Here is a 144,179-nt window from a genome sequence, read left to right as displayed (position 1 = left end):
TGTTATTAGCGCTTACTGGTGTCACCAAGTCATGGATCGTGTGTACATTCTCAACTCTGGCATGACATGAGGTATGATTATTGAAACATGAATGATAAATGACTTTATCCTGTCCAGGTAAACACATTACCTTAGAAACAAAATTTAAACATGAAGAAATGTCTAATTGTTCAGTGTTTGTTCCGTCAAATGCAAAATCTGTGTACTGTAATTGATAATATAGCAATTGTGTGTGACTAACAGGAATTCCCAGAACAGTTATAGGAACTAGGGTTTCTTCTCTTCCCGACACTGATATCAGTGATGTTCCTACACAAATATCCTGGTCACATCCTAACCACTTATTTACCCACAAATCTGTATGATTTAATGCAAAACTATATTCTGTAGGCAAATTTCTCATTAGTCCTAAAGGAGTAATTCCACTTTGTAATGCTTGTGCAATCATTTTCAGATTGGTGGAATATTCAATCTGGATTAAGTCCTGTAGTAGCATGTAATATTATGTCAGTGTCGTGTATGAAGTGTAGCTCAATACAGCATTTCACCCCATAACCCATGCAGATGTTTCCAGTAATATCTACTGAATTGTCCGGTATGTCTTCATCTTTAAGGTTTTGTAAACTTGATCCTCTTGGTTTCCTCGAATGTAGAGTTCTTCTGAAAGGTTCATTCACTTCACTAGTGTCTGTTTCACGATGTAAAATGTCTTCTGCGTAGATCACAGTTGAAATAGTACATAGTAGCAGAAATGCAATTCCCATCAGATAGTAACTTTTCCTGGGAACTGTCGTCTTTTCTCGAAGGATTGGTGTTGAATCTCTTCCATCAAGGTCATGGTGTTCCGTATTCCAGCTCTTATTGGAATTCATTTCTTCCTAAAAGAAATGCAGTATCATTATTTTGCAATATACAATTTACATTGATCAACATGTACCCACACTCTTTGTTGCCTGCGGGTATTTTTAACCACGTTTGATGCTCGTTGCACAAGAATCATAACTTGTCCCATGGTTTCAATGATATCAAAGGGACCTTCCCAGTTACTTTCCCAAGGTCCATTCTTCCTGAAAGTTTTGATCATCACCTGAGCCCCTTTTTTGAATTTGGACTCATATGGTGGCTCCATTCTCTGCATTCTTGATGCAGCATGAGGAAGAATTGTTTTCAAATTTTCCTGCAACAATTGCAACCATTTGGACCTTGCAACAGCATCTTTTTGAGATGTAGACAAAAATGGTTCATGTGGAAAAATCAATGGCATTTTTCTTCCTGTCATTAGTTCAAAAGGAGTGAACTGAGTTGTGGAAGAAGTTGTTCCTCTCACACTCAACAATACAAAAGGTACGGCATCAACCCAAGTATTGCCTTTGTCCAATAGCATCTTGGCAATTCTGGATTTTATTGTCCTATTCATCCTTTCCACAATACCAGCAGACTGTGGATGGTAAGGTACATGGAACTGTTGTTGTACCCCTAGAATAGTACAAACGGCTTGCATGATTTTTCCTGTAAAGTGACTTCCTCGATCAGAGGAGATCATTCTTGGGATCCCCCAAGTACAAAAGACATGATTAACTAATGCTCTAGCTGTAGACAAAGCATCATCTTTTCTGACAGGTAAAATTTCAACCCATTTGGAAAAAACATCTACCACAACCAATGCATACCTGAGACCATTTTTACCTGATGGTAACGGACCAATGTAGTCGATTTGTAGTGTAGACCATGGACCATCTGCAGGTGCGGTTCGGAGTAGTGGCGGTTTCTGTCCTTTTGGTCTTGGATTAATTTGGGCACAAATGAGACATGATTGGACAATACTTTGTACTGTCTCTTCCATCTTTTCCCAGTAAAATTTCTCTCTGAGAATGTCTAACAATTTCTGTTGGCCCAAATGACCCAAACTTTCATGATTATATTTTGTGAACTCAGCCTGTAGATGTTTTGGTACAACAGGACGCAACTCCCCGTTTAAGTCATGACACAAAACCCCGTTTTCACAAACAAAGGGAGGTTTTGGATCAACCCGGGAAGCAACAAGAGATGTGTCTTTCTCCTGTTCTTCCGCAAAAGAAGGGATATGCGTGTCCGTTCTTTGAACTGCTAAAAGCTCAATAGTCTCTGGTTGAAACACTTCTTCTCCTGTCAGGGCTGCCTCTTTGGCTAACCTATCTGCAGTAGCATTTCCTACAGATAATTCATCATCAGTTTTTTTATGGGCTGGTACTTTGACAATAGCAAAACCATTAGGGGTTTTTGATGCTATTTTGAAAATTGTTTTCAGTGTGTCACTATGTACAAGAGTCTTATTTGAAGAATCTACATAGCCTCTTTTTTCCCAAACTGGCAAATAATCTGTCAGTGATCTAACAACATAGGAGCTATCACTGTAGATTACAATGGGACACTGATCATCAGCTTCGTTCAGCTGTAGCACCATTTTCACTGCTTCTAGCTCTGCCCTTTGAGCTGAAAAATGACTTGGTAATTTGTGTTTTACTACCTGTTCTCTTTTAGGATAAAAAATGGAATATCCTGCATAGTAATGTCCATCTGCATAAAATCTGGAACCATCAACAAAAATTGGTTCATCTGTTGCCTCTGCCTTCCGTCTGAAAAGCGATGGACATGGATCCTGAAAAGACTGCAAACAATCATGAGTTTGTCCTTCATATTGCATCAACTGAGGAAGAACATATTTGGCTTTGTAATCTACCTCAATTTGTTTGGGAGACAATGACAATAACCAATGAGCAAATCTCTGATGTGACACACCTGGGATATTATTCTCAAAGAGAAGTTTTAGTGTAGAATGAGGAGTTTGCAAAGTGATTTTGTTGAACCCAACAATGTGTTCAGTTGCTTTGACTGCAAAGTACACACCTACCAGGTGTCTTGCACATGTCTCAAACCCTCTTTCAACAGGTGAGAGAAGCTTAGAAAAATAGCCCAAAATTCTCCACTCTTCTCCTTGCAACTGCAGCAGCACAGCAGACACAGAAGTCTCTGATGTGTGTACTTGCAAAGCAAATGGAGCCGTAGGATCTACTGTGGACAAAGCAGGTGCAGTTTGTAAATTCATTTTCAATTGTTCAAATGAGGTTTGTTGTTCATCACCCCAAGGACCAAAATACTCACTATTTTCAAATTTTAAAAGATCATACAAAGGCCTGGCTTTGTCTGCAAAATTCTCAATGAACTCCCTTGAAAAATTTATAAGAACCAAGAAATGTCGTACTGCCTTGTGTGATGTTGGAACTGGCAAAGAAGCAATTGCATCGATCCGTTCCTGCAATGGTTGTCTTTTACCTGGGCTCAACAATACCCCTAAGAATCTGACCTCAGTCTGCAGCAATTTGACCTTTTTTGTGTTCAATTTCAACCCTGCATCATGCAGCAGCTCAAACAACTCTTTCAGAAGTGTAACATGTGACTCCTTATCTTCTGTGGATAGCAAAATATCATCCACATACTGTAAAATACAGTCTGGCCTTGAAAATTTAGCTAATACCTTTGCCAATGCCTGATGAAATATACTCGGTGACAAATGAGCTCCCTGAGGTAACCTGCAAAAAAGGTATTGCTCATCCAAGAAAGTAAAAGCGAACTTGTACTGACAACTCTTTTCAAGAGGTATACTGAAAAAGCCATTACTGATGTCTAGTACAGAAAAGTATTTTGCCTTTGCATTCAACCTTGCCATCATGTCATGAGTATCTGCAACAATGGGTGCTACATTGGGAGTATGTTTATTAAACATCCGCAGATCCAATATCATCCGATAAGAACCATCAGATTTCAAAACACACCCCAAAGGATTGTTACTTACAGAATTAGCCTTTCGGATGACACCTTGTTTTAACAACTCCTGTATGATTTTTGACATAGACTCAATTGATTCTGGAGGCAATTTATACTGACGCTGAGGTGGGGGATCACGCCCCTCGACATTTACAATTACATCTTTCATGGTCCCTACTTCATTTCTGAACTGAGCCCAAAGAGAAGGAAAAAGCTGTACAATTTCTGTCAATACCTCATCACCACCAGTTTCAGGCCACAGATGATCTGTTGACACAACATCATTTAAGCAAATACTTCCAACGTGGCTATAATCACTAGGATCAATGACTACAGGTTTACAACCATTAGAATCCTTCCAGATCACCTGATTTCCTAGATCAACAACCCATCCAAATTTCTGCATAAAATCCGTGCCAAGTATATTTTCAGAGTCACGACAATACCAAATGTCAATTCCTGTTTTGAAAGAACTAGGTATTTCCAATATCACATCAGTAACTAAGGTTGCTCTAGTTCCACCTTTTCCACTAAAACCAACAATTGTACAAACTGGTGAATCTGGTTGTAGCTTCAGATCAAGATTTGTGACACTTAACTGAGCTCCTGTATCAATGAGAAATACAACATTCTGTCCTGCTAGATTTACCTTGACAAATGGTCTTCCACATTCATCTAATATAACTCGAGTCACAAATTCCAGTGGATGAGGTGTTGGAATTGTCTGTGATTGTCAGAAGGATGAAGGAGAAGGAAGAAGTCCAGTATCCTTTTTGAGAGCACTCGGCATTCTATTTCTGGACTCAGTCTCCTTAACTGTCATCTCTCGGATCTGTCTGATTAATGGTGCATATGGAGACTGCGTTTGTCTGTTGTCAGTGTGAGTGGGGGCATTAGACTGTAATGGAGGTGCAGAAGGTCTGGTGGATAATTTTGGCATGAGACCATTTTCCCTTCCAAGATTACCTGTCCCTTGTGTACCTGTCTCTGATTCTGCTCTCAAGAATTTTCTGCATTGCCACTTTAAGTGTCCAGGTATACCACAGAAATAACAATGGATATTGTTCCTTTGTGTAGTATTTTTACCTCTTTGTTCTACGTAATCTCTGCTCTTGAATGTTACTGTGGGTCTAGGTTTCAGCTGACTATCCTCTTTTTCATGAATTACAGCTATTTTAGCCTTTACCTGATTTTGCTTCATGGATCTCCTTACTCTGTCGATAAAAACTGTTGCTTCTTGCAATGATGGCTGAGTACTAGCCATTTGTTCTGAGGCAGGATCCAAATATTTGAACTTTTTCACAAAAAATCTGATCATGGATGTTGGTTCCTGATTAGGCCCAATTTCCATCACCATTCTATAGGCCTGCTCAAATTTTACCAAAAATACAAATGGATCCTCATTAATATTAGTTTTTAATTGTTCCAAAATTTCAGCATTCGCAGTGGCCTCTCCTGTGATGTAAGAATTTAATTGCCTAAGTCTGTCTTTTCTTGTACTATGTGTCAATTCATGGTTCTCATTTAATCTGGGTGTGGTCTGTAACCTTCTTCCCATATGTGAGGGTAACCATACTTTGAAAATCTTGTTTTTCTGTTCATCATTAAGATTGTATTTGTCTGTGTTTGATTTAAAAATGTCTGCATTGTAAAAGGCATCCATCTTGTCATTGAATTTTGGAATGTCTTTTGCAATTTTCATTAACTGATCGTGTATTTTTAGATTAATGCGTGCAGCTCTGTCATGGAATTTTTTCCGTTGTAATTCTTCTGCATGTAAATCTACTGATTCATCTAATTCTTGTGTGTCAGGTATAAATGATGCGGCAGCATTGTCTTCTTGGTCTTTTGATCGTGTAACAACAGAAGCTTTTTTAATATCTTGTCTCAATTTGGACAATAATTCTGTTCTGGTATCAATTTGATCTTCCAATTGTTCAATATGTTCAGACAATATCAAACAATTTGGACAGTCAAAGTAATCTCCATCAGCTTCTTGTGTGACACCTTATATGTCAGTATGATCAATGTCTTGTGTGATAGTACATATTTGTGTCTGTGTTTCAGTTTTATCAAAAACTAAATTATTGTACACTCGGACCATGTGCATTACATTCTGAAGCTTCCTTTGCAACTTTTTTATAGAAAAAAACCTCTTATCAATTTTAAGATTCTCTGCTTCACATTGATTATACAGACTAGACCATAATTGTGCGTTTGTATGGCTATGATCAAACTGAAACTGTATATTACTCTTTTTAGAAAATTCATGGATAAACTCCATTCCTCTTACCTATGTAATTTCTTTTCCTCCTGGAATGATCCAATCGTCAATGAAGGGTCCTCCTGTGTCTTTATGGATTCCTCAGAGTTCCGTGCAGATGAGACTTGTATCACGTATCCTCATTTCTGTGTGTAGGTTCCGTCTGACTTTTGTAACACGATATAGTAGAATTTCTGCGCCTTTTAACAACTCAAAACAGGTGTTTTAGCAAACTCCCCCCTGAAAAGGCTGAAATTCCTCACAGAAAAGACAAAAAATCAGATCTGGCTAAGGCTCGCCAAAATGTTAGAAAAAAATGTATCTTAGTGAGGATTGGGAAGAAAAGTAAAAATAGAATTGTTTGGATAAAACAGAACTCATTTAATGTCCATTCAAAAAGAGTGATTACAAAAATGAAGAAAAAGTAAATTATAAGTTCATTGCACACAAATTCAAGTATTAGGTTAAAAAGAAAATGAAAGCAAGCAGAGATCTTACATATGGTCTTGTGGCATGATGATGTGTTCGTCCGTGTAGAGAGGCTCAAGGTATGAGGACTCTACCACATGCTGAGAAGAGACGGTTTATATACAAATCCGTCCCATAGGCTTTCATGGGTTTCTATTTTCTCCTACACAATATCCATATAAGGTAAACCAGTTCCATGCCAATGGTCTATACCATAAAAGTAGATTCCAGAATATTCCTTATCTTAGTTACACTTGTTTATCGGCTAGAAATAACGCTAGACATCCAAATATAGGTTGGGCTTCACAAACACCTTCTAGCTTCTGACATGCAGAGGACAGATGATCAATGACAAGACCTTCAGAAACTGTATCATACACTTTCCCTATACCCTTGGTTCTTTATATGATTTCATGTAATTATCCATATGTAAGTGATTATATATATTATTATTGGATTTTACAGTCACCGAACCCTCACCAGAGCCCCCAGGCCGATCAGGACGAGCCAAATGGAAGGCACGAACCAAATCGTCAGCATGAACATCAGAGGCAACAACCCAAGAATTATCCTCCTGGCCATAACCCTTCCACTTAACAAGATACTGAAGCCTCCGCCTTGAAAAACGAGAATCCAAGATCTTCTCAACAACATACTCCAACTCCCTATCAATCAACACCGGGGCAGGAGGATCAACAGAGGGAACGACGGGTACCACATATTTCCGCAACAAAGATCTATGAAAAACATTGTGGATGGAAAAAGCGGCTGGAAGGGCCAAACGAAAAGACACAGGATTGATAATCTCAGAAATCCTATAAGGACCAATAAACCGAGGCTTGAACTTAGGGGAAGAAACCTTCATAGGAACATGACGGGAAGACAACCAGACCAAATCCCCAACCTGAAGCCGGGAACCCACACGCCGACGACGAAGGGCAAACTCGGCCAATGGCAAGAAAGCCACCCAATCATCCTGATCGGCAGACACAAAGCATCTCAAATAAGTTTCCAAAGTCTGGTTAGTTCGCTCGGTTTGGCCATTTGTCTGAGGATGAAATGCGGAAGAAAAAGACAAATTAATGCCCAGCCTAGCACAAAAGGCCTGCCAAAACCTGGAAACAAACTGGGAACCTCTATCGGACACAATATTCTCCGGAATGCCATGCAAACGAACCACATGCTGAAAAAACAACGGAACCAACTCAGAAGAGGAAGGTAATTTAGGCAAAGGTACCAAATGAACCATCTTAGAAAACCGGTCACAAACCACCCAGATAACCGACATCCTCTGGGAAACTGGAAGATCTGAAATAAAATCCATAGAAATATGCGTCCAAGGCCTCTCAGGGACCGGCAAAGGCAAAAGCAACCCACTGGCGCGTGAGCAGCAAGGTTTGGCCCGCGCACAAGTCCCACAGGACTGCACAAAGGAGCGCACATCCCGTGACAAAGAAGGCCACCAAAATGACCTACTAACCAAATCTCTGGTACCAAAAATCCCAGGATGGCCAGCCAACACAGAACAGTGAACCTCAGAAATCACTTTGCTAGTCCATCTATCAGGAACAAACAGTTTCCCCACTGGACAGCGGTCAGGTTTATCAGCCTGAAATTCCTGAAGAACCCGTCATAAATCAGGGGAGATGACAGAAAGAATCACCCCCTCCTTCAGAATGCCGACCGGCTCAAGGACCCCAGGGGAATCAGGCAAAAAAACTCCTAGAGAGGGCATCAGCCTTGACATTCTTAGAACCCGGAAGATACGAGGCAACAAAATCAAAACGGGAGAAAAACAGGGACCATCGGGCCTGTCTAGGATTCAGCCGTTTGGCAGACTCGAGGTAAATCAGATTCTTATGATCGGTCAAGACCACAATACGATGCGTAGCCCCCTCAAGCCAATGTCGCCACTCCTCAAATGCCCACTTCATGTCAGCGCCAAACTCCTGAACCACCCAGATGCAAAGAGGGAAAAAAAAACACAGCAGAGTACAGAAAAAAAAATGGCTCAGCACTTTCTTTCCCTTCTTCTGAGATGCGGTCAACTCATTGTTGGCCAGTTGTACTGTTATGATCTGGTGGCCCAGGAGCAGCATTAGACGTACTCTGGAGAAGGTGGTATCTATACTGACCGCGGACCCTGAACTTAACACCGCAACTAGAAGTAGCCGTGGGATGTACCTACTGATCCTAGACACCTCGACACAGCCGGAGGACTAATTAACCCTATAGATAGAAAAGGGAAAACTATCTTGCCTCAGAGAAAACTCCCAAAGGTTAGGTAGCCCCCCACAAATATTGACTGTGAGAGGAGAGGAAAAAACATACACAGGCTGAAAACAGGATTTAGCAAAGGAGGCCAATCTAGCTAAATAGGAAAGATAGGACAGAGAACTATGCGGTCAGTATTAAAATACTAGAAAATATCCACCACAGAAAATACAAAAATCTCCACATCTAACTAAAGATATGGAGGGTATATCTGCCTCTCCAGAGATTCCAGCTTGACTGCATAAATCCTTACACAGATTAAGCTGGACAAGAAAAAACATGAAATGCACTAAACAATGAGGCCCACAACATGTGGGCTGCAAACCAGCAGAACTTATCTTGGTGAAAAGACCAGGAAGCAGGAGAAACCATGAAGGGATGTGAATCCTCCAGAATACAATGGACAACTGGCACTGACCAAAGGGTGAGGCCAGACTAAATAGCCCAGTCCAGAGTGGACACACCTGATAACTGCTGTGAAGGACAGACAGCAGCGCTATCACTTATAACCACCGGAGGGAGCCCAAGAACAGAATTCACAACACCATCCCCTCATTAATAACATTTTTAATAATTATTTTTGCACATCTATGCACTTACATACATCGCGTCATTATTGACAATTTTAATATTTAATTGTGCACAATTATGTTTACACATGCACTTTTTCACTTTTTGCACGTTGCACTTTATTTGTGGGCAATAACCATTACTCTGTACTGACTGCTGCTGTGTTTTTATGATATATGATTATTTATTGTAAAAATGAATTCATGTTGTTTGTGATTGTCTTATGTGCCACCACTTACCATACTAGTTAATAAAGGTATTTTGACTTTATAGACACCTCCTTGTCCTCATACTTATTTCTTGCAATCATTAACCTAGGTCTTGGTGCCGCCTCTTTTGGTTTCCCCCAAGCTGTGAATTAGTGTAATGGTAGTTGGGGTTGATGTCAACTTTAATTTGTCAACAATCAAAGCTGGCATCAAACACTATGGTTCGTAATGGAGAGAGGTCTATCAAACACCATTACTAACCCAATTATTAAAGAAACAGAATACTCACAAGATTTTTTTTCGCAAAAAGACTCCCTGACACTTTCGCTGGTTCACCAATTAAAAAAACAAAAACACAATAAACTCATTCAGGTCCACCATAGCCCACCGAAATCAGACATAGCCCAAAAATTGAAACCTGGAAAAACTCATAAAGAGAGAAAAAAAGAAAATAAGACACTGCCCCTCGATCACAAATGTATTAGAAAAAAATTCCCACTCAGGTTTTTCGTAGTCTTGCGTTCCCCGAATCCATCCTTGGCGACTGAATAGCAGTAACGTTACTGCTATTGACAGTTGCCTGGTACTGATGAAGCGATGGCCGGGGGATCACCACGGTGCAGAAAGACTACTGTACACAAGATGAGGTGCAAACAACAAAGGGTAGATTTATTGGGAGGCAAGGAATGAAGTGGGTGAGGAAGATGCAAACAGGGGTACGCAATGGCAAGAGACACTTTACAAGAGTTATAAATGTTATCTTTCCCGTAAAATAGCACGGTGCTCCAACTATTACAGACTCCAAATATGTCTCACAAGCAAATGTAAACAATAAACAAATAACGATGCTAATCTACGAATAACCTCCCTGGCCTTTACTAAGCAGGCCACACGGCTCCCGTGTACTGACTACTGAAGCCTACACTAGGCCCTAACAGGTGCACCAAACAGGAACAGACTCACGGTGATGTTGGGGACTCAGGTCCAGTCCCAGGGGGGCCCCCAGAAGTCTAATAAGGTGGTGCAGACGGTTTTCTGTCAGCTCTGTGAAGAGTGGTCTTCTCCTTGCTTCTGGGTCCTAGGGATGCTCCTGGAAACTGTAAGTCCCTTTCTCAGTATCTTCGTGGCTTCACAAACTAGCACAGAACAGCCACCTTTGCTGTACCTGGAAAAGTCTTGCAAATTTCACAATCCGTCCCAGGCTGTGGGACCTTTCTTGTCGCAAACAGCACACAGTTCTCTCTGTAGCAGCTTCAGCTCACACACACAGTTCAGGCTCAACTCCTCCCCCAATTCTAGGGCAGTTCATCTTCACAGTCTATAGCAGGGGGGAAGCAGAACATTCCATCACACCAGACACGGGGGTGCTGTCTCTTAAAGTGGCAGCGTGTTACTGTCCATAACAGCACCACCCTCTTACATGGACGTCACCACTCATCAGAGTTGCTGGCTCACACTGCATTCCCTGAGACCCTGCGGTTCTGAACAGCGGTGACATTAGTAATTATAATGCTCATCAGAGGCGCCGACTCACGCTGCCCTCTAAGAGACTCAGTGACTCTGATGAGTGGTATAGTTACTGACATCACTGATCTTCAGAGCTGCAGAGCACAGCGTGAGGTGGTCTCTATAATAATTGAGGTGTCTGATAGACAAATCACAGCTTATATCAACCACAAGCCCCATTTCCCTGATTGCTACTGAATCAGGGTAACTGGGAAGAGAAAAAGCAAAGCGTCAGAATTGGCGTATCTAAAGTGATGCTCCACTTCTGGGTATGCAGCAGGATTGTGTTCTTAGCCTAGGAAGGGCACAATAACCATGGACCTTCCCAGCCTGATAATATAAGCCTGCAGATGTCTTCTTTACTTTTGCTGGTTATCAAAAATAAGGGGGACTCCAAGTCGGTTTTTTTATGTATTTATTAGGTTAAACCAGTCTAAACACCCTTTAGTGGCACATGAAAGGCACTAAAAGGTGCAAGTTTATTGTATGTAGGGGCTTCTGAATTTATATATCTACAACCAGGGTTGGACTGGCCCACCGGAGAACCGGGGGATTCTCCGGTGGGCCCAAGCACTTACACCTGCTGACATATTGGTCAGCAGCTGCCTAGGGCCCCCACTGCTCCAGGGGCCCCAGCCAGTGGCATGTCGCTAAGAGTGGCACATCCAGCTGCTATGGGCCCCCTGAGTCAAGGGGGTCCTCCCGGTGCCAGAAAGTAGCAGCTGGAGACAGGAGCCTGTCCCCACTGCTAAAGAGAAATGAATGTTCATGCTTCCCTACGCCCCCATGGGCGTGGAGAGGAGTGAATACTATTTCACTTTAATAGCGGGCAGTGTTAGCCGCATGCTGAGGCTAACACTGCCCACCGATGCTGCTGAATCGGGGCCCCAGAGTTTGGGACGGGAGCAGAGCTGCAGTGATCCAGCACCGTCCTCCTTCCTGCCCACTGCCCGGCACTTCCTGTCTGACTCAGCGCCGCTGGATGACGTCATCATTCAGCGCGGCTGTTTCAGAGAGGAATCTCAAGCTGCCGGTATATGCTGCAGCTGCAGGAACATGCAGAGAGGTGAGTAGATGCTGTGTGTGTCTGCCTGCCTTCCTGTGTGCGGCTGCGTGTATGTGACGCGGTGATTTGTGTGTGTGTGTGTGTGTGTGAGAGAGAGAGACAGTGGTGCAGTGCTGCCTGTGTGTGGTGCTGTATGTGTGATAGTGTTTTGTGTTTGTATTGGAGATTGACAATGATGGGAGTGGTGGAGGCAATGATGATGGTGTGGTGGAGGCAATGATGATGGTGGTGGAGGCAAGGATGGTGGTGGTGGTGGGGGAGGCAATGATGATGATGGTGGTGGGGGAGGCAATAATGATGGTGGTGGTGGGGGAGGCAATAATGGGATGTGGGGAGAAGGCAATGATGGTGGTGGGGGGAGGCAATGATGGTGGTGGAGGGAGACAATGATGATGGTGGTGGGGAGAAGTCAATGATGGTGGTGGGGGAGGCAATGATGGTAGTGGTGGAATGGGCAATGATGGGATGGTGGGGGAGAAGGCAATGATGGCTGTGGCGGAAAGGACAATGATGATGGTGGTGGGGGAAGCAATGATGGAGGTGTTGGAATGGGCAATGATGGGGTGGTGGGTGAGAAAGCAATGAGGGTTATGGTGTAAAGGACAAAGATGGTGGTGGTGGGGGGAGGAGGCAATGATGGAGGTGGTGGGTGAAAAGGTAATGATGGAGGTGGTGATGAGTACAATGATGGGGTTGGAGGGGAACTGCATTATACCCTTTCAGGGGAGCTGCATTATACCATATGAGGGGGCTGCATTATAAATCTGTGGGGGCTGCATTCTCTCAGGGGGCTACATCATACTGTATGAGGGGAGCTGCATTATGCCCTATGAAGGGGCTACAGTATATTCTATGGGAAACTGCCTTACAGTGCCTTGCGAAAGTATTCGGCTCCCTTGAACTTTTCAACCTTTTCCCACATGCTTCAAACATAAAGATACCAAATGTAAATTTTTGGTGAAGAAACAACAAGTGGAACACAGTTGTGAAGTTGAACAAAATTTATTGGTTATTTAAAATTTTTGTGGAAATTCAAAAACTGAAAAGTGGGGCGTGCAATATTATTCGGTCCCTTTACTTTCAGTGCAGCAAACTCACTCTGAAGTTCATTGTGGATCTCTGAATGATCCAATGTTGTCCTAAATGCCTAATGATGATAAATATAATCAACCTGTGTGTAATCAAGTCTCCGTATAAATGCACCTGCTCTGTGATAGTCTCAAGGTTTTGTTTGAAGCACAGAGAGCATCATGAAGACCAAGGAACACAACAGGCAGGTCTGTGATAATGTTGTGGAGAAGTTTAAAGCCGGATTTGGATACAAAATGATTTCCAAAACTTTAAACATCCCAAGGAGCATTGTGCAAGTGATCATATTGAAATGGAAGGAGTATCATACCACTGCAAATCTACCAAGACCCGGCCGTCCCTCTAAACTTTCATCTCAACAAGGAGAAGACTGATCAGAGATGCAGCCAAGAGGCCCATGATCACTCTGGATAAACTGCAGAGATCTACAGCTGAGGTGGGACAGTCTGTCCATAGGACAACAATCAGTCATACACTGCACAAATCAGGCCTTTATGGAAAAGTGGCAAGAAGAAAGCCATTTCTCAAAGATATCCATAAAAAAGTGTCGTTTAAAGTTTGCAACAAGCCACCTGGGAGACACTCCAAAACTGTGGAAGAAGGTGCTCTGGTCAGATGAAACCAAAATCGAACTTTTTGGCAAAAATGCCAAACAATAAGTTGGGCGTAAAGGCAACACAGCTCATCACCCTGAACACACCATCCCCACTGTCAAACATGGTGGTGGCAGCATCATGTTTTGGGCCTGCTTTTCTTCAGTAGGGACAGGGAAGATGGTTAAAATTGATGAGAATATGGATGGAGCCAAATACAGGACCATTCTTGAAGAAAACCTGTTGGAGTCTGCAAAAGACCTGAGACTGGGATGGAGGTTTGTCTTCCAACAAGACAATGATCCCAAACATAAAGCAAAATCTACAATGGAATGGTTCACAAATGAACATATCCAGGTGTTAGAATGGCCAAGTAAAAGTCCAGGCCTCAATCCAATAGAGAATCTGTGGAAAGAGCTGAAAACTGCTGTTCACAAACGATCTCCATCAAACCTCACTGAGCTCGAGCTGTTTGCCAAGGAAGAATGGGCAAGAATTCAGTCTCTCAATGTACAAAACTGATAGAGACATACCCCAAGCGACTTGCAGCTGTAATCGCAGCAAAAGGTGGCACAACAAAGTATTAAGTTAAAGGGGACGAATAATATTGCACGCCCCACTTTTCAGTTTTTGAATTTCCACAAAAATTTAAAATAACCAATAAATTTCGTTCAACTTCACAATTGTGTTCCACTTGTTGATTCTTCACCAAAAATTTACATTTGGTATCTTTATGTTTGAAGCATGATATGCGGGAAAAGGTTGAAAAGTTCCAGGGGGCCGAATACTTCTGCAAGGCACTGTACCTGTGCTAAGTACAGTCTTAGGCTGCCGTCACACTAGCACACCAGGGCCACTTACCTTGACTTATCTCTTGAATCCATATTGTTGAGTCCCTGTGATGGGGTAACTAGATGTTAGGATTATTTTCTCACTCCAGTTTAAAAGTTGCATGGGTGTTGAGATTTGGTCTGAATATGTCCTCTGGAGGCTAACACGAGCTGCAAGGCATTTCATGGTGTTTCCTAAATCATTACAAACACCTTTGCCATGAGCTGTGGCAAAAAAGGGCCATTCTGCTCCCGCTCCAAAATCTTTCTTGTGATGGCATACATTTATAAAGGTTTTCCAGTTTTTATGCTGTGCAGAAGAGCCATCCGAGAAGTAGTAGACCTTGCACAAACCGCTTTCTCCTCTCTCCAGCTTCACATCACTCCAGCTATACTCCTCTGTCCTCTACCACTTCTAAGCTGTAACATAATATAATAATGTAATAATATCTAAAACTCATAAATTGGTTATTTAGGAAACATAGACCCTACACTTTTAGGCTGCCGTCACACTAGCAGTATTTGGTCAGTATTTTACATCAGTATTTGTAAGCCAAAACCAGGAGTGGAACAATTAGGCCGGGGTCACACTAGACCGTAATACGGACGAGTGCTATGCGATAAAAAATCGCATAGCACTCGGCCCAATGTTAATCTATGGTGCAGCTCCCATCATCCGATATTTTCTCCACCGTATTTCGGATCCGAGGGAACTCGCAGCAGGCTGCGATTGTCAGCGTATCTCGGCCGAGACTCGCCAATGCAAGTCTATGGGTGCGAGAAAAAATCGGATTACACACGGACCATGCGTGTGCATTGCGAGAAATACGCAGCGGTGTTCTATAGAAAAGCCGGTAATTCAATTGCCGGCTTTGCATTTCTCCTTCACAAACCCGACAGGATATGAGACATGGTTTACATACAGTAAACCATCTCATATCCCCTTTTTTTTGCATATTCCACACTACTAATGTTAGTAGTGTGTATGTGCAAAATTTGGCCGCTGTAGCTGCTCAAATAAAGGGTTAAATGGCGGAAAAAATTGGCGTGGGCTCCCGCGCAATTTTCTCCGCCAGAATGGTAAAGCCAGTGACTGAGGGCAGATATTAATAGCCAGGAGAGGGTCCATGGTTCTTGGCCCCCCCGTGGCTAAAAACATCTGCCCCCAGCCACCCCAGAAAAGGCACATCTGGAAGATGCGCCTATTCTGGCACTTGGCCACTCTCTTCCCACTCCCTGTAGCGGTGGGATATGGGGTAATGAAGGGTTAATGCCACCTTGCTATTGTAAGGTGACATTAAGCCAGATTAATAATGGAGAGGCGTCAATTATGACACCTATCCATTATTAATCCAATTGTTTGAAAGGGTTAAAAAACACACACACACATGATTTAAAAGTATTTTAATGAAATAAACACAGCGGTTGTTGTAATAATTTATTGCTCTCTCATTCCATTTTCAGACCCTCGCTTGGCAAAACAATAAACACACAATATACATACCCTCTCTGATGAACTGTCACGTCCCACGAAGTAATCCATCTGAAGGGGTTAACTAATATTACAGGCAGAGCTGCGATAATCCACTCGCTCCTGCCTGTAATCCCCGGGTGCTGAAAGGAAAGCAGTGATGTGTACTTACATTCAGTCGCGGTGATGCGCCCCTGCTGGATGTTCTCATGAACTGCAGCCTGGGAACTTTTTCCCAGGCTCCAGGTCATATGAGGACATCCACCAGGGGGCGCATCACCGCGACTGAAGGAAATGTAGGTCAATGACCTATAGTTACCTTCAGTCGCGGTGATGCGCCCCCTGGTGGATGTCCTCATATGACCTGGAGCGTGGGAAAAAGTTCCCAGGCTGCAGTTCATGAGAACATCCAGCAGGGGCGCATCACCGCGACTGAATGTAAGTACACATCACTGCTTTCCTTTCAGCACCCGGGGATTACAGGCACGAGCGAGTGGATTATCGCAGCTCTGCCTGTAATATTAGTTAACCCCTTCAGATGGATTACTTCGTGGGACGTGACAGTTCATCAGAGAGGGTATGTATATTGTGTGTTTATTGTTTTGCCAAGCGAGGGTCTGAAAATGGAATGAGAGAGCAATAAAATATTAAAACAACCGCTGTGTTTATTTCATTAAAATACTTTTTAATCATGTGTGTGTGTTTTTTTTAACCCTTTCAAACAATTGGATTAATAATGGATAGGTGACATAATTGACGCCTCTCCATTATTAATCTGGCTTAATGTCACCTTACAATAGCAAGGTGGCATTAACCCTTCATTACCCCATATCCCACCGCTACAGGGAGTGGGAAGAGAGTGGCCAAGTGCCAGAATAGGCGCATCTTCCAGATGTGCCTTTTCTGGGGTGGCTGGGGGCAGATGTTTTTAGCCACGGGGGGGCCAATAACCATGGACCCTCTCCTGGCTATTAATATCTGCCCTCAGTCACTGGCTTTACCACTCTGGCGGAGAAAATTGCGCGGGAGCCCACGCCAAGTTTTTCCGCCATTTAACCCTTTATTTGAGCAGCTACAGCGGCCAAATTTTGCACATACACACTACTAACATTAGTAGTGTGGAATATGCAAAAAAAATGGGAATATGAGATGGTTTACTGTATGAAAACCATGTCTCATATCCTGTCGGGTTTGTGAAGGAGAAATGCAAAGCCGGCAATTGAATTACCGGCTTTTCACAGATATCGCGCTGAATGAAATATAAATACAGAATATATATATATGTGTCTCAATGACATATATATATATATATATATATATATATATACTGTATATATGTTTTCCCGAACATTTGAGCACATAAATCCATTAGATGTCGGTTTTGCAAGCTTGCGAGAAAATCTCGGCATACGGATGCCATACGGATGTCACACGGATGTCACACGGATCATTTGATGCGAGGAAATTGCATCCTCGCACTGCACACGGATCACTGTTTTTGAAACATTTGTGCGATTCTCGGCCGTGAAAAACGGACCGTTTTTTTATACGTTAAATGTGTCCCCGGCCTTAGAGGAAAAGTATAATAGAAATATATGCACCTGTGACGCCCGGGACACCGAGGTACCCAGCACCAGACCAATGAGGTCCGTCTCTTGAGGGGGATGTCACTAGTGGCTTGACCCGGTGCTGTGGCCTCAGGCGATGCACAGTGTAAGGGATATCATGAAGGAACAGACACTTACTTGATCAGCAGCAGGTCCTCTCAGCTGTGATGACCCCGATCCTGGATCGATGGCTATTGTCCAAATGAAAGACTGAGGCGCTGAAACGTTTAACCAGTTTACTTCAACAAAAAGGGATTTGCAACCAATACTGTCACCGGAGTCTGTATAAGAACTCTGAATTACTTTGACCCTGTCAGGATTTCCATCTCTTATTATGCGCAGTTTCTGTATGGCCCTGCTGCTGTATGTGAACTGGCTGCCGACCCAATCTGTCTCTTCTGTGCTCTGGTTCGATGGACAACCCGAGTCCTTTTTTGTCGGCTTACCCCCTCTGGGAGTACCGCTGAACTCTGTGTCTGTTGCTGCGTCTTACCCTGGTGAAGCTGATATCACCTCACTTTCTTCCGGTTGCTGTATTATATATAACGAATATAGCCACGGATCCGGTATCCGTCTCTGCGCCTATTTTGGGTAGAAATTATTGCTACCCGGTTCTCACAATGTCCTTTTTCTCTATTCCTCTTTTCCTACTATGGGTATTACGGGCCTATAATCCGTCATAGGGCTGTTAGGAGTTCAGTTATACGACCTCTCACTTTCAGCTCCTCAACCAAACTGTCAGTCCTTTTTTCAGACCAGAATAGATCAAGGGGAGTCTCTGGAGCTCCCCCTTCTGGCCGGAGATGGTAGTGCAGTCTTGCTATTTTAATATTTGTATTTGGTGTCAATAACTATTTTTGTGGCAAATACCCCTAGGGGCGCCACATTCCCCCTTAGTTAAGAACAGTACTCCGGGACTGTGGGACGATAACATTTTGAAATAACAATTGATATGTACAGAGTCTTAAAAATGAAAAGTTACAAAAACCACTCAAAGAAACAAAAAAAATGGAATTCTGTAAAAAGTCACTTCAAATAGCGTCCATTAATACAGTTTTATCCTTGAAGGTACTAGGAAGCAAAGTTCACAAAGCAGTCTTTCCGGAACTTTGATTTAGTGTTTCTGGGCTGATAAAAGTTCAAGAATATGCAAGAAGTTCATACAGGTAAGTCTCTGTAGGTACTGGGCTTAAACGTTACAGAACGATAACAATGACTATAGTCTTATAGTTGGTAATCCGCATACCTGGCCGGTAATTGACCCTGGGTACTACGCTGGGATCTACGTAATAGCGGTGTCTCTTTATGTGGTGTACTACTGTCTACTGCGGATATAGTATCTGCCCTCTCTGCTATAGATAATTTCACCACTATGGGGTTGGCAAGTCCACCGTGAATGGGATCACTCTGATCAGGAATCTGTTCTTCCTGACCTGGAACCTCTTGTAGTACGGGGTCAACCTCTTCCTGTCTTGGGACTTCTAATATTGGGTTCGGTGTTGGATAAAAGGCCACCATGGGAACCACTACTGCACCATGGTATGTTAGTAGGGTTTTGGGAAAGTCTCCTATACAGGTGTGATACATTTCCTCCTCTTTTTCCTTTACTGGTTGAACCTGTATAGGTTGAATAACTTCTGATTCTGGCTGGACAACTTCTGGCTCTTTCAACGTTTCCGGACATAATTTAAGATTGTCTCTTGACACTAGTACAGATGTTAAACCTCCGTTTTTGCTAATGAGACACATTTTAGGATTATCCATTCTTGTTGGTAAAACTGTGTAGGGTACGGCTTCCCATTGATTATCCAGTTTATTGGTTCGACGATTCCTCTTGAGTACTTGGTCATCCGGTCTTAATGGAGTTGCTAGAGCATTCTGGTTGAAAGTTCGCTCTTGTCTTTCTCTGGTTTGCTGGAGGCTTCTTTCCACACTTTCTTGCACTTGGTGATACTGCTTTTGCCGTACGACATCCCAATTGGAGTCTTGAACTTCTGCGTCTGGTTTCAGAATTCCCATTTCTAGATCGATTGGCAATTGGCCGGGTCTTGCACGCATAAGATAAGCTGGGGTGCAGTTGGTAGAGCTCACCGGGACATGATTATACAGATCCACCAAGTCAGGCAATTTCTCTGGCCATTGATTCCTTTCCGTTTCAGGTAAAGTCTTTAGTAGGTCTATCACAATATGGTTCATCTTCTCACATAAGCCGTTTGTTTGCGGATGATAGGCCGTCGTCCGGATCTTTTTGCAACCATACATATTACAGAATTCTCTGAAGATCTCTGATTCAAAGGCTGTACCCTGGTCAGTGAGAACCTGTTCCGGATATCCATGGGGTCTACAAAAGTACGTTTGGAACGCTTTGGCTGCTGTTTTTGCAGTTAGATCTTTTACAGGTACTACTACCAAGAAGCGTGAATAATGGTCCACGATGGTCAAGGCATAGACGTAACCGGACCGGCTCGGTGTCAACTTCACGTGGTAAATGGCTACCAGTTCAAGTGGTTGTTTGGTGATTATGGGCTGCAGTGGTGCTCTTTGGCTCTTTTGATCGTTCCTTCTGAGGTTGCACGGGCTACAGTTTCTACACCACTGTTCGATTGATTTTCTCATCCCGACCCAATAAAATCTTTCTCTCAGAAGTACTTCTAGCTTTTTCCAACCAAAGTGACCAGCACCATTGTGGTAAGCCTCGAGGACCATCCTCACATCTTGTTTAGGCACGATAATCTGCCAAACCAATTCATGTGTTTTCGGATTGGTGTATCTTCTACAGAGTTTCCCTTGATACAGGAACATTTTGCCTCTCTCTTTCCAGAGTTGATGCGTCTCTTCTGGGGCATCCTCATCGGGATATGCACTTTGCTCAGTCAATAGTTCCTTCACTAGCTTCACAGCCGGATTGCTATCTTGGGTGTCAGCCCATCTATGGTGTGCTAACGGATTAAAATTCACTTCTTGTTGTTTCTGATAGGTATTTGACTGACGATGTTTTACCTTGGGCTGATGAAAGGCTGGTAGTTCAATTTCTTCAAGCTCCTGGCATCCGGGATAGGGCATCGGCATTTCCATTCTTGCGACCTGCTCGATACTTGATCACGAAGTTGTAATTAGATAACCGGGCTATCCATCGCTGTTCTAACGCACCTAATTTAGCCGTGTCTAGGTGGGTCAATGGATTGTTGTCAGTATAGACAATACATTCTGCACCAGTCAAATAGTGTTTGAAACGTTCAGTCACAGCCCAAACTACTGCCAGTAGCTCCAATTTGAAGGAACTATAATTTTCTGAATTTCTTTCAGTAGGCCGGAGTTTTCTACTTGCAAAGGTGAAGACTTTCTCCCGACCTTCTTGCTTTTGTGACAGCACCGCTCCCAACCCCACATTGCTGGCATCGGTGTAGAGGATGAAAGGTTGATGGTAATCCGGGTACACCAGAACTTCTTCTCCAGTTAGTGCTTTCTTTAGTTGTTCAAAGGAGTCTTCTCTTTCGTCGTTCCACTGAAAAGGAGGGTTTCGGTTTGAAGGTTTCTTCGTCTGCCCTATCAAAGCATCTTGCAAGGGCACTGCCAATTTGGTAAATCCTTTTATAAATCTACGATAGTAACCCACTAATCCCAAGAATTGCCTCACTTCTTTTGCGTTGGTAGGTCTTGGCCAATCCCTTATGGCAGTTATTTTCTCGGGATCCGGTGCTACTCCCTCCGAACTCACGATGTGCCCTAAGTATTGTACCTTTGGCTTGAGAAGGTGACATTTGGATGGCTTGATTTTCATACCATACTTGGATAAGGCTTCGAACACCTCTGCCAGGTCTGTTAAGTGCTGTTCGTAAGTCTTTGAGTAGACGATCACATCATCTAGGTACAGGAGGACGGTCTCGAAGTTCTTGTGTCCGAGGCAACATTCCATCAGTCGCTGGAAAGTACCGGATGCGTTGCAGAGTCCGAACGGCATGCGATTAAATTCGCTTAGACCCATTGGTGTGGTGAATGCCGTTTTTTCTTTATCTCTCTCAGCCACAGGGACTTGCCAATACCCGGTTGTTAAGTCTAAGGTGGAAAAATAATTAGCAGATTTCAAAGCAGTCAAGGACTCTTCTATCCTAGGCAAGGGATAGGCGTCTTTATGGGTGATATTATTAATCCGCCGGTAGTCTACGCACATTCTCATGGTTCCGTCCTTTTTTTTGACAATCACCAGAGGGGCCGCCCAAGGGCTACAACTATCTCTTATTACCCCGGCCTGTTTCATCTCTCTCAGCATGTCCTTCGTGCATTGATAGTGAGCAGGCGGTATGGGTCTATATCTTTCTTTTATCGGGGGATGGTCACCGGTGGGGATTGTATGTTCCACCCCTTCTATCCGTCCGAAGTCCAATGGGTGTTTACTGAAGACCTGTTCATATTCCGTCACTAATCTATACACCCCTTGTCTTTGATGGATAGGTGTTGAATCTACACCCACGTCTAGCTGTTGGCACCAATCCTCCGATTCTCCATCTGAGCCGTTATTTTCCACCTGACAGGTCGATTCTAAGGGCTCAACGGTTGTGATGGCATTGTTGTCAACAGTATATAACTTTGCCACTGTAGCGTACCTTGGCAAAGTGACCTCTTCCTCTCCACAGTTCAAAAGTCGTACCGGCACCCGTCCCCGGTGTACCTCGACCACCCCTCGTGCCGTGAGTATAGTGGGCCTGCTGTCGGTGTACGCTGGTTCTATTAAGGCTTGATAGTCTCGTCCTTTAGTACCAATGGCCGCTCTACACCATACCAGCATTTCTGTTTTTGGTGGGATTACAATAGACGTTGGATCACTCACCCTCACACTGCCGATTTCTCCACCTGCAACTTCTATCTGTTGCCTTAACATTAATACTTTTATTTCCCTCCGGAGAACTCTCTGCTGGCAGGATCGGGCAGTTTCAGCAATTTGTTGTAAGACAGAAATAACTTCGGAAAAGCAATTCTCTAACACATTCATCCCTATCAATACAGTTGGTTCACAGTTCTGCCGATCAACATCAACGACAATTATACCCTGTTTCTTCAATTCTGCTTTACCAATCTTTATGGTCATCTCCCTGAATCCTAGTTTTGGTACCAACTTACCATTACTGGCCCATATATCTAGTTCAACATCAGAGGGTCCTTTATCAATATCTACCTCAGCCCAGTACCTCTTATAAAGGATATATGGTATAGATGAAATCTGGGAACCTGTATCCAGCAAAGCGTTGAGGGGAATTCCGTCCAGCATGATAGGGATGATGGGTCATCCTCCGATGTATCTGTCATGCCAGGGTGTTGGGCCTTGAAAATTCATTCCTGCGAAGCGGCCCGCATTCCCAGGGGATTCCCGTTTAAATCACAATTTCGTGCAAAGTGGCCTGGCTGCTGGCAACGGCGGCAACCATCCGGTTGGTAGCGGTCACGGGGTCGTCCTCTCCATGTCGGGTATCTCTGGGACTTCATCCATGGAACATCCTCTCTACGGTTTGCCAACTCCATCTTGGGTTCTCTCATCTCCTGCATGGTTTTAGCCATTGAAGCAACAACATCAGTTAAAGAGTCAAGCTTTTGCTGAAGAGCCTCATTAGTAATGGGCCCCAGGGACTTAGCACTGGCACCGGACGTAGCTGATGTCACTGGCATTCCCCGTTGCTGAAGTGCATCTGCCATGGGTTGTGTGAGATCCTGATCCCGAGGTGCCTCTGCCAGCTGGAGACGTATAGCGCTCTCCTTTAATTGGGCAAATGTCAATTCAGGGTTCTTAAAAACAAGCATGCTCACATGCCCCCGGTGAGAAGGGGTGTAGAGTCCCTCAATAAATTGATCTCTTAGCAGTTTATCGGCTCCTGTGTTAAAAATGGGTTCAGCCAGTGTAAGTGATTTAAGGGCTTCAAAATGAGCCAGCATCTTTTCCCTGAAACCGTTAAGGGTATTAGGTTCACCTTCATACATTGGAAGCCACGGGCCACCCGGGGTATATGGCATCAACACCGGCATGATGGGCGCCACTCCTTGCACTGCTGCGCTGCCAGGCTCTCTATCGACACTCTGTCTTTCAGCTGCATTAGCGTCGCCGGGTGCTGCGGCGTCTCTGTGCTGCGACATACTGTACCCCCTTAGTTAATCCAGACCCCTCCGGTCCCAGCCTCCGTCTAGATAATGTAGATTCGTTCCTCTGTGCAGCAGGATGACAATGACACGCCCCCTGCTGCCTCTAACTGCCGCACGCTCTGTGATGGTGGATTTTGAAGTTTTTCAGTTAGACTGGGGCTTGGGTAATGACGTAGCTCGATTAACAGTTTTGTGCCTAACGGTTATGAGATGATCACATCAGGGGATGGCGGCCATTTTTACCCCATTATAACCAATGGAGAAAAGTCACTTTCAATAGTTTTCAATGGGGAATGGGATTTTCTTTAACAAAGTCAATTTCCAAGATTTTTCATCCAAATTTTCACAGTTTCAGACTCCAATTACGGCACACAATACCCGGTGTACGGGCTGGCCCAATCCTGTTCGTGACGCCAGTTGTGACGCCCGGGAGACCGAGGTACCTAGCACCAGATCAAAGAGGTCCGTCTCTTGAGGGGGATGTCACTAGTGGCTTGACCCGGTGCTGTGGCCTCAGGCGATGCACAGTGTAAGGGATATCATGAAGGAACAGACACTTACTTGATCAGCAGCAGGTCCTCTCAGCTGTGATGACCCCGATCCTGGATCGATGGCTATTGTCCAAATGAAAGACTGAGGCGCTGAAACGTTTAACCAGTTTACTTCAACAAAAAGGGATTTGCAACCAATACTGTCACCGGAGTCTGTATAAGAACTCTGAATTACTTTGACCCTGTCAGGATTTCCATCTCTTATTATGCGCAGTTTCTGTATGGCCCTGCTGCTGTATATGAACTGGCTGCCGACCCAATCTGTCTCTTCTGTGCTCTGGTTTGACGGACAACCCGAGTCCTTTTTGTCGGCTTACCCCCTCTGGGAGTACCACTGAACTCTATGTCTTACCCTAGTGCAGCTGATATCACCTCACAACATTCTTGCCCCACCTCTAAAAGTGGGCAGACCTGGAGCACGACGACACCTGTTCGTAAATTTCATGATGAATGGAGACATTCCCTAAGTCACAGATCATCGTCCAGTAAGATTTGTGCTAAGACGCAAGCCACTCTGCACCTTGCCCGATTCATCAGGAGGCGTACGCTCCAAAAGGCCCTGTCATCAAGATCGTCAAGAGAATAACGTGTCCTGATGAATCGGGGCCTCTGCCTTATCCAACTGGGGGCATTACTGCTCTGAAATGGACATGGTTTATCAGAACAGGAGTGTGGCTTAATATGCCCCAAAACTTGGGCACAAAGTTTTGCCACAAAAATCGTGAAAATTTAGATTGATAAATGTGGCATATTTCAAGACTGCAGACAGCACAAGTCATTGTGATAAATCTTGTTCATTAAGGGGGTCCATTATGCTAAATAGGACCCCGTGTTTACTATTTTTTGTGCATTTTACAATCAGTCTTCAGCCTGTGTATTCTCATATCTCTACAGTAATAAAACATAGAGGTCTATAATTAGAATACTTGTCTCCATAGTCAGCTGCGTATACACTGACCATCACATTTCCCAGGCGTTGCTCACCTGTTACCTTCCTGCACAAAATTCACAGGCGTAGCTGAAATATCACAAGCTGGTGGGAGGGAAGGCTATAGGGAAGTCTTCTATTACACAGTGTGAGGAGATGCGGATTACACACTGCTTCTTTTCCTGTTTGTTCTGTTTTACAGGCCTGAACAAACTAGGTCTGTTCTTGTGAAACCAGATTATTCAGATGTTTGTGTGCACAGGGGGAAGGGAGGACTCCGAGAAGAACTGCCAATTGACTGCAGAACACTAGTGCCTCTTGTGCCAGAGTCCCACACTTAATACCAGTTACATAAACATGTGATGCAATCATATCTAGTGAATATACTCATGGTCGAGTACAGACCGCTACGTACAGACCGGCCACCGGACTCCTGACCCAAACTTCACTGGCTCAAAAGGCACACATTATGGAGGCTGTCAGGCCCAAGTCAGGAGACCCACAGCTGGTCCATGCATCTAGGGGCCCTAGGCAAAAATTTAAAGTGGGGTCCTAAATGCTCACATTTTGCCCCATCACACTCAAAGATTTCGGTTGCATTTGCATGCACTGAGTTTAAACCGTTAAAGGAGCACGATCTACAATATTCAAGTCATTCAGCGATCGTTTCCCAGCCTCTTAAGGTACCGTTACACTAAACGACTTACCAACGATCACGACCAGCGATGCGATCGTTGGTAAGTTGTTGTGTGGTCGCAGGGGAGCTGTCACACAGACAGCTCTCTCCAGCGACCAACAATCAGGGGAACGACTTCGGCATCGTTGAAACTGTCTTCAACGATGCCGACGTCCCCCTGCAGCACCCGGGTAACCAGGGTAAACATCGGGTTACTAAGCGCAGGGCCGCGCTTAGTAACCCGATATTTACCCTGGTTACCATTGTAAAAGTAAAAAAAAAAAAACACTACATACTCACATTCTGATGTCTGTCACGTCCCCCGCCGGCGGCTTCCCTGCACTGAATGTGTCAGCGCCGGCTGGCCGTAAAGCAGAGCACAGCGGTGACGTCACTGCTGCTGCCGGCGCTGACACATTCAGTGCAGGGAAGCCGCCGGTGGGGGACATGACAGACATCAGAAGGTGAGTATGTAGTGTTTTTTTTTTCCTTTTACAATGGTAACCAGGGTAAATATCGGGTTACTAAGCGCGGCCCTGCGCTTAGTAACCCGATGTTTACCCTGGTTACAAGTGAACACATCGCTGGATCGGTGTCACACACACCGATCCAGCGATGACAGCGGGTGATCTAGCGACGAAATAAAGTTCTGGACTTCTAGGTCCGACCAGCGATATCACAGCGGGATCCAGATCGCTGCTGTGTGTCAAACACAACGAGATCGCTATCCAGGAAGCTGCAACGTCACGGATCGTCGTCGTTCTCGCTGCAAAGTCGCTTAGTGTGAAGGTACCTTTAACACAGGATGAAGACAATGATGGGGACAGAACAATCACTAATAGATCAGTCTGTCCCTATACAGTATCAGGTTATCAGCAGCACTTTTAGGCCATGTGCACACGTTCAGGATTTTTCGCCTTTTTTTCGTGTTTTTTCGCTATAAAAATGTGATAAAACGCGAAAAAAACGCTTACATATGCCTCCTATTATTTACAGGGTATTCCGCATTTTTCGCGCAAATGTTGCGTTTTTTTCCGCGAAAAAATCGCATCGCGGAAAAAAAAGCAACATGTTCATTAAAAATGCGGAATTGCTGGGATTCCACACACCTAGGAGCCCATTGATCTGCTTACTTCCCGCACGGGGCTGTGCACACCATGCGGGAAGTAAGCAGATTATATGTGGTTGGTACCCAGGGTGGAGGAGAGGAGACTCTCCTCCACGGACTGGGCACCATATAATTGGTAAAAAAAAAAGAATTAAAATAAAAAATAGTCCTATACTCACCCTCTGATGCCCCCCGAAGTGTTCCAGCCTCTCCGGTGCATGCTTTCTCTTCCGTTTCTATAGATGTTGTGGTTCAGGACCTGTGATGACGTCGCTGTCTTGTGATTGGTGGCGTGACCGCTCATGTGACTCACGCAACCAATCACAAGCCGCGACGTCATCGAAGGTCCTGAACCACACCGGCATCTATAGGAACGGACGCCGCTGAGGAGATTGGCTGTCTGCAGAGGGTGAGTGTAACCATTTTTTTATTTTTTTTATTATTTTTAAACATTCTATCTTTTACTATAGATGCTGCATAAGCATCTATAGTAAAAAAACGAAAAACAAACGCAAAAAAAAAATGCGGATTTCTTGCAGAAAATTTCCGGTTTTCTTCAGGAAATTTCTGCGAGAAATCCGGACGTGTGCACATACCTTTAAAGTTTACACCTACCAACTCTTATCTGTGCTCCTGGGATTTATAGATATGGATGCTATACACACATATACAGTATGACAACAAGCGCATACAAAAAAGCAACTTACTTTTACAGAGACAGTCCCAAAATGGATAGTTGAGAACCCTGGCAGAACCTCATAATACACACCTCAGCTACTGCAAAACTTCATCATACAGCTCAGCTGCTGCAAAACCTCATAATACATTTGTACTTCTGAAAGTGGTTATTGACATGGTGAATCCTAAATTAGGTGTAGAAAATACACCTTCACGCTGCTTGCTGATTCAAGCGGTTGTCACGTGATCTCATTGTTCTTATTTTCGGTTGACAGAAACAGGAAGAGATGTCAGTCGGCACATGACCACAAGTCTGCAAATCGCATGCGAGCGATGAAGTCACTTGAATCAGCAAGTAGAGAGAAATCCCAACAGAGTTCATATTACACACCTGTAGGATGTGGAATCTCCGTGTCAACTTGAATACTTTTGCAAGCCACTGTGTAACAAATTAAATTTATTACACACGTTGGCTTGCAAAAGTATTCAAACAGTTCCTCCTCTCTGGCATTTTTTATTTTTTGCTACTTCACAACCTACATCATCAGTTAATGTAAAGAACATACCTACAACTGTGAACATTTGGTTTTCTATTCTTGTGAAGCAAACAGCAAAAAGGACAAAATAACTGAACACTTTAGGGTGTAAATAGTTATGCACACTGAAGTCGGTATTTTATAGAGCCTCCTTTTGCAGCAATTACAGCTGCAAGTTGCTTTGGATAAGTCTCTATGAACTTTCCCCATCTTGCCACTGGGAATTTTGCCCATTCCTCAAGGCAAAACTGCTCCAGCTCCTTCAAGTTAGATGGTTTCCTCTGATGAACCGCAATCTTCAGGTCTGCCCACAGATTCTCAATTAGATTAAGGTCTGGGCTTTGACTAGGCATCTCCAAAACATTTACACATTTCTCATTAAACCACTTGAGTGTTGCTTTAGCAGTATGCTTTGTGTCATTGTCTTGTTGGAAGGTGAACCTCCGTCCCAGTCTCAAATCACTGTCAGACAAACAGATTCTGCTCAAGAATATTCCTGTATTTTGCAATATCCATCTTCACCATCGACTCTGCCTTTTTTGCCCTGTACCTGCTGCTAAAATACATCCCCACAGCAGGATGCTGTCACCACCATGTTTCACTGTGGGGATGGCATTCTTGGGGTGACAAGCAGTGTTGGTTTGGTGCCAGAGTTTACCTTTACAATTATGGCACTTAGCCTCGCTTTTCCCACTTTCCCTGTACCGGTGACAAGTGAAGTAATATTTGTGGGGTTGATGTCACCTGTGTATTGTCTGGTGACATCAAGCCCACAGCTTAGTAATGGAGAAGCGTTAATAAGACACCTATCCATTACAAATCCTATAGTTACAGTACAGACCAAAAGTTTGGACACACCTTCTCATTTAAAGATTTCAAAGTTTTCCAAATTTTCCAGACTGACCTTCATTTCTTAAAGTAATGATGGCCACTCGTTTTTCTTAGCTTGGGAAAAATTCGCATCACCGCGACTCAAGGTAACTATAGGACATTCCCCTGCACTCCATTCATTCCCCGGGGTTTTACATCCAGGAGCACAACTGCATTAGCAGAGCTCCTGGGTGTAAAATGATTTAACCCCTTCAGATGGATTCACGTCGTGGGACTTGCCAGAACGCCGGAAGGTATGGGATATTGTTGATTTTTTATTTTTCCTTTTTTACAGAACGAGGGTCGTCAGGTGGATTAAGAGAATAATAAAATATTACAACACCCTGTGTCTTTATTTCTTTAAAGTACTTTGTAATAATGTGTGTGTGTTTTATTAACCATTTCGTACTATTGGATTAATGATGGATAGTTGTCATAATTGACGCCTCTCCATTATTAATCTGGCTTAATGTCACCTTACAATAGCAAGGTGACATTAACCCTTTATTACCCCATATCCCACTGCTACACAGGAGTGGGAAGAGAGTGGCCAAGTGCCGGAATAGGCGATTCTTCCAGATGTGCCTTTTCTGGGGTGGCTGGGGGCAGATGTTTTTAGCCAGGGGGGGCCAATAACCATGGACCCTCTCTAGACTATTAATATCTGCCCTCAGTCACTGGCTTTACCACTCTGGTGGAGAAAATTGCGCGGGAGCCCATGCCAATTTTTTCTGCAATTTAACCCTTTAATTTAATAGCTAGTGCACCCAAATTTTGCACATACACACTACTAACATTAGTAGTGTGGAATATGCAAAAAAAAGGGATATGAGATGGTTTACTGTATGTAAACCATGTCTCATATCATGTCGGGTTTGGGAAGGAGATAGCAAAAGCCGGCAATTGAATTACCGGCTTTTATGCTATCTAGCGCTGAATTAAATATAAATACAGTATATATACAGTGGGGCAAAAAAGTATTTACTCACTCAGCAATAGTGCAAGTTCCACCACTTAAAAAGATGAGAGGCGTCTGTAATTTACATCATAGGTAGACCTCAACTATGGGAGACAAACTGAGACAAAAAAATCCAGAAAATCACATTGTCTGTTTTTTTATCATTTTATTTGCATATTATGGTGGAAAATAAGTATTTGGTCAGAAACAAACAATCAAGATTTCTGGCTCTCACAGACCTGTAACTTCTTCTTTAAGAGTCTCCTCTTTCCTCCACTCATTACCTGTAGTAATGGCACCTGTTTAAACTTGTTATCAGTATAAAAAGACACCTGTGCACACCCTCAAACAGTCTGACTCCAAACTCCACTATGGTGAAGACCAAAGAGCTGTCAAAGGACACCAGAAACAAAATTGTAGCCCTGCACCAGGCTGGGAAGACTGAATCTGCAATAGCCAACCAGCTTGGAGTGAAGAAATCAACAGTGGGAGCAATAATTAGAAAATGGAAGACATTCAAGACCACTGATAATCTCCCTCGATCTGGGGCTCCACGCAAAATCCCACCCCGTGGGGTCAGAATGATCACAAGAACGGTGAGCAAAAATCCCAGAACCACGCGGGGGGACCTAGTGAATGAACTGCAGAGAGCTGGGACCAATGTAACAAGGCCTACCATAAGTAACACACTACGCCACCATGGACTCAGATCCTGCAGTGCCAGACGTGTCCCACTGCTTAAGCCAGTACATGTCCGGGCCCGTCTGAAGTTTGCTAGAGAGCATTTGGATGATCCAGAGGAGTTTTGGGAGAATGTCCTATGGTCTGATGAAACCAAACTGGAACTGTTTGGTAGAAACACAACTTGTCGTGTTTGGAGGAAAAAGAATACTGAGTTGCATCCATCAAACACCATACCTACTGTAAAGCATGGTGGTGGAAACATCATGCTTTGGGGCTGTTTCTCTGCAAAGGGGCCAGGACGACTGATCCGGGTACATGAAAGAATGAATGGGGCCATGTATCGTGAGATTTTGAGTGCAAACCTCCTTCCATCAGCAAGGGCATTGAAGATGAAACGTGGCTGGGTCTTTCAACATGACAATGATCCAAAGCACACCGCCAGGGCAACGAAGGAGTGGCTTCGTAAGAAGCATTTTAAGGTCCTGGAGTGGCCTAGCCAGTCTCCAGATCTCAACCCTATAGAAAACCTTTGGAGGGAGTTGAAAGTCCGTGTTGCCAAGCGAAAAGCCAAAAACATCACTGCTCTAGAGGAGATCTGCATGGAGGAATGGGCCAACATACCAACAACAGTTTGTGGCAACCTTGTGAAGACTTACAGAAAACGTTTGACCTCTGTCATTGCCAACAAAGGATTTATTACAAAGTATTGAGATGACATTTTGTTTCTGACCAAATACTTATTTTCCACCATAATATGCAAATAAAATGATAAAAAAAACAGACAATGTGATTTTCTGGATTTTTTTGTCTCAGTTTGTCTCCCATAGTTGAGGTCTACCTATGATGTAAATTACAGACACCTCTCATCTTTTTAAGTGGTGGAACTTGCACTATTGCTGACTGACTAAATACTTTTTTGCCCCACTGTATATATATATATATGTCTCAATGACATATATATATATATATATATATATATACACACACACACTGGATATATGTTTTAACAAACATTTGAGCACATAAATCCATTAGATGTCGATTTTGCAAGCCTGCGAGAAAATATCGCAGTACGGATGCCATACATATGGAGGATGACATGCGCAAAATACACTGACACACTCTGCCTACGGATGACATACGGATCACTATTTTGGGAACATTTCTGCGTATTACGGCCGTAAAAAACAGACCGTATTTTCATACCGCTGAGTGTGACGCCGGCCTAAGGGGCATATTTTGGGCAGGCGGCTCACTCTTGGCAGATTTGTCATGGTACCATGTTCTTTCCAAATCGGATTACAGAAATATTTAAACAGGGTGTGATGTAACAATAGGTATAAAGCCAAGCAAGGTGTGTACACACTGGTTAATCTGCTGCAGATAAGGGAATGCATAAAGACAAGTGGGGATCATCTTTAATCAGGAGTTGTTTTAACTGCTTCTGGACTACTTACAAACCAAATATCTGGGTGGTCCAACTCCTACTTTGTACAGTGTAGCTGTGGGAACCAGGGTTCAAATGTGAGACAGCCTGAGGGTGTACCCAGCTGTTTTGTGATCAGTGTATATGGAGCAGGAGCTGGTGGTCATAAGAGACACAGACAGCTCTACAATGCAGCATTTCCCTTACAACGTTGGCTAATATTACAGCCCCAGTTCCAATGTAAACAAGATGAAAGTACATTATAGATTAAAATTTGAAACCCTTCACCACCTTGACATTTTCCTTTTTTTTTTTTTTTTTTTTTTTTTTTTAAACTTTTACTGTTCTTTCCACCCCTTCTTCCCAGAGTTCAAACTATTTTTCTGTCAATGTCGCCACATGAGGTCTTGTTTTTCATGGGACGAGTTGTACTTTTGAATGACACCATTGATTAAACTGCAGTCTCCTGGGAAACAAGAAAAATATTGCAAGTGCTGTGAGATAGCAAAAAAAAAAAAAAAGTGCAATTTCACAATCATTTTCTTTTACCGTTTTCACTAAATGCTAAAACTGACATAGCATTATTATTCTCCAGGTCATTAAAAGTTCACAGATATCAAACATGTGTAGGTTCTTTATTTAATTGGGGATTTAAAAAAAAAAGTCCAAAATTTGTAGCAACATTTTTTGGACGAGATCTGGGGCTGGGTGAGGGTTTATTATTATTTTTTTTTTTTTTCACCCTGAGCTGACATTTTTGCTGATATAATTTTGGGGTAGATATGATGTTTTGATAGCCTGTTATTGCAATGTTGCAGAAGCCAAAAACGCAATTTTGGCAGTTTGAATTTTTTTTTGCTCATTTCACAAATTACCGGTCAGATTAATTTACTTTACATTTTTATAGCTCAGGCATTTCTAAACGCAGCAACAACAAATATGTATTCATTTTTTTAATTGTTGTATTTTGAATGGGGCGATTTGAATTTTTTAAATTTTTCTATTAAGACTTTTTTTTTATTTTTACTGACTTCAATAGTTCCCTTAGGAGACATGAAGCTGCAATTGTCTGATCGCCTGTGCTACACATGGCAGGCTGCAGCCCTGCTACGTTGAACATAAATCATGATCTATGAACATCAGCTACGGGCCAGCATTCATAAAAGATTGACAATGGCAGGCAGATCCCAGGCTTTCATGACAACCCTGCAGCACCCCACTATCAGAGATTGACAGCAGCATTTAACTTAACAGCCATGGGTGGACTGCAGATACACCCCTGGCTGTTAGAGGCGCATGACAACAGATCAGCCATCATGTGCAGGGATACCCACCTCAAAAAAAAAATTAATGACTTTATGAGGGAACAATGTTCAATTTAAAATAAGTAAAATTAAAAAATAAAGCCACTGTCAATTTAAGTTGTTACTAACCACAGCCCTGAAAAAAATAAAAAAATATATAACTTATTTTTTCAGGGGTGTGGATAATAATTTAAATTGACAGTGGGCTTTAACTTTTAATTTCATTTTAAATTGTACAATGTTCCCCAATAAAGATATTAATTTTATTTTTTATTTATTTAACCCTTTTTTGACATCTGACGTAATAATCCGTCCCCGTGCAGGTACAGATTACATAATTTTGATCGCCCGTGCACACTGGTAGGACAGAGGTCAGAGTAGCTCTGCTGCCTCATTATTGTGAATGGATCCCTCTGGGGTTTCATCTGAATCATGTCACTCGAAGATTTAGATGGAAACCCCAAAGTAAGTACTCAGCGTAGAGTGCAGGATAAATGTACCACCATTGCACTCTAACCAGCATGTCTATTCTTCCTACAGGTATGTTCATGCACCCAGCTCACCAGCCTGCTCTCCTGCCTTGTCTGTCTATGAAGTGCACATAGTACATCACCCAAGTTTCCACACAGACATTCCTCTGCTCCTAGCATTCACATGGTATGCCTTTCAGCTAACCCCAGCCCACCCCAGTGTTATTTATGACCTTGTTTACTTAGGCTTCATTGTATGCATCTGGTCCACTCTTAATTCTCTGACCAAGATGGGCAGAGACCACTCCTCTCTGCTTCACACCTGAATGCACTTAGTTGTACATATAGGAATCACACTGCAGACTAAAGTCAATGCTGACTTGTACTATGCAATATAAGTGTGTCCTAGAAGTGTGAAGATTAATTTAGAATTAAAACCAGAAGGGAACTGAAGGGAACTGGACACAGTCACTGTAAACAATGTTTGTTTGTTTTCACTTTCACCACTATGAGGGTACGTGTCCACGGTCAGTAAACGCTGCGTGTTTGACGCTGCACAGAGCTGCAGCGTTAAACACGCAGCGTCCAGATGTTCCAGCATAGTGGAGGGGATTTTTTGAAATCCCGTGTCCACTATGCGTGGAAACACGCACGCGGCGGCCCTGCGACTCCGGACATGCTGCGCGTCTTTTCAGATCCCAGCATGTCCGTGTTCCTTGCGGCGACGCTGCTTTGCCGCAAGGAATAACTCAGGGCCTTATGCAAGGGGTGCGATGATCCCGGATGTGTACAGTGAACACATCCGGCATCATCGCGTTCTAGAAGGGGGCGGGGCTTAGCGCCGAGCTGCTTTGCCGCTCCGACGATACCGCCGGCCATCCTGAACGTGGACACGTACCCTAATTCTTCACTTTCTGCAAACTCCCCTAATCCCTTCTCCTAGAAAAGAACTGTTCATTTCTTCTTCAATCCTCCCCATCCATCTCACCTCCTCCTCAGAACTGTTCCTTAACATACAATCCTCTGTCTCCAAGTACAGACAGCCCCCTCATGCCCTCTCCTGCTCCCACCTGCTAACACTTTCTCTGCTCCTTCTCACTGCTGGTGATATCTCTCCAAATCCTGGTCCTCCTCACCACACCCCCACAGTAAGTTATACCTTCCATCCACGCTCGATCACAAATGTCCGTAACCTCTCTAACTTTATACCCATTCCCCCAGCCCCCACTTCCCCTGTTCCACTAACAGGAGCTCTGTGGAACGCTCGCTCTGTCTGCAACAAACTTTCCTACAACCATGATCTTTTTCTTACTACCAAACTTTCCTTCCTCGCCATCACCGAAACCTGGCTCACCCCTTCTGACACAGCCTCTCCTGCTGCACTTTCATATGGTGGCTTCCACCTTTCTCACACTCCCCCCCCCCCCCCCCCCCCCCAGCAGCAAGCATGGCAGAGGAGTTGGTTTTCTCCTGTCAGATAACTGCTCCTTCACCCCAATCCCACTGCCAACCTCTGCTACCCTCCCTTCCTTTGAGGTGCACTCTGTGCACATCTATGGCCCCACCAACCTCCAACTGGCTGTCATTTACCGCCCCCAGGGCCAGCCACCACCTTCTTTGACCACTTCACCACCTGGCTACTTCATTTCCTCTCTGCGGACATCTCCACTATCATCATGGGCGACTTCAACATACCCATTGACACTTCCTTCTCAGCTGCCACTAAACTTCTATCTCACTTCCTCCTTTGGCCTCACTCAATGGTCTTCTGCAGCCACTCACAAAGATGGTCACACATTGGACCTCATCTTCACCCGCCTCTGCTCCCTATCTAACCTCTAACTCGCCTCTTCCTCTTTCTGTCCACATCCTACATCTCTCATATCCTCCCTGTCTCACAACCCTAAACAGTTATTCAACACCTTCAACTCTCTCCTCCGTCCCCCAGCACCTCCTCCCTCCCCACTCATCTCAGCTGAAGACTTTGATGTTCTCATTCTTCTGCTTGAAAAATTAGGCAGAGACAGTTTTAGTCGACAACCCCCAGAGCCCTTCCTCCCAGCTACCCAGCCCTTCACCTCCAAAACCAACTTCTCCACCATTACAGAAGATCGACTCTCCACTCTACTCTCAAGATCGCATCTCAGCACCTGTGCACTTGACCCAATCCCTTCCCACTGCATCCCAAACCTCGCCAGTCTTCATCCCAACCCTAACCCATCTCTTCAACCTATCACTAACAACTGGCGTTTTCCCTTCAAGCTTTAAACATGCCTCAATCACACCTATCCTCAAAAAGCCCTCTTGACCCATCCTCTGTATCTAGCTATCGCCCTATATCACTTCTCCCCTATGCCTCAAAACCACTGGAACAACACGTCCATCTTGAACTGTCCTCCCATCTATCTTCCGGCTCCCTCTTCAACCGCTTACAATCAGGCTTCCGGTCACACCACTCCACTGAAACTGCCCTAACTAAGGTCACCAATGACCTATTAACCGCCAAGAGGAAGCAACACTACTCTATCCTCCTCCTCCTGGACCGGTCCTCTGCCTTTGACACAGTGGACCATTCCCTATTACTACAGACCCGCTCATCCCTTGGCATCACAGACTTGGCCCTATCCTGGATCTCGTCATACCTAACTGACCGAACATTCAGCGTCTCCCATTCGCACACCACCTCCTCACCTCGCCCCCTATCTCTCGGAGTCCCGCAAGATTCAGTTCTAGGGCCCCTGCTCTTCTCCATTTACACTTTTGGCCTGGGACAGCTCATAGAATCTCACGGTTTTCAGTATCATCTCTATGCTGATGATACACAGATCTACATCTCTGGACCAGATATCACCACCCTACTAACTAGAATCCCTCAATGTCTATCCACTATTTCATCCTTCTTCTCTGCTAGATTTCTAAAACTTAACATGGAAAAAACAGAATTCATTGTCTTTCCCCCATCTCACGCGACCCCCCCAACGAACCTATCCATTACAGTAAACGGCTGCCCACTCTCCCCAGTCCCACAAGCTTGCTGTCCCGGGGTAATACGTGACACTGATCTCTCCTTCAAACCGCATATCCAAGCCCTTTCCACTTCCTGCCGCCTTCAACTCTAAAATATTTTACGTATCCGTACATTCCTAAACCAAGAATCTGCAAAAACCCTAGTCCATGCCCTCATCATCTCCCGCCTCGACTACTGTAACCTCCTGCTCTGTGGCCTCCCCTCTAACACTCTCGCACCCCTCCAATCTATTCTAAACTCAGCTGCCTGACTAATCCACCTGTCCCCCCATATTCCCCAGTCTCTCCCCTCTGTCAATCCCTTCACTGGCTCCCCATTACCCAGAGACTCCAGTACAAAAGCCTAACCATGACATACAAAGCCATCCACAACCTGTCTCCTCCATACATCTGTGACCTCGTCTCCAGGTACTTTCCTGCACGCAACCTCCGATCCTCACAAGATCTCCTTTTCTACTCCCCTCTTATCTCCTCTTCCCACAATCGCATACAAGATTTCTCTCGCACATCACCCCTACTCTGGAACTCTCTACCACAACATATCAGACTCTCACCTACCATCGAAACCTTCAAAAAGAACCTGAAGACCTACCTCTTCCGACAAGCCTACAACCTGCAGTAATTACCGATCGACCAAACCGCTGCACGACCAGCTCTACCCTCACCTACTGTATCCTCACCCATCCCTTGTAGATTGTGAGTCCTCGCAGGCAGGATCCGCTCTCCTCCTGTACCAGTTGCGACTTGTATTGTTCAAGATTATTGTACCGGTTTTTATTATGTATACCCCTGTGGGACAGATTTTGGTGCCATTTTTACCCTCTTTATGTGCGCAAATGTAAAATCTTTGGCTAAAAAATTTTGTTGGTAAAAATGTAGTTATTTTTTCTTAACTGCCCAATGGTATACAATTCTGTGACATACCCATGGTATCAATATTATCACTACACCCCTAGATGAATTCATTGAGAGGTGTAATTTGTAAAATGGGTCACATATGGGAGAAAGGATGGGGGTCTGCTGTTCTGACACCTCATGGCCCATGGGCTATCCCAGAGGGTCATAGCACCTGCAAACCATAATAATAAAATTCTCCTTGGCTTCTGAGCTTTGCACTGAAGCTGAAAAATATTTCCCGATTACATGTAGAGTATTGGCGCACTCCAGAAAAAAAAAAGTATCTCAGTTTCTTGTAAATACATTTCCTACTAGCCCTTAGAAAAATTAAAAACTTGGCTATAAAGCAACATTTTAGTGGTAAAAATGTAATTTATTCTTTTTTCACCGCTCAGTGATATAAAATTCTATGAGGCACATGTGGTGTCAATATGATCACTGCACCACTAGATGAATTCATTGGGGAGTGTTTGTAAAATGAGTTCACATATAGGGGGGATTCTGTTCTAGTACCTCAGGGGCTCTGCCAATGTGACAATCAAAACAATCCAGCAAAATCTGAACTTCAATATGGCGCCTCTTCCCTTCTGAGCTTTGCACTGTGCCTCAAAAGTAGTATTTCCCCACATATGGGGTATCAGCATACTAAGGAGAAATTGCACAACAAATTGTATGATGCATTTTTTTCTGTTATCCTTCTGTAAATGCAAAATTTGGGGCCAAAATAACATTTTGTAGGGATAATGTGAATTTTATTTTCACGGCTCATTATAAACTTCTGTGAAGCACCTGAGGGCTCTAGGTGCTCAATACACAACTAAATACATTCCTTGAGGGGTTTAGTTTCCAAAATGGAGTCACTTGTGGGGGTTTCCACTGTTTAGGTACATCAGGGGCTCTCCATATTGGACATGATGTCCACTAATGATTCCAGGAAATTTTACATTCAAGAAGTCAAATGATGCTCCTACCCTTCTGAGCCCTGCCATGCCCCCAAACAGTAGTGTAATGATTATAGGGGATAATTCAGGAGACTCTTTGCATGGAACAAGACAACAGGACACAGTTTTATAAGTGGTAAAGTTTATATTATCACACGGTGATTCAAACAGGTGCAGAGAGAAACTCAAGTCTACAACACTTGGTGCAAATAATAAACGCAGCTTAGCAGTCTATAGGAAACTTGCAAACAAACCGAAAGTCTATGAAGCACAGTTATTCTTGAGGAAACTTGACACGAATAGATCCTTGACTTAGTCCAGACACAGATAGATATGCTATTAGGCAGTTCAAATCATATCTTAGCTCAACCAGGGAGGCCTAGTTAATAGTCTCAGGTTTTGCAGAGTAGCAAACAGCTTACATGTCCAGCAAATGCAGATGGAAGTAACACGAGCAGCAGATGAAGGAGGATTACTGAACACTGGTGTATGCAGCAGGAACTCAGAGCAGAGTGGCAGGATCTCCAACACAGGTTCACAGGAGCAGGTGCAAGGCCAGGAAGTAATCAGGAGCTGGATGCAAAGCAGAATAATCTAGCACAGACTGAAGGCTGGGGTGGAGTTTTATAGCAGGAAGACAAGTGCACATGAGACCAAAGACGCCATGTTGGAAAAGGGCATTAATGCACAAAAGGTAAAAAATGTTCAGAGTCCTGGACAAGTAGTTTTCTCCCTCATATGGGATATTGGCATGCTCAGGAGATATTGTACAACAAATTGTATGGTGCAATTTCTCCTGTTATACTTATGAATATGCAATATTTTGTGCTGACAACATTTGTGGGGAATTTTTTTTTTTTTTTTTAACCGGTCAACCTTATAAACTTCTGTGAAGAGCCCGAGGGTTCAGTGTGCTCACCACACATCTAGATCAGTTCCCTGAGAGGTCTAGTTTCTAAAATGGTGTCACTTGTGGGGAATTTTCACTGTTTAGACTCAGAGGCTCTCCAAACGAGACATGGCATCCGCCAATTATTCCCGGAAATTTTGCATTTAAAAAGTCAAATGGCGCTCTTCCCTTCCGAGTCCTGTGGAGCGCCCAAACAGTAGTGTTTTCTCCCTCATATGGGGTATCAGCATGCTCCAGCGAAATTACACAACAAATTTTGGGGTCCATGTTTTCCTGTTAACCTTGTCAAAATAAAAAAAAAATTGGATCTGAAGTTAATTTTTTGTGAATAAAATGTTAAACGGTAACTGTTCATTTCTTTCCCGACATTTCAAAAATTCCTGTGAAGCAGCTGAAAAGGTTAAATCAACTAGTTAGGAACATGGAGCTACTGTCTCAGTCTTAAAGAAACACGTGCATCAAAATGTATCCCTTAAGGCAATATTCACACTAGACATTTCAGCATTTTTTACTGCAGCAAAACCTGCACTCTTGGCAGAAAAGAAGCAGTGTCAAAAATGCAAGTTTTGGCGCTTTTGCTGCGTTTTTCAGAATCCCAAAATTCAGCTTTGCTTCCATCACAGAAGCATGAACACTGGTCACCAAGACATGTGTTCATAAAAAAATACACATACAAATGTAACAGGTGGGGGAGGCTAATTGGTCTGGAATAATTTGTGCAAGACACAAAGTGCATTGAGTTTGTAGGACACCATTTACTTTCACACTTTGGTTGGCTATTGAGTTGCTCAGGGATTGTTCAGTCTCACACCTTGGTTTGTGTCATGGTCTGCCTGGAGTTGCTGTTACGGTCCTTCTAGGGTTAATCCTATGTGGCCTCTCTTTGGTTTGGGGAGGGCTATAAGTAACCGCACTGGTGCTATGCTTGTTTTCAGTTATACGTCCGTTCCTGGCTGAGTAGTTGACCCTTGTATACCTGTGTATATTGCCTGCTTCTGTACGATTGTTCTGTGTATGACCCGGTCTGTTTCCCATTTGATATTAGTCTGCTGATTCTGTACTTTGTGTTACTCTTGGTTCTACCCTGGCTACGTCCCCGACTTCCCACCTGCCTGTTCCCCTGGTACTGTGTTGCTTTCTCTGGCTTCTGACCCCCGGCTTGCTTCTTACCACTCTATTTGTGTTCCTCCTGCAGCACACTTTCTGCCATGTCTACATTCCACTGCAGGAGCTCCCAGGTTCCCCAGCACCTCTGTGGACACGCGTGCACAGTCTCTGGTGGTGAGTGATATGGTGTCCATCATAGTTGGCTTATGTTTGCATTAGTACAGTTTAAATTGGTGAGGTATATAAAGCAAACTGCCATCTCAGGTGACTAAGACAAGATGGTAAACCCGGAAGCGTAGGGGGGGGGGGGGCAAAAATAAGTTTTTCAATTACTGCTGCACTTTTTTTTCCCCACCAAGAATGCAGCAAAACCTGACACCTGCATTTTTTTCACCACCCACTACTTTCAATGGGTGAAAAATGCTGAAAAAAACAACAAAAACACACTGGAAGTAGTGACACTTATGCAAAAAGAAAAACAAAACAAGCAAAGCACAAAAAAAAAAAAGCACCACAAGGCTTGTGCATGAGATTTCGGAAGACTCATCCTTTGCTGGTACTGTAGAACAGTAAAACAGCTGAACATTTGCATTTTAAAAAGGTCAGAAATGCCTAGTGTAAACATAACCTTATATTGTAGTCATTCTATAACATTGTGCATTTACAATACCTAGGTAGAAAGGTAAAATGAGTAAATGTTTCTATTTTCCTTTATGTCTATGACATTACGTGATTAAAAGCCAACTACGAATACTTCTCTGCTCTATGCAGAAACAGGACGTCAATTTTCCCTGTACGAGTCCCTTGCAGGGGGATGGAGGAAGCAGGGGTGAACCTAGCCTCTCTGCTGCCTGAGGCGAAAGGAAAAATGGCGCCCCCACACACACACACACACACACACACACACACACAGTCCCTGCCTCACTGCCTGTGCACACACATCCCTCCACCGAACCCGGTAATCGCCGCTCACAGTAGCATACCAGCAGAGGTGTATCTAGGGTTTCTGGCACCAGGGGCAAGAATTCAGTTTGGTGCCCCCCCCCCAGGACATATGCGATGTGCACACTCAGTCATGTGCCCACGAGCTCCTCTCCCTAATGCTTTTAATGTTCAGTGAAAAACTGAGAGAAGCGGGAAGAGAAGCTCGTTGTCACAGGACCATGAGTATGAAAATCACATATGAGTGACGTGTCCATGTGACGACTGGAACCTGCAGAGCTGAATCCTGACATCGCAGCTTCTGAATTCTCACAACTAATGCACTGCACACATTTAGGATTCTCCCTGGCCGGTGGACGGTCATGTCAGCACAAGCATGTGATTTGTATACTTCTGACCACATTCCGACTAGACGTGCCCGGCCTCACTCAGTTCATTTTCATAGAGTGGGGCCACGCATGTCTAGTCAGCACGTGACCGCATGTATGTAAATCGCCAGCACGAGAGAATCCTGACAGCGTGCAGTGCGCACTGTGAGAAGTCAGAAGTCTGCAGTCACAAAGAATGACTGCAGACTCATTACAAACCTGGACATCCCCTTTAATGCTCCTAACAAATAAAAACATGAGAGTTAGTCAGTGCAGCGCCCCAGAGTCCTGGTTGTTGCAGTACTGTGGCTCCGCCACTATGGGGAGCTATGGTACGTCTGATTGCACTAAAGGAGTTTCTCTGATCAGGTAACACCTCACTACACTTCACACTCCGGCCACCAGGGGGGGGCGGTCCTATCTAGTAGGCCACTCCTCACACTCTGGTAAAACTGGGGGTTGGACAGGAAGACAGGGAGAAGTAGCTGGGAAGAGCTAGAGAGAGGACCTGTCAGGGATGGGATCCTGGCAGACTCCTCAGAGCAGAACTAACCAGTGCACAACGGGAATACAGTGAAGAGGAATTGGGACCAGAAGGAGTCGTGCTGTTAGACCGAGGCAACATCCTTCTGAGGCGCAAACAGTCGGTGGCCGGAACGCCGAGCAAGTAAGAGACTTTAAGTACTACTGCAAACCACGGCCGGACAGCCAATTACAGGTTGGCTGTCTCACTTAACACCTAAGCAGACAACGGAGGCAGCTGTGGGAGAGGGGCGACTCTAGGGTCCCGGAAGAACTCCAGGCCTACCCCGTGATACGGGTGCGTCCTACCATATCATCTGGGGGACGGAGAAAGCGAACATCAGAGACAGACAGAACCAGTTGTGAGGACTATCCCGGGAGCTCAGCAGGGAAGAACTACAACACCCAGCGTTAGAAGGTAGACACTGATTCCCACCTGTAAAGAGAACTCCTGATGTGTCTTTAGACCGGCCGGTCTCTGACAGCCCTGGTAACAGCGCTCTGGACTGAGGACTTTAAAACCTTCAGTAAAGAGGTAAAGAGACTGCAACTTGGTGTCCTCGTTATTTACGGCACTGCACCATCTACATCAGTCACATCGTTCACTGTGCGCCCCTCGGCAGGGTCACGGATCGGGCCTAGCCACCGTGACAACCCCAGAGCAGAGACTCAGAGGCCCGGTACCCGGGTACCCCTCGGCCCTGCGGCAGTGGGGGCGCTCCATCAGTATCACAAATAACATTTACATCCAGGTACCTTATAGATGACGTTGTCTCTGGAGTCGTTCTCCTTTTCTTCATCTTATCCAGACCCCATGATGAGTTTTCTCATCCACAGCCGTCTCTGCAGACTTCCATCTTCTCCGCTCTTTTGCAGAAAGTCTCCACGATGCCCTTAAAGATATAAGTGTCATTATAATGCTCCTGTATAATAAACTGCCCCTCACTATATTGTCTGCACAAAATATGACCCCCACACTGTCCCTCTTATGGTACACGCTCTTCACACTGACCTCTCCTTTCTATACACACTGTGTCCCCCCCTATAGGGCCTAGTATTTATACTCCATATTTATACCCCATCCTCCCACCCTGCGTGCGTGGCTCCCCCATCCTCCCACCCTGCGTGCGTGGCTCCCCCATCCTTCTCCCCTGCGTGCGTGGCTCCCCCATCCTTCTCCCCTGCGTGCGTGGCTCCCCCATCCTTCTCCCCTGCGTACGTGGCTCCCCCATCCTTCTCCCCTGCGTGCGTGGCTCCCCCATACTTTTTCCCTGTCATACTCACCTCTCACCGGGCGGCGCAGAACTTCCCGGCATCTCTGCAGCGTCTTCCTTCCTGTCTTCAGCGGTCACATGGTAGCGCTCATTAAGGTGATGAATATGCGCATATTCATGACCTTAAAGGGAACCTGTCACCACGTTTTTGGAAGATGGGATAAAAATAGAGTTAAATAGGGGCAGAGGTGGGCGTTACATTAGTGTGTGTGTTATGCGTTTATTACCAACCTAAGTTGCCGAAATAACTTTGCAAAGTCTCCGTTTTCGCCTGTCAATCAGGCTGGTCAGGTCGCATGGGCGTTGTCTTCCCCCAGATTTGGCGTAGTTTTCCGTTGGTGGCGTAGTGGTGTGCGCATGCCCAAAGTCCGGAATCCTCTTCCAGGGGATTTAAAATAGCGCGGTGTTCGTTATTGCATTGGTGATCGGTGGGCGCGGCCATCTTCCTTTGGCCGCGCGTGCGCAGAAGCGGCGCTCTGCTGGCCGCGGCTTCAGGAAAATGGCCGCCGCGATATCCATCTGCGCACGCGCGGCATCCCGCGGCCATTTTCCTGAAGCCGCGGCCAGCAGAGCGCCGCTTCTGCGCACGCGCGGCCAAAGGAAGATGGCCGCGCCCACCGATCACCAATGCAATAACGAACACCGCGCTATTTTAAATCCCCTGGAAGAGGATTCCGGACTTTGGGCATGCGCACACCACTACGCCACCAACGGAAAACTACGCCAAATCTGGGTGAAGACACCACGCCCATGTGACCTGACCAGCCTGATTGACAGGCGAAAACGGAGACTTTGCAAAGTTATTTCGGCAACTTAGGTGGGTAATAAACGCATAACACACACACTAATGTAACGCCCACCTCTGCCCCTATTTAACGCTATTTTTATCCCATCTTCCAAAAACGTGGTGACAGGTTCCCTTTAATGACGGTACCATGTGACCGCTGAAGACAGGACACACTGCCGGCGCTGAGACACAGTTGCAGCCACCGCTGGAGGAAGGGGAGTATTACGTCTTCAGGGAGGGGGGCAGGAGGGAGGGGGCAGGGCGGGCACTTGACCCCGGAGTTTAAAAAAAAAAAAAAAAAAAACCTAGCAGCGCAAATCAAGTTACAGAATCTGCCGCCCCCTCTCTTCTGCCGCCTGAGCCAAAGAGCTCAAGTCGCCTCATGGTAGCGGCGTCAGTGCACGCAATTTATAAAAGAGAATATTTCAGTGTTACTAGGGATCAAAAACATAAGAGCCACGTTCACAGAATGCAGCCTTAGTGCTGCTGAGGGTGGCTCTATTACCTTAATAGGCCCTGGGGGGGGGGAGGGGGGGGGTGACAGGTTCCCTTCAATAATTTAATTATAAGCAATGTATTCTTCTAACATAGAATGCAGCCCGTGGTTACTGTATTGTTATACTTGTTAGGGGGCAGACGGACTGACGTATTTCTCATGTGAGGATCGCATCGCAATCCTCGGACTGACCCTCGGCTCTCCTGACCTGAGGCTGACAGTTGCATAGTAATCTATCACGCTGTCAAGCTTATGTCAGGAGAGGTGTCAGGGGCAGTCCGAGGATTGCAATGCGATCGTCGCATGAGTTATACAGTGTCTGTCTGCGTATGTATAAGTATGTTAATACTTATCCTTGTTATAGTAATATTAACCTTCTTTGCTATGCTTGTTTAACTAATACTTATAAAAGACCCAGCTCGCAATAATAAAAAGCCCCCGACCTCCCCATCTCCAGCCCCCAAGACAGCAACTATTAGGGTATGTTTCCAAGGGGCGTATTGCTTGGGGTTTTGCTGGGGATTGGACGCTGTGTACACCCGCAGCGTCGAAGCCGCAGCTTCCAGATGTTACAGCATAGTGGAGGGGATTTTATGAAATCCCATCTCCACTATGCGTACATAGACGCAGGTGGCAGACCAGCGTAACCGGACATGTGGTGCGTCTTTCTAGACAGCAGCGTGTCTATTTATCTTGTGGAGATGCTCCGTCTCCACAAGATAAATAAAACAGTCTATGAATAGGATGCGGTGATTCCACCTGTGTTCAATGAATATATGCGGAATCACCGCGCGTACAACAGGGGGCAGCGCTTTGGGCGGAGCGGGGTATCTGCTGCATCCAAAGCGCGGCCAATACACCTCGGGGACACATACCCTCACATATGATGGAGTGAATAGCTCATAACATTAAACAATAATCAGCCCCCCAGTGCCCCCTCACCCACGTCAGCCCTCACAATACCCTCAAACTCTCCCATTCACCCCCAGTACCCTGTCCCCCTCCCACAATACCACCATCCTCTCTCTCACCCCCACACTGCTGTCCCCCTGCACACCCACAACAACCCCCATCATTTCACATTTACCCCACAGTAGTGCCCTGTCCTCCTCTCCCACTTCAGCCCCTACAATACCACAATCCTCTCACATTCACCCCCACAGTGACCATGATATGCCTGAATTACTCTAATAAATTCCATCCCCACTTACTGGTGAAGTTTTCAGGCAGACAGTGAGGAGAACCAGGAAGTGTCCAGATAGATGCAAGGAGGGCACTAGGACCCAGCGTGCCTCAGCCAAACCAAGCGTGCACACACTGCACAGCCAGAAAGTAACTGCAGCTGCTGCTGCCAGCCAGGAAGAGATTCCTCGGTGAGACCACACTGCACTCTGCACGGAGGGAGGCTCTGCAGCCGGCATTGTGCTGCTCTCTCCCTGACACCTCAGACTCGGCAGTGGAACTCCCGGAGGGCCCTTCAGGTGACTGGGCCCGAGGAAATGGCCCCCTCTGCCCCCCCAGTAGCTACGCTACTGGTCTGCAGGGATTACAGGGAGAGTCGGCAACAGCACCACCTGTTCTGACCGTCGCTCTGCCGCCCCCTGGCTTGAGGGATGAGCTGCCGCCTGAAGCAAAGTCCTCAACTTGCTTCATGATAGCAGCGCCCCTGGGAGGGAGCAGCTGGGTTAGGCGGTGAAGAGGGAAATGATAAATGCAGGGAAAAGAGACTTCGTGTTTCTACATAGCGCAGAGAAAAGAATTAGCTGGGTAGAAAGGCAAAATGAGCAATTGTAAGTACACAGTGTTATACAGCACGATGATTGCAATATATTAAAGACAATAAAATCTTAGATGGGAGGAGTTTCTTTAAACTGGTTAAATGGGGGTGGTGGTAAAATACATAAAGTAAGGCACATTCATAATCTAATTTAAGTGCACGGCATAGTACTTACTGCATCATTTGGGCCAGGAGCGGAAACAAACAGAAGAGGCCCCTGTGCAAGATTATATGGGTTCCTTTAGTCCAATAGCTCCTCGTAATTCACAATTCGACCTGTTTGAAGTGGTAATAGGTCCTCTGTGCAGCTGCATCAGTTGTAGGTTTCCGATTTGGGCACTATGTTTTTATAATGGCATCTTACTTTGACCTATATTCTGACAGTATAAGGGGTGTAATGATCGCAGAAGAGTACGACCTCGAGGGAGGCCTGCCGTCACCAATTTCACCTGGATGTGCCTTCTCTGATGCATATTTAGGTGAAAATTTACTGCGGCTCAAAGACCTGCCGGCTCGCTGCACTGCAATACACGCCTGTGACAATCAGAGGGCAGCAGCTAACATCTACTTGCCAATGATGTGCAAGCCAGCGAAGTCATGCACTGCCCATGCTGGCACACCAAAGTCACTTGACCACTTCTGCAGAGGCAACAGAAGAGGACACCACGTTGCGTTCTGCTACTGGACAATATTGTCCATTCCCAAAAATGTGGAGCAGGCTCTACACTTGTGCACGGAGGCCCTGGCACAAAGGTTTTACTCCATGCAATGTTAACAACTGTCAAAAAATGCTGATTATACATACTTTATTAAAATATACAATATACAAATTCATACAAAATGTGACAAAAAAAAAAAAATTGTTACAAGTATCTCATCTTTCCCCAATAAAAATGCTCTACAACTTAATTTACACCTTTTGTAATAAACCCTCAAAGAATCCAAACAGATCTCTCTGCTGTACAGCATACCCTTCTAGATAAGCAGAACAGGCGTTTGGTCAACTGCTAACGCCCTGACTCCATCAGACACCTGAACGGTCAGCTTGGCCAAACATTCATGGTTCTCTATGGAGAGAGCAGAATAAGCCACTGTTAAACTTTATGGCAGTGGCTTACCTAGAAGGGACAAAAAAACAACAAACAAACATGCAGTTGAATTCAAGCTGCCTCCTCCTCATTTCATCCAATATCTGCGAGAAGGAGCCTTGTAAGGCCCCATAAACATTATGATCAATGGGTTCAGTCAACTTATCTAATATGTGTGGAGGAATTGACAGCCAATGGGGCAATTCGGGTAGATTTAGTTAGGACAAGGTGAAGAAAAAAAAAACACGCATAACAGTCTCCGAACTATGGCCTTCCACCCGTTGCATAACTACAACTCCAAGCAATCTGGACTCTTATGCACTGTAGCAACGGTCATCATTTGATTCCTTCCGTCAAGTGGTTCCAAAATCCGCAGGTCAGTGCAGCTTTCAAGAAAAAGAACATCTATATAAAATGTATATAGTGCAAGTGAACGCAGTAACATCCCGGTGGAAAATGTCCAATATTCACACGGAGGATGTAGAACAGCTACACAGCCGTCAGACGGATTCGGGGACTCACATTTTTCTTAATTAGGAAGAGGTGGAACCTTGTTTCGTATGACCATCATCCTGTAAAGACAAAAGAGGTACAAGTTAAATCTCTTGTTCCATCAGATGGCAGACAATCTTATGAAGGGGCAGGAAAATGGTGGTGAATTAGCATTTATTTATAGAGGGGGCATTTCCCACCCCAGTCGAAAGTGGTGCCGCTAATGTTTTGTCCTTTGTATTTGGGCACTGTATGGTGGCATGTTCTTAGATGATGCTACTTGAGCACAGTATCGTATGTTATTTTCGCAGCGTATGATTATAAAAGCAATACACATTAGAGAGCAATTTTGGCAACTATATGGCAATTTGATTGAATGTACGGCATTAAAATTTCAATTCCATAATGTTAAATGCACAAAGCATGGTGGGGTTATTTGCACAGCCACAGTTGCGACTCAGACTCAGACTCAAGGTACCTTCACACGAAACGACATTATAACGATATCGCTAGCAATCCGTGACGTTGCAGCGTCCTCGCTAGCGATATCGTTTCGTTTGACACGCAGCAGCGATCAGGATCCTGCTGTGATGTCGCTGGTCGCTGAATAAAGTCCAGAACTTTATTTGGTCGTCCGATCGCTGTGTATCGTTGTGTTTGAAAGCAAAAGCAACGATACCAGCGATATTTTACACTGGTAACCAGGGTAAACATCGGGTTACCAAGCGCAGGGCCGCGTTTAGTTACCCGATGTTTACCCTGGTTACTAGCGTAAAATGTAAAAAAAACAAACAGCACATACTCACATTGCGTCCCCTGCAGTCTGCTTCCTCCTCTGACTCAGCGCCGCAAAGTGAAAGTGAAAGCAGCACAGCGGTGACGTCACCGCTCTGCTCTCACTGTACGGCGCTCAGTCAGTCAGGAAGTGGACGCAGGGGGACGTGAATGTAAGTATGTGCTGTTTGTTTTTTTTAGATTTTACGCTGGTAACCAGGGTAAACATCGGGTTACTAAGCGCGGCCCTGCGCTTAGTTACCCGATGTTTACCCTGGTTACCAGGGGACCTCGGCATAGTTGATCGCTGGAGAGCGGTCTGTGTGACAGCTCTCCAGCGACCAAACAGCGACGCTGCAGCGATCGACATCGTTGTCGCTATCGCTGCAGCGTCGCTTCGTGTGAAGGTACCTTCAGACTCAGACTCAGACTCAGACTCAGACTCAGACTCAGACTCAGACTCAGACTCAGACTCAGACTCAGACTCAGACTCAGACTCAGACTCAGACTCAGACTCAGACTCAGACTCAGACTCCTTCATAAATGGCCAATTCGTAACAAACTTACTGTTGTAAAATATTAACATCGGGCTTATTCAGTTTCTCACCATCATATAATCAGACCACTTAGAGCAAAAACTATATTTATTAGAATACAATTAGAATATAGCAAATAACTTTTATAAACTTCTCCAAACTCTTGTAAGTAAATATGCAATAAACACCGTTCTGCAGTTAATAAGAAGAAATCTATAAATTTGTCCTCAGAAAAAGTATTGCCTCTGTCAGATCCTCCTTCATGGATGCCCTCAAATCTGATCTAATTATTTTGAGAGCAGAGAACAACCCCTCTACTAGAGATGAGCGGTGTTCGAGTCGAACTGTTCGCCAATTTCAAATTCGAGCTCTTTTGGGCGGTGTAAGAGTTGTTTGACGAACTCGAACAATTTGCTTAAAAATTAGTCTGTTCAAGTTTGTTCGATAACTGTTGGTTCACCAAAAGCCTAGCTTGATTTGCACATTAAAACTGTTTATCATTGTTAATGGACTGTTTCAGTGTATAGTGGGCAGGGGGGGGGGGGGGGCGGGGGATAGATCTGTGCTGAACTAACGCCGATCTCCATTTTTTTCCCGCATTTACAGTGGGGCGGTGCAGTCTCTCAGCCTATCAGCAGTGCGCACACACACACAGCAATGTGCATGTGATGCAGACAAGCAAGGGCATGTGTCATTGGCTGTGTATGTCACTCCTTGCCCAATGAGAACCAGCCATTTGCCCCGTCGTCACCATTTCCTCACTGCTGCAGCTTAGTGTTAGACGGCACCGCTGCTGCTGTGGGTGCTATACAGTCAAAGAGTCTTTTTTTGCCAGCGAATTTTCTGAGAGATAGGTTTAGGGAGTCGGGAGTTTGTACTAGTTGTAATATCAGCCCTTTTCAGGGTAGGTTACAGCAGTCCATAGCACTGTTTGCCAGGCAGGTCTGAGTCAGTGCTGTGCAAGTGTTAGTCACAGCATTTGGTGTAATCTAGCTCAGCCAATCCTTTTGGGCTAGTAGCATTGTCTGATAGTCATCTGAGTAGCCCGCCTGTGAAGCTAGCTACACCGCCTGTGTATCTCAATTTTTACGGCATCTAACCCAGTAAATCGTTTTGGGGTTTTGGGCTTAGTAGCATTGTCTGCACGTCAGCAGAGTAGCCCGCCTGTGAAACAAACTATACCACCTGAGTATCTCTATTTTCACTGCATCTAATCCAGTTGATAGTTTTGGGCCTAGTACCACAGTTTGGCCACTCAGTTCTGCTCGGTTTTCATCCATCGGTTGTTGTGCCAACAACTACAGATACAGAGTTGCCAATTAAGCACTAAAATGAGTGGCAAAAGGCCTGCTGCTGGTGGAAAGGGGAATAGGCGTGTTGGAAAGGGAACAAAAAGGTTGTGTCCGTGGGGTAGGTGGTAAAGCAACAGTAACATCTGCAGAAGAAAGACCATCTTCCAGCCAAAGTAAGATGTCTACTTCTTTTCGTGGACAATCTGCTATGATCCCTTTCTTACGACCATCGCTACAAGCATCGCCAAAAATTCCAGATGAGGCACAAAAACAGCAGGTGCTTGAACGGATATCAAGTGTTCGTTCAAGTGGGCTCTCCTCCATGTCAACGTCAACATCACAACTACTCCAGTCCTCAGAGTTGTCACCCCAATCGCACATGCTTCCTCACAGCTCCCAAGTCTCCAGCTTCCCGTCTGAGCATGGGGTAGCACACATGGTTGAGTCTGTAGAGCGGTTTACGCATACTATAGCCTGGGAATCAGAGGTCTGCTCCAGAGCTTCTGTGAATCCAGACGAGGAAATGATCTGCACTGATGCCCAGAATCTTTGTGAGTCGGATGCAGGCCCAGATGAAGAAGGTTCTGAGCATAATGTAGACCCTCGTTCCCAAACTGTAACTCCTGTTGGTGGAGACAATGAGGAAGATGATGATGAGACTGAGATACCTGATTGGAACGAAAACTTGACTTTTCGGTCGGGGCAGGAAGAGGTTGGCTCTGAGGACGACGGGTGTGAACACACAGGATGATTATGACGAGGTTGTAGACCCCACTTACTGTCAACCCCCAGTCCGCCAGTCCATGAGGTCAGTAGAGGAGGTGGAGGAGGATGCTAGTGACGAGTCTGACGACGAGGTAACGGTGCGCCTTCCTGGACAGAGATGGAGTACTGGAAGCACGTCAACAACTGCATCCTCAACCCCAATTGTGCCTTAGACCAGAAGTCGTGGTGGCTCTTCAGGTCGCACGGGCTCTAAGCCTTGCATAGCCTGGGCATTTTTTGACAACGCAAAGGATGACCCAACTCATGTTGTCTGTAAGATTTGTCAACAAAATCTCAGTAGAGGCCAAAAAATCACTAGCTTGAGTGCTTCATGCATGAACCGTCACATGGATATGAGGCATAAGTTGCAGTGGGAAGCTCACTGTGCTACAATGCGGCCTAGTGGGCCGGGTCAACCACCGTCTGCCCCATCAAGTGCATCCGCGTCCTCTTCATCCTCTGACTGTGGGGACAGCAGTCGCACATGGTTTTGGAAGCAGACCTTCCACCTCTTTACCCGCAACAGCCAGTGTGATTGGCAGGTCGTCAGGACATTTTCAAGTGGAAACACCTCCTGCTGTTGAGCACTCTCCGACATCGACACCACATTTTGATCAAGGCAACATAACATCTCCGCCTGCACCTTCCTCACAGACCAGCAGTTTGCCGGGGACACCCTACTCAACTCCGTCTAAGCACAGCAGCCAGCCCTCAGTCCCTCAGATGTGGACAAGTAAAAGACCATTTCCTCCTAGCCATGACAAAGCTAAGAGGTTGAATTTCTCCATCTGCAAGCTGTTGGCTACAGAAATGCTGCCTTTCCGCCTGGTGGACACAGAGGATTTTCGAGACCTTATGTCCGTCGCAGTGCCCCAGTACAAGATGCCCAGTCGCCACTACTTCTCAAAGAAAGCTGTGCCTGCGCTACACCAGCATGTCGCACACAACATCACCGCTTCCTTGAGAAACTGTGTGACAGGGTGCATTTCACCACAGACACTTGGACGAGTAGACATGGACAGGGGCGTTACATGTCGGTGACTGGGCACTGGGTAACTACGGCGACATCAGGAGAAGGGGCTGCTGTCCAAGTCTTGCTGTCCCCACGAGTTGCTTGTCGATTCTCTGTATCTAGAAGTTCCTCCACTGCTTCTGCCTCCTCAACCTTCTCTTGGTCCTCCACCTGCACCCAAAGCCTGTCTGGTAATGCCACCCGCGTTGTAACTGCGCAGAAGGAATCCTGCACACCTCATCACTATGCTGACACCAGGGCTCAATGGCATCAGGCAGTGTTTACATTGAAATGTCTGGGAAATGTGAGTTACACAGCTGAGGAGTTGTGGTCAGCTCTGGAGACCGAGTTCCATCAATCGTTGTCTCCACTCAACCTGCAGCCAGGGAAGGCCGTGTGCGACAATGCTGCAAACCTGGGTGCGGCCCTTCGCCGGGGCAATGTCACACACGTGCCTTGTATGGCTCACGTTTTGAACCTGGTTGTCCAGCAATTTTTATCCCACTATCCCGGACTAGATGGGCTTCTGCAGAGGGCACGGTCGCTGTGTGCTCACTTCCGCCATCCGCATCCCGCAGCTCAACAACTTGCATCTCTACAGAAGTCGTTGGGCCTGCCAGTTCACCGGCTGAAATGCGATGTGCCCACACGGTGGAATTCAACTCTGCACATGTTGCAGCAACTGTGGCAGCACCGACGAGCCCTGGTGCAATACGTTATGACGTATAGCCTGAGCCAACGAGGTGGGGCAAATCACGCTGCAGGAGTGGTCTCAGATCAGGGACCTATGCACCCTTCTGCACAGTTATGAAATAGCAACGAAGATGTTTAGTGCTGACGATGCCATTATCAGCATGACCATTCCGGTGATTTACATGCTGGAGCACACCTTACACAGTGTCCGGAGTCAGGTGGTGTAACAAGAGGAGGAGGAACAGGAGTCGTCGTATGCGGAAGAGATCATATCTCCAAGGTCAAGAAGGTTGGCAGCACCAAGGCGGCTGGCATTGGAGGCTGGGGGAGAGGGATTACCGAGGGCGCGTGGTAGCAGCCAAACTGTTGAGGAAGGTGCAGGAGGCGAGGAAGAAGTAGAAGACGAACTGGCACTGGGCATGGAAGACTCATCAGATGAGGGAGACCTTGATCAAATTTCTGTTGTGCGAGGTTGGGGGGAGAGGGCAGACGATGGAAGCATGATTCTCACCTCGCCACCACCAAGACAACAAGGATTTGGTCCTCCTGGATGCGCAAGACACGAGTGCTTTCTTGCTGCACTACCTGCAACATGACCCTCGGATTGTCAGAATCCGAAGTAATGCCAACTACTGGGTTGCCACACCCTTAGATCCCCGGTACAAAAGCAAATTTGGCGAAATAATTCCTGCCATAGAAAGGGATTCACACATGCAGGAGTATCAGCAGAGACTGTTACAGAATCTAACATCTGCTTTTCCACAAACCACCAGTGGTGCACGTAGTGAATCTAACTTGCCAACCGTGGGACTATCGATATCGAGTCATCACTCCAACTGTAACAGTAACATCGTATCTGGTGGTAACAACAATTTTTTTCCAATCGTTTCAAGATTTTTTTTTTTAGACCATCCTTTGCAAGGCCACAGGAGACAAGTAGTCTGACGCACAGCCAACGCCTAGAGAGGATGGTACAAGAGTATCTCCAAGTTAACATCGATGCCATGACTGTGGAACTGGACCCTTGCTCATTTTGGGCTTCCAATCTTGAAAAATGGCCTGAGCTCATCACTCACGGCTTGGAGATCTTGTCGTGCCCCGCAACCAGCGTTCTCTCTGAACGTGTGTTCAGCGCTCTGGTGGTGTGATGACAGATAAGCGCACGCGGCTGTCCAGTGACAATGTAGACAGACTAACGTTCATCAAGATGAACAAATCCTTGATCCGCAAGGACTTTTCTACCCGTGTCATCTTGGGGAGACTAAAAGCTTGATGATTTTTGAAAATCACCTCACCAACAGTTTTAAAAAACTCTGGCGAAATTGATGCCACTTAAGTGGTGTCTGTGGCCGAATTTTTGGAAAAAATGGAGACTCTTATTTAGTCTCCTTGCTGAGTTTTACATGATGTTGCCATCGTCAATTCCAGGTGGGTGGGGTCGTCTGCAGAGTTGTTTACTCATACTATGGCCTGGGATTCAGAGGTCTGCTCCAAAGCTGCAGTATCTGCTAGTCAGCAAAGTAGCCCAGCCACCCACCACCTGTTTACCTAAGTACTATTTTTAACAGCATCTGGCCCAGGAAATCCTTTTGGGCCTAGTAGAATTTAGTGCTACTCAGCAGCGTACCCCACCCATGAAGCAAGCTACATCACCTGTTGATCTAATTACTAATTTTTAACTGATCTAGCCCAGGAAATCATTTTGTACCTAATAGCATTTTGTGCTACTCAGCAGAGTACCCCACCTATGAAGCAAGCTACACCGCCTGTTTACCTAACTACTATTTTTTAATGGCATTTGGCCAAGGAAATCCTTTTGCCAAAGCAATTTCTGCTACTCAGCAGAGTACCCCACCCATGAAGCAAGCTACACCGCCTTCTTTCTTTATCTAACCCCTCGGCTCTGGAGTGTCCACTCTCCCTCCAGCTCTCCTTCTCACAGGTGGACTACCGCGTGTTTTCACACTGTGGCGAATCTTTTGGGCCCAGGCATAAGAAGTCGTCGAGGTAATGGATAATATGTGCCACCTTACAAACGTCCATGACGACACATTCAAGGAAGCAACTAAATGCCTCAAATAGTGAGCAGGATATGGAGCACCCCATGGGCAAACAGCGATCTATGTAGTATGCTCCTTCACAGAAGCAGCCCAATGGGAGGACACTATTTGGAGGCACAGGTAGTAACCGGAACGCCCCCTCAATGTCTGTTTTGGCCATTAGGGTGCCCCTTCCCCAGCTTCCTGACCCACCTGATTACCTCCTTTGACGAGGCACAGTACATAGTACTGTACTTGGTTCCGCGTCGATGTTGTCGTTTACCGACCTGCCCCTTGGATATGACAAATGGTGGATTAGGCTGAATGTAGTGGGTTCATTTTTTGGCACAACTCCCAACGGGGGTACCACTACGTCTTCTAAGGAAAGTGTTCTGAATGGACCCGCCGCCATTCTACCTAAAGATATTCCTTTTTTTTTGTCAAGACGTCTGGGTGTTGGTAGAGCGAGCTTAGATTTTTACTCTAGCCCTTCTTAACTTTAGAAGGGCATGACATGCCTATCTGTGTCTCCTCCTCCTTTTACTCCTCCACCTCTTTTCTTTTTTTAATGACTGTGTAGTTGTGACTTTTCCATGTGTTTGTTGTGTCTTCTGAGCAGTTTGTCAGCTTTTGGACACCTTTAAGGTGTTTTCTATGTGTTTTCCATGTGTTTTTATGTGTTTGCGCTTGCCTGCCATTGGTTTCAATGGGGTTCGACGGTGTTCGAACAGTTCGACGAACAGTTCGGCGAACATCTCCCTGTTCGACAAACCGAACCCGAACACTAGGGAGGTGGCTCATCTCTACTCTACACTAACTTGGGTTGGTGGCAAAGCAGTAACCACTCGGGCAACATCTCTGACCATGTCAGGATACAGAGGAATCGCTTGTTGCACTGTTATTTTTGATGAACGGTCACATTTCTCAATTTCTTTTAGTGCACATGAAAAATTCTGCTGAAATGTACTGGCTGTGTTCTTTGATGGGGATGACTATGCGGGAACGCTTTGCATGGTCCTTGTGATCCAAATATTTTTCAAAATTAAATTCTTCATCAGTTGAGGGTGAAGATGTGGCAGGACGACCAAATTCTTCTTGTTCCTCCTGACTGAAATAGCAGTGAGGATGAAAGGGTTGCAGAACAAACAGAGCTTCTTTTCCTTTAGTTAGCTGTTGATCATCTAGAAGAATCCGATGCATTGGGTCTACATAAACAGCTGCCAAAAGAATGTTATTTTGTAATAGTAGCTCCTCTCTCCGTTTCATTGATGTAGCAATGCCACTTGCAATTAACCCTCCTCTTTGGGACAGGCGAAACATCAGGTTCTTCCACTCCTTTAAGAAAATACCTGGAGTTAAGTCCTCTGCTTGTAATTTTTTAGTCACTGTAAATGGGTGCTCTAGCAATTTTTCCAGCTCAGTCACCTGATTCCACTGACTCATTTAGCGTCAGTTGAGGGTTAGCCATGTCTACAAGAAAGGTTTTCAGTTTAACCAAGTGCTGAATCATTAAGTAAGTACTGCCCCATCGTGTGGCTTGATCAATAATTGCCCCTTTTCCAGCACGTCTCTTCAAAATTGAGTCAACTTTAAGGGTTCTGGCAGCTGTAGCGTATGCACAACACAGCGCATGAGATGAATGAAAGAACGTATTGACAGTTTCAACAAGATCTAAACTATCATGTTGCTGTTCATCTGAAGCAACTTCAGTTAGCTCCTCAGTTACAATACTGTGTTCCTCTATTTCAAACATTTCTGTGTCTGTGGACCCAGAACGTTCTTCTAGCTGCTGGTCACCATCATTACTCTCATTCATTAGCTTAATAGTACTTATCATATTTGAAGCATTGTCAGTTACGACAGAAAGAACTTGCTCTTTTTTAAGTTCATAGTCTTGCAGAACCTTTTCCACCAAGACCTGTCTTGGTAACTATTTCATTTTTGTCACAAACAAAATTGGATATTGATGGCAAAATAGTTCACTCTGACTTGTGCAGGCATCCATTTTAAGAAACAGAAAACGTCCCTTGAGAGGTTTTTTTAAGTTCTTCCTTTTGTTTAAAAGCTTCTTCGATTACTAATTTTCTAATACTCTCTCTCTCTCTCCAGAGAAACACCAAGCTTGCGGACCATTTCCCCATTCAGACACATAAAAGCTGGTCGTGAAAATAATGAAATAGGCACACTATCCTTTACAACAAGCTCTATGATCTGTTTTTTTAAATGTATCTACTGTCATTGTCACAGTAACTGTCACTGAAAAAATATCTTGCAACTGATGGCTGCAAATTTCTCTGCTCCTTTGTTTGGCTGGAAGAGCTGGGCACTGGTTCATTGGTTTGGATGCAGTCTTTTTCATCCACTGCTTTCAGTACTTCTGGATGAAAGCGCTGTAAATGTCTCTTTAGATTAGAAGCTCTGGTAGGAGCATTTTTATCTTTGCCTGAATATGCACTGATCTTGGCTTCACAGCATTTGTTTTCGTCTGGATCATTTGTCATAAAAAAAACATTGTCTGTCAGTGTATCTTGAGTGATGGTGAAATGTTCAAATACAGCTGATTTAATGTGACGCTTCGACATTCTCAGGTTTTTAATTCTGCATTCACAATCCAAATGACAATGGTTTTTCCTACAAACAATTGTACAAAATTGCCAGTTCGTACAACTGATATAGTGGTCAGTAATACTGTTATTCCTCATATACTCACAGTTAACTGATGCAAAGTTTGTTGAAAGGATAATACTTCTTACAGTCTTCCTCTTCTGAGTAGCATCTGTGAGATGCTTGGAAGACGCACACCTCGTTAACATCTAGTTTAGTAGTAAAGCTCCTCCTCTAGGAATTTGCAACACATTTTCAGTTTCATACATTGTAAGTAGGGGGGTTGGGGCAGCATGAGGTTAACCAAGTATAAGATTAGATAAGGGCAGTGGAGAACAGTGAGGCCATGTGCACACGTTCAGGATTTTTTGCGTTTTTTTGCTATAAAAACGTGATAAAAACGCAAAAACGCTAACATATGCCTCCTATTATTTACAGGGTATTCCGCATTTTTTGTGCAAATGTTGCATTTTTTTCCGCGAAAAAATCGCATCGCGGAAAAAAAAAGCAGCATGTTCATTAAAAATGCGGAATTGCGGGGATTCCGCACACCTAGGAGTGCATTGATCTGCTTACTTCCCGCACGGGGCTGTGCACACCATGCGGGAAGTAAGCAGATCATGTGCGGTTGGTACCCAGGGTGGAGGAGAGGAGACTCTCCTCCACGGACTGGGCACCATATAATTGTTAAAAAAAAAAAGAATTAAAATAAAAAAAAATAGTCCTATACTCACCCTCTGATGGCCCCCGGAGTGTTCCTGCCTCTCCGGTGCATGCTCTCTCTTCCATTCCCATAGATGGTGTGGTTCAGGACCTGTGGCAACGTCGCTGTCTTGTGATTGGTCGCGTGACCGCTCATGTGACTCACGCGACCAATCACAAGCCGCGACGTCATCGAAGGTCCTGAACCACACCGGCATCTATAGGAACGGACGCCGCTGAGATCGGCTGTCTGCAGAGGGTGAGTATAACCATTTTTGTATTTTTTTATTATTTTTAAACATTCTCTCTTTTACTATAGATGCCGCATAAGCAGCATCTATAGTAAAAAGTTGGTCACACTTGTCAAACAGTATGTTTCACAAGTGTGACCAACTTGTCAGTCAGTTTTCCAAGCGATGCTACAGATCGCTTGGAAAACTTTAGCATTCTGCAAGCTAATTACGCTTGCAGAATGCTAAAAAAACAGCGAAAAAAACGGAAAAAAAACGCAAAAAAAAAAATGCGGATTTCTTGCAGAAAATTTCCGTTTTTCTTCAGGAAATTTCTGCAAGAAATCCGGACGTGTGCACATACCTTGACACACAAGTAAGAAATGTCTCTATCTCCAGCAGAACTGCTTATCACTGTTCATAGTTTGATAGAACATATATATTTGAGTAAGGCTGGTTTCACACTTGCGTTTTTGTCTGCATGCGTTTTTTAAAAAAAACGCATGTGTGAAAGACGCATGTAAACGCGGTAAAACGCATGCGTTTTTTAGACGCATGCGTTTTTATAGAAAAACACAAGAAAACACAAGAAAACACAAGAAAAAACAAGAAAACCCTAACCCTACCCCTAACCCTAAACGTGACTGAAATACGTGGCACTGAAATACGTGCAACTGAAATACGTGGCACTCAAATACGTGGCACGTGGCACTTAAATACGTGGCACGTGGCACTTAAATACGTGGCACGTGGCACTTAAATACGTGGCACGTGGCACTTAAATACGTGGCACGTGGCACTTAAATACGTGGCACGTGGCACTTAAATACGTGGCACGTGGCACTTAAATACGTGGCACGTGGCACTTAAATACGTGGCACGTGGCACTTAAATACGTGGCACGTGGCACTTAAATACGTGGCACGTGGCACTTAAATACGTGGCACGTGGCACTTAAATATGTGGCACGTGGCATTTAAATATGTGCCACGTGGCACTTAAATACGTGGCACGTGGCATACGTGGCACTGAAATACGTGATACGTGGCACTTAAATACGTGGCAATATGACTGTCAGAAAATGTTCATTAAACGGTTAGGGGTGAGGTTAGGGGTAGAGTTAGGGTTAGGGTTTGGATCCCTTTATCACCTTGATGGTGGTGGGTGGCTTTTCAGTGTGTTTTCTGGTTTTTTTCTATAAAAACGCATGCGTTTTTAGCGCAAACAAACGCATGTGCTTAAAAACGCATGCGTTTACATAGACAGCAATGCATTTTTTTGCCGCAAAAAAACGCGCAAGAAAATACTGCAGGTAGCATTTTTGAAAATGAACGCATGCAGACAAAAAACGCATGCGTTTGAAAACGCGACCAAACGCATGTGCAAAAAAAACGCATGCGTTTTCAATGTTAAATATAGGGAAAAAAAACGCATGCGTTTTTTGTGCAAAAAACGCTGCAGACAAAAACGCAAGTGTGAAACCAGCCTAAGATTTATAAAATTCATATGAAAGTTCAATTATAAAATATTAATACATTTTTTTTTTAGAGCTGGAGTCAGAGTCGGTACATTTCTACCAACTCAGACCACAACCCTGGTTATTTGTACACTATGACAGTACACCGTAGAATGGTGCCAAGCTACTAGACAAGTCAGTCTGGCGTGAGGCTGGTTCTGATCCAACTACGCAAAGTCTTACGGACTATAAGGGTATGAGCACACGTAGAATGGTCCACTGCGGATTTTTCCGAAGCGGATTTGATAAATCCACAGGGAAAAAAAAACACTTTTTCCGGCGGATTTATCGCAGATTTACTGCTGTTTTTGTGCGGATTCTACTGCGGTTTTACACCTGCGTTTTTTTATTATGGAGCAGGTGTAAAACCGCTGCGGATTCCGCACAAAGAAGCATGGGCACAGCGTTTTCGGTTTCCCATAAGTTTACATTGTACTGTAAACTCATGGGAAACTGCTGCGGACCCGCAGCGGATCCACAGCAAAATCCGCATCGTGTGCACAGAGCCTAAAGCGCATACAACTGGAAAAACTGAAATGGTCTCAACCTTGGTTTTAACCTGTGCAAGGATTCCCTCACCACTGGTTCCACAAAGAAGGGAGTGCGGAACTAACCCAAGGATCTTAGAAAGGAAATGGGCAAACAAAAAGGAGATTTTTCAGAGAGCTGCAGCAAAATTGGAATTCACTGGAAATTAGTATCCATTATCTCCCTTGCTTATACAGCACAAACATTCCACAAAGCTTTAAGGTCCCCCCCATATACATTAGATGACCATTTGGTTGGCTGCCCGCCATCACTCCTGATGCACCCATACACAAATACTTGGTCAAGCCTTCCTGTGTCCTGTAAGCGCAAAGTGGCAGCCTATCTCTGCACTGAGCAAGAGGATTGGCCCAGAGGTATAGCGGGGGGTGGGTGTGAAACATTAGTGGGCACCTAAGCAGGTAACCCTGATTACAACTACAGTGGCACAGCCCAATAGTGGGTATAGGGGAACCTCAGTCGATGACTATGCGGTTACTAAAAATAAAATCACTACAATATATATATATACACTCACCGGCCACTTTATTAGTTACACCATGCTAGTAACGGGTTGGACCCCCTTTTGCCTTCAGAACTGCCTCAATTCTTCGTGGCATAGATTCAACAAGGTGCTGGAAGCATTCCTCAGAGATTTTGGTCCATATTGACATGATGGCATCACACAGTTGCCACAGATTTGTCGGCTGCACATCCCAAAGATGCTCCATACAAGGCAGGATGGATCCATGCTTTCATGTTGTTTACGCCAAATTCTGACCCTACCATCCGAATGTCGCAGCAGAAATCGAGACTCATCAGACCAAGCAACGTTTTTCCAATCTTCTACTGTCCAATTTCGATGAGCTTGTACAAATTGTAGCCTCAGTTTCCTGTTCTTAGCTGAAAGGAGTGGTACCCGGTGTGGTCTTCTGCTGCTGTAGCCCATCTGCCTCAAAGTTCGACGCACTGTGCGTTCAGAGATGCTCTTAGGCCTACCTTGGTTGTAACGGGTGGCGATTTGAGTCACTGTTGCCTTTCTATCAGCTCGAACCAGTCTGCCCATTCTCCTCTGACCTCTGGCATCAACAAGGCATTTCCGCCCACAGAACTGCCGCTCACTGGATTTTTTTTCTTTTTCGGACCATTCTCTGTAAACCCTAGAGATGGTTGTGCGTGAAAATCCCAGTAGATCAGCAGTTTCTGAAATACTCAGACCAGCCCTTCTGGCACCAACAACCATGCCACGTTCAAAGGCACTCAAATCACCTTTCTTCCCCATACTGATGCTCGGTTTGAACTGCAGGAGATTGTCTTGACCATGTCTACATGCCTAAATGCACTGAGTTGCCGCCATGTGATTGGCTGATTAGAAATTAAGTGTTAACAAGAAGTTGGACAGGTGTACCTAATAAAGTGGCCGGTGAGAGTGTATATATATATATATATATATGTATATATATATATATATATATATATATATATATATATATATATATATATATATATATATATGTATGTATGTATGTATGTATGTATGTATGTATGTATGTATGTATGTATGTATGTATGTATGTATGTATGTATGTATGTATGTATATATATATATATATATATATATATATATATATATATACACACACACATACACATACACACTATACAATATCTCGCTGAGGATCTGTTTATACCAAGGAAGGTGACGGGCACAAGGGGGCATTCTTTGCGTCTGGAGGAGAGAAGGTTTTTCCACCAACATAGAAGAGGATTCTTTACTGTTAGGGCAGTGAGAATCTGGATTTGCTTGCCTGAGGAGGTGGTGATGGCGAACTCAGTCGAGGGGTTCAAGAGAGGCCTGGATGTCTTCCTGGAGCAGAACAATATTGTATCATACAATTATTACGTTCTGTAGAAGGAAGTAGATCTGGGGATTTATTATGATGGAATATAGGCTGAACTGGATGGACAAATGTCTTTTTTCGGCCTTACTAACTATGTTACAAATACCAACATGGATATGCCCGCCATATGGTGACCATATAGTGGTAGATCCCAGTGCTACAGAACATTTACTTTAATTGTACTGAAATCTGTTAATGTAGTTAAAGAAGAGGGCACTCTTTCTGATGGAGTCGTTCTTTTCCATCTGGCCCAGACCAACACTACAACTTCTCCAGGAACAACTCGTCTGTAGACATTACAACAAAAACTGCAGATGGATTGCCCCCCCATAGGGCAGCGGGGTACTCAATACCGGGTCCTTCGGTTCACGGGGGGAATGTCACGGTGGCTGACCCAGTCTGTGGTCCTAGGGACGTCCATAGAAAAGGGAAATGTCTTTAAAGGGGAAATGTTCGTGACGCCACCTGTGGTATTCGGTCAGGGTGACCGGCGCTGCTTAAAGGGGTCCACTGGGGTGATGTTATTGCAGCTAGATGGTATACCTTCCCACAGGTGAAGTATATCCCCAGGGCTTCCCAGTGTGTAGATGGTGGATGGTGAAAGGCGCAGTGAAGAACGAGGACACAAGGTTGCAGTCTCTTTACTGAAGGCTTCAGCGTCCACATTCCAGAGCACCAGATCACAGGGCAGGCAGATTCCGGCCGGTCCGAAGGCAAATCCAGAGTCCCCTTATCCAGGTGGAAATCAGTAGCCTTCCTCTAGCGCCTTGGTGTTGTAGTGCTAAGCTTCTCATAAGGTCCTCACAACTGTTGTAGATGTTCTAGATGTTATGTCTCTCTCTCTGTCCCCCTGATGGATAGGACAAACCGTATGACCGGCGGTCTGAGGCTTTTTACAGGGACTCTAGCATGCCCCGGCCTCTCGTGGGTGCCACCTTGCCTCCTGGGTATGGGGCGGATCAGTAATATACAATTAACTGTCCTGCCGGTCTCTGGAGCAAGGCATAAAGGACTGTTGCTCCCTCGGTGTTCTGGCTACCGGATCCTGTGCCTCAGAAGGAGGCAGCCTGTACAGGGCAGAACTCCTTCTGGTTTCCACTCCTTTTGCTATGACTTCTTCTCACTGTCTACAATACAGTTCTCTGTTCATGTCCTTTCTTAGGAACTGCCGCACGTCGGGCAGGCGCAGCTCCATGACCCTCGGTCTGGGCCTCTGACAGGATCCCACCCCTGTCAGGGACCAACTACCTAGCCGAAGCTCAGCCAGCAACTTTACCTAGTGTGAAGAGTGCCCTAATAGGAGCATAGCTCCCCCTGGTGGACTGGAGTATGAAATGTGTTGTATGCATGTGGTACCTGGTAAAGAGATCTCCTTTATTGCCTTCAAACGTAACATCATTCCCCCCTAGAGGAGAATGATATTACTTCAATGACCAGGACCCTGGGGCGCTGCACTCACATTTCCTGCACCATCCCCATGGACTCCCGAACCTGTACACACTCCTCATCCTGCCGATAATCCCAATACTGAGCCGCTGCTGCCATATGTGTCCCTCTGAAGGCACCTACTGTGTGATAGTGCCCCACATAATGCCCACTACTGTGCCCCTTGCATAGTAAAATGCCCTCTAGATGGTAAAATTGCCTCATAGAAAGTAAGTGTCCTGGAAAACAATGTCCACATTTTGCCCATAGAATGTAGTAATGCCCCATGTGCACCTTTGACTGTCACAGTATTCTGAGTGCCCCTATAATAATGCTTAAGTCCCCGCTTAACATTTAAAGAGGTTTTCCACTACTGATTTAACCTCTTAAATTTGTTCTAACTCTTCCTAGCTAACACTTTTCTAATACACTTATTTCCTGCCTTGCTCCTGTAAGCTCATCACTCTGTGGGTCATATATCCTTCTGTTTGGATTCTGGCTCTGCTACTTCTAATCTGGGGACCAGAATTGGATGAACAGAGGAGGGAAGGTCACTGGTGAGGGAGGTGATACATCTCGGTGAGTGACAGCAGTCAGTACGCATGCTCAGATCAGATTTCACTCTCCTCTCTGTTTTGCTTGGAGACTGCACTTCAAAGCATCAGCAAATTCTGTCGGCATCACGCAGTACGATTCTTACAAGTGCCATCCCTTCAGCTGACAAGCCCTGTGATATACTTTTCTGATCAGCACATCGCAGGGCTCGTCAGCTGAAGCAACGACACTACAAAGCAGCATCCAAGCAGAGGAGAGAATTCTGATCTGAGCATACATGCTCAGACTGCTGTCACTCACCGAGACATAGCCCTGCCTCCACCAGTGACATGCCCTGCTCTCAGGGCCGGCTCCAGGTTTTTGAGGGCCCCGGGCGAAAGAGTCTCAGTGGGCCCCTCCTTTAACACATACCACGATTCATGATCGCATATAACACAGCCATGTAGTATATAACAGCCATTGTAGCATATAACACAGCCACGTAGTATATAGCATAGCCCACGTAGCATATAACAGCCCCTATAGTATATAGCACAGCCACATAGTATATAAACCGGCCCACGTAGTATATAGCACAGCCCACGTAGCATATAACAGCCCACGTAGTATATAGCACAGCCATATAGTATATAGCACAGCCCACATGGCATATAAGCCCATATAGTATATAGCACAGCCCACGTAGTATATAGAACAGCCATGTAGTATATAGCACAGCCCACGTAGCATATAACAGCCCACGTAGTATATAACATGGCCCACATAGTATATAACACAGCCACGTAGTATATAACAGACCATATAGTATATAGCACAGCCACATAGTATATAACAGCCATGTAGTATATAGCACAGCCCACGTAGTATATAGAACAGCCATGTAGTATATAACACGGCCCACGTAGTATATAGCACAGCCATGTAGTATACAGCACAGCCATGTAGTATACAGCACAGCCATGTAGTATACAGCACAGCTCCCCTCCCCCAAGAATGGTCCTATAGTCCAGTACTCAGTTATAGTTACCAAAAAAAAACCTCCTCACCTCTCAACGTTCCCGCGCCGCGCTGCTCCCTCCCTGCTCCTGTCTTGGTGGCTGCCGCTGCACTGCCTGACACACAGCGAGTGCACAATGACATCATCGCACACCTGCAGTGGCAGTGTCAGAGGCAGAGTGGGGAATGATGGGAGAGGGCGCGTCAGGTGACGCTCTCTCCTCCATCATTTGCGGTGGCGGGGGAGTTGGCGCTTGTGACAGGCAGGCCCCCCTGCCTCACAGGGGCCCCATAGCAGCTGCGTGATGTGCCGCTAGCTGAGGGCCCCAGGGGGAGCGGGGACCCTAGGTACTGGCAGCTGCCTGCCCCCAACGTCGGCCCTGAATGGGCCCCCCTGTCTCGCCAGGGCTCCGGCACTTGCCAGGGTATGCCAGGTGCTGACGCCGGCCCTGCCTGCTCTGTTCGTCCATTTACAGCCCCTAATATCATAAGTAGCAGAGACTGAATCAAAACAGAATGCCAAGTGACCCACATAGAAATTAACTTACTGGAGCAGTGCAGGTAATGAAAGTACTAGAAAAGTTAGTTATGAAGAGTTAGGACTAATGAAAGGGAGTCAAGCTCGCAGTGGAAAATCTCTATTAATGTCCCCCCGAGTCCCCAGCATGCACCGTATAATGTCCCAGAGCTGCCCGACATATTGTATGATGGCCTCCACATTAGTTCCCACACTGTATGAAAGCTCCCCATTGTAGTCCCTTTGTGCAGGGTTAAACTAAGAAAAATTAAAGCAGGCTTCATTTTGTGCTTTTTGACTCAGTCTTGCGGTTTTAAGATAAATTTTGTCACTAGGTAAAGTTCACAGCTGTTATGAGACCTTGATTGTTTCAACCTGGACAAGACATGAGACTGAGAGTGTATTGTTCTACAAGACTTTGACGTACAGACTGTTCCTGCATTCTTATAGGTTGAGAACTGTGAGCGTGTTCTTATGCTGATTGGTTGAACTATAACTTCTATGATTATGAAAAGTGATACACAATAAACGGGGGCCAGAGATCTGCTCAATCCTCCCAGAGACACACGTCTCCGTCTGGTCATTTTCAGTTGCCGGCAACGCCCTGTTAATTAATTTGAAAATCACTAGGTCAACCGTGAAGGATCACTTTAGATCGTCCCTCAACACCTTCACTATGTGATGGCCTCCCATACTGTTTGATTGCCACCCACATTAGGTCACACACTGTATAATGGCCCCCACAGTAGCCCCTAAAATGTATGACAGTCCCCTCAATGAATGACAAATCATACATGGTCATATACTCACCTAATCCAGGATTTTGTCGAGTCCACCAGGCAGACCAATGCGTTGATGTCCCAGCACTACCACGCTCTGCCTTGGCAGGATGGCGCAATAGCCGAGGCGCCGATTCACTTACCGGACATCAGAGTCCCAACACGGCCATTGTATTTTCCTGCCGTGGTCAAGAGCAGTAGTGCAGGGACATGGTGTCTGCCTGCTTTACCACAGAGCTTAACTGTATAGCGAGAGGCCCAGAGCGACTGCACCCGGTGACCACCTCGGGTAGCTATGCTACTATATCAGCCATTGGAAATGTTAAGTGGGGACCTTAGAGATTAGGATGATCCTGCAGATATTGGCGGGTTCATCCAACTTTAGGGTACCGTCTCACAGTGGCACTTTTGTCGCTACGACGGTACGATCTGTGACGTTCCAGCGATATCCATACGATATCGCTGTGTCTGACACGCAGCAGCGATCAGGGACCCTGCTGAGAATCATACGTCGTAGCAGATCGTTTGGAACTTTCTTTCGTCGCTGGATCTCCCGCTGTCATCGCTGGATCGTTGTGTGTGACAGCGATCCAGCGATGCGTTCGCTTGTAACCAGGGTAAACATCGGGTTACTAAGCGCAGGGCCGCGCTTAGTAACCCGATGTTTACCGTGGTTACCAGCGTAAAAGTAAAAAAAAAAACAAACCGTACACTCACATTTCGGTGTCCTTCAGGTCCCTTGCCGTCTGCTTCCCGCTCTGACTGTCTGCCGGCCGGAGCAGAGCACAGCGGTGACGTCACCGCTGCACCGCTGTGATCTGCTTTCACTTTACGGCGGCACTCAGTCAGAGCAGGAAGCAGACGGCAAGGGACCTGAAGGACACCGAAATGTGAGTATGTACGTTTTTTTTTTTTTTTACTTTTACGCTGGTAACCACGGTAAACATCGGGTTTCTAAGCGCGGCCCTGCGCTTAGTAACCCGATGTTTACCCTGGTTACCCGGGGCCTTCGGCATAGTTGGTTGCTGGAGAGCGGTCTGTGTGACAGCTCCCCAGCGACCACAAAACGACTTTCCAACGATCACGGCCAGGTCGTATCGCTGGTCGTGATCGTTGGAAAGTTGCAGAGTGTGACGGTACCCTTAAGGTACTGTCACACAGTACCATTTTGATCGCTACGACGGTACGATTCGTGACGTTCTAGCGATATCGTTACGATATCGCAGTGTCTGACACGCAGCAGCGATCAGGGACCCTGCTGAGAATCGTACGTCGTAGCAGATCGTTTGGAACTTTCTTTCGTCGCTTGATCACCCGCTGACATCGCTGGATCGTTGTGTGTGACAGTGATCCAGCGATGTGTTCGCTTGTAACCAGGGTAAACATCGGGTAACTAAGCGCAGGGCCGCGCTTAGTAACCCGATGTTTACCCTGGTTACCAGCGTAAACGTAAAAAAAACAAACAGTACATACTCACATTCCGGTGTCTGTCCTCCGGCGTCTCAGCTTCTCTGCACTGTGAGCGCCTGCCAGCCGGAAAGCGAGCACAGCGGTGACGTCTGACGTCACCGCTCTGCTTTCCGGCTATGGCGCTTACACAGTGGAGAGAAGCAGAACGCCGGGGGACAGACACCGGAATGTAAGTATGTACTGTTTGTTTTTTTTACGTTTACGCTGGTAACCAGGGTAAACATCGGGTTACTAAGCGCGGCCCTGCGCTTAGTAACCCGATGTTTACCCTGGTTACCCGGGGACTTCGGCATCGCTCCAGCGCCGTGATTGCAAAGTGTGACCGCAGTCTACGACGCTGGAGCGATAATCATACGATCGCTGCGACGTCACGGATCGTGCCGTCATAGCGATCAAAATGGTACTGTGTGACGGTACCCTAAGTCTCAATCCAAGTTCCATATCAGTAGGTCCTTGGAATGCGCAATTAAACTAGAGTACTTGTGTAGTACACAAACACTGATAGAAGATACCAACTTTACATTATCCTTTGTCGGACTTCAAACCAGGAACTCAGCAGTGTTAAATACAGAGATTCCCAAGGATCTGTAAAACTCCAGGATTTTCAGGCATCTATGTTTGACTTGACCACTGAATTTTTCTTTAAAAAAAAATAAATAAATAAAATAAAAAAATAAAAAAGTCCAACATCTGCATTAAAATAATTTTTATTTAAAAAGCAGCAAATCTGCAAGAAAGGTCAAAATTAGTGTGAAAATCTGCAGCATTAACACCACAGGTCAATTTACTCTGGACATCTTCCCTGCAATGTGTTGATGAAATTCAGTAACACCTTGCTGGTGCAGTAATAAACCGGCAATTTTCTACACGGAGCTCTATGTCAAGGAAATCTGAAGCGTATTGGCTACATGCAAACTACCTCCAAGATGGACAGTGGATTTGATCTCAGTGATTCAGAGAAAATATACATTTTTTAGCTTGGCAAGCACCACTGGAACAAAAGGATGGATGGGATTTTTTAACTGGACTTGCCTTTTTTTGCTTTCTGCTAGAATTTGCTGAAGTTCCATTATCCTCCTATAATTATATATAAAAAGTAATGTTAATACAAATTCTATCTACATCTATTTCTGTAGAAAAGTTAGAGTAAGTTGCTTACAATCTCAAGGTTCTCCTTCGTGGAAATGACTGGCTGTTCACTGACCATCTTTTTTAACCAGGTACTTATAAGAAAACCCTGCAAGTGACAAGACATAATATGGGGTTAGTACGTCAAACTATACAGATCTGGACATTTACACCAATACAAATAAAAATTTATGTTTCATCCAGAAAAGTGGCAAGATTTTTCCCCACTTGTCACCCGTGTACAATTTTTTTTTTCTTTTTTATAGCAGCTATCAATCATTTACAGGATTATAGTTTCCCCAAGTTCTAGAATTGCAGTGCGTTGTTAAAAATCAGATGTTATACTGTGGCTCCGTATGGCATTTAAAAAGGCTTTTCCCACAAGCAAAAGTACATTTCAATCAATACATTTTGGAATAATATTAATTTCCACAATTGAATGCGTTTGGATGTTCCTGTACGGAGATAATCTTATAAATCTGCCCCTGCTGTGTACGGTGTAATGGCCGTGTCTGACCGTACAGGAACATGGTCTGATCATACCGCATCTCCTGGGCAGGAGAGAATGCAAAAGAGTATACAGACAGGACAGCAGGGGATCACAAATGATTTTTTGTGAGGTAAAATATGGTTTAAAAACAGGCATGGAAATGCCTTCTCTCAAAATAATAATTTGCAATACCATGCTGCAATGTCTGAGGCAGTTAAAGGGGTTGTCTGACCTTAGGATAGAAGTCTGCAGCACTGGCGAATCCTCACAGGGAGTACACTGCAAGGTTTGTCCAGTGGCAGGAGTGTGCGATTTGCATATATGCAGATTAGATGTGCACAGCCTCGCTCAATACAAGTGTGTTGAGCAAGGCCAGACAAAGTATGCAAATCACATACTTTGTCACATGACCCCCCTCTCCCAGTGAATCCTCACACCACGCACACTTGTACCCCAAGGCCAGGCATCCCCTTTAAAACATGCTCTAAATCCTCAATATGTGAACTGCAAATTGTGTCTCCATGGAAGTTAATATGAAGAGTCTTTCGAGCATTTAAGCGCTTTTCACGCGTACACAATGTTTGTGGGGTTTTTGCCAGCAATTTGAGCATACTTGAGAAATGAAAGGAACCTCTCTCTTATTCTTCAGGCTCCAAATAGCTAAAGTGTAGATTAGTTAGGGTGAATAAAGGATTTTTTTCGCCAATTTTGGATGCTCTCTCTTTTATGTAACATTTATTATGGTTGAAAAAGTTTACAGATCCGGGATTATTATGTGTATGGTGCATGATTTTCTACACAACAGTTTTGCAAACCATAATTATTGCCAAAACGATAGCACCACCCTTGGCCATGTCCAGAAAACCCAAGATTAGAGCTTCTATGTTATATCATGAAGTGTCATTTATGCGATGTGTTTTACTTCTGGGTCATACGTCATATGTCATATCTTCTCTGTTCATACAGTATTGACATGTGCTTTTATGTATGTGCCGCTTTTTCTCCATGTTTTAAAAGTTCCTCATGAGGCAGCCAGGGAGAATGCCATTGACACGGCGGCGCTGCAGCAGCCTCTGGAGTTTAATATATGGTGTTAAATGATTTGACCGATAACATACATTCCGTATGAAAGACCATGTGGCTTTACAGGTGAACTAGGTGTTATCCGCAAAACCACACACCCATTTAATAATTTAAAAATGGCCGTGGCTGCATCCCAGCTTTGTCAGTTTGGTCCCATGTGGCCTCACCCTTAGGGAATCGCTCACCCAACCATATAAAAATAGGATAAATTCAATCTGATAAGAAAAATAGATAAAATATCACAGCATGTTACGAGCTGCTGCGCAAATGGGATGGCACTCAACCAGTCATGTCTATGGATGCGTGGAAAACATCGGACTGCATTTGGATGACAGCCGAGTGAGGTCCGATTTGTTGACCCTCACAATGGAGAAAAGTTGTTCTCCATCTTCTCACCTGTGTCACCTCAGCCGAGAGGATTGGATCACATGGAGCTGGCACTGATCGAACTTTGAGTTGGTTGGGAGGGTCCGTAACATGAGTGATCCAATTCTGTAGGAGGAGAGACTATACGCTCCTGTGACCCCACAAGGTCTTACATCATGTAGTTATCCCCCCTGCATCCCTGACAAACCTGGTTAGTCCAGATCGTAATCCATTTCGGGACATTTTCATCCATATATCCCAATTTTAACTCTTGCTGGTCGCGGTCTTTTTCTGGTTGCTGAAAAAGGAAGTGCATTTCATTCTATAGCCTAGAGATAAATTAGTGCTCCCCACCTTGCTCCATCCATTTACAGCTCACCGTCGCCCCTCTGTTATTCTGTGCCTACAGGGCTGCAGCATTGATGCCCGCTCGCCAACAGCGAATCACTCGACTCTGGCCTCAGTGCCGACGCAAAGGTAGATGGCAGTGATTGGCTGCAGCGCTTGTGTGTTGTAGATTGGACGTCAATGCTGCGTCCCAGGAAACAGCAGTGGAGAGTCTGCAGTGAAGCAGCAGGTTATTAATGGGGATTGTTAGTTATTTTGTAAGCATTACTTGGTTTTTCGACACTATCCGCACAGAAAACCTGGTCATGTGGCTGCAATTAGGAAGAGTAAATCAGGTGAGGTCTGTGGCTCACACCGAACATGAACCACGGATGTATGAAACCAACCAAAGTCTGGACCGGGATGTGGGGAAAAGGGCAACTGATCTCCTGACCCAGACTCCCCACCTTATTGACATATGATGCTGTAAAGTTCAGCTCAGGAGACATGTGGCCGGTGTGTACATCAAGCGTCGTGCTCAAAACGGTGAAACCGATGTTTGATGCCGACCCTAATCCAGCCTCGTCACTCAGTCCACACACTGAACCTTTTAAATGTGCTGATAAAGCAGATTATTAACTTGCAATGACCTGTATGTAGTTTTTGTGACAAAGATGATCAAATTATGGAAATGCAATTTGCATATACCACTTTTACACCATATTCATATCAACTTTTTTTTTTTTTTTTTTAAATGAGGAAAGGTGAGGGGTTCAGTTTGAAAAGGAAGCATTGGGTGTAAATTTTTATTTATTTATTTTTTTTTTTTAAAGGGCTATTAACCTACAGATAGAGATAAGCATTCTCAAGCCGTGCGCGCAGCACTGAAAGCCCCGCTGCCAGGAGGAAATGAACTTCATTCCTCCCTTCAGTCAGTGGCGTGGCTTCAGGCACTGCTCAATACACAATGGGGGCGGCTGTAACCGCACCCCGGCACTAAGTACCAAGCTGTGACTTAAGACATGCTGGCGGCACCTCCGATTGGAACTCCAAGGCTGGCAAGAGGAATATAGTTCATTTCTCCCAGGCAGCAGGGCTCTTAGTGCATCGGCCCAAATCTGCAGGTTAATAGGGTTTTTTGTCTTGACAAAGTTTTTTGACTTTCATAGTCCCCAAGATGCAAAGAAAACTTTAGATCTACCAGCAGCAAGTGAAGACCGGATAATTCACTTCGATAACCATTAGGCCGTATGTTCACACGCAGATTCTTTGCAGCCAACACTTTCTTTTGGCAGTAAAGTCAGTGTGTACTGTTTGTTTTTTTTTGTTTTTTTGCAAGTCCTGGTCCATCAGACACAGCAGTAATCTGTGGCCACTGGACAGGAGCTTTGATAACCATCTTACCCAACAGCATCCACAGCTCGATGGGCAAATACCCTAAAAAGTCCAATACTTTGGTAGAGCCAAATGAACCCACCTCGTATGAATGAACATGGAGTCCCTCTGGTCCCATATTATGAACTCCTATGCCGTCCATGTGCCACAATATGTGACTATGAAGCATCTCACCCTCCCCAATAAGCAATAACTTCTTATGGAGTCATGAACGCCGTGTTACAGATCTGTACAACACAGATCGGTACATGGAAGTGGATGAAATAGGTTTACTTTAGTCAACCAAATCCTTACATGAAGCAGGACATCCCAGGCAGAAATTTTACTAATATGAAGATTCATTATTTCGGTCCGGTCACATATCTTAAAGCTGCAATAGAGCTCATCTTTTCCCACAGATATGGTGACCATGGCGTTGGCATCTTGATAATCTGAAACACTCTGGTCCATTCTCTGGTAACTGTAGTGCTCTATTTGTTGCATAAACGCCAAGATCTGAAAGATAAAGTGACCATATAGTGTCAATATATCATGAATTTGGCTTTTAAAGCAAAAAAAAAAAAAAAAAGTCATTTGATGAGAAAACTCAGCTATAGTTCACATGGTGTGTTATGTTCTCCTTCCACTTTCTAGTGGTGGTGGGGAGTCAAGGGAAACAGAAAACACCAGGTCCACCCTTTCAATTGAAATTCAAAGAGTTTTTTTTTTTTTTTTTTTTTTTTTTTGTTTTTTAACTGCCAAAACATTTAAGTGAATGGAGATGAGCTGATCTTCTGTGGTTCTTGTTTACTTTTGTCCAATTAAGTGAAGTTGAGTTGCAATTTTAAAAAATGTCTACAACACCTTACAAAAACTATGGCAGGTAGATTACATTTTGGCTTTTTATATTACCTTGAATTTGTCATTTGTTTTTAGTAACTCTTGGAGTGTGGTTTTCTGCTGTTCTGTAGGTCTGCACCAGTTCATTCCAAATTCTTGAACAGCCTGTATATTAAAAAGTAAAAAAAAATAAAAAGTTAAAATGGAGGACATATGGATAATTTATAAAGCTGTACAGGTCTTTAAAGCCAGTGTGGAAACTGGGCCACAACTGTGAGGGTCAAGGTATCGCAATGTGCTATGGTTCCATGATAGCCATGTTTCATGCAAACACTATAAGGCTGGTTTCACACGTCTTGAGGTTCACGGTACTGGAGAGGTCAGTATTAGTGATGAGTGAGTACTCGTTGCTCGGGTTTTTCAAGAGCACGCTCGGGTGACCTCCGAGTATTTATGACTGCTCGGAGATTTAGTTTTCATTGTGGCAGCTGAATGATTTACAGCTACTATCCTGCTTGATTACATGTGGGGATTCCCTAGCAACCAGGCAACCCCCACATGTACTCAGCCTGGCTAGTAGCTGTAAATCATTCAGCTGCCGCGATTAAAACAATCTGCGAGCAGTCATAAATACTCGGAGGTCATCCAAGCAACGAGTACACTCGCTCATCACTAGTCAGTATCCGTGTGTAATATTAGCGGTACATGAGTGGCAACAGTGTGCCACACAGACGGACCCCAGAGAAGAAGTGGTACAGTAGGCGCTGTTCCCTGGCACCAGGTGCTGAAGTCAGCTCTCATCACTTTCCCCTGCTCTTCCCATTTTTGACATCTAGCCTTGCTAAAGATGACAGCCAGGGGCTGGTATTCTCAGGCTGGTAAGGGGCCATGATATTGACCACCCCCCTCCCCCCCAGCCTAAAAGTAGAAGCCCGCAGCTGCCCAGAAAAGGCACATTATTAGATGAACCATTTCTGATGCTTTGCCCGGCTCTTCCCACTTGCCATGTAGTGGTGGCAAGTGGGGTTCATATTTGTGGGGTTGAGGTCACCTTTGTATTGTCTGGTGACACCAAGCCCACAGCTTAGTAATGGAGAGGTGTCTAATCCTATAGTTATATGGTAACTAAAGACACAGCCACAATAAAGTGTTTTATCAGAAATAAAAAACACTTTTCCATTTTTATTTAAAAACAGTTATATTCACCTAACACCCAATTCCCCTAACACCCAATTCCATCACATCCCTAGTCTCTGGTAATAAACAAAAAAAAAAAAAAAAAACACAACAATATTCTTCACCTCTCAGTCGTTCTGTCCCACGCCATAATCAATGTTTGGGGGGATAAATAGTTTTCAATCTGGACGTGCCAAGATGCAACCATCCAGGCTGAGAACCACTGGTGAAGGAGCTGCTGCGAGCGCAGCATCATTGACCAGCGGTGGCAATTGTGGTTACCGCCGGTCAGTGAGCCTGCATTCCCAGCCAGGCTGAACTGCGATAACCTCAGCACCGTGGGGCTGAAGTTAGTGATTAGGTCACTGCAGTTCAGCTCACGATGAGAAATTCTTACGGTGATCTGCTGTGTTCTTTGAGACTGAAGGAGTGAAAAGATGGCCAACGTCCCCTGAAGACATTGCCATAAGAATGCAATATTTTATATGTTGATGTTTATGCAGGTTTATTGTAAATTCTCTCATAAGTGGCTGTGGAAGAATAGGAGGCTGGAAAAAGAAGGGCTAGAGGTGGCCAACCCATATGTTGGGAGGAATATTTGGGGTAAGAATACAGTTACTTGTTAGAGGGGTTTCGTAATTTGGACTGAGCAGATGAAGACAAGAAGTAGCTGTAAGTGAGCAGGGAAGAGATCTTTTTGGTAGCAAACCTGCAACACTTACTGGGAAAGTGGCAGTCTAGATCTCAATACAGCCAGAAAGTACTACACCCAGGATAGCTCAGCTCCAGTGAATACAGACAGCACAGGTGAAGAAAGATGGAGGAGGCAATGTGTAGGTTGGACTGGGGACTATAGTGAACAGATACTAGGCTTGCCAGGCTGGAGCACGAGTATAGCACAGAATTGGGCTGTGGTCAGTGAAGGGAAGGACAGATAGGTAAAATAAAAGTAGTCAAAAGTATGATATTGGTGAATAATACAGTAACTACCTACATAATATTTTAGTCTCAAGGCTTGTGTCCTTGCACCCCTGACGAATCCTAGCGAAACGCATGTTGGGGTGCTGGGACACACATTTAGGATCCATTATGCAGGCAGTTAGAAAAAAAAAAAAAAAAGTAGGCAAATCCACTTGACTTATTTCTGACACTACCAACACTGACTGTGCCCTTAGTAAGAGCATAGCCATCTATGTGAAAGATCACATTTTTAAAAAGGAAACTATTGCCAATCATGTGTAACAGATCTACAATTATGCAAATCCAATGAGGTATTTCTACTATAACTTTTGTTTTTATGTCTGGTTCAGTTAAACATGAAAAATACAAAATGTTGAGGGACACTTCGTAAATGAACGTAGTGTAGAGCGCTCGCCACTGCTCAATACAGCATCCAGGTCCTCAGGCACGCTCCTTACTCAATAGAAACCATATTTGATAGCCATTTGATACTGGCAATGATTGGCCTTCCGCATTGCATCGCATCATGGAGCCTTATACAAGGCCCGTTGACATAATGCTCGGCACACGGTCCTCAGGAAGCAGTTGTTCTAGGAGGGAGAGCGCATTTTAGAGCGGGCATATAGGATAGGGCAGTGTAGCATTGCTAAATCGTAGTTTTGTTTTTTTTTTTAACATTTAAAGAGTAAAGTCCCTTTCAGGGCAACATATATTTTCTTTTCCCTATTAATACTGGAAAGTTTGGAGATATACATCCAGTTTAAAGTGTACAAGGCATGCGGTAATGGACGGGAAGTTGGATGTGCTGCTCATGGTGCACGCAGAGGAAGAGGCAATGTGAAACTGAAGGTGAAGGAGCACAACATCCAGGAGATCTAGCGTCCAGTCCCACTTTTTGGGGGGTGCGAGTCACCACTCTTGAAGCCAGGACAGTGCAAACATGCTTCCAGTATGTTTACCAGCATAACCCTGTCTTCCGCGCAGTCCAGTCTCACTAGTCAAGGGTCTGGACCAAATAATCCTCACCCCAATCCTCCTTCCTCCCACCATGGCAAGTGATCTCACACTCCGAGTAGCTCTTTACATGTCGATTTATTGATTCTGGCCTCTTGCCCTGCATGTTTCAAGGAGGGACACGGAGCTCATGTGTAGTGATGCCCAAATATTTGACCAGGCTTGGTCAGAAGAGGACGGTGGGGAATTTGTGACTTGACTTAAGAGATGGATGATTATGAGACACAGTAGGCAAAAAGTGATGTTAAGTCAACAAGTCAGGAGGACCAGAGTACGGAAGAGGAAGACAAGGTCGTGGACAATGAAGTCACTAACCTAACCTAGGAAAAGACCATGCAGAGTGAGGCAAGCAGCACAAGAGGGGGAGGGATCCGCAGCACCACAACAGGTAGTGGAGTGGCCAGAGGGAGAAGGCAGGCAACTGTTCCACAAAGCACCCACATGCATCAAGTTTCCAGGCCAAGGGTTAATAAAAAAAAAGCTCATTTGCAACCTGTGCCGTACCAAGATCGGCAGATGCCTGACCACCACAAGCAAGCTCAGGAATGTCAAAGCACCCAACTAGGTGGCCTGAAATCCTGGGTCAACAATCTGTCTGTGGGTGACACCTCTTCCCCTGTGCTATGCGATTGACTATTCCCCATCCAGGACACAGGCTCCTATGCATCTTTGTGAGTTTCAGAATCACTCCTTTATAAATTAAACAAGATGTGTCTAACCATGTCTCATGCACACACGCCCAGATAAGTAGTAAAATGTTAATATTGCATTTACCAGTAACTACTGGTGGGTATACTTGTTCTGTCCCCACGAGGCAAAAGGATATGTGGCTGATTAATAGGTGCTGGGAGAGTTCCTACCTCAGTTTTACTCAAAGCAGAGCAGAGAGGACCGATGCTGTTCAGCGTCCGGTAGAGATGATGCATACCCGGGATTGTGCAGTCCAGACTTGATTATTATGGAAATCTGGACATACAGCGTATGATTGGCAATACAGTAATTCTCCAGGAATGCAGGTGTTAAAAACATAAGAGATCAGCAGAGTGTGGTCAAAAACTGATGCCTTCGTGAGCTCTGTTCAGGGGTCTCTGTCCCATAGATCGTGAAACTAAAAAGGAAATGGCTGCTGGGAGGAAAGGTGACCTCTGAACAGGAAGTGAAAGGCATGCCCATAAGAATTAAATAAACTGCCATACAGAAAAGAGGCCATTAGGTGGCAGCAGTGCAGCATGTAACAGATACTATACACAACATAAAAATACAAACACAGAAACTGAAGAGAATAGCTGACATGGAACAGCACACTCCCCGTCTGAAATTCCGTAAGGGATTTCACTGTAATAGTGCTTTTGAAATAAAGTCCAACAACTTTGAAGTTAGTAGTATTGCATGCATGTTTGGTTTCATTTTCAAACAACAGATAAAGGTCTTTAAATCAGTTCCTGAGACAATCCAAAAGATACTCATCTTTGGATCGGAGAAGCCGCACTAGGCCAAACTATCTCTGACCCAACTGCAATCCAAATTGACAAAGTACTAGTGTGATGTTCTGTTCATCAATTATCCTACCAGAATGTCCTCAAATTGCCAGTATCAATACGAGCTCGTGGATTGGCCTCTGAAATGTCTTAGGCTCACCTTTCCTAAAGGACCTTCAGCTCCACCTTTTGGACCTTAGCATCTTGACTAGGGAAAGCCTTTGTAACGATTCCCATAGGTCAGTCGATCCTTTGAGCTTGTTGTTCCTTCATTAACACAATGTTTCCTTCTTTCAAGTGTGGTTTACTTTGTCACAATTTCCTTCTTCCTTGCAGAACGAGATACTCCTTTCTCCACCGGTTCCAGAAGTAATCGGCGAGGTATTGCACGGGTTTCAACGGCTTCTGGTAGATGTTTGCATGCATGAACTCTCCACTGACTGTTAGTGGGTTCCGGTCTTTTATGTAAGAAGAGTAGCTGGCGTAAAGGCCCAGTCACACACAGCGACGCTGCAGCGATACAGACAACGATGCTGATCGCTGCAGCGTCGCTGTTTAGTCGCTGTGTGGTCGCTGGGGAGCTGTCACACAGACAGCTCTCCAGCGACCAACGATGCCGAGGTCCCCAGGTAACCAGGATAAACATCGGGTTACTAAGCGCAGGGCCGCGCTTAGTAACCCGATGTTTACCCTGGTTACCAGCGTAAAAGTAAAAAAAAAAAAAAACCCTACATACTTACCTTCCGCTGTCTGTCCCCTGGCGTTCTGCTTCTCTGCACTGTGTAAGCACAGCGGCCGGAAAGCAGAGCGGTGACGTCACCGCTGTGCTGTGTTTTCCGGCTGGCCGGCGCTCACAGTGCAGAGAAGCACAGCGCCGGGGGACAGACAGCGGAAGGTAAGTATGTAGTGTTTGGGTTTTTTTACTTTTACGCTGGTAACCAGGGTAAACATCGGGTTACTAAGCGCGGCCCTGCGCTTAGTAACCCGATGTTTACCCTGGTTACCAGTGAAGACATCGCTGAATCCGTGTCACACACACCGATTCAGCGATGTCAGCGGGACCTCAACGACCAAAAAAAGGTCCAGGCCATTCCGACACGACGAGCGATCTCACAGCAGGGGCCTGGTCGCTGGTACGTGTCAAACATAGCGAGATCGCTACTGAGGTCGCTGTTGCGTCACAAAACTTGTGACTCAGCAGCGATCTCGCTAGCGATCTCGCTATGTGAGACGGGGCCTTAAGAATGGTCAGCATTTCGGGATCCATTGACACTGGGACAAGGGGTCTTGAGTGGATTATGGCAGAAAAGACAGCCAGAAGAGCAAGCAAGGTCTCATGCGCAAGTCTTGAAGAGTTTGTGTCCATAAGTGTAGAGTTAAAGATGTGTGAACCATGTGAGAACTATGCGGAGGATTGAAGATCCAGGTGCAACTTCTTTCTGCCAGTTGATCATGAATTGGCTTGATGTCAATATCCAACTCTCGACAAACAGATGAAGTTGCTTCCACGGTCAGACCTCAGCTGTTTCACTAGTCCTCTGATCGCTAGAAACCGCCAAAGAGCATTGATTAGGCTGGATGTGTCCATAGATTCTATCACCTCTATGTGAACAGCATGGACACTCATGCAAGTGAATAGTACAGCCCAACGTTTGCTGCCTCGAGTTCTGCATGCAGATACCATCCATGGCCCAAAGACATCTAGGCCAACGTAGGTGAAAGGCGGTTCGGCGCTTAGTCTGTCAAAGGGCAGGTCAGCCATTTGTTTTCCTCTGGTTTTGCGACTTTGCACACACACAGCGATGTAGTGATCCCGCTACAGGTCTTTTCATACCCATGATCCACAGTCCTGCAGAACCGTAACTTGCCCTCTGATCTGCCTGGCTTGGTGTTCGGTCTTTTCATGGAAGTGCCGGATCAGTAGTGTGATTTTACTGGGAATGATGCAAGGCTGATGCTCTGAAACCCCTAGCTTGGCTTGATAAAAAAAAATAATAATATTATCGACCACCGACCCTCAGGAAACCAAAGCTGTCCATTACTGGATTCAAATTGGCAATGGGGCTTTCAGAGTGATCCGTTTGTGGTTTAAGCATTCCCATTCAGTACTGAATACGCTCTGCTGGACATAGCGCATTATGAGAGACTCGAAGTGAGAAATGTCCTTGGCAGAGTGGTTTATTGCAGATGTGCCAACCATGACAGTCTGTCTCCATGTGAGTTGTGATAAAATCTCGCAATGTGGACTTCTTGATGAGTTTCATCCAATTGAAAAAGCATTTGAAGTGCTGGCAACCAAGGCTGGAGGTTGGTTTAGTGTTTGTGGCCAGAGCACTGACCTCAGAGCGGACTTCTGGATCATCATCCAGATCCTGGATGCTGAAGGCTTCTTGGAAACATTCACTTTTCTTCTGTTCCAGCAGAAACTTGGACCTGAAAGCCAAGAAGAGTTAGCAAAAGAATTTATAGACACAGGTCTAGTGGCATGGTCGGCTGGATTAAGTTCAGATGGGATATAGTGCCACTGTTCAGGCTTGGAAGACCCCTTTACTCTCTCGATGCATTTACCGATGCACACGTAGAAGCGCCTTGTTTGGTTGTAGATGTAACCCAAGATGACCTTACTGTCACTGTAGTATCGTATGTCATTTATGTTGTTGTCCAGCTCCTGCTGTATAAAGTCTGCGACTTCTACTGCAAGCACGGTCCCACAGAGTTCAAGCCTGGAAATAGTGCGGTCAGGCTTGGGAGCCAATTTAGCCTTGCCAAAAACGAACCCAACATGATCTCGATTGTCAGATCTAGTCACCTTCAGGTAGGCAACAGCTGCAATGGCCTCCGTGGATGCATCCGAGAACACGGAGTTCTGTCCAGGTGCTAGCAGAAAGTGAGATTCTGGTGTAGCATCTCGGTATGTGGATTTCATCCAAGGCACACAGACTGCTTCCAGGTTTTCCATTTTGGTTCCTTATCAGGAGGGAGTGGGGCATCCCAGTCCTTGACGGTTTCGGAAAGCTGTCTCAGAAGGGATTTACCATGTATGGTAATTGGTGCTGCAAATCCCAGTGGATCATATAAGCCATTTACCACTGACAGGACACCACGCTCAGTGAATGCTTTGTCTGCACAGTTGATTTGGAAACCGAAGGCGTCAGCTGACAGGTTCCACCTCAGGCCTAAGCTTCTCTGCATGGACGGACTATCTGGTCCCAGGTCTATGTCCTCGAATCCTGGTGCGTAGTCACTTGACTCAAAGGCTCTCATGACAGCCAGGCTGTAAAGAAATTTTGTGCAGTCTATGCTTAGCTGGGAACAACATACCTTGGGTCCTTTTAAGTAGGTCGATCGCCGCTTCTGTGAGTAGAGATTTTAGTCCATCATCTACATAGAAGTCTCTCTCTATGGCATCTGATCCATATTCGGACTCTCCTAGTGTGGTTCTCTGTAGGCCATAGGTTGCCACGGCAGGTGAAGGGCTGTTCCCAAATACATGCACCCTCATGCAATACTCCACCCTCTTTGGGGTCGTTGTCCTTGTGCCACAGGAACCTGAGGAAATTCCTGTGGTCCTCTCCGACTATGAAACATTCGTTCAATATCGGCTGTGATGGCAATGGGCTCTTTCCTGAACCTCATGAACACTCCTACTAGGTTGTTTGTTAGATTAGGACCCGTGAGGAAGAGGTCGAGAGATGCCTTGATGTTTGGCACTTGAATCTAAGACAACATTATTTTTAATCTTTAAAGACTCCATAATAACAGGGTCTGTACCACAGGACTGGCGTATAGCAAATGTGGTGCCAATATTCAAAAAAGGGGCAAAAACTGAACTCGGTAATTATAGGCCAGTAAGTTTAACCTCTACTGTGGGTAAAATCCTGGAGGGCATTCTAAGGGATGCTATGCTGGAGTATCTGAAGAGGAATAACCTCATGACCCAGTATCAGCACGGGTTTACTAGGGACCGTTCATGTCAGACTAATCTGATCAGCTTCTATGGAGAGGTAAGTTCAGGACTGGACCAAGGGAACCCAGTGGACGTAGTATATATGGACTTTTCCAAAGCTTTTGATACGGTGCCACACAAAAGGTTGTTATATAAAATGAGAGTAATGGGGATAGGGGAAAATATGTGTAAGTGGGTTGAGAGCTGGCTCAGGGATAGGAAACAAAGGGTGGTTATTAATGGAGCACACTCGGACTGGGTCGCGGTTAGCAGTGGGGTACCACAGGGGTCAGTATTGGGCCCTCTTCTTTTTAACATTTATTAATGACCTTGTAGGGGGCATTCAGAGTAGAATTTCAATATTTGCAGATGACACTAAACTCTGCAGGGTAATCAATACAGGGGAGGACAATTTTATATTACAGGATGATTTATGTAAACTAGAAGCTCTGGCTGATAAATGGCAAATGAGCTTTAATGGGGATAAATGTAAGGTCATGCACTTGGGTAGAAGTAATAAGATGTATAACTATGTGCTTAATTCTAAAACTCTGGGCAAAACCGTCAATGAAAAAGACCTGGGTGTATGGGTGGATGACAAACTCATATTCAGTGGCCAGTGTCAGGCAGCTGCTACAAAGGCAAATAAAATAATGGGATGTATTAAAAGAGGCATAGATGCTTATGAGGAGAACATAATTTTACCTCTATACAAGTCACTAGTTCGACCACACTTAGAATACTGTGCACAGTTCTGGTCTCCGGTGTATAAGAAAGACATAGCTGAACTGGAGCGGGTGCAGAGAAGAGCGACCAAGGTTATTAGAGGACTGGGGGGTTTGCAGTACCAAGATAGGTTATTACACTTGGGGCTATTTAGTTTGGAAAAACGAAGACTAAGGGGTGATCTTATGTTAATGTATAAATATATGAGGGGACAGTACAAAGACCTTTCTGATGATCTTTTTAATCATAGACCTGAGACAGGGACAAGGGGGCATCCTCTACGTCTGGAGGAAAGAAGGTTTAAGCATAATAACAGACGCGGATTCTTTACTGTAAGAGCAGTGAGACTATGGAACTCTCTGCCGTATGATGTTGTAATGAGTGATTCATTAATTAAATTTAAGAGGGGACTGGATACCTTTCTGGAAAAGTATAATGTTACAGGGTATATACACTAGATTCCTTGATAAGGCGTTGATCCAGGGAACTAGTCTGATTGCCGTATGTGGAGTCGGGAAGGAATTTTTTTCCCCATGGTGGAGTTACTCTTTGCCACATGGGGTTTTTTTGCCTTCCCCTGGATCAACATGTTAGGGCATGTTAGGTTAGGCTATGGGTTGAACTAGATGGACTTACAGTCTTCTTTCAACCTTAATAACTATGTAACTATATGTAACTCTAATTTGCTTAGGTTTTCACGGGTGATATACTCCAAATGAGGGTAGGTAGCAGCACTCGATTTCCTTTAAGGGAGACGATGGCTCCGCATGGTTGTTATGGAATATATTGCCCATAAAAAAGGTGACGATGTGTTCTTTCATCTCCGGTTTTAGTGTGTGCTGGAGGGAGTTGAATCTGGACAAGGCTTGTTCATGTTTGTTCGGGAGCCTTACCCTGGTAGCTCGGAAGGGTAGGGGGAAAACCCAGTGATTATTCTCATCCTTAAGGAACTCATTGTTCATTATCTTGACGAATTCCTTGTCTTCCATGCGCCATGTCCATGCGCCACCCATGTTAAATATAGGGGCACATGACGCATGCGTCGCCGCAGCTGCGCCCGACTCAACGCAAATGTGAACGTAGCCTTAGTGGTACGAAACACCGATCTTCCCAAGTCGTCTGCATAGGGATATGGGATAACAGCAGGCAGCTGTACGGGATCTGGAGGTTTCTCTTTCACCTCATAGTGATGTGGGCATTGTTTGCAGAAAGTAGTGCGTCCATCCCAGCATACATAGGTCTTAAAGGAATCAACTCCTGTTCGATCCAAGCATACATTTCCTATGACTACCCACCCCAAGTCGAGTCTCTGGGCATAGGGGGCAGAGTCAGGACCATTACACTGTTGGTGGACCTTAAGTATCCTCAAATTGTCTCTGCCAAGCAGAAGTAGGATTTCAGCATCTGTGTCCATAGGTGGGAGAATGCTGGCTAGGTGCCTTAAGTGTGGTTAGTGGTGCGCACCTTCTGGGGTAGGGATCTCATCCCTTTGGTCAAGTATCAACGTCTCCGTTGATAGACGCAATGAAAACCTTGTGCCCTTCTGCCGCTAGTCTCTATGCGGCCTGAGCAAGTATTCAGAGTGTAGGGCGTTGCTGGTCCCTTGATTCCAAAGGCTTCAAAAGAACTTGAATACAACTAGGGATCGATTGCTCTGATCGTCAATGATGGCGTACATTTTTACTGACTTCTCTGGTTGCGCTTGTGGATAGCCTGATTAGGCATATCCTGGCACAGCATTTAGCACCTTGGTTCTCCCCACATACCTCTGAGCATGAGCAGGAGACAGCAGTGGTGGACTTGGCGTGATTCTGTGGCTCCCTGCCATGGCTTGTAGCAGGACTAGAGGTAACTGCAACTGTTGATCGCTGGTGGCTGAGGTTGGATGCAAGGCTGATGGGTGTTTGTCGCTATGACTTTACGCTTAATGACAGATTTACAGTCCTTGACCATGTATTCTGATGAGGTGCAGCACTTGAAACATACTCCAAGTTCGCTGAGGATTTTCTTGCGCTCCTGTATGGTTTTGGACCTGAAGCCTCTACATTTGCTTAATGAGTGTTTTTTTGTGAATGGGACACATCCGATTGAAAGACTTCTCCCTCTACGGAATAGTGTACTGTTTAATCGGCAGGTACTGCCCATGATTGCAGTTTAGTCTGACGCTTACACTGTTCCTCAAGTCCTTGCGTCTATGTGTGACGCTTTCATACCTTGATGAAGGAGTTGCTGGGGTTACAGTGTTAGACCCCAGGAAGTCGAGGCTAGGATTGTTCCTCATTTGGGCCTGTTCGATGAACTTGCATAACTAAATGAACGGAGGAAAGGTGACATGTGACCTTTTGTACCTGGAGATACACACTGCCCCCTTCTCTTGCAGACTGCGTGGCAGCATTGAGATGATTGAGTTCACCCCATGGGCAGTGTCCAGGTAGCACAGTCCAGACAGACAAGGGTCTCTTAGCAAGTTCCAGCTCCATAAGCAGATCACTTAAGTCCAGAAGCTTGTGGGCTTCCTTAAGGTTGATCCTTGGAACGTTCTTCAGTCTCTTGAATAGGGACTCTTCTATGGCTTCAGCGCTGCCGTAGGTTCTTTCGAGTCTCTGCCAGGCAGCAGCAACAAGACCTGCTTCAGCTTGTCCCACATAGATAGTTTTAAAATTTTTGATGCGGTTTGTGGATTCTGGACCCAACCATTTGACCAGGAGGTCGAGCTCCTGCTCCGCAGATAGGTTGAGATCAGCAATGGCGGCCTTGAAGGTTGCTTTCAGGGCTCTCCAGTTCTCTGCACGGTCGTCAAATTTCAAGAGACTAGTGTTGATTAGCTCTTTGCTCACCATGAACCTGGCAAACTGACATGTCTAATCCTTCACTCCTTGTTACCGTGTTAGCTTGTTGTGCCCCTCAGGCGTATAAGCTGCGTGGAGGGGTGAATTGCTCCCGGGTAAAATGATGTTGCTGCAGGGTTGAGCTGTGGTTTAACCTCTGGAGATTCCGATGACTGCTGCTTGAACTGTGGAGGCAAGCTGGAGTGCACCTTGTGGTCATCTTATTGTGGAGACTGCTCCTGAGGGGACACATCATGGCATTGGTCTTGGGTCTCTACGGAGGCTGAGGGTGACACTGGCACCATAAGTTGGGCTGACTTGGACGTTTCCGCAATGTTGGGTTGAATGTCGCTGGAGAAGGTGTGCGCTACAGGTATCTGTTTCTGCACGTAGTCGCTGGTACGAACAGCAGGGTCGTCTTCTTCCTGTGGTGGTAGGCAAATCAGGTCTGCTTTCATGGTTCCTGCCTCTGCTTCTGCTTTCTTTTCTGTGTAAGAAAGTCTTAGTTTGGTTCGCTCTGCGTTTAAACGGGCCTCTAGGATTCTGTCGCTGAGGGCTGAAGTTCTTGAGCAGGATGATTTGTATGACCGAGCAGAGTGTTTAGATGAAACAGACCTTTGCTATCTAGTTTCTTGCAGATGAGCGATACGGCTTCATCAATTTTAGAGTCTTTTAGGAAGGCAGCATACCTTGCCGACAGTCTTGTATCTTCTGTGGGCCGTGTTTAGCCGTTTTATAGTGTCCTGTAAACTCACTGCATAGTCTTTGTGGCGTTGGACGCTTGACATGAAAGAGGTGACTCGTTCCCATAGGTCATCCTGGTGGTCATTGAGCTCACCTTTTGTGGAATGGTCGTTCTTCAGGACCTTTAGCTTTGGCCTCAGGGAGCGTACTGGTCGTGTGTCTTGGTCTGTTGTGGGAGCGGGCTCTGTTCCCATGCTTCATGATGTTGCACTTCAGCGCCAAGGAGATGCGCAGGATGTTCATCGGCCATTTGCGGTATTACATACAGAGAGTCTATGCACAATGGGGTCTGAAGTGACGCTGCAGGGGATTTCTAGCAGAGCAGGGCTGCAGTATCTGGACAGGAAGAGCATGGGCACGTGGATAGGGATATATACGGGTGATTCCGGCCAGGCTTCAAGGCAGTTTGACTGTTCTGTCCTCACATGAGGCGAATGGATATGTGGCTGATTAATAGGTGCTGGGAGAGTTCCTACCCCCGTTTTCCTCAATGCAGAGAGGACCGATGCGGTTCAGCGTCCGGAGAGATGATGCATACCAGGGATTGTGCAGTCCAGACTTGTTTATTATGGAAATCTGGACATACAGCGTATGATTGGCAATACAGTAATTCTCCAGGAACGTAGATGTAAGCAACACAAGCGATCAGCAGAGTGTGGTTGAAAACTGATGCCTTCCTGAGCTCAGTTCAGGGGTCTCTCGCCCATAGATAGTGAAACTAAAAATGAAATGGCTGCTGGGAGTAGTGATGTGTCACAAAGAGCCGGCTCCCTGCTGTGAACGATGGGAGTCGGCACGCCAGTGAGAGCCCCTAAAATTCCTGAATGGCTCTCACTGGGCGTAAAATCCCGGGCTTCGGCATGTGTAACTCCGCCCACCTGAGCAAAACCCCGCCCACTCTTCAATTTAATTGGCTCTAAGAAGTGGGCGGAGTTTCTGCGGTAGGTGGACGGAGTTTCGGACGCCTGAACAGCTATTCAATAGGGATCCATTTAGGATCCAAAAAGAGCCGTTTTGTGAGCCGAAAGAGCTGGCTCTTTTTGGTGAGCGGAGCCATGAGAGCCGGATCACCAAAAAGAGCCGGATCACCAAAAAGAGCCGGACTGCCCATCACTAGCTGGGAGGGAAGGTGACCTATGAACAGGAAGTGGAAGGCATGCCCATAAGAATTAATTAATAGCAAGCCGCCATACGGAAAAAGGCCATTAGGTGGCAGCAGAGCAGCATGTAACAGATACCATACACAACATAAAAATGCAACACAGAAACTGAAGAGCAAAACTTGCATGGTACAGCACAGCAGTTTTATTTCCCCCTCTGCTATGTCATCTACTGTAGTCATAGGCAATGGGAAATAGTGAGAGATTGCCCAGCTATTAAGAGGTGGAGGAGGCTTTTTCTCCTGTTTTTAGTTTTGCTTTATATACAGGAAATAATGTTTTTTTTACATTTTTTCCTGAAAATCCATTTAATCTTCAGTTTTGTGAGTTCGTAAAGTGGCAACTACTCTGACAACATTGCTCCTAGCAGCAACCTGGGGAGTTTGTGTCCAGGCATCTTAACCATGCTCTTCCCATTCCATTTGAGTACAGTTTCCATCCATTTCAGCAACTCTCCTGCCTCCCCAGACCTCCTGTTAGGGTCTCCTGGAAAAATGCTCAAGTTTGCCAATGACTTCCATTATACTCGTTAATAGAGTCGAGCCCATCCAAGCGTCTGACCTGCTCGATTCAAGTACAGAGCTCTCGAGCATTACCAATATGATTGTCATCCAATTTGTGTGGTTTTTTTCTCTTTTTTTTCTCTTTTTAAACACAAAACCGCAAACATTGAACTAAATTACCAATACACTTGTGAAAACCAGTAGTGGACAGCAGTGTTTTTTTTTTGTTTGTTTGTTTTTGTTTTAATACAGACACAGCAAAAGTAAATTACTTATGGATTTCCCTCTCCTCATAACACCTATATTCTTGATTTAAAATTTCATGATGAGTTTCATCCTGATACATGACAGTATATTTTTGGTAATTCTATTTTTAATCTTACTAAAATCGGTAAAGAAGATCTAAAGAGTATGATACTGTAAATACAGTAACTACTACCATGATATCTCCAGGCGTGTGTCCTTGCGCCCCTGATGAAGCCTAGCGAAACGCACTTTGGGATGCTGGGGCAAATTTAGGAACTCTTAGCAATTAGTTACTGGATTATTCACATCATCCTTTAAATGGTTCTTTCCCCACTGGCTTATGATTAGACATTTCAGCTTGCATTACTAGGTGTGAATACATTTGTTTTCCAGAGACTATATAGCTACTGCACCATTTAGGATTTTGGGTTTCCTTGTCACATTTTAAGTCTTCTGTTGAGGAATTCTGTGGTTTACAGTTTGTGTTGTATAAAGTTAATGTGATGGCTATGTAGTACTTTTTTTATTTATGATTTTGGTTGGGCATTTGAGGTGCATCTCAAATTTTAACAAACTTAATTCTCAATAAACCACATTTTTGTATTCAGAAATATCTACTAGGTAGGCACCTTTAAGTTTGGCGCATCGTACGCCAATGACTTTTCGATCAAGAACGGAGTCAGATGCCAGCCATGATAAATCCTCGTTTGTATAGTAGTAGAAAGTTATACATCCACCCATAAGCGTAGCTACAGGGGGGGCAGAGGGTGCGAGTGCCTCGGGCCCGGAGCTACGCTACTGTAACTGTATTGGCATGCACAGCGCGCCGATGCAGTTACATTCTGCGACAGAGCAGGGAGAATCGGTCTCCCTGCTCTGGCGCCCGGCCGCTATGGGGCCCCTGAGCAGGCGGGGGGCCCCAGTGCCAGCAGTAGGCCCCCCTACCCGTCTCCACAAGGCCAGCTGTATCAGCATTTAGCAGATACAGCTGACCGCATTGATGAGGGAAGGAGCGTACAGCGCTCCTACCATCACCCCCGTCAGCGTCTGATGTCACCGACACTGACAGTGGGCACGGTGATGTCACCACCTGGCGCCCGCTGTCAGAAGATGAGCGGGTGCTCGGGGCACCGCTGGAACAAGGAGGAAGAGAGGTTTTTGTTTTTTGGGGGGTTTTCTTTTTAAGGGGGGCTACCTTATACTACAGGGTCTGCCTATGGGGGTACTGCCTTATACTACAGGACCTGCCTATGGGGGTGCTGCCTTATACTACAGGACCTGCCTATGGGAGCTGCCTTGTGCTATAGAATCTGCCTATGGGGAGTGCATTATACTGTATTGAGGACAATCTGGTGCATTATACTATATGGAGGCCATCATACAATGTGGGGGATTACAGTGAGGGGGCCATCATACAGTGCTGGAGCCATCAGTTTGGAGGCCACTAAGGGGTCAGTATACTGTGTATAGGGGAGCTGTACAGGGGGGAGACTCGGGACATTATTAAATGTAAAGTGGGCACTTAATGTTATAGGGGGAACTCAGGCTACTGTGACTATTAAAGGGGCACACAGGGCATTATTACTTTCTAGGAGGCAAAATTTGGGCTGTTTTCTAGGGCACTTGCACCCGGCATTACTATATTATAGAGGGGTGCTTTAGAATTTAGAGGGCACAGAGAATCACACAGCAGGTGCAGTAATAGGGACACATACGGCAGCAGCGGCTCAGTTTTTGGGGTATCAGCAGGATGAGGAGTTTGTGCAGGTTGGGAATAGATGGTGATGGGGCTGGAATGAGAAGTGAAATGTATCTTTGTTGTATTCCCTGCAGGTGAGTCGTTGCTGGAAGAAGTGGTCGTGTCGGTCTGGGCCAGATGGAAAAGACAGACGTCAGCGGTAAATCATTATCTGTAACTGGGCAGTGATCTCTTATATGTTCTGTAGGACTGGTATCCACCACTGACCATATGGCGGTAATATCTATGCTGGTCTTTATATAGAGATTATCTTCAGTAACAGCGCAGTCATCTGCTGAGGTTCTCCTCCACTATTAGGGCAGATCACCCAGTTGTAATCAAGGTTACCTGGTTAGGGGCCACTCAGAAGTTACGCCCCCCTGAACCAAAACCCTAGCTATGCCTCTGCATCCACCTTACCTACTGTTTTGTACAAAATTTGTGTAAAGTGGTTAAGTTCTTTACTGGCCTTTGACAAGAATCGATCATCAATGTGTGATCCTGCAAAACTGAAAACCTGGAAGAGTACCGTTTTCATCACAAGAGTTTTGGGTATAGGTGGGAGCAGTTTGATATCTGTTCAAGTTTTGCCACAAGGAAGGCTAGATTATCAGGAGGGCTTATGGTATGCACAAAGTCATCAAGATGTCGGCTGGTCTACCAAGATTTTCCTGGGCGAAACAGCTTTGGGAAAACTTTTTTCCTGAAGCGGAGTCACTGCCGATTTTGCGTCAGCCGTGTTATGAGCAAACAAGGAAATATGGCAGGAACCAAACTGAATTTATTATGATGCGTCACACCATACCTGGGCATACAGTATATCAACAGCCACTGAGCAGCCCATTAGCATGGCATCAATAGATGGCGACACATACCTGGAGACACAAGACCACCATTACATGATTAAGTGTATTAATATAAATTTTATAAGAATCAACTAAATAGGACTATACATAACTAAACTAAACATTTACCATTTGTTTAGCATTACATTATGTGTCTTTACTAGTGATGAGAGAGTATACTTATTGCTCGGGTTTTCCGGAGCACGCTTGGGTGACCTCTGAGTATGTGTTCGGAGATTTAGTTTTCATAGCAGCAGCCAGGGCCGGCCCGAACGTATAGGCGAACTAGGCGGCCGCCTAGGGAGCCGACCCTAAGGGGGCGCCAGAGAAAAAAAAAAAAAAAAAAAAAAAATATAGAAAAAATTATAAAAAATCTTTTCAAAAGGCAAAAGGTGTATGGAGCGGAGCCGTGTGTACGAGGTGTATGGAGCGGAGCGCGTGTGTACGGAGCACAGCCGCATGTGTAGGAGTAGCTATGTGTGGCCATTATACGGTATGGAGCACCATGTGTGGCCATTATACAGTATGGAGCACCATGTGTGGCCATTATACAGTATGGAGCACCATGTGTGGCCATTATACAGTATGGAGCACCATGTGTGGCCATTATACAGTATGGAGCACCATGTGTGGCCATTATACAGTATGGAGCACCATGTGTGGCCATTATACAGTATGGAGCACCATGTGTGGCCATATTTTTTGTTTATAATTATTCTTTATGAAACAGTGTGATCAGCAGTGCTAAATGGGTGTGGTTGGGACGTGGATATGGGTGTGGCTAGTTATGAATGGGTGTGGTCAGAGGCGTGGCCTAAAATTTGCCGCAGCGCGCTTTTGTGCCGCAAACTTTGTCCCTCTTTCCCATCTTCAAAAGTTGGGAGGCATGTTAAAAGTAGTAGGGACGCAACAAAATAGGTTTTGCCTAGGGCGCCGTAATCTCTCGGGCCAGCCCTGGCGGCAGCTGAATGATTTACAGCTACTAGCCAGCCTGAGTACATGTGGGGGTTGTCTGGTTGCTAGGGAATCCCCACATGTAATTAAGCCGGCTAATAGCTGTAAATCATTTAGGTGCCACGATGAAAACTAAATCTCCAAACACTAACAAATACTCGGAGGTCACCTGAGCGTGCTCTGGAAAACCCGAGCAACGAGTATATATTTTTTTAGTGCTCGGAGTTTTAGTTTTTATTGCTGCAGCTGAATGATTTACATCTGACAGCCAGCATAAGTACATGTGGGGATTCCCTAGCAACCAGGCAACCCCCACATGTACTTATGCTGGCTAACAGATGTAAATCATTCAGCTGCAGCAATAAAAACAAACTCCGAGCACTAAAAACCGTGTGCTCGAGAAATCTCGAGTAACGAGTATATTCGCTCATCACTAATCTTTACCCAAAAACGTAAAAGTCCCACATATTATACATGTAGAAAACTAGGCAAAGAATTATATTTCCATATAGAAACATTGCAGGTGAACACAGCAGGAAATTTTTGCGAACGTACCACTTCCGGATGTCAATCTGAAAAGCCTCGTTATTTACATTCCAAATGGTTAGAAATGGAATTTCAAAAGGTACAACCCTCTTCACCACTGCAGATAAATAGGATCTGTAAGTAGCATGGACATTTACACAACGGATAACCCAACAGCCCTATCAATGTAACAGTTTGGTACAATAAAAGCACAACATAAAATATCCTGCTCTACTGCAAGGTGGCAACCTAGTAATGACCTGGGATTCATTTAATTTATTTTTTTTTAAGCACAGATATGAATGTTACAAAAAATATAGGTAACCTCTCGACTCCTAAATGCTGTCAATTCTTCAGACCAGGGAGAAGCTGAACAGATTTCTTTGTAGCAGTGTGGGAAAAGATCCAGCAAAACTTGTAATTTAATTATTGAAATATTCCTTTGCTCATTTAGAATTTTTCCCCATCAAGGGAACAGTCCTAATCAGCGACTGTATATACAGATGTCTGTCGCTCACAAGTAACCGGCAGCCTGTTTACACTGCATTATTAGGAAATGACGCCGATTTATGGTTACCGGCTAGGCCAAGTAGGGTCCACTGACAATGTCACACCAACAAGGAAAGACCCCCACAAACATTAGAGTAATGTCAACTGAACCCACAGCTATTAAGTGCTTTGGCCTATATAGTCTAGTGTGTATGGGTGCCCACCGCAACCCTCTGATATCAAAGGATCCAGCATGTCCGGTATCAGGCTACTGATCCTATTGTTCCCAAGAAACAAAATTTACAGTACCAAAACGCCATAGATTGAATATATTCACACAAGTGTACTCCACTAATAGCATTAGTGATGAGAAAAATGTGCTCAGATAAGATGTTATCCGCCATGCTCATGTGCTAACCGAGCGTTTTCGACAGGCTCAAAAAAATATGTGCAAGTCCCCGCGGCTGCATGTCTCACAGCTGTTAGGCAATCCCGGCATGTGTTGACGCTGTCAGACAGCCACGGACATGCAATGCAGCCACAGGGACTCAAAACTTTTTTTTTTTTTTTTAGCATGCCGAAGTCACTCTTACCACACGAGCATGCTCAGATAACATCTTGTCCGAGCACGTTTGCTCTTCACTAATTAGCTTAAGTATTACACCAGCATTAGTCAATTATCATTCCTAAGGGATATTGGCAATAGCCCTAATAAGTATAATTCTTACCAACTGATTTGTGATTAATAGATTAGTATTGTATGATAAAATAAAGTGATGCACAGCGGTGATCTAGTATTATCAGCCAATGCAGACTATTCAGCGATTGATTTTTTAACAGTGGCATGACAATTTTGTCACTTTCAAGTTACTTTAGTGACCATTGTGGGTTTTTCTTACTTTAACAGAAGGTACCAAAAAATTTTCTACATGTGTGTACCCAGTGTACACCGGCAGAGCACGCTTCAGGTGCGCACTGACCGATCAGTAATCAATCTGTGCACTAGGCTGCCACTGTTTGTTATCGGCAAGTTCATCATCCTGTGTAAACAAAACAATCTTTTGGGCAAGCATAAGGATCAATTTGTTGCATCGGTTGATTAGCAGCCTATTTAGACTGAATGATTGGGAGAGGAGTAGTTAGTAAGGCGATTTTTATTAATGAGCAGAATGGCAGTATTTGGTTATGTGGAATGGTCAGTGTGACAGTATTATTGGTATATTGGTCTTGGTATAGTGGACAGAGATTACTTCTGCTAAATTAATAGCTGAGAAAACAAGTGAATTTCCATTAGAGACTATATACTTGTAAGTTTAACCCCTCCGTGTTGTGTTACATATTATACAGTGGTAGAAATCTTAAAGGGGGTGCTCCTCTGAAATAAAGTTACCTATCCACAGGATAAGTGATAACTTAATGATTGCTGGGGGTCTGACTGCTGGATCTGCACAGACTGACAAAATTGGGAACTTTTATCCCTATTCAACAGAATGCTCCATTTTACCGCTACCCTATTCATTCCCTACGTGGCGGCCGAATGCTACATAAGCATGGCACCCCAGTCCGATCCTGAGCAAAACGTTGAGACTAAGGCTTAGGCCATGTTCACACGGTCAGTATTTTACCTCAGTGTTTGTTCCATTCCTGCTTTTAGCTTACAATCAGTGGAAAAGTAATAGAAACACCACCATTTCTGTATTTATCACCCACTCCTGGTTTCAGCTTACAAATACACAGAGGTAAAATACTGAACGTGTGAACATGTCCTTAGACTCATTTTGGAAAGCTTTACTTTGTGATGCACTGTATATAGTAAATCTCACTATAATTATTAATAGTAATCTTCAATTTTAGCTACAAATGATTGCAAAACAAACCAAAGAACCTACCTGAGAAAATGCCATTAGGATCTTTGTGTGTAATGAACAAGCCGAAGAACTCCACAAGTTCTCTGGATAAACTTATCTTATATAACGCAGCCTGTGAGAAAGTACACAGCACAAATTAGACATTCATCTTATTTACATACAGGCCCACACTTAATTTTAGGAGGCGTTGGCGGCACAAAGATTAAGTGCAAATTATGCCACTCCATATTTGAACAGTTTTGCTCCTTAATGATAAAGCTGAGCGACGGAATTTGCGTTGAAGTTTGCAAGGTATGCCAACTTTAGATAAGAATCAGTGCTTAATGGTGCAAGTAAATGCAAAATTTGCAATATATAAACACACTTCTGTAGAATAAGATGGGCCTTTTCCCAGATTTTTCAGTTTGGTAGTAAAAATTGTTGTAATACATGTTGGAAAAAAAAAAATTGATAAATTTCGCATAAGCTTTCATAGTAAATGTCACAAATTGCACAGTTTTGGGTGAAAATTGTAATACTAAGAGTACTGTCACACATTGAAATTTCCATCGCTACGACGTTACGATTCGTGACGTTCTAGCGATATCGTTACGATATCGCTGTGTCTGACACGCTACTGCGATCAGACACCCTGCTGAGAATCGTACGTCGTAGCAGATCGTTTGGAACTTTCTTTCGTCGCTTGATCACCCGCTGACATCGCTGGATCGTTGTGTGTGACAGCGATCCAGCGATGTCTTCGCTTGTAACCAGGGTAAACATCGGGTAACTAAGCGCAGGGCCGCGCTTAGTAACCCGATGTTTACCCTGGTAACAAGCGTAAACGTAAAAAAACAAACAGTACATACTCACCCGTCGGTGTCCTTCAGGTCCCTTGCCGTCTGCTTCCTGCTCTGAGTGCCGGCCGGAAAGTGAGAGCAGATCACAGCGGTGCTGCGCTCTGCTCTCACTGTACGGCTGCACTCAGAGCAGGAAGCAGACGGCAAGGGACCTGAAGGACACCGACGGGTGAGTATGTACTGTTTGTTTTTTTACGTTTACGCTGGTAACCAGGGTAAACATCGGGTTACTAAGCGCGGCCCTGCGCTTAGTTACCCGATGTTTACCCTGGTTACCCGGGGACTTCGGCATCGCTCCAGCGCCGTGATTGCAACGTGTGACCGCAGTCTACGACGCTGGAGCGATGATTATACGACGCTGCGACGTCACGAATCGTGCCGTCGCAGCGATGAAAATTTCAATGTGTGACGGTACCCTAAGTGTCACCCACTACATCTAAAAATCACACCACAAAAGTGGTTAATACCAATACAATGGACCTCATACTATGCCTCTGTCCAGGGTTCACAAGGGCTATGTCTACACTCAATACCCTAGTGATTGGCATCATCATATTCACCAGCAGGTGAATTAAAACAACTGCGGAGGTCCTCGAAGCTACAAAAAAAAAAAAAAAAAAAAAATCTCGTGATTTTCATGACATTGCTCCTCTTCTCCCAGCTTACTCCAAGCTGTGTTCACCTGCTCAGGAGCACTGTGAAACTGAGGGAAGAGGTTGTCCTCTAATACCGTTAATATGAACTCAACGTTCCATCGCCGGGTATCACCCAAATCTCACCAGACCATCATCAAATAACTATCCAGTAAAGGAGATCCACGTATTTAATGAATCTCCAATTCCAAATTTGTAACCAACTTCAAGGACCCACCAACGCCTCCAAAAAATTAAGGGAACTCAATGTAACAAACCTGACTCACAAACTCATCCTACATTGCTCAAGAGAGGAAAATCACCATGTGGAGGAAACCATGTCTGAAGGATTGCCCTTCCCTTGGGCTTAGAAGGTAAATGCCAAAAATAAGTTTTCATAGCAATGGTATCATTTGAACATGGTAACGCCACTGATGATCACCACTGTGACCCAGAATTTCTTTATCATAGTGAGGGTGGGACTTTACTGTCAAGTGGTCGGAGGTCAAAGAGGGCCACTCAACCTCGGTCAGTTTTATTTGTTTTTTCCCCTGAGACCCCACCAATAACTTATTGTTGGCAGATATACAATAGATACAGACTTATTTGTGTGCAGGAGGAGTTTACACTTTTCTGACAGTAGATGGCGATGTTGTTATTGTTATATGCCTAGTTGAATATAATGCATATACTTGTTGTACTTTGGTTTCACACTCTCTCTGGTAAAAGGTCCTTCAGACTTCCTGTTCTGCTGTATTAAGCTGATGCATGTACCTCATGTTCTGTAAAGATAAAAGTTGAATTGCCCTATATAATCTACACTCAAGTTTCTTCTGCGACCAGACTATGCAACAGTTATTTCCTCCCTACCTCAGACCACTACCCCCTTGGATAACCTTTAGTCCCTCTCCCCACCCTCCATCTTCTCCCATATAGTCACTCCCTCCCTTTCAGCATCATGTCAACCTTCCCCCTAACACCTGCATGGAGGGTCATGCTGGAGACAAAAATGACATGTAAGGAATATGAAAAAATAATTACCTCTAGCACTCGTTCTGCAATGTCGGAAGTCTTGGATTCTACATTAACTAGTCTGTCATTTGGTAGGTAAACTTTGAGGATCACATCTGTAGGTGGCATCTGAAATGTATCCTTGAGAAAAAAAAAATGTATCACAAGTTTAGTATGACTGAAAAAGAAGCCATATTGACCAATATTTTGACAGGTGAAAATGCCAATTTCAATCACTATGCAGCCAAACCCCATCTCACACTTTGCACTTACGAGGTGGGGGTGGGAAGGGGGGTATTGACTTTTAGGATTGATGCTTCCTATAGGTGGCTATAGAGTTCTAGTCCTCTTCTTCTCTGAAGACAATTTGCATATTTCCCAGAGGAGCATTGCAGCTTAAGGGTATGTGCACACGTTGCGGATCTGGCCCTGTGGATCCGCACCAGTTTTCCATGCGGTGTACAGTACCATGTAAACCTATGGAAAACAAACACTGTGCACATGCTGCGGAAAATTTCGTGCAGAAACGCAGCGGTTTATTTTTTGCAGCATGTCAATTCTTTGTGTGGAAACGCAGTGTTTCTGAACCCATGACTATACATTGAGTAAGGCAAATCCGCACAACAAAAAAAAACGCAAGACAATCCGCAACAAGTCCGCATCAATTCCGCAACCATTTTGGCCTGCGTTTTCTGCCAAGAGTTGCAGATTCTGTGCGGAAAAATCCGCAGACAAATTCGCAACGTGTGCGCATACCCTAAAAGTCTCCTCACTTCAGCATGTCATTCTTGACATATTACTCTCCACAAGGAGAAGTGTTACCCCTTGGATGCCGAGCAGGATGCAGAAAACCCACAAATGTTATATGATGGAGGTTGCAAACTTCTAAATTACTAATGAACATCCACAAGGGAGGTGGATCCCTATTATAAAAGGGAGTAAGGCAATGGTCACAGAACAAGCGCACTTTCCATTCCCCCCCCCCCCCCTTAATTTCAGTGACAGGCAGTTTGACACAAATGATATGCATACTGTTAATATTGTTAAGGGGATTTTCCCCACAAACAAAAGTTTAATTTTAATCAATAGATCTTGAAATATTTTCCAGATTTGGATGTGATAGAGAAGAGGAAGCAAGAGTATACAGACAGGACAGCACGGGATCACATCAGATTCTGTGAGGTAAAATATTTCTCTGCCTGTAATTAAACAATTTTTTACGTCAAAGAAAAAAAACCATCAGTTGTGATCCCCATGCTGTCCTGTCTGAATAGAATACTCTTGCTTTCTCCCCTACCCAGGAGCTGTGGTATGATCAGACCATGTTCCTGTATGTCAGACACAGCCATTACACAGCAGTGGCACATTTATAAGATTCTCAGCACAGGAACATTTTATTTAACACATCCATTTGTGGAAATTATTCCAAGACCAATTGATTAAAGTGAACTTTTGTTCTTGGGAAAAGCCCTTTAACTAGGAGGCTATCAACTCAAAAAAAGGCAACCTCAGACTTTGATCTAGAGCAGGGGTGAACCTGCAGGCAGGAGAGGAGTGGCAGCAGCGGAAGAGAGAGTCAAGTACTAATGGTGTCCTGTGCTGACATCTCTGGATGCATCATCCATCAGAAGAATGGGGTCTTATCACCCATTTAGCATCCTAGAGAAGGAACATGTGAATTACAGGTGGCCTCTGTGTCTGCGGCTCTCTCCACTTTGGTTTATGGGAATTCTGAAATATTAGACCATAAAAAATACAAAAAACGTCATCTATTGTAGAGAGCTATGTGCATGCATGTCCTTCAGGATTCATTCACACAGTTTTATTTACAAGTGTTTATTAGAGGATTTCACTGCAAATCCGCATGAAACAAATACTTTAAATACTAGTGATCCGAGCTTCCTGTTTTCAGTATAACTAACAGGAAGCCCATATCACAAGTATTTAAAGTATTTGTCAGGCATGCATTTTTCTGCCAAGATTGTTGAGGGCCACAGAATGATATCACAGGTCTCACGTGTCCTCCGGGCAACAGGTTGTGCACCCGTTTTAGGTGGACTGACTGATGGGACGACAACTGCGGATGAACAAACTTTCACCCATCGGAGTCGTTTGAATGCCTGTTTGCACAAGCAGATAAAGGAAAACAGTGCTCATCCGAGTGATCTTTTCACGATACAGTAATCTCCCAGGCTGCCATAGTTCTCAGCAATGCAAGTCTCAGTTAAACAGGATGATACACCGTCCAGAACAAGGATCTATGATGCTGTGTAGAATAGCAGAAACGCGGGATGCAGTGACGAGCATGATGTAGAACAAGAGTAAAAGGGTTTATTACAAGGGATACTCCTCGCAGGGAGAGAGAGGGTTAAGAGGGGAGTAAAACTTGGAATAGTGTCAGGGTGAGAACAAACGGTTACGAAACAGGTAAACTTATCAGTCTGATGGTTTCCGGGCTGTGGAAGCTTGAAATCCTACTGTGGCGCCGTAAGTGATGTGTGAAGTCTCTGGCCTGTTCCTGAAGTTGATGCACCATCTCCTGATGGAACCAGTGTATCCTGGCTCCTCAAGGCGAGGTCCTAGGTTACAGGAATGATGTACGTGATGTGAAGCAGTCTGACACCGCCAGAAAGTGTCTCAGTCCAATGGTGGTGATGGGGATAGGGCTACCCGGCTCTAGGTTTCCCTGGTCAGATTTAGGCCGCGCACTCGCAGTAGTCAGCGGAACGATGCGGGTCAGACCCTCAGTCACAGGGGTGGGCGGGCACATGAATCTGTCACAGTGTGCGCAAGGGCTGAGGAGCTTCAGCGTGGCCTGGACTATCGCGTAGCCCCATGGAGAGCGAGTCAACCTTCTCCTGCTGCACGCTCTGTCTTCCCACCAAGTGTCCCGCGCCCTTTATGCCTGACACACCCCCTACAGTGGGGTCCAAAGGTCTGTCCGGGTCAGAAAGCTCCCCCCCCCCCCCAGCAACAATGGCGACAGCCCCGATGGTTCCGGAACCGTCACGAGAGAGGCATCACCGGCCCGGTCCATCTTCCTACAGCTGCATAAATGACTATTGCACCTGATGAACTAGCCGATTCACCAGAAGCCTGTTTACACAGCGAGATAATCTTAAACACAACCTTCACATTATGCTGCAGTGTGAATGTCCCTAAAAGCAACTAAAAAGTGGCATAAGCAGACTAAACAGTCTTCAAAATGAGAGATTTATCAAACAGCATGAACCACTAAGAATAAACTGTCTTTCAAAGCACCAGATTTCAAAGTAGACAGTATTAATAAATCTTCAGTGTTACCTCTTGGTTCCTCCACCTCATTTTTGGTTTTGACTTTTGTTCTTTTGGTAGAGAGAGTCAGCACAAAATGACTGTTCAAACCAAATAAGCGTTTTGTGCATGCTTGGCTTGACCAACCAATTCTGAGCTTCTCAGACTCTTGCAAACCCAGAGATGTCAATCATGTAACAAGAGGGTGGATACAGATGGGCATCTGGCACCAGCCTATTCCGCTTTCCCTCAGGAGGATTACCCGATTGTTGCATGATCATTCATCTACAGGCAATTTAGAGTGCATGACCACCTATGGCAAGTAAAAACAATGCTTCATAGCTCACCATCTGCAATTTCTGGACACCTGTGATGAAAACGTCACTGTTTGAAACAACAGGATCGGAAAAAACTGAAAAAAAAAAACACATTATAGAACAAGATTAATGCACTTAATATTAAATCCATGCTGATTGTGAGTGGTCAGTTTGGATTTCTCAGTTCATAGAAATTTGAAAACCAATTTAGGGTTATGGGTCTCATCCATGCAACAGAATAGGACCACCAGAGACCATCATAGAACAGAATGCAAAGTAAACGATAGGGCAAATATGGATTTTTGAAAGTAGTTCCACACTGAGCAGAATTCGGTGGGGGAAGCAAAATCCAAAGTTAGATGGATATTTGACACCCACAATAATTCACACAAACATTTTTCCATATAAAAGTTCATGTAGACCCCCTTTTTTTTAGATCACAAAATTTTACATTATGACTTGTTACTTTTACTCAATTTTACGCTTGGGAACAGTCAGCCGAAAAGTTATTTTTTTTTTTTAACATTGTTTAAGGCAACTACTGTTTATCCTAAATGCCAATCTCTTGTATGTTTTCCCAATGTATCACTTATATTTACATAAAAATAAAAAATTAAATAACTAAATCTAAATTTATAAAATAATGTATATTTAAAGAAAGAATGCCGTGACCAAGCACAATCTTTAAGTAGTTTGGAGGTTTTGGGGTTTTTTTTGGTTTTTTTTTTACAAATACATGGAATCTGAGAACCAAGTGACCTCACCTTCTTGCAAATACCGTTTCAGCAATACTCTCCTTTCTTCAGCCATTTTGCTTGTCATTGCCAGATAATATTTTGGGGGAAATGTTGGTATCTGGTATTTAAATATATCACGCATCTGTAATTTAAAGCCAAACACGTCTGTTATGTAGAAAATGTAAGTGAATACCATGAAAAATCTTACACAAGTTTGCAAGGAACCGTGTCACATTGGCCATTTGTTGGACCAAATTACTTACAACAGAACTTTATGCGTTGTAACGCTGTGCAGGTGATTGTACAATATAGTTTCCTAGATGTAGAATTTAGCATAGGAAATTAGAAAAAAAACAAAAAACCCTCTAATATTACTAAACACAGGGCTTGCACAAGACTACGAAATTGTTCTGAGCACTCAAACCCTTAAAAGGTTGGACTGGTACCTAAAACGTCCTTTCTAAATCTTTAATCTTCACTTTAACTACTTTTGTAATTAGCTTTATTACAAAATGCCCTACACTTCTCAAACAATGTCACAGGAAGTGCAGTAAAAAAAACACATAAGGAGGAGTCTCAAACAGGACATTACAGGAGGCTGGGGCTGCACTCACTTCCCTGCAGAGTCTATCGCCCTTGATGAAACAGGAAGTCAGCACAGGGCAAACCTGCAGTTACAAAAGTTTTTTTTTGCATCACCGATCCTGTTGAAGACTTCCTGGATGATAGACTGTGGGAGATGAGAGTGCAGCGCCAGCTCTCTGTTTCTATCTCTACCCCCATTGCTTTTAACTGTAGGGGGCAGAGATAGAAGCGATGCGTGACACCAGCACTGCCCCACAGCTTCTACCACTGCCCTTTAATTAATAGTCCCCAGGGTGTAGCATGGATGTCACTCACTGCTTACATCACCACCCTGATGTTGATTCATTTTGGGTTCCGGACCAACTCCAAGAATACTGTTTGAAATGGACACTGCTGTAAATCAATTCAGTCTTCGGTCACATCTTAACTACTTGAAGAGGTTAAAAAGAACCCGCCCGCTCTATACTTGAAAGAACAGAGTAAAAGACGACCGTAAGCATTTTCTTGTAGAAGCTTTACTTGGAAAAACTTGGCGGGTGTGTTTTGATAAGTTTTGCTTTCTTTAGTCCCCCCGCCCCGATTTTATTAACCCCTTCATGCCACAATTTTTTGTTATTGTTATTTTAAATGGGGCGATTTGAACTTTTTTTTTTTAATTAAAAATTTAGTTTTTGCATGCTTCAATAGTCTCCATGGGCGACTAGAAGCTGCAGTTGTCTGATCGCCTCTGCTACACAAAGGCGATGATCAGATCGCCTATGTGTAGCTGAAATGCTCACTTGCTGTGGAGCGCTGACCGCTGGGTGGCGCTCATAGCAATCCAGCAATGACAACCACAGGGGGTCTCCTGCAGACTCGACGGTCATGTGACACGGGTGCCGATAGGCAGGATTAGTGATGCGCTTCTGGCACGATCACATTAAGTGCCGTTGTAAGAAATTGACAGCGGCATTTAACAGGTTAACAGCCATTGGTGGATCGCGATTCAGGGTCACATGTCAGCTGTTCAAAACAGCAGATGTGTGCCTGGAAAGAAGTTAGCTCAGCGCCGGAGCCCGCATCAAAGGGAGACACACGACATGCACAGTACATGTATGGCGCATGTCGTACAGGGGTTAAAGTTTTTTCATTGTACAGTGACCACTATGGAGTGCATTCCATCAGGAGCAGCATCAAATAAGTGCCAAGCAATCCCTCCCACCTACAGCGATTTTGAAGATTTTCTGCAACCATTAGTCAAGTTAAATTACCTGAATTTTTTTTCACTGCGTTTTAGGTGCATTTCTATTTACATGCAGCTTTTGTCTCTTATTTGTGTTATATTTTAAACAAACCTGCTAGGTTTTTGATACCCGGTATTTGGCTTTGACAAAGTTTAATGGATACAGTCACGTTGATTACACAGCAGAAAATGCAATTTTTCTTTTACATGCACATTTTCTGCATCTAACTCAATTCTATGGGAAAAATCTGCACATTTAACTTTGCGTACTTAAAGGGAACCTGTCACCCCCCCAGGCGTTTGAAACTAAAAGAGCCACCTTGTGCAGCAGTAATGCTGCCTTCTGACAAGGTGGCTCTTTTAGTTCTGGGTGCTGTAACTGCAGAAATAATCCGTTTTGTAATTTGTCAGAAAATACCACTGCCTGTCCTGATACGCAGTCTCGGTGACTGCACCTGTGCGGCCGCCCTGCCTGTGAATCCCAGCCCCGCAGTGTCTTCGGATTTATTCACATTGCGGGGCTGGGATTCACAGGCAGGGCGGCCACACAGGCGCAGTCAGCTAGACTGCATATGAGGACAGGCAGCGCTCACTGCGCCTGCCCAAGGCAGGAGAAAAGAGCGCAGGGGCCAGATCACTTCAAAACAGTGCTGAGGAGGCGGCGCCAAGTAGACTTGAGTGACGGCTCTGTGGCGCCTGCAGCAGGGAGGGGGAAAGGCCTGCCTCCAGGACTGAAGAAAGGTATTTTCTGACAAATTACAAAACGGATTATTTCTGCAGTTACAACACCAATAACTAAAAGAGCCACCTTGTCAGAATGCAGAAAAGGTGGCTCTTTTAGTTTCAAACGCCTGGGGGGGGGGGGGTTGGAGGTGACAGGTTCCAGCAAGAAACCACTGGAGCACTACGCGGAGGAGGACATGACTTTGGGAGGGATGGACCTTTAACTCCTGCAGTTTCGTTTGTGTAAGAGGGTGGTGCTGTTATGGACAGTAACACGCTGCCACTTTAAGAGACAGCACCCCCTTGTCTGGTGTGATGGAATGTTCTGCTTCCCCTGCTATAGACTGTGAAGATAAACTGCCCTAGAAGTAGGGGAGGAGTTGAGCCTGAACGGTGTGTGTGAGCTGAAGCTGCTACAGAAAGAACTGTGTGCTGTTTGCGACAAGAAAGGTCCCACAGCCTGGGACGGAGTGTACTTGTGAAATTTGCAAGACTTTTCCGGGTACAGCAAAGGTGGCTGTTCTGTGCTAGTTTGTGAAGCCACGAAGATACTGAGAAAGGGACTTACAGTTTCCAGGAGCATCCCTAGGACCCAGAAGCAAGGAGAAGACCACGCTTCACAAAGCTGACAGAAAGTCGTGTGCACCACTGTATAGACTGCTGGGGGCCCCCCTGGGACTGGACCTGAGTCCCCAACATCACCGTGAGTCTGTTCCTGTTTGGTGCACCTGTTAGGGCCTAGTGTAGGCTTCAGTAGTCAGTACACGGGAGCCGTGTGGCCTGCTTAGTAAAGGCCAGGGAGGTTATATGTAGAGTAGCATCGTTATTTGTTTATTGTTTAAATTTGATTGTGAGACATATTTTGAGTCTGTAATAGTTGGAGCACCGTGCTATTTTACGGACAAGATAAAGGTTATAACTCTTGTAAAGTGTCTCTTGCCATTGCATACCCCTGTTTGCATCTTCCTCACCCACTTCATTCCTTGCCTCCCAATAAATCTACCCTTTGTTGTTTCCACCTCATCTTGTGTACAGTAGTCTTCCTGCACCGTGGTGGTCCCCCGGCCATCGCTTCAGTTGTATAGCGGTGTAGATTTTAAGCAAGAGTGATGTTGCTTTAAGATGAAGAAGCACAGTATGTCTGTGCCTGGTGTGTCACTGTGAGGAGGGTGTTTTATTAATTGCTCTGTTTCATTGGATCTCCTTTCTTTTAACCCCTTTCTGACATCTGACGTACTATCCCGTCGAGGTGGGGTGGGCCCGTATGACCACCGACGGGATAGTACGTCATACGCAATTGGCCGCGCTCACGGGGGAGCGCGGTTGATCGCGGCCGGGTGTCAGCTGCATATCGCAGCTGACATCCGGCACTATGTGCCAGGAGTGGTCACGGACCGCCCCCGGCACATTAACCCCCGGCACACCGCGATCAAACATGATCGCGGTGTACCGGCGGTATAGGGAAGCATCGCGCAGGGAGGGGGCTCCCTGCGGGCTTCCCTGAGACCCCCGCAGCAACGCGATGTGATCGCGTTGCTCCGAGGGTCTCCTACCTCCCTCCTCGCCGCAGGTCCCGGATCCAAGATGGCCGCGGCATCCGGGTCCTGCAGGGTGGGAGGTGGCTTACCGAGTGCCTGCTCAGAGCAGGCGCTGGTAAGCCTGCTGCACTCTAAGTGAGATCGGTGATCTGACAGAGTGCTGTGCACACTGTCAGATCACCGATCTGTAATGTCCCCCCCCCCCCCCCCCCCGGGACAAAGTAAAAAAAAATTTTTTCCACATGTATAAAAAAATAAATAAATTCCTAAATAAAGAAAAAAATATATATATATTATTCCCATAAATACATTTCTTTATCTAAATAAAAAAACCAAAACAATAAAAGTACACATTTAGTATCGCTGCGTCCGTAACGACCCAACCTATAAAACTGCCCCACTAGTTAACCCCTTCAGTAAACACCGTAAGAAGAAAAAAAAACGAGGCAAAAAACAACGCTTTATTACCATACCGCCGAACAAAAAGTGGAATAGCACGCGATCAAAAAGACAGATATAAATAACCATGGTACCGCTGAAAACGTCATCTTGTCCCGCAAAAAACGAGCCACCATACAGCATCATCAGCAAAAAAATAAAAAAAGTTATAGTCCTGAGAATAAAGCGATACCAAAATAATTATTTTTTCTATAAAATAGCTTTTATCGTATAAAAGCGCCAAAACATAAAAAAAATTATATAAATGACATATCGCTGTAATCGTACTGACCCGAAGAATAAAACTGCTTTATCAATTTTACCAAACGCGGAACGGTATAAACGCCTCCCCCAAAAGAAATTCATGGATAGCTGGTTTTTGATCATTCTGCCTCACAAAAATCGGAATAAAAAGCGATCAAAAAATGTCATGTGCCCGAAAACGTTACCAATAAAAACGTCAACTCATCCCGCAAAAAACAAGACCTCACATGACTATGTGGACCAAAATATGGAAAAATTATAGCTCTCAAAATGTGGTAATGCAAAAAATATTTTTGCAATAAAAAGCGTCTTTCAGTGTGTGATGGCTGCCAATCATAAAAATCCGCTAAATAACCCGCAATAAAAGTAAATCAAACCCCCCTTCATCACCCCCTTAGTTAGGGAAAAATAAAAAAAAAAATGTATTTATTTCTGGGTTAGGGCTAGGGCTACAGTTAGGGTTAGGGTTTGGATTACATTTACGGTTGGGAATAGGGTTGGGATTAGGGTTAGGGGTGTGTCAGGGTTAGGGGTGTGGTTAGGGTTACCTTTGGGATTAGGGTAAGGGGTGTGTTTGGATTAGGGTTTCAGTTATAATTGGGGGGTTTCCACTGTTTCGGCACATCAGGGGCTCTCCAAACGGGACATGGCATCCGATCTAAATTCCAGACAATTCTGCGTTGAAAAAGGAAAACAGTGCTCCTTCCCTTCAGAGCTCTCCCGTGTACCCAAACAGGGGTTTACCCCCACATATGGGGTATCGACGTACTCAGGACAAATTGGACAACATCTTTTGGGGTCCAATTTCTCCTGTTACCCTTGGGAAAATACAAAACTGGGGGCTAAAAAAATAAGTTGTATTTTCACGGCTCTGCGTTGTAAACTGTAGTGAAACACTTGGGGGTTCAAAGTTTTCACAACACATCTAGATAAGTTCCTTGGGGGGTCTAATTTCCAATATGGGGTCACTTGTGGGGGGTTTCTACTGTTTGGGTACATCAGGGGCTCTGCAAATGCAACGTGACGCCTGCAGACCAATCCATTTAAGTCTGCATTCCAAATGGCGCTCCTTCCCTTCCGAGCTCTGTCATGCGCCCAAACAGTGGTTCCCCCCCACATATGGGGTATTAGCGTACTCAGGACAAATTGGACAACAACTTTTGGGGTCCAATTTATTATGTTACCCTTGTAAAAATACAAAGCTGGGGGCTAAAAAATCATTTCTGTGAAAAAGAGGAATTTTTATTTTCACGGCTCTGCGTTATAAACTGTAGTGAAACACTTGGGGGTTCAAAGCTCTCAAAACACATTTAGATAAGTTCCTTAGGGGCTCTACTTTCCAAAATGGTGTCACTTGTGGGGGTTTTTAATGTTTAGGCACATCAGGGGCTCTCCAAACGCAACATGGCGTCCCATCTCAATTCCAGTCAATTTTGCATTGAAAAGTCAAATGGCGCTCCTTTCCTTCCGAGCTCTGCCATGCGCCCAAACAGTGGTTTACCCCCACATATGGGGTATCAGCGTACTCAGGACAAATTGTACATCAACTTTTGGGGTCCATTTTCTCCTGTTACCCTTGGTAAAATAAAACAAATTGGAGCTGAAATAAATTGTGTGAAAAAAAAGTTAAAATGTTCATTTTTATTTAAACATTCCAACAATTCCTGTGAAACACCTGAAGGGTTAATACATTTCTTTAATGTGGTTTTGAGCACCTTGAGGGGTGCAGTTTTTAGAATGGTGTCACACTTGGGTATTTTCTGTCATATAGACCCCTCAAAATGACTTCAAATGAGATGTGGTCCCTTAAAAAAAAAAAAAAAAAAAAAGGGTGTAAAAATGAGAAATTTCTGGTCAACTTTTAACCCTTAACTCCCTAACAAAAAAAAATTGGGTTCCAAAATTGTGCTGATGTAAAGTAAACATGTGGGAAATGTTACTTATTAAGTATTTTGCGTGACATATGTCTGTGATTTAAGGGCATAAAAATTCAAAGTTGGAAAACACCAAGGTTACTTACCGGTAGCCGGTTTTTCCGGAGCCCATGACAGCACACATGAGAGAGGGGATCCGCCCAGTCAGGACAGGAAACCTACTGAAATAAAAGGGGGGTACCTCTCCCTCGATTCAGTTGGTTTTCAGAGCATGAGAGGCCCCCTTGGTTAGTACACATGGCAATCTACCACCACATTATAACAACAACAAAAAACACCCAGCTAAAAGTGCGCACCAAAGGGTGAAAAAAAGAAGGGAGGGAATATACAGGTGCTGTCATGGGCTCCGGAAAAACCGGCTACCGATAAGTAACCTTGGTGTTTTCCCGTCTCCCATGACAGCACACATGAGAGATTTTTGGAGAAAGGAACACCTTAGGGAGGGACCACTGCTTGCAGCACCTTTCTACCAAAGGTAAGGTCAGTAGAGGAAGATAAGTTCAGTCGGTAGTGTTTAAAGAAGGTAGACGGAGAGGACTAGGTAGCGGCCTTACAAATTTGATCTATCGATACCTCTGCTTTTTCAGCCCAGGAAGTAGCCATGGCCCTGGTGGAGTGAGCCTTGATGCCTTCAGGGATCGGAACGCCACATGCAGCATAGGATAAGCTAATGGCCTCCCTAATCCACCTGGCAATAGTACCTTTGGACACCCCATGACCTTTCCTGCTACCCTGGAAAGCTACAAATAGAGACTGATCTTTCCTCCACTGACTGGTTAAGGATATGTACTGTAACATAGACATTCTTACATCAAGAGTGTGAAACCTCTCCTCACCTGGATTTTTTGGATTAACACAAAAAGAGGGTAATACAATCTCGTGACTCCTATGAAAGTTAAGAACTACCTTAGGTAGATAAGCCGGATCTGGTCTTAGAATCACCCTGTCGTCATATATCTGAGTGTATGGAGGACAAATGGACAGGGCTTGCAAGTCACTCACCCTACGTGCGGATGTCAAAGCTACTAATAGTACCGTTTTTAGAGTGAGAAATTTTATCGATAATTCTTGCAAAGGCTCAAAAGGACTCTTAGTTAGAGCATCTAAAACCAGATTTAAATCCCAGGGAGGAATTTTCTGAATTACTACAGGTCTAGACCTACTACATGATTTAATGAAACGGGCAACCCACTTATTGGAGGCTAAATTACAATGATATAAAGCTCCTAATGCTGACACTTGAACCTTAAGTGTATTGGTAGCCAAACCCAGCTGTAAGCCTGCTTGCAGAAACTCTAAAATAGCACCCACAGGAGCCTCATCCGACAAAGGTTGTCCTAAAAACTCTAGAAACCTCTTCCATGTCCTACCATAAATTCTCGATGTAATCGGCTTTCTACTTTTTAGCAGGGTGGAGACTAGCCCTGGCGAGAATCCCTGTCGGCTCAGTAATGCCTTCTCAAATTCCAGGCTGCTAGATGGAAGCCCTTCACTTGAGAGTGGCATACTGGACCCTGGGTACGTAGGTCCGGGACCTCTGGTAGGATCCATGGATCGGTTACCGACATTTGTCTTAGGAGAGAAAACCATGGTCTTTTCGGCCAAAATGGAGCAATCAGTATCACTCTTGCTTGCTCCATCCTGATCTTCCTCACTACAACCGGAATTAATGATACCGGTGGAAACACGTAAGCGAGGCTGAACCTCCACGGTATTCGGAGGGCATCTACTGCAACCGGGTTCCTCCTCGGGTCTAACGAGCAGAACCTCTCCACCTTCCTGTTGTGAAGCGTGGCAAACAAGTCTATTACCGGTTCGCCCCAGGCTTGCACTATTTGTTGGAACACCCTGGAATTCAGCGACCTTTCTCCGTCTTAGCTTTTTGCGACTTAAGTAGTCCGCCTTCGTGTTTGACCCCCTTTATGTGCAGAGCTGTGAGGGACAGCAGGTGAGATTCTGCCAACTGAAGAAGCGCCGATGTTGCCCTCATGAGTCAAAGGGACCTCGTCCCCCCCTGATGATTGATATAGGCTACCACTGCGTAATTGTCGGACATCACTCCGGTATGATGACCCTGAAGGATTGGAAGGAAAATGTCTTACTGCTCTTTCTACAGCCCATAATTCTCTTATATTGGATGTTTGACATTTTTCTGTATGGGACCAGGACCCCTGTATGGAAAGGGTCCCTAGATGTGCACCCCATCCTGTACCACTCGCGTCCGTTGTGATCACGTCTTCTACCGGAGTTAGCCACTGAACCCCTGAGCTTAAGTGATCCCTCACTGACCACCAGACTAGGCAATCTGACTCGTAACGAGAGATGAACTTTTCCCTCCAAATGCCCTTTTAACAACCTTTGTGTTGACAGGACCTCCCACTGCAATTGCCTCAGGTGGAACTGTGCCCATTTTACAGCGGGAATACAGGAGGTTAGTGACCCTAGCAGAGACATTGCCTTTCTTAGCGTCATGACAGGCTGATGTATCGCCAGTTCCACAAGACTTTGTATTTTGGATATTTTGCTCTCCGGCAGGAGACAGAGTTGACGCGTGGAGTCCAGAACCAACCCCAGGAAGGACTGAAATTTCTCTGGTGTTAATCTCGACTTGGCGACATTTATCTCCCAACCTAATACCGCTAGGGTCGTAGTCACTTCTTCTACTTGTGCAAGACAGTGATCTATTGACCTGCCTATTACCAGGAAGTCGTCTAGGTACGGAACAATGACTATGTCCCGGGAACGGAGGAAGGACATGCCCTCTGACATTAATTTTGTAAACATTCTCGGTGCTATGGATAGACCAAATGGAAGGGCCACATACTGGTAGTGTTTGAGTTGTCCTTGGACAATCACTGCTACTCTCAAAAACCTTTGATAATCCCGATGAATTGGGACATGGTAGTAAGCGTCTTTTAAGTCTATAGCTGCCATGAAGCAGTCCGGGAACAGTATCTTTATTGCTGAGCCTACCGACTCTATCTTGAAGGAGTAATTTTTTATTGACCGGTTGGGTTTTTTTAGTTGACAATAGTCCTTAGTGAGCCATCTGGCTTTCATATTAAGAAGAGAGGGGAATAAAAGCCTTCTCCTTCCTCTTCCTTTGGAACTTCTACGACTTTTTTAGAACTAGCCCCAATACCTCTGTTTCCAGAGCTAGTTGTTCCTCTGGAAGTTTTCTGCATGGTGTCAACACAAAAGTCTGTCGAGGTGGATGAATAAATTTTATTTTTAGTCCGTCTCCGACAACATTCAACGCCCAACGACTGGGGGAAATATTTAACCAGGCGTGAAGATAGAAAGCCTTCCCCCTACTTCCAGCTTGGCGTCATTGGGAGGGCTTTTTTGTGGATGTGGAGGGGCCCTTAAACATGTACCCTGATCCTTTTCTATCTCTATAGTCCCAGTTCCTTCTATCTCCTGAGGGGCGACCTCTATTGAATTTTCCTCTCCGAAAATAAGGCCGTCTGATATCCACTGGAAAAAAAGGAAACCCTTTTTTCTTGTCGCCAGCTTTTTCTAAAATGTCCTCCAGTTTCTGACCAAAGAGAAATTTGCCGTCGCACGGGATGGAACAGTCTATTTTTTGAGGGTAAGTCCCCTGGGCACCCCTTCAACCACAAGGCACGTCTTGCCGCGTTAGACAATCCTGCTGCCCTAGCTGCAAGTCTTACAGAGTCTGCTGAGGAATCAGCTATAAAGGCTGCCGCCCCTTGTGCCATTGCCATATTGGCTAGGACCTCGTCTCTCGGCACTCTAGATTTCAACTGATCCTCCATTTGTTGCAGCCAGACAATAAGGGAGCGGGCAACACATGTTCCAGCTATTGCCGGTTTTAGACCTCCTGCGGCTGCTTCCCAGGTATGTCTTAAAAAAGCATCCGCTTTTTTATCTAAAGGGTCTCTTAGGACACCTGAATCCTCCAAGGGTAGGGATGACCTTTTAGATGACCTAGCCACCGCACCATCAATTTTAGGGGCTTTATCCCATACTTCTGAATCCTTTTCCTCAAAAGGATAACGTCTCTTAGAAGCTGAGGGAAGACTACCAGACTTTTCAGGCTACTTCCACTCTCTCTCTCTCTCTCTCTATAAGGGTTTTAACCCTAGTATTTACTGGGAAGTTACGCTTCCTCTTCTCCTCCAAACCACCAAACATAACGTCCTCTACTGATCTGGACTCCTTCTCATCTTTAAGGCCCATTGTAGCCCTAACTGATTTAACCAGTTTATCTGTATTCTCAGTTAGGAAGCATGGTCGGCCCCCGACATCACTATCCGAAGAGGAGCCAGTGTCATGTCCCACGACTTGAGAAATCATTTAATGTTTGCATTGTTTGTGTTCCATCCTTTCTTTCTAGGCAGAAGTTTGCCTTTCCCTTTATTTTGTCCCAACTCTCTCACTGTAGTCCTGTGATGTATGTTTGTTCACGCCCTTATTCTCCATTTTGTCATCATCACCATATCTGTATGCATCTTCTACATGTCCTCTGTTGAATATTCCTTTTTACCTGCTACTTTCATCATAATACAAGAATTTCAGTTAAAGCAATCCTCTTTTCCTGGAGTCTTCTTACATGAGATCGTGGCTGAGTTAAGCTATCTGATAAATCGGTATGAACGTGAGTACAGGTCAATACGGAAGCGCCCAAAAGAATAGGTCTATCCAGGCACCACTGCGTTCTACATACCCATGAGTCAGAATAGTAAAAAGGAATAACCTGCCTTCAGAGACAGTAACTCAAGGTCTGTGCTGAACCTCAGTGGAAAAGGACATTTCCCAGATACACAGTAACCCAGTTCCCAGCCAGACCCCAGTGTGCATAGAAGCACACACTGCAGATAAACAGTGAGAAGTATAACCCTCATCATCCACTCTTCCTGCCTGCAAGCAAATCATGTCTGAAGCAAGGAATACAATGTCCCTACCAGACTTACAAACACAGGACAGAGACCCAGATCCCCATCCACCAGCTAGTGAAAGAGGAAAACGTACAGTTAAACCTACATGGAAAGTCATGGAGAATTTAGAGACTGAAAAAGGTGTTGTATATCGTGATGTGTCTTCACTATGGGAGAAAGTGCTGAGTCACATAGACACTGTATCAAGGCCTGCTTCTCATGAGTTACCACTAGAGGGAGTCCTAGAACAATTATGCACAGCATACCAAAGGTATATGGAGAAGACTGACCAATACATTACTCTCCTGAAAAAACTGAATCTGCCAGAGACTTTAAAAGAATTGCAAAGTTTCCAGCAACTTAATTCTGAAAGGGACTGCACCGTACGTGACATTAAAACCAAGATAGAGGCTAAAATTGCACGGACACCAGATGCATCATCTCGCTCATCCAAATCGTCTAAGCACTCAAAACGCTCATCTAGGTCAAGTTCATCAAAATATTCCACTCTCAGCCAGCAGCTTATAAGGGCACGTGCTAAGGCAGAAACGTCTAAGATACAAGCAGCCTTTGCGCAAAGGAGAGCAGATATGGACGCAGCCACAGCACAAAAGAGAGCAGAAATGGATGCAGCACAAAAGAGAGCAGAAATGGATGCAGCACAAAGGAGAGCAGACATGGATGCGGATGCAGCACGCAAGGAAGCTCTGGAGAAGGAATGTGAGCACGCAACAGCCATGGCGGAGTTAAGGATCCTGGAGCGAGCTATCAGTGGGAGTCAAAGAGACAGCATCAGTTTGTGTGAAGTGGAGGCAGAGGACCCTATTGAACGCACAAGAGACTACGTGCTAAGCCAAAATGGCGAACCGCAGATCATCACTAACACTCCTGATGGCGTTCATGCTTCTCCAGGGCACCAGGATGCCTATCCACTTACAGAACCCTACACTCAAGGTCAGTACAATGCTCCCGAACTTGAACTTCCTTCGTATTCCGGTATGCGCCAAGACCCTGCATCTCATCAAACTCCACAGGCTATTATCTACACGCAACCCAATATACCGGCAGGTCATTATACTCTCGACAACCGCATAGTGCCAGCTCCGCATGTAGCAGAGACTATACCCACCAAACCGGTTGCTGGACTAAATGCATATGCCACTCCATACTTACCCACGTTTCAAGGCCAAGACGTCTCCACTCCTATGTACAACACCGCTCAGCCCACATTCGTGCATCCTAAGTCAGAAAGAACAGACATGTCTGACTTCGCAAGGTACATGATTCGCCGCGAACTTACTAAAACCGGTCTCACAAGGTTTGACGACCAACCTGAAAATTACAGAGGTTGGAAAAATGCCTTTAGAACCGTAACTAGTGACCTCGGCATCACTGCTGCCGAAGAGCTGGACCTGCTAATCAGATGGCTAGGACCACAATCCACAGAGCGTGTCAAGAGACTCAGGTCTGTACATATCAGTAATCCAATGGCTGGTCTCATGGCTGCATGGGAAAGACTAGAGAAAAACTTTGGCAGTCCAGAAGCCATAGAGGATGCACTGTTCAAGCGTCTACAGAGTTTTCCAAAGATAGCAAGCAAAGACAGTTCAAAGTTCCTGGAGCTCAGTGACTTGCTGTTAGAGCTCCATCTGGCCAAGGCAGACACCCACCTACCTGGCCTCAGCTATCTGGACACTGCTCGTGGAGTAAATCCCATTATCTCCAAGCTACCGTACAACGTGCAAGAAAGGTGGACTACACTAGGGTCAAAATACAAGAAAGACCATCAAGTGTCATTTCCTCCATTCTCCTACTTCTGTGAGTTTATAAAAGATGTGGCAGAACGCAAGAACGACCCAAGCTTTTCCTACCAAGAATCCAGTGGCCCAGCTTCACCTCCTTCTAAATACGTCAGCGCACGCTCGAACGACAGAAACCGCAGGGGTTCAGTGTCAGTGAAGAAGACGGATATTCTTCCCATACCAACATCAGCCCCAGGCAAGAGTAACAAAAGTGAAAAGATAGAGAACCCAAATCGTGAGTGTCCCATCCACAAGAAGCCACATCCCTTAAAAAAGTGCATCGGCTTCAGGAAGAAACCGCTCCTAGAACGCAAGGAGCTTCTAAAGAAGTTCGGGGTATGCTACAGATGTTGTGCTTCTACTGAACACCTTGCTAAAGACTGTAAAACTACAATTAAGTGCATGGAGTGTGACAGTGAGGACCACGTACAAGCACTCCACCCATTCCGTCCTGACTCTACACTTACTCCTTCCCCCACCACGAGCCATGGCGGGGAGGACGCAGCTCAAACTGCAAGCCATACCACAATATCTTCTTCATGCACAGAAGTCTGCGGAGAAGACCTCTGGGACAAGTCCTGTGCGAAGATTTGCCTGGTGAACGTATATCCCAATGGTCACCCAGAGAAAGCCGTGAAGGTGTACGTCCTTCTGGATGATCAGAGCAACCGATCACTTGCAAGGTCAGAACTCTTTGATATGTTTAACTTAAAGGGAAATGCCTACCCTTACACCTTAGGTACCTGCAGTGGTGTTACAGAGGTTTATGGGAGAAGGGCCAGTGGTCTTACAGCGACATCTCTCGAGAACACCGTCGAGATACCGTTACCTACACTGGTCGAGTGCAACCAGATTCCATCCAATCGAGAAGAGATCCCAACGCCAGAGGCTGCTCTTCATCACCAACATCTCAAGGGGATAGCAAACAAGATACCAGCCCTCAACAACAGTGCAGATATCCTGATTCTGCTTGGCAGAGACATTCTCCGGCTGCACAAGGTGCGTCAGCAAATTAATGGACCACACGATGCACCATTTGCCCAACGCTTAGATCTAGGCTGGGTAATCATAGGCAATGTTTGCATACACAAGATGAAGAGACCCAACAACATCTCCTCTTACAAGACACACATCTTGTCAAATGGTCGCAGCACCCATTTCCAACCATGCCCACATCACTACTGGGTGAAAGAGAAAGTGAGCAACACCAAGTGGCAACAGGAATCCTTCAACAACATGAACACACTCCAGTCCTGGGAAGAAAACCTCGGGTCATCAGTGTTCGATTCCACAAGTAATGACAACAAGTTGGCACCCACAAGGGAAGATAAAGAATTTATAAAGGTTATGGATAAAGAATTTGTTCAAGACGACTCCAACAGTTGGGTAGCTCCTTTACCCTTTCGTTTCCCAAGAGTGAGGTTGCCGAACAACCTGCAGCAAGCAACTGCAAGGTTCTCATCCTTAAAGCGTACCCTAAAGAGGAAACCAGAGATGGAGAAGCATTTCATTGACTTTATGCAGAACATCTTTGACAGAAATCATGCTGAACCTGCGCCACCACTGAGGGAGGGAGAAGAATGTTGGTATCTTCCATCCTTTGGTGTCTATCACCCTCGCAAGCCTAATCAGTTCAGAGTGGTGTTTGACTCCAGTGCTCAGTTTGAAGGCCTCTCTCTCAATAACCTGCTCCTAACTGGGCCCAACCTGAACAACAGCCTCCTTGGAGTATTGATCCGCTTCAGACAAGAACCTGTTGCCATAATGGCCGACATTCAGCAGATGTTTCATTGCTTCATTGTGAAAGAAGACAACAGAAACTATCTTAGGTTCCTATGGCACAAGGACAACAACGTCAACAATCAGGTCATAGACTACCGGATGAAGGTCCATGTCTTCGGCAACAGTCCCTCACCTGCTGTGGCGATCTATGGACTGAGACGGACAGCCCAGGAAGGTGAGAGAGAGTACGGTTCCGATGCTCGGCAATTTGTAGAGAAGAACTTCTACGTGGACGATGGGCTCAAGTCCTTGCCCACAAGCGAAGATGCAATTGACCTACTCTCCAGGACACAGGAAATGCTATCCACATCAAACCTCAGACTCCACAAGATTATCTCTAACAGTCAAGAGGTAATGAACGCGTTTCCATCTGAGGACCGTGCCTCAAACCTAAAGGACCTCAACTTGGGTTCCGATGTTCCTCCAACACAGCGCAGCCTTGGTCTACTGTGGGATATCAAACGGGACACCTTCACTTTCCAAGTGTCACCCTATGACAAACCCTTTACCAAACGAGGAGTCCTATCTGTCATAAATAGCATCTATGATCCTCTCGGGTTTGTAGCACCCATCACTATTCAAGGCAAGATACTGTTAAGACAGCTTACGGCCGAGAACACGGATTGGGACACCCCGCTCCCAACTCAGAAACAGCAAAGGTGGGAGGCGTGGAAGAAGTCTCTGAAGTTCTTAGCGCAACTCCAAGTCCCACGTTGTTATTCTCCAAGATCACCTTTGACTGCAATCAGAAGAGAAGTCCATATTTTCTCTGACGCATCTACAGAAGCCATAGCCGCAGTAGCTTATCTGATGACCTTAGGAGCTAACAAGGTACACTGTGGTTTCATCCTGGGTAAAGCCAAATTAACTCCAAAGCCTGCACACTCTGTACCCAGACTCGAGCTTTGCGCTGCGGTATTGGCAGTAGAAATTGCTGAAGTTGTACAAGACGTAATGAACGCGTTTCCATCTGAGGACCACGCCACAAACCTAAAGGACCTCAACTTGGGTTCTGATATTTCTCCAGCCACACTTCTCACACAGAAGATTGGAGCTGCTACAGTTCCACCTGGGAACTTCGATAACAAGGACATTTACAGACGTCAGTGGAGGCAAGTACAACACCTGGCTAACGTGTTTTGGCATCGATGGAAGACCAAATATTTACACTTGCTTCAAAACCGTCACAAATGGCAGACGCCCAGTCCCAATATCCAAGAAGAAGACCTTGTTCTCTTAAAGGACAAAGAGGCTCATCGTAATGACTGGCCAATGGGACTTATCACCAAGGTCCTACCCAGTGAGGACGGAAAGACTCGTAAGGTAGAAGTTAAGGTGACAAAAGGGGGCTCTACCCGAACCTTCTTCCGCCCGGTCACTGAACTCGTGTTGCTTCTACGAAAGGAGGACATCACATGAACTGAACATGCTCCTGGACGTTGTTCACGGCGGGGAGCATTCCTCCTCATTCCCCAGTTTATTGAATGTTGACATTTTCCATTGGATTGAACCCTTAACATTCCCATTGGATTCTGGGTTGGTGGAAGAGTTTGCATGTTTGCGGCTTCCCCAATCTGAAGATGGGTTTTATATACTTGAACTTATCTTTCGGTGTGATCTACGGGTCAACAACAACGAGTTGGACTTAAAAATCTTTTATGTTTTATTATTGCATGCACGTTTTCTTCCTCTTGTTTTTTCAGGTTCGAACGACTTCGAAGAATTACGGACATCGTGAAATCCAAGGATTTCAGACGGGGAGTGTCATGTCCCACGACTTGAGAAATCATTTAATGTTTGCATTGTTTGTGTTCCATCCTTTCTTTCTAGGCAGAAGTTTGCCTTTCCCTTTATTTTGTCCCAACTCTCTCACTGTAGTCCTGTGATGTATGTTTGTTCACGCCCTTATTCTCCATTTTGTCATCATCACCATATCTGTATGCATCTTCTACATGTCCTCTGTTGAATATTCCTTTTTACCTGCTACTTTCATCATAATACAAGAATTTCGGTTAAAGCAATCCTCTTTTCCTGGAGTCTTCTTACATGAGATCGTGGCTGAGTTAAGCTATCTGATAAATCGGTATGAACGTGAGTACAGGTCAATACGGAAGCGCCCAAAAGAATAGGTCTATCCAGGCACCACTGCGTTCTACATACCCATGAGTCAGAATAGCCAGAGAACACGGAAGAGGACGAACATGGAGACAGAGGTCCTTCTTGATATTCCTCAGATTGAGGGGTACCAGAATCTGAAACAGTCTCTAGGATCTTGCTACCTTTCTTTTTTAGGACTGATTTTAAAGACCCTTTAACCTCTGCTCTAATCATGGCCCTGAGGCTAGCGGCAAAGTCAGGGGATTCATCCTGAATAGTTTTTTGGATGCAGTCCGCACAGAGGCTTTTCTGCCATTGGACTGCTAGCGGGGCTTTGCAGAGGGCACATTCTTTGTTCTTGGACTTGGCACTTGCTTTCCTCGGCGCCTGATAAGCAAGCAGAGAAATGTAGCCCATTACCACCAATGTGACATTCACGAAGATCACTCACCACCCGCTGACACTCAAGGGTACTGGATTTTGAGGCTGATCTGGAGTACGGATAACATCCCTCCTAGAAGCTGAGGAGTCCTGCGACCTTCGATCCGGACGACTGCCGCTTCTCCTCTTAGCATGCTGGTGAGCAGACATAGCGCCTGGTAAGCTTTCCTGCTGCTGCTGCTGCTTCATACAATGCTCCATAGCGGAACTCTGTAGATGTGAGCACTTTTCCTGTGGACTCACCCCCTTTTGAAGGGTGATCCACTCTGCTCACCGCCTCATCCGGTACAAAAACTCTGCTCCTCCCCCACCTCTGCGCCCACCAGGAGACCCAGGAGATCCCTGTGACGCTGCAGCGTCTGTCTATGGGCGCCGCCATCTTGGATCCGGCGCGCAGCAGTGACGTCACGCGGGCACGCCCATTCCCAGCGTGCCCTGCGCGCATCACCGCCGCGCACCCGGAAGGCAGACCAGAGCCGACGGCAGCAGCAGAGGGGGCAGAGAGCGGCGTGGCAGCCGCAGAAGGGCCACAGGACTCCGGACTGTGCTGCCCAACGCCCGCACAGGCCCCAGGACCTGCGAACGGCGCTTCCACACCCTGAAGGCCGGCATACAGGCATGCTGCCTGTTCTTCCAGTGCCGGGACAGGAGTGGGTGAGTGGAATCTTCAAGCAAAAATACCGCCGTGATTTCAGCACAAGGGTTCCCATCAGGACAGGAAACCAAACTGAAGCGAGGGAGAGGTACCGCCCTTTTATTTCAGTAGGTTTCCTGTCCTGACTGGGCGGATCCCCTCTCTCATGTGTGCTGTCATGGGAGACGGGAAAATTGCGAAATTTTCAAAATTTTCGCCAAATATACATTTTTTTCACAAATAAACCAAGTTATATCGAAGAAATTTTACCACTATCATGAAGTACAATATGTCACGAGAAAACAATGTCAGAATCGCCAAGATCTGTTGAAGCGTTCCAGAGTTATAACCTCATAAAGGGACAGTGGTCAGAATTGTAAAAATTGGCCCGGTCATTAACGTGCAAACCACCCTTGGGGGTGAAGGGGTTAAATACTCTAACCATCATTGTCTAGCTTGACACCTGATGAAGATGGAAGAAGTCCGTTGTGGACTACCTTTCAATAACAGTCTGCACTTCAATTTTTTTTTTTTTTTTTTTTTTAAATTGCTTCCACTATTGTCAATTCAGCGCTCCTCACCATACCGCAATTTTGTTTTCTATGACTGCTATTCTCCCTGAGGGTGCGCGGCAGGAGCTGCTTTCACAGCAGATCAGGACCTTCCATCACGTGACCACGAGGACTTCCGGTCACGTGACTCCCAGCGTGCGCCACGGTCCTTCCAGGCATTGCACAGAGAATCTCCCTTCAGCAGGGAACACTGAAGCCCTGCCTGGCTACCACAGCGGATCACCTTGCCACCACTCGCAGCTGTCAGCACCATCATTCTTCACGCACACACCCACCGAGGTTATGCAGGGGTGCACTGCGGGCACATGTCAGCTGTTCAAAACATCCATTCGCTGTACATGTTTTTCAGACTTGAATGACAAGGGTCAGTACATGCCATTGGGAAAAAAAATGCACATGTGCATAGCACCATAGGTTATTATGGGTAGGTGTGGTATCCATGCAAGGAAAAAAAAAAAAAAAAAAAAAGAATAGTACATGTACTGGAAACATGGACATGTGATGGAGGCCTAAAGGCAGTGTTTCCTACACATATGGTTCCCTGACTCAAGTCATCTCCAGAGAATTGTGTTTTTGCTGATTTTTTTTTTTTTTGGAGAGGGGACCAAGTTAGTTTAGAAGGAAAGCTTCTGCAACACAAAAAACAAAAACAAAACAAACAACAAAAAAAAAAAAACACAACCACACACACACCTCGAGTGCTCTCCACTAGGTCTCCCATCCCAGAAGTTTTCATGCACTCATTGAGGGGGATTGAGACCATGGTTTTCTACAGGTCGTGTTCAGAGCAGGTATGCATATACTACTGGACATGCTGGGGTACATTATCGCTTTCTTCCTCCCACCCCCCTCACCACACTTGTGTATTATACTGCCCTACATTCCAGAAGGTTTTGTCTCAAAATACTTGTAAGATACAAACCTGTATTATCAGTTCATCATAATGTACAGAAACCTGTGCATGTGTCAGAACATATCAAGTTGCAAGAACAATCTCCTAAAAACCAGCCTTCAACTGCACAGAAAGGAAACATTTTACTTAAAACGACTTTCACATGCTCAAAACATTTCAGTTAAAATACCTTGTAAAAATCCCTGACCTCCCCCGATTTTGTTCCTTTTTCCTGTTTTATGCTGCAGCACTCCTTTGCAGAGATATTCACATGTTGCTTTTGTAGTGCAGCATGTGAAATCTCCGCTTGCAGTCCAACTGGGCGTTTCAGCAAAGCCTTATTTGGGGGACACACTTTCACCCCACCCTCTAAGATGTAGTCAGTTACAGCTCAGCAGTGTCGGAGTGTGCTTGATCAGCTGCCGAGCTGGTATTGCCATATCCCCTTCTCCTCCCTAGAAAACTGTGAAGTCTCTGCTTGCAGACCAACTAGGCCTTTCCTCAAACTGCACTCCAAACCCTATAAATGTAACGGTCAATGGAGATGGGGTGATGCAGCAGAAACCATAAAAAAACAAACAAACAAAAAAACTCAAATTCAAGAAATCCCAGGGATTTTTACAAGATATTTAATACAAAAATAAGATGCATAGAACACATACATGGAACATAGTGGTGTGAATGGCGCCTTATTACTATGGACAAAACCAGGACCTACCTGTTCATCCCAGAAATGGAGATCCCTGTATCGCGCTTTGAAAAACATAAAACCCTCCAGGTAGACAGAATACAGCTGAAATTAGAGTGGTACAATATTAGGGGCATTAATAATATCCAGTAGTCAGTAATAGTCACAATTACTTGTCACCTCTTCTGCCCCATAATGCCACAGTGTGGTTCAGTTTATATTCCTAGGTCAGAATCAGTGTTCACCACTTAGGGATTACACAAGCTACAAACCCGTCAAACTAGTGTTTCTTTACATAAAACATAGGATGCATTTACACAGTGTCAGACTATTGGGACAAGGGTCCACCAGTAAGACTCTGGGGGTCCACTGTTCAGCTACATGCAAGTATTACATCACCATCATTCACAGATTCACCTCTTCTTCCACATAACGTACTGGATCGCTTGTTGAATGACTAATTAAAATACTGCTTTAGTCGGTACATAGTGACTCAAATATATCGGGCCAAATACTGCTTATGTTTGAGGAGGGGACAATTATTAAAAAAGAAAAAAAAAAAAAAAAAAAAAAAAAAAAAAAAGGAGGGCCCACCAGAGGTTTTTCCTGCTAACCTGTCGGCCAGTCGAACCTGCATGTACATGGCACGATTACGGATAACGAGCCCCAAACGCTTCCTTCTCTATAATCGTGCGGTGTAAACAGGCTGCCGATCACCCAACAAATGACCAAGACACTCATTTTTTGTTGAAATGATCTTTTAGCTGCTTGAGGAAAACTAAAAAATAAATTAGGCATGTGCTGCTGAGAACAATGGGAGCTGAGGAGTACAGAATAATCAATTACCGATTGCTCTGTGCACAAGAAACTTTGTGACCACTAACCGGAAAACATGTATTCCATCCATTATTGTTTACAACTCGAGGGTCATCTAAAGTAAATGAGCCTTTAAGAAAGGGTATTCCCATCTCCAAGATTCTATCCCAATATGTAGTAGGAATACAAACAATACAATCTCCAAACAGAAACATAGTATAGTTCTTCTGATTAGCTATGTCGATTACCAATGCGCATGGCATCACAGTTGCCTAGATATCCATGGTTACAACCAATCACAGTGACAGTTAGTTAACCGTTAGTGGTCATAACCATGGATACCTAAACTACTGCAATGCCCTGCACATTGGATAAGAAACATAAATCAGAGGAACTATACTACATTTCTAACTGAAGGTATTTGCTATGATTACACCCTCTTCATATTGAGATAGGATCTTGGAGATGGGAATACACCTTTAATAATGTAAAGAGGACGACTCATACTTATGGCATATCTGTAAAAGCCCGTGCATCACATTCCCCATTAGGCGGATGATTGCGGTCACAGTTTAGTGTACGGTATTCTCAGACTGTAGACGTTATAACTACACCACCCTCAAAAAAGGATGCAAAACAAATAGGCTTCATTGATCTCATACTGGAAAATCCCATTAACTACTGATCTGAGTAACGTGCTCGCCAGAGAATCAGAAAAACAGTACCACCAGATCTTAGTACTAGAGATCTGGAATGAGGAAACGACCCATCAAAAAAATGTGATAGCAGAAAACAAAACACTGAGGTTCAGGAGGATCCTGTCCAACCACTTGGAAGAGGCGAGAAACCCAGAGATAGTCTTAGGTTTCTTATCTACTCTGAGTCTGTCCTGATACCAGATTACAGTGATAATAAAGTGATTGTTCTCGTCAGATTATGGCCTCCTAATTATTACTGCAGTGATCCAACAGTCCTAGGTAGAATCTCAGGAGGTAAATCCAAGAAATGTTATATATTAATCAGAACTACTGGAAAGTTTCTCAATACAAATAGTATGCATACAAAGAATAGATCGCAGTAAACATTTTATGTTTCATCAGTGACATATGTAAAACTAGACAGAAACAGGCTTAATATTTGGCGGGATTTTGTCAAAATCATACTAGTGTGGATCCAGCCTTACCGATGTCACTCCTGTTCCGTATCATGCAGCAGAAAAAAAAAGCAAACAAAAAAACAGTGGAATATGGATGATCCATATGGGATCAGTTTTTGGGGAGTGCACCCATAGAATTCATAGAGTCTTAGCCGAACAAGGAGACAGACTAGTGAATGAAGGGATTATAAATGGACACGCAGTCCCAGTGCGGAGGAAAAAAAATAATAATAATCTGAGCAGCCTTAAGGAATAACAGTTTGCTGTGATTTTAACAGGGACATCATAAGTACACATAATATGCATGTCTTAGACTATGTTCACACGTTGCATTTTTGCAGTTTTTTTTTTTTTTCAGCATTTATGCAAGTTTTAAGATGCATTTTACAGTACCAGCAAAGGCTAGGAGATTTTTTTTAAAAAAAATCTTATACACACACACACTTTTTTACTCTGACTGAACTGGAAAAAAAAAAAAAAGTTTATTTTATTATTTTTCTTTTTTTTTGAAAGTGCAGCATGTCACTTTCAGAATTTTTTCACCCACAGGAAGCATCGAGTAAGTGTAAAAATGCAGCAAATAAAAAGATTAGGAAGATTTTTTTTTTTATTTTTTTTTTTTTTGGGGGGGGGGGGCAAAGAGGTAGGGGTGAATAATACAACACCTTAACTAGAGGGAAAAAATACACACACACACACCAAAACCCGCTTTTTGTAAGTAGCTTCTTTACTGACAAAAGAGCAAGTTTTGCCTGTAGGGAAAAAAAAAGCAACATGTGAACATAGCTTTAAAGTGGGTTTTTTGTCCCCTTTTAGCTACATTAGAAAGTTAAACAGCAAGCTGCAAGTACAACAAATCTGCAAAACTGCAACTGTGGTTCAGTAATGTTGCATTGCTCTTCTACGTGTTAATATACTCAAAAGAGGAGTCCAAAGGCAGAAAATAAAAGCGGTCTGTGTGAATTTAGTAGGAGGTATTTGGGGAGTAGATGCCTATAAGAAAACTCTGCAATATAGGGAAATGTTTTTTAAAAAAAGAAAGTAAAAGCAGAAAAGCTGATACTTAACCACATAATTTCCACCCAGGTTGTCCACAAGGTTTTCTGTGACAGGGATGCAGACATGCATGGTTAATCAGAAGGAACAACTACCAGTAGTGTCGGAGGCAGCAGAGCTGAGCGCACTGCTGGAGGGGAGGACTGGTGCTGTGCAGCCTCCTGCCTGTATAGAGGCGGTTACACCTGTGACTTCACAGCACACATTGCTGATCACACACACACCTGTGGGCCGGACTGGCCTCCTTTACACCGTGATACAGAAACATCAGACATTTTGGTCATATAGTCAAAAACGCATTTAAAAACCACACTCAGTGCAGGAAATTGTTGGGGTTTTTACAGGTGAAACACGTTTATAGCATGGTTCACCTGTAAAAATCCTGCGGAGGAAAACCACATTGCAAATTATGGTAAGGGTATGTGCACACAGCATCTTTAAGACGTTCTTGAGCAAAGCCAGCAGTATTTTTCTTGGAGCTACATTACTGGCAGCTTTGACTAAATTTTTGCAACGGCTCTTGATGTTTCCTTTTTTTCTATTATTTTGACCACGTTCACACGCTCAGTATTTGGTCAGTATTTCACATCAGTATTTGTGAGCCAAAATCAGTGGTGGAACAATCAGAGGAAAAATATAAGAAACTATATTTGATTGCGTACATGTTTTAAGGTCATTCAAACTGATCACAGACAGGCGTAAAAAATGGACACACGGATGAAAATCTGGTGGAAATTAAAAAAAAAAATCGTCTGAGTTTTCTGAATGTCTGCAGGCTCCCTAAGGCTATGTGCACACATTGCAGATTTACTGCGGATCCACAGCGTTTTTTCCGTGCAGAAACGCTGCAGAACCACAAGTGATTTACAGTACAACGTAAATCAATGGGGGGAAAAAATGCTGTGCTAATGGTGAGGAAAATTCCGCACAGAATCCGCAGCTGATTAAAAAAAGAACCATGTCAATTCTTTGTGCGTTTCTGCACCCATTCCTTTATAGGAAAACACGGGTAAAAATGCATGAAATCAGCAGTAAAAATGCACAAAATCCGCATAAAAACGCACAGATTTTGACCTGCATTTCTGCTAAAAGATGCAGAATCCGCACAGAAAATACCACAGGCAAATCCCCAACGTGTGCCCATAGCCTAAGGCCGGTTTCACAAGTCGGTGCCTCCGGTACGTGTAGTGACAGTTTTACCGTGTGCAAAACACACATACATGTCTGTTTTTACCCAGACACCCGGCGCGCCAAACGTCCCGCACATGTGCACACGGACAACAGTGTACACAGCCCTCTGTGCACACAGATGGCTGTGGGGGAAGCAGTGCTACTGTAAGCGCTGTTCCCCTGTGTGTGGTGCTGAACCTGGCCTTCATCCATTGTCCCCTGTTCTGCCGGCGAGCAGTTCAAGCAGGGGAGAATGAATGAAAGAAAAAAATGACGTGGGGTCCCCCTATATTTTACAACCAGCCCAGGAAAACTCACAGGTACGGGCTGCTATTCTCAGGCTGGTAAGGGGCCAGGAATATGGCCCCCCAGCTTTAAAACAGAAGCCCACAGCTGCCCAAAAAAGGTGCATTTATTAGATGCGCTAATTCTGGAACTTTGCCTGGTTCTTCCCACTTGCCCTGTAGCGGTGGCAAGTGGGGTAATGAGGGGTTAATGTCACCTTCCTATTGTAAGGTGACATTAAGCTGACTTAGTAATGGAGAGGTGTCAATAAGACACCTATCCATTACTAATCCTATAGTTGTTAAAGGGTAAATCAAACACCACACAGTAAGAAAAAAGTCTTTTAATGAAATAAAACAATATACAGTACACATTTTTTCCATCTTTATTAGTCTGCCATTCCAAGCGAAGCCCTAGATCTCCTGGAAAAAAGTCAAAATAATAAACCAACAATAAACCATACCTGTCTGGCATACAGTCAGTCCCATGCAGTAATCCATATCTAGGGGCACATACAGTTTACAACCTGGAGCGCTGCTAATGCGACCGCTCCCGGCTGTAAACTACTGAGGAATGAATGAAACGCTGGGAGCGGAGCTTCAGTGACCAGTGGTGACGTCACCGAAGCTGCGCTCCCTGGCAGCCTGAACAAAAATGAACTCTTCAGCGTGGGAAAATGCCAGTAATAGATTACTGCATGGGACTGACCTGTACGCCAGACAGGTATGGTACATTGTTGGTTTATTATTTTGACTTTTTTTCCAGGAGATCTAGGGCTTCGCTTGGAATGGCAGACTAATAAAGATGGAAAAAATTAAAATACTTTTTTCTTACTGTGTGGTGTTTGATTAACCCTTTAAAAACTATAGGATTAGTAGTGGGTAGATGTCTTATTGACGCCTCTACATTACTAAGCCGGCTTAATGTCACCTTACAATAGGAAGGAGACATTGAGGGTATGTGCACACGTTGCGGATTTGTTTGCGGATTTTTCAGAGTGCATTCTGAAAAATCAACTAATTAATTAACTGCGGATTTACCACGGATTTTGTGCAGAATTCACCTGCGGTTTTACTCTTGCGGATTCCTATTAAGGAATAGGTGTAAAACGCTGTGGAGCCTGCACAAAGAATTGACATGCTGCAAAAAATGTGCATGTGCACTGCGGATTTGGTTTTCCATAGGTTTATATGGTACTGTAAACCGCATGGAAAACTGCTGCGAATCCGCAGCGTCAAATCTGCTGCGGATCCGTAGCAAAATCCGCAACGTGTGCACATACCCTTACCCCTCATTACCCCACTTGCCATTGCTACAGGGCAAGTGGGAAGAACCTGGCAAAGCTTAATAAATGCTCCTTTTTTGGGCAGCTGCGGGCTGCTTTTTTTTAGGCTGGGGGGCATATCCATGGCCCCTTACCAGCCTGAGAATAGCAGCCCGCACCTGTGGGTTTTGCCGGGTTAGTTGTAAAACATAGGGGGGGACCCCACATCGGTTTTTTTTCTTTCTTTTTTTTTTGCAGGCGCTGCAGTTTTTGGAGTTCTCATGAAAATGAATGGAGAAAGCTGCGCGCACGGACACCTGTACCCTGACAGCAGCACACTACAGGGTTCTTTGAGGAACATGCGGGTTCCAGATTTGGAACCCACATATTTTTGGGAAAGTCCTGTGGATATTCCATAAATGTGTGAGATGGGAGTACTATTGTTTGGTTAGGGCTCATTCACACGTAAGTGTTTGTGTCCTGTGTTTTTTTACTAACCGCACAATGACACACTATATTTTGTTGGGCTAGGCTTCGTTCCCATGATGAGCTTTTGGTGAGTTTTTGATGTTGCAGATTTGCCACAATATATCTGCATCAATTAAGTAAAATAGGTTACTTGCATTTTTTAAAAAAATATGCAGCATCAAAAATCGGACACAGACCAAAAACAAATGACACTACTGGAAACCGATTTTTTTTTTTCTTTTGACACAAATAATGCGTACTTGTCTCCAGCTTCATATGTGTTTACTGCTTGTTCCTAGTTCTGATGTAATTGTGCAGGAGGGCAAATACATAACTACTGGAAAGAAATGTCAAATATTTCATATGATTATTTTTTTTTGCCGAGGAACCTTTGTAACATAAGTTAAAGTTCAGATTTTTGATCTTGATCTACATGTTGGAGTATGTACAGTGCATGAGGTTTTATCTGGTGGGCGCACCCGCTGAGTTTTTCAAAGCTGATGATTAAGGTAACGACGGTGTTTTTTTTTCCTGAATCTTCTTTTTTAGTTGTTTTTTGTTGTTGTTTCTTTTTCAATGTTTTTGACCATAGGTAATTTTTAATGTTTTTCCAGCATTTTTGTGATGTCTTTTTTACAGGCATTGCCAAATGTTTTTCCATTTGAAGATGAAGAAACCGCTAGGAGTTTTTCAAGCAAAAATACTACAAAATTACTAAAAATGCCTAGATTTGAATTGAAAGATATAGGCCGGGGTCACACTTGCGAGTGTGATGCGAGAAACTCGCACGAGTCTCTCGCATCAATACCCGACACTGCCACCGGCACTCAGACCGGAGCATGCGGCTGCATAGAAATGCAGGCAGCCGCACGTTTCGGTCGGAGTGCCGGCGGCAGTGCCGGGTATTGAGTATTGCATGTCAATTCTTTGTGCATTTTTGCCTATGTTTTTGACCCATTGAATGCACAGGAAAAAAACGCATGCAAAAACGCAACTTCTGCAAGCAAATACTCAACGTGCGCACATACCCTATGCTTCCCATGGATGGGTGTCTCAAGTCGGGTCCTGTACTGCTCTGCCTTTATTCACATTGATGTTGTTCAACACATGATAAGATTTTAATATTCGAAACAGGTTAGTACTGTCCTGATGGGTACACATTGTCGTGGTGGGATGACTTGTTTGCTTTTTTTTTTTTTTTTACCAAAATAGAAGTAACTAAGTAACCTATGTTATTTACATGTACTATTACTATTTACTTGCTGTAGGGTATATGTTCACTATTGTTTTTGTTTTTCTTGGGTTTTGCCCGTAGATACAGCACAGGTACAAGTTCTTTTTGGTTAGGAAATTTTTTTAAAAAAGCAATAAATAAAATTAACATAGTTACTAGAGATGGGTGAACCCGAAAAGTAAAGTTTGACATCCGTACTGAACACCTACTGTTCAGGCATGGACACCGAACACAGACTTCTTCAAGACGTCCTTGTTAGGCTATATGCCCACGTTGCGTTTTTTTAAGCATTTTTGCCGCTATTTTCCATGGCAGAAACGCTTAAAAAACACTTACAAACAGCATCCCATTAATTTCTAGTGCATTCCGCAATTGATTTGCCTACTCTGCGTTTTTTTGTCCGTGGTTGAAACGCATTGCAGTAAAAAAATGCAGCATGTTCATTATTTTTGGGGAATTACGGCAATTCCTCACCCATAGACATGTATTACAAAAAGCTAGTGAAACGCATGGAAACGCTGTAAAACGTGTCTAAAACGTGTCTAAATCCGCATGCGTTTTTCCTGCCATGGGTAAGCAGAATTGAAGCAGAAAATTCTGCTTCTATTCTGCAACGTGGGCACATAGCCTTACTGTTCGAATTCAGCCCCCCGAACACCGGGTGTTTGTCGTGACAAACCCTGCTTCTGATCAGCGGCAAAATCATTACCGCCCATCAGATGACAGCGTGAACCCGCAGCTATCATCAGAGGTAAAAAGTTTACCTCCGGTCACCAGTGTCGGCTGATGGAACTACTGCTCCCACCAGCCCCCGTCTGCTGTCGCTAATAACAGCAAGAGTAGGTGGCAGCTCATGGGAGTATTCATCAGCCTGCGCTGTAAATAAATGATTTAAAAAAAAAAAAACGACGTGAGTTCTCCTGTATTTTTGATAACCAGCCAGGCAAAACTCACAGCTGGGGGCTGCAACCCTTAGCTGTCAGCTTCAGCATGGCTGGTTATCAATAATAGAGTGGTCCCCACACTGTATTTTTTAGTTATTTAAATAATAATTAAAGAAAATGTAATTGGGTCTCCCTCATTTTTGACCACCAGTCTTGCTAAAGCAGACGGCTCAGTAGTGCTATTCTCAGGCTGGTAAAGGGCCATGGAAATTAACCCCCCCCCCCCCCAGCCTACAAATAGCAGCCAACAGGCGCCCAGAAAAGGCACATCTATTAGATGTGCCAATTTTGGCACTTTGCCCGGCTCTTCCCACTTGCTCTGTAGCGGTGGCAATTGGGGTTCATATTTGTGGGGTTGATGTCACCTTCGTATTGTCCAGTGACATCAAGCCCACGGGTTAGTAATGGAGAGGCGTCCATAAAACACTTATCCATTACTAATCCTATAGTTACATGGTAAATAAAGAGATAGCCAGAATAAAGTCTTTTATTTGAAATAAAACAAAACACATTTTTCCTTTTTTAAAAAAATAAAAATATAAATAACAAACACAGTTTTATCCACCTAACGCTCATTACACTGAATCCTTTGTCTCCTCTAATAAAACAAAAATAAAAAAACAACCATATTCCTCACCTGCCATCCTTCTGTCCCACGCCGTAATCCATGTATGGGGGATAAGCAGTTTTCAACCTGGAGGGTGCCAAGTTGTGACCATCCAGGCTGAGAACCACTGGGAAATGAGCTGCTGCGAGCACAGCATCAGTGACTAGCGGTGACGTCATGGAGGTTACTGCCGGGCAAATGAACTGCAGTGACCTCGGTGAGATCACCGCTAGCACAGTGAGAAAAAGTCTCACGATGTACAGGCGAGTTCTCCACAGTTCAAATTCACCACAGTGAAATTCTCCCAGTGAACTGCTGTGAACGCACCTCTGCACCGTGAGAATTTTTCTTATGGTGCTGAGGTCACCGCAGTTCATTGGCCCAGCTGATCTGGACAACGTCAATGCTAGTCACTGATGCTGCACTCCCAGCAGCTCACTCATCAGTGGTTCTCAGCTTGGACAGTTGCATCTTTGCACCGTCTAGGCTGAAAACTGTTTATCTCCAGACATGGATTACGGCGTGGGACAGAATGATGGACAGGTGAGGAATAGTGTTGTTTTTTATTTTTGTTTTATTACAGGAGACAAGGGACTTAATGGAATGGGCGTTTCCCTAGTGTTAGGGCCAGGGAAGGAGCCTCTGGTCCCGAGTCACCAGACAGCTGAGTCGTGACAATACCTCTGTTGTTTGTGTGAATATATTTATATGAGTGGTATTTTCCTTTATCCCTGTTTGTATTACCTGTCATGATTCCCAATGGCAGGGAAACATCAAAACACAAAGATAACGGACGAGCTCTGGGTGATGGAATCTCGAGCTGACCGTGAGCTAAATCTACCACACAACTAATAGTAGCCAGGGAGCATACCTGATTAACCCTAGATGCCACGCGCCAGCCGGAGGACTAACTACCCCTGGTAGAGGAAGGAACAGACCTGGCTTACCTCTAGGGAAATACCCCAAAAGATGATAGCAGCCCCCCACATGTAATGACGGTGAGTTTAGAGGAAAAGACATACACAGTATGAAGGTAGATTTAGCAAAGAGAGGTCCACTTACTAGATAGCAGAAGGATACAAAAGAGGACTTCACGGTCAACTGAAAACCCTATCAAAAAACCATCCTGAAATTACTTTAAGACTCCTGTGTCAACTCATGACACAGGAGTGGCAATTTCAGCCCACAAGAGCTTCCAGCTACAGAGAATAACAAAACTGCAAACTGGACAAAAGATACAAAACAAAAGGACAAAGTCCACTTAGCTGATCAGCAGACTAGTAGCAGGAACATGCAACCGAAGGCTCTGGTTACAATGATGACCGGCAAGGAAATGACTGGAGAGCAAGGCTAAATAGGAAACTCCCAAACACTGATGGGAGCAGGTGAACTGAGACAACAAAGACACACAAGTCACCAGTACCACCAGCAACCACCAGGGGAGCCCAAAAGCGGATTCACAACAGTACCCCCCCCCTTAAGGAGGGGGCACCGAACCCTCACGAGAACCACCAGGACGATCTGGATGAGCCCTATGAAAGGCACAAACCAAATCCGAGGCATGAACATCAGAGGCAGTTACCCAAGAATTATCTTCTTGACCATAGCCCTTCCATTTAACCAGATACTGAAGTCTCCGTCTGGAAATACGGGAGTCCAGGATCTTCTCCACAACGTACTCCAATTCACCCCCTACCAGCACAGGAGCAGGAGGTTCAGTAGAAGGAACCACCGGTACCTCATACCTCTGCAACAACGACCGATGGAATACATTATGGATAGCGAAAGATGCCAGGAGGTCCAAACGAAAGGACACAGGGTTAAGAATCTCCAAAATCCTATAAGGACCGATGAACCGGGGCTTAAACTTAGGAGAAGAAACCCTCATAGGGACAAAACGGGAAGACAACCACACCAAGTCCCCAACACGAAGGCGAGGACCAACACGACGCCGGCGGTTAGCAAACTGCTGAGTCCTCTCCTGGGACAACTTCAAATTGTCCACCACTTGTCCCCAAATCCGATGCAACCGATCCACCACAGCATCAACTCCCGGACAATCCGAAGATTCCACCTGACCAGATGAAAAACGAGGGTGAAACCCTGAATTGCAAAAGAAAGGGGAAACCAAAGTGGCAGAACTAGCCCGATTATTAAGAGCAAACTCTGCCAACGGCAAAAAGGCAACCCAGTCATCCTGATCCGCAGACACAAAACACCTCAAATAAGTCTCCAAAGTTTGATTAGCTCGCTCCGTCTGGCCATTAGTCTGAGGATGGAATGCAGACGAAAAAGACAAATCAATTCCCAACCTGGAACAGAATGTCTGCCAAAATCTAGACACGAACTGGGTTCCCCTGTCAGAAACGATGTTTTCCGGAATCCCATGCAGGCGAACCACATTTTGAAAAAACAGAGGGACCAATTCAGATGAGGAAGGCAACTTAGGCAATGGCACCAAATGGACCATTTTAGAAAAACGGTCACACACCACCCAGATGACAGACATCTTCTGAGAAACAGGGAGATCAGAAATAAAGTCCATAGAGATGTGCGTCCAAGGCCTCTTCGGAACAGGCAAGGGCAACAATAACCCACTAGCCCTAGAACAACAAGGCTTGGCCCGAGCACAAACATCACAAGACTGCACAAAAACACGCACATCTCGAGACAGGGAAGGCCACCAGAAGGACCTAGCCACCAAATCTCTAGTACCAAAAATTCCAGGATGACCTGCCAGAGTAGAAGAATGAACTTCCGAGATGACTCTACTGGTCCAATCATCAGGAACAAACAGTCTACCAGGTGGACAACGATCAGGTCTATCTGCCTGAAATTCTTGCAAAGCACGTCGCAAGTCTGGGGAGACAGCAGACAAAACCACCCCATCCTTAAGGATACCAGCAGGTTCAGAATCCCCAGGAGAGTCAGGCTCAAAACTCCTAGAAAGAGCATCTGCCTTCACATTTTTAGAACCCGGTAAGTATGAGACCACAAAATTAAACCGAGAAAAAAACAACGACCAGCGTGCCTGTCTAGGATTCAGGCGCCTGGCAGACTCCAGATAAATCAGATTCTTGTGATCAGTCAAAACCACCACCTGATGTCTGGCACCCTCAAGCCAATGACACCACTCCTCAAACGCCCACTTCATGGCCAAAAGCTCCCGATTACCAACATCATAGTTTCGCTCGGCGGCCGAAAATTTACGAGAAAAGAACGCACAAGGTCTCATCACTGAGCAATCGGAACTTCTCTGCGACAAAACCGCCCCTGCTCCGATCTCGGAAGCATCGACCTCAACCTGAAAGGGAAGAGAAACATCAGGCTGGCGCAACACAGGAGCAGACGAAAAGCGGCGCTTAAGCTCCCGAAAGGCCTCCACAGCAGCAGGGGACCAATCGGCAACATCAGCACCCTTTCTTGTCAAATCAGTCAAAGGTTTAGCAACGCCAGAAAACCCAGTTATAAATCGACGATAGAAATTAACAAAGTCCAAGAATTTCTGAAGACTCTTAAGAGAAGTAGGCTGCGTCCAGTCACAAATAGCCCGAACCTTAACAGGGTCCATCTCAACAGAAGAAGGGGAAAAAATGTACCCCAAAAAAGAAATCTTTTGAACCCCAAAAACACACTTTGAACCCTTTACACACAAATAACTAGTCCGCAAAACCTGAAAAACCCTCCTGACCTTTTGAACATGAGACTCCCAGTCATCAGAAAAAATCAAAATATCGTCCAAATACACAATCATATATTTATCCAAATATTCACAGAAAATATCATGCATAAAGGACTGAAAGACCGAAGGTGCATTTGAAAGGCCGAAAGGCATTACTAAATACTCAAAATGGCCCTCAGGCGTATTAAATGCGGTTTTCCACTCATCCCCCTGCTTAATTCGCACCAAATTATACGCCCCACGAAGATCAATCTTAGAGAACCACTTAGCCCCTCTTATGCGAGCAAACAAATCAGTCAACAAAGGCAACGGATACTGATATTTGACTGTAATTTTATTCAGGAGTCGATAATCAATACAAGGCCTCAGAGAGCCATCCTTCTTAGACACAAAGAAAAAACCAGCTCCTAAAGGAGATGAAGAAGGACGAATATGTCCCTTTTCCAGGGACTCCTTAATATACTCTCGCATAGCAGCATGTTCAGGCACAGATAAATTAAACAAACGACCCTTTGGAAATTTACTGCCAGGAATCAGATCTATGGCGCAATCACAATCTCTGTGGGGAGCGAGAGAACCAATCTTAGGCTCTTCAAAAACATCACGATAATCAGACAAAAATGCTGGAATCTCAGAGTGAGTAGATGACGAAATGGAAACCAAAGGTACATCCCCATGAGCCCCCCGACATCCCCAGCTTATCACAGACATTGTTTTCCAATCAAGGACTGGGTTATGAGATTGTAACCATGGTAATCCAAGCACTAAAACATCATGTAAATTGTACAACACAAGGAAGCGAATCACCTCCTGATGGTCTGGAGTCATACGCATAGTCACTTGCGTCCAGAATTGTGGTTTATTACTAGCCAAAGGGGTAGAATCAATACCCTTCAGAGGTATAGGGACTTCCAGTGGCTCTAAATCAAACCCACAGCGCCTGGCAAAGGACCAATCCATAAGACTCAGGGCGGCGCCAGAGTCCACATAGGCATCCACAGTAATAACTGATAATGAACAAATCAAGGTTACAGACAGAATAAATTTAGACTGTAAAGTGCAAATAGACTTGTCAGTCTTCTTTGTGCGTTTAGAGCATGCTGATATAACATGAGCAGAATCACCACAATAGAAACACAACCCATTTTTACGCCTGTAATTCTGCCGCTCGCTTCTGGACAGAGTTCTGTCACATTGCATATTCTCTGGCGACTTTTCAGAAGATACCGCCAAATGGTGCACAGGCTTGCGCTCCCGCAAACGCCGATCAATCTGAATAGCCATTGTCATGGACTCATTCAGACCTGTAGGCGCAGGGAACCCGACCATAACATCCTTAACGGCATCAGAGAGGCCCTCTCTGAAATTTGCCGCTAGGGCGCACTCATTCCACTGAGTAAGCACAGACCATTTACGAAATTTTTGGCAGTATATCTCAGCTTCATCTTGCCCTTGAGATAGGGCTATCAAAGCTTTTTCAGGTGGAATCTCCAAATTAGGTTCCTCATAAAGCAAGCCTAAAGCCAGAAAAAAGGCATCCACATTGAGCAACGCAGGATCCCCTGGTGTCAATGAAAATGCCCAGTTTTGAGGGTCACCTCGCAGCAAAGAAATTACAATCTTAACCTGCTGGACAGGATCTCCAGAGGAGTGAGGTCTGAGAGAAAGGAATAATTTACAATTATATTTGAAATTCAGAAACCGAGATCTATCTCCGGAAAACACCTCTGGTGTAGGAATCTTAGGTTCAGACATCGGAGTATGTATAACAAATTCTTGTAAATTTTGAACCTTAGTAGCAAGATTATTTAAACCTGCAGCCAAGCTCTGAGGATCCATCTTTAAACAGGTGAGATCAGAGCCATTCAAGGATTAGAAGGAGAGAAAGGCAAAGGCTGTAATTAGAGCTGAAATACAACTGATCCAACTATGGAGCAAACATAGGAAAATAAAAAAATAAAAAAAACTCTACAGACTTCTTTTTCTCTCCTTTCTTCTGCCAGTAACTTTAACACGGGCCGGTCATACTGTCATGATTCCCAATGGCAGGGAAACATCAAAACACAAAGATAACGGACGAGCTCTGGGTGATGGAATCTCGAGCTGACCGTGAGCTAAATCTACCACACAACTAATAGTAGCCAGGGAGCATACCTGATTAACCCTAGATGCCACGCGCCAGCCGGAGGACTAACTACCCCTGGTAGAGGAAGGAACAGACCTGGCTTACCTCTAGGGAAATACCCCAAAAGATGATAGCAGCCCCCCACATGTAATGACGGTGAGTTTAGAGGAAAAGACATACACAGTATGAAGGTAGATTTAGCAAAGAGAGGTCCACTTACTAGATAGCAGAAGGATACAAAAGAGGACTTCACGGTCAACTGAAAACCCTATCAAAAAACCATCCTGAAATTACTTTAAGACTCCTGTGTCAACTCATGACACAGGAGTGGCAATTTCAGCCCACAAGAGCTTCCAGCTACAGAGAATAACAAAACTGCAAACTGGACAAAAGATACAAAACAAAAGGACAAAGTCCACTTAGCTGATCAGCAGACTAGTAGCAGGAACATGCAACCGAAGGTGTTGTGAAATTGGATTTTGGGCTCCCCCGGTGGCCACTGGTGGAATTGAACTGGTGTGCATCATCCTCTCTGTTCACCTGTTTCCATCAGGATGTGGGAGTCGCTATTTAGCCTTGCTCCTCTGTTACTTCCATGCCGGTCAACATTGTAATCAGAAGCCTTTCTGTGCATGTTCCTGCTGCTAGACAACTCCCAGCTAAGTTGGACTTTAGTCCTTGTTTGTTTTTGCATTTTGTTCCAGTTCACAGCTGTAGTTTCGTTTCTGTGTCTGGAAAGCTCTTGTGATCTGAAATTGCCACTCTGATGTTATGAGTTAATACTAGAGTCTTAAAGTAATTTCAGGATGGTGTTTTGATAGGGTTTTCAGCTGACCATGAAAGTGCCCTTTCTGTCTTCCTGCTATCTAGTAAGCGGACCTCAATTTTGCTAAACCTATTTTCATACTACGTTTGTCATTTCATCTAAAATCACCGCCAATATTTGTGGGGGCCTCTGTCTGCCTTTCGGGGAAATTTCTCTAGAGGTGAGCCAGGACTATATTTTCCTCTGCCAGGATTAGTTAGTCCTCCGGCCGGCGCTGGGCGTCTAGGGATAAAACGCAGGCTACGCTACCCGGCTACTGTTAGTTGTGCGGCAGGTTTAGTTCATGGTCAGTTTAGTTTCCATCCTTCCAAGAGCTAGTTCTTATGTTTGCTGGGCTATGTTCTCTTGCCATTGAGAACCATAACAGTTTGACCGGCCAAAAAGGGTTAAATTAATTGACAGAGAAAGGAGAGAAAAGAGAAGTCTGCTGAAGATTTTTTTTTTTTTTTTTTCAGTTCTGAGTGTGCTTGTAATTGAATCTCTTGCAAGTCTGCCTATATTGCAGCCTTTCTCTCTCTCTCTCCTTCTAATCCTGGAATGGCTCCAGGGGATCCTGCGTTGCTCAATGTGGATGCGTTTTTTCTGGCCTTGGGGTTGCTTTATGAGGAACCTCAGTTAGAGCTTCAGGCGGAAAAGGCCTTGATGTCCCTATCTCAGGGGCAAGACGAAGCTGAAATATACTGCCAGAAATTCCGTAAATGGGCTGTGCTTACTCAGTGGAATGAGTGCGCCCTGGCGGCGAATTTCAGAGAGGGTCTCTCTGATGCCATTAAGGATGTTATGGTGGGGTTCCCTGTGCCTGCGGGTCTGAATGAGTCCATGACAATGGCTATCCAGATCGATAGGCGTCTGCGGGAGCGCAAACCTGTGCACCATTTGGCGGTGTCTACTGAGAAGACGCCAGAGAATATGCAATGTGATAGAATTCTGTCCAGAAGTGAACGGCAGAATTTTAGACGAAAAAATGGGTTGTGCTTCTATTGCGGTGATTCAACTCATGTTATATCAGCATGCTCTAAGCGTACTAAGAAGCTTGATAAGTCTGTTTCAATTGGCACTTTACAGTCTAAGTTTATTCTATCTGTGACCCTGATTTGTTCTTTATCATCTATTACCGCGGATGCCTATGTCGACTCTGGCGCCGCTTTGAGTCTTATGGATTGGTCCTTTGCCAAACGCTGTGGGTATGATTTGGAGCCTCTTGAAACTCCTATACCCCTGAAGGGGATTGACTCCACCCCATTGGCTAGCAATAAACCACAATACTGGACACAAGTAACTGCGGATTAATCCGGATCACCAGGAGATTATTCGCTTTCTTGTGCTGTATAACCTACATGATGTGTTGGTGCTTGGATTGCCATGGCTGCAATCTCATAACCCAGTCCTTGACTGGAAAGCTATGTCTGTGTTAAGCTGGGGATGTAAGGGGACGCATGGGGACGTACCTGTGGTTTCCATTTCATCATCTATTCCCTCTGAGATTCCTGAATTCTTGACTGAATATCGTGACGTTTTTGAAGAACCTAAGCTTGGTTCATTACCTCCGCACCGGGAGTGCGATTGTGCCATAGATTTGATTCCGGGTAGTAAATACCCTAAGGGTCGTTTATTTAATCTGTCTGTGCCTGAACATGCTGCTATGCGAGAATATATAAAGGAGTCCTTGGAAAAGGGACATATTCGTCCTTCGTCATCTCCCTTAGGAGCCAGTTTTTTCTTTGTGGCTAAGAAAGATGGCTCTTTGAGGCCGTGCATTGATTATCGGCTTTTGAATAAAATCACGGTTAAATATCAATATCCGTTGCCACTGCTGACTGATTTGTTTGCTCGCATAAAGGGGGCCAAGTGGTTCTCTAAGATAGATCTCCGTGGGGCGTATAATTTGGTGCGAATTAAGCAGGGGGATGAGTGGAAAACCGCATTTAATACGCCCGAGGGCCACTTTGAGTATTTGGTGATGCCTTTTGGTCTTTCAAATGCCCCTTCAGTCTTTCAGTCCTTTATGCATGACATTTTCCGTGATTATTTGGATAAATTTATGATTGTGTATCTGGATGATATTTTGATTTTTTCGGATGACTGGGACTCTCATGTCCAGCAGGTCAGGAGGGTTTTTCAGGTTTTGCGGTCTAATTCCTTGTGTGTGAAGGGTTCTAAGTGCGTTTTTGGGGTTCAAAAGATTTCCTTTTTGGGATATATTTTTTCCCCCTCTTCCATCGAGATGGATCCTGTCAAGGTTCAGGCTATTTGTGATTGGACGCAACCCTCTTTGTCATGATCTCTGCAGGCAGAGATCATAGCAAGCCTATAGAGGGACAAGCTCTCGGAAGATGGAACTATACTGACCATGAACTAAGCCTGCCGCGCAACTAGAAATAGCCAGGTAGCATTTCCTATTTATCACTAGATGCCCAGCTCTGGCCTAAGACCTAAATAGCTAGCAGAGGGAAATATAAGACCTGGCTCACCTCTAGAGAAATATTCCAAAGAAGACAGTAGCCCCCCACATATAATGACGGTGAGTTCAGATGAAACAACAAACGCAGCAGGAAAATAGTCTTAGCAAATTTGAGGTCCGCTTACTAGATAGCAGAAGACAGATAGTATACTTTCATGGTCAGCAGAAAAACACTAACAAAACACCATCCAGAGATTACCTTAAACTCTGGCATTAACTCATAACGCCAGAGTAGCAATCCCTGATCAACGAGAGCTTTCCAGACACAGTAACAAAACTTCAGCTGTGAACTGGAACAAATAGGCAAAACAAAACATGGACAAAAGTCCAACTTATCTAGTAGTAGTCTAGAAGCAGGAACAAGCACTGAGAGGCATCAGATAACATTGGACCGGCAAGAAACCACCAGAGAAATGAGCTTAAATAGCGACACCCACTACTGATGGAACCAGGTGAAACAGGAAAGAGGATGACAAGTCCAATTCCACAAGCGGCCACCGGGGGAGCCCAGAATCCAAATTCACAACAGTACCCCCCCCTCAAGGAGGGGGCACCGAACCCTCACCAGATCCACCAGGGCGACCAGGATGAGCCCTATGGAAGGCACGAACAAGATCAGAAGCATGAACATCAGATGCATTGACCCAAGAATTATCCTCCTGGCCGTAACCCTTCCAGTTGACCAGATACTGGAGTCTCCGTCTGGAAACACGAGAGTCCAAAATTTTCTCCACAACGTACTCCAACTCACCCTCAACCAACACCGGAGCAGGAGGCTCAACTGAAGGTACCACAGGTACCTCATACCTGCGCAATAACGACCGATGAAAAACGTTATGAATGGAAAAGGACGCAGGGAGGTCCAAACGGAAAGAAACAGGATTAAGAATCTCCAATATTCTATAAGGGCCGATGAACCGAGGTTTAAACTTAGGAGAAGAGACCCTCATAGGGACAAAACGAGAAGACAACCACACCAAATCTCCAACACAAAGCCGAGAACCAACACGACGATGACGGTTGGCAAAACGCTGAGTCTTCTCCTGGGACAACTTCAAATTGTCCATAACCTGCCCCCAGATGTGATGCAATCTCTCCACCACCGCATCCACTCCAGGACAATCCGAGGATTCCACCTGACCGGAGGAAAATCGAGGGTGAAACCCCGAATTACAGAAAAACGGGGACACCAAGGTGGAAGAGCTGGCCCGATTATTGAGGGCGAACTCTGCCAATGGCAAAAAAGCAACCCAATCATCCTGGTCAGCAGAGACAAAACACCTCAGATATGTCTCCAGGGTCTGATTAGTCCGCTCGGTCTGGCCATTAGTCTGAGGGTGAAAAGCAGATGAAAAAGACAAATCTATGCCCATCCTAGCACAGAATGCCCGCCAAAATCTAGACACAAATTGGGTACCTCTGTCAGAAACAATATTCTCAGGAATACCGTGCAATCGGACAACATTCTGAAAAAACAGAGGAACCAACTCAGAAGAAGAAGGCAACTTGGGCAGAGGAACCAAATGGACCATTTTAGAGAAACGGTCACAGACCACCCAGATGACAGACATCTTCCGGGAAACAGGCAGATCTGAAATAAAATCCATCGAGATGTGTGTCCAAGGCCTCTTAGGAATAGGCAAGGGCAACAGCAGTCCGCTAGCCCGAGAACTACAAGACTTGGCCCGAGCACAAACGTCACATGACTGCACAAAGACTCGCACATCTCGTGACAGGGAAGGCCACCAGAAGGATCTTGCCACCAAATCCCTGGTACCAAAAATTCCGGGATGACCTGCCAATGCAGAAGAATGTACCTCAGAGATGACTCTGCTGGTCCAATCATCCGGAACAAACAGTCTATCAGGCGGACAACGATCCGGTCTATCCGCCTGAAACTCTTGCAAGGACCGCCGCAGATCAGGAGAAACGGCCGACAAAATTACTCCCTCCCTAAGGATACCTGTGGGTTCAGAATTACCAGGAGAGTCCGGGTCAAAACTCCTAGAAAGGGCATCTGCCTTAACATTCTTAGAACCCGGTAGGTATGACACCACAAAATTAAAGCGAGAAAAAAATAAAGACCAGCGCGCCTGTCTAGGATTCAGGCGTCTGGCAGTCTCAAGATAAATCAAATTTTTGTGGTCAGTCAATACCACCACCTGATGCCTAGCCCCCTCGAGCCAATGGCGCCACTCCTCAAACGCCCACTTCATGGCCAAAAGCTCCCGATTCCCAACATCATAATTCCGCTCTGCGGGCGAAAATTTGCGAGAAAAGAAGGCACAAGGCCTAATGACGGAGCAGTCGGAACCTTTCTGCGACAACACTGCCCCAGCTCCGATCTCCGAAGCGTCAACCTCAACCTGAAAAGGCAGATTCACATCAGGCTGACGCAACACAGGGGCAGAGGCAAAACGGCGCTTAAGCTCCTGAAAGGCCTCTACAGCATGAGGGGACCAATTAGCAACATCAGCGCCTTGTCTGGTCAAATCAGTCAGTGGTTTAACGACATCCGAAAAACCAGCAATAAATCGGCGGTAAAAGTTGGCAAAGCCCAAAAATCTCTGAAGACCCTTAAGAGAGGAGGGCTGAGTCCAGTCACAAATAGCTTGCACCTTGACGGGATCCATCTCAATGGAAGAGGGAGAAAAAATATACCCCAAAAAGGAAATTTTCTGGACCCCAAAAACGCACTTAGACCCCTTCACACATAAAGAATTAGACCGCAGAACCTGAAAAACTCTCCTGACCTGCTGGACATGAGAGTCCCAGTCATCAGAAAAAATCAGAATATCATCCAGATATATTATCATAAATTTATCCAGAAAATCGCGGAAAATATCATGCATAAAAGACTGGAAAACTGAAGGGGCATTAGAAAGACCAAAAGGCATGACCAAATACTCAAAGTGGCCCTCGGGCGTA

General features: G+C 44.9%; 1 protein-coding gene across 2 annotated transcripts; it reads right to left on the bottom strand.

The window, feature by feature from the left end:
* Positions 1–47,976: 47,976 nt before the first annotated feature.
* SNX31 (sorting nexin 31) lies at positions 47,977–126,407 on the bottom strand. Of its 2 annotated transcripts, XM_077270914.1 has the most exons (14): positions 126,198–126,407; positions 123,188–123,262; positions 102,672–102,786; positions 101,938–102,002; positions 98,348–98,458; positions 95,857–95,947; positions 93,509–93,596; positions 91,960–92,029; positions 74,708–74,800; positions 74,111–74,311; positions 72,303–72,392; positions 70,187–70,264; positions 70,060–70,104; positions 47,977–48,776 (listed from the first exon to the last, which is right to left on the bottom strand). In XM_077270914.1, the coding sequence occupies exons 1-14, from the start codon at positions 126,255–126,257 to the stop codon at positions 48,738–48,740; spliced, it is 1,221 nt and encodes a 406-aa protein (XP_077127029.1). In that variant the 5' UTR covers positions 126,258–126,407; the 3' UTR covers positions 47,977–48,737. The 2 variants fall into 2 exon arrangements, with proteins under 2 accessions (XP_077127029.1, XP_077127028.1); XM_077270913.1 differs by lacking the exon at positions 47,977–48,776 and having other exon boundaries at positions 69,683–70,104.
* Positions 126,408–144,179: the final 17,772 nt, after the last annotated feature.

The sequence above is a fragment of the Ranitomeya variabilis genome, chromosome 6 (genome assembly GCF_051348905.1).
Source record: "Ranitomeya variabilis isolate aRanVar5 chromosome 6, aRanVar5.hap1, whole genome shotgun sequence".
Taxonomy (NCBI): Eukaryota; Metazoa; Chordata; class Amphibia; order Anura; family Dendrobatidae; genus Ranitomeya; species Ranitomeya variabilis.
The sequence above is the reverse complement of the archived record's forward strand: the minus strand, read 5'-3'. Positions and strand labels throughout refer to the sequence as shown.

Coding starts and splice junctions, on each gene's coding strand:
- SNX31 (XM_077270913.1), bottom strand. CDS start 126,257: ATGCATGTCTGCATCCCTGTCACAGAAAACCTTGTGGACAACCTGGGT. Junction 102,003..102,671: donor GAAACGGTATTTGCAAGAAG/GTGAGGTCACTT, acceptor TTTTTTTTTCAG/TTTTTTCCGATCCTGTTGTT. Junction 74,312..74,707: donor AAACAAATGACAAATTCAAG/GTAATATAAAAA, acceptor TTTATCTTTCAG/ATCTTGGCGTTTATGCAACA.